Source organism: Phoenix dactylifera, unplaced genomic scaffold, assembly GCF_009389715.1.
Source record: "Phoenix dactylifera cultivar Barhee BC4 unplaced genomic scaffold, palm_55x_up_171113_PBpolish2nd_filt_p 001329F, whole genome shotgun sequence".
In the NCBI taxonomy this organism is placed as follows: Eukaryota; Viridiplantae; Streptophyta; class Magnoliopsida; order Arecales; family Arecaceae; genus Phoenix; species Phoenix dactylifera.
In genome coordinates, this window is record NW_024068659.1 from 1 (window position 1) to 114,086 (window position 114,086).

General features: G+C 43.7%; 7 protein-coding genes across 7 annotated transcripts; 3 read left to right on the top strand and 4 right to left on the bottom strand.

The window, feature by feature from the left end:
• The first annotated feature begins 23,799 nt into the window (after positions 1-23,799).
• On the top strand, positions 23,800-25,637 carry LOC103695773 (chitin elicitor-binding protein-like). The gene is made up of 4 exons (XM_008777181.4): positions 23,800-24,564; positions 24,790-24,910; positions 25,073-25,263; positions 25,393-25,637. The coding sequence occupies exons 1-4, from the start codon at positions 23,901-23,903 to the stop codon at positions 25,485-25,487; spliced, it is 1,071 nt and encodes a 356-aa protein (XP_008775403.1). The 5' UTR covers positions 23,800-23,900; the 3' UTR covers positions 25,488-25,637.
• Positions 25,638-34,877: 9,240 nt separating this feature from the next.
• On the top strand, positions 34,878-35,420 carry LOC120108428. The gene has a single exon (XM_039122036.1). It carries the CDS (start codon positions 34,878-34,880, stop codon positions 35,418-35,420), a length of 543 nt encoding a protein of 180 aa, XP_038977964.1.
• Positions 35,421-46,505: 11,085 nt separating this feature from the next.
• Positions 46,506-54,236, top strand: LOC103716587 (protein STRICTOSIDINE SYNTHASE-LIKE 5-like). The gene is made up of 4 exons (XM_039122034.1): positions 46,506-46,983; positions 51,550-51,857; positions 53,645-53,777; positions 53,876-54,236. The coding sequence occupies exons 1-4, from the start codon at positions 46,546-46,548 to the stop codon at positions 54,149-54,151; spliced, it is 1,155 nt and encodes a 384-aa protein (XP_038977962.1). The 5' UTR covers positions 46,506-46,545; the 3' UTR covers positions 54,152-54,236.
• Positions 54,237-75,648: 21,412 nt separating this feature from the next.
• LOC120108429 lies at positions 75,649-76,332 on the bottom strand. Its single transcript, XM_039122037.1, has one exon. The coding sequence runs from the start codon at positions 76,330-76,332 to the stop codon at positions 75,649-75,651; it is 684 nt and encodes a 227-aa protein (XP_038977965.1).
• An 8,708-nt stretch (positions 76,333-85,040) lies between these two features.
• LOC120108427 lies at positions 85,041-86,100 on the bottom strand. The gene is made up of 2 exons (XM_039122035.1): positions 85,788-86,100; positions 85,041-85,698 (listed from the first exon to the last, which is right to left on the bottom strand). The coding sequence occupies exons 1-2, from the start codon at positions 85,900-85,902 to the stop codon at positions 85,193-85,195; spliced, it is 621 nt and encodes a 206-aa protein (XP_038977963.1). The 5' UTR covers positions 85,903-86,100; the 3' UTR covers positions 85,041-85,192.
• A 5,081-nt stretch (positions 86,101-91,181) lies between these two features.
• On the bottom strand, positions 91,182-92,279 carry LOC120108430 (agamous-like MADS-box protein AGL29). The gene is made up of 2 exons (XM_039122038.1): positions 92,129-92,279; positions 91,182-91,621 (listed from the first exon to the last, which is right to left on the bottom strand). The coding sequence occupies exons 1-2, from the start codon at positions 92,277-92,279 to the stop codon at positions 91,182-91,184; spliced, it is 591 nt and encodes a 196-aa protein (XP_038977966.1).
• A 3,119-nt stretch (positions 92,280-95,398) lies between these two features.
• LOC120108431 (agamous-like MADS-box protein AGL61) lies at positions 95,399-95,794 on the bottom strand. The gene has a single exon (XM_039122039.1). It carries the CDS (start codon positions 95,792-95,794, stop codon positions 95,399-95,401), a length of 396 nt encoding a protein of 131 aa, XP_038977967.1.
• Between the last annotated feature and the right edge of the window lie 18,292 nt (positions 95,795-114,086).

Genomic DNA, 114,086 nt, shown 5'->3' on the forward strand with positions numbered 1-114,086 from the left:
CCCGGGTCCAATTTCCAGCAACAGTGGCGCTAGAGGAAGGGCCCGAGTCGCGATCATGAAGTTGAGAAGTAAGGGAGCCTCTAATATCTCCCGGCGTCCCCCACAGAGTCCTGGACACTCCGTCCAGAATTCGCCTTACTCCGGCTGACCCGGTCCCCAGGTCCAGCCGGAGCAATTCAATGCTCTGGTGCAGCAAGTTCAGGCCCTGGCCGCTGCCGTTCAAGGCCTGCGGCGCGAGGAGGCCTTACCAACGCTTCCCCCGCAGGCCCAGGTCTTGCTGGAGTTCCCTCCCAACGGCCCGATTCTCCCAGGCCAGAATCTTCATGGCTCCTCCAGGGCCAACAACGAAGGCGGGCCTCCCCCCAGAGAGAGCTGCCGGGGGAAGGTCTCAACAGAAGACCCCAACCCTCTGAAGCCGAATCAGCCCCAGACCACCGTGAGCCGGAGCAAACCATGGTGACGATTCCACGGGTTGGGGAGCTCGACAGGAAAGTCGAACACTTGGAGCGCCAGATCGAAGCGCTCCACAGCAAAAAGGCAAGACAAGAGGGGGATTTTGAATTCACCACCAAGTCCCCCTTCTCCCGTCAGATCGAGGATGAGCCGGTCCCCGCGAGGTTTAAGATGCCTCAAGTGGAGCCTTACAGTGGAATCACCGACCCCTCGACCACTTGGAGAGCTACCGAGCTCTCATGGCCCTACAAGGATCCTCGGAGGCCGTACTTTGTAAGGCCTTCCTGGCGACTCTTCGAGGGACAGCTCGGCTTTGGTTTTCTGGGCTAAAGCCGAGCACGGTATCTTCCTTCGAGCAACTCGGCAGACAGTTTGCTACCAATTTTGCTGCCAGCCGACGCCAACGGCGGACGTCGGACTTCCTCCTGGATATCAAGCAGAAGGAGGCGGAATCCCTCAAGGAGTATCTAGACCGTTTTACTGCCGCCACGTGGGAAGTTCGCGAGTTGGACCAGTCAATAGCCATGTCGGCTCTAAAGACTGGGGTTCGCTCTTATCGATTCCTCTTCTCTATCGAGAAGAGCTTTCCGGCCGACTTCACCGAGATGCTGGCCCGAGCTTGGAAGTATGCAAAGGCCGAGGAGGCAATCGCCTCCAGGCGGGGTGCGATTGAGCCCGCCTCAAGGAAGCAGAAGAAACGCCGCGAGGAGCGCGGCCGACGAAGAAGCCGATCCCCCCGTCGAGAGAAGAACCTCCCCGACTGAGGAGCCCGCCTCGGCAGCGGGGACAACCTCAACGGAGGACCCCACCTCGACCAAGGTCCCACCACGGCCTCGGACGTACCCAAGGAGGTACGAGAATTACACACCTGTCAATGCTCCCCGGGCCGAGATTTTGATGGAAATCGAAGGTCGGGATTTCTTCCGACCTCCGCCTCCTATGCGGGATACAGGAGTTTTCCGCAATCCCAGGAAGTACTGCCGCTTCCACCGAGACTGCGGGCACGATACGGAGGATTGCTTTCAGCTCCGAGACGAGATAGAGGCGCTTATCCGCCGCGGAATACTCAATCGGTTCGTAAGGAACCGACGTGAGGAAAGGAGGCCAGCGGAAAACGCTACACGCCGAAAATTCGGACGACAACAGGCCTATCGCCGGCATCATCAATGTAATCGGAGGAGCCTCGGCAGGAGGATTAGCCCAAGAAGTCTCCCCGAAGCACCCGCGTACTGCTGAAGTCATTTTGTTCTCGGACGAGGACTTGGAAGGGGTTGAGACCCCCCACGATGACGCTGTGGTCATCTCCATGATTGTAAATAAGTTTGATGTAAAACGTGTCCTAGTTGATAATGGAAGTTCAGCCAACGTTTTGTACTACCATGCCTACCAAAAAATGGGGGTTGCCAGAAGGACATCTCCGAAAAAATTAATACCCCACTAGTCGGGTTCACCGGAGACTCGGTCCCAGTCGAGGGTGAGGTCAGCTTCCTTGTTACGGTCGGCCTCGCTCTCCAGGAAAGTACTGTGAGGATGGACTTCCTTGTGGTCCGTCTATCCTCAGCCTACAACGCCATCCTTGGGCGGCCAGGGCTAAATGCCCTTCGAGTCGTGGTCTCAATCCGCCATCTGCTCATGCGATTCCCCACCGGCCAAGGAGTAGGCGAGGTCTGAGGAGATCAGCTGGTTGCCAAGCAGTGCTACATGGCGGCTCATAGAGTAAAGCTGCCAACCGAGACGCCGACTCAGGCAACGGGCCCCTCGCTACCCATAGAAACCCTGGACGCGAGAGACAACCTCTGGAAGAAGCAAGTAGAGCCCGGTGAGCTTCTTGTTCAAGTTCCCCTACGAGAAAATTTTTCCGAGCTAACTGTGCAGGTCTTCTCCGGCCTTGGTGTCCACGAGAGGGATCACCTCGTCAGCTCCCTGCGGGACAATGCTGATGTCTTCGCCTGGTCGCCCGCGGACGTACCGGGAATTGACCCTGAGGTCATGGTCCATCAACTCCAGGTAAAGCCGACCAGCAGACCTGTAAAGCAGAAAAAAAGGGGCTCTGCCCCGGAACGTCAACGAGCTGCAGCCGAGGAAGTGGATAAACTCCTTGAAGCTGGCTTCATCCGGGAGGTCTCCTACCCAGACTGGCTTGCCAACGTAGTCCTCGTAAAGAAGACCAATGAAAAATGACGCATGTGTGTGGACTACACCGACCTGAACAAGGCCTGCCTGAAAGACAGTTTCCTCCTTCCAAGCATCGACCAGCTCGTCGATTCCACCTCAGGACATCAATTGCTGACCTTCATGGACGCCTTCTCGGGATATAATCAAATCCGAATGGCGCCAGAAGATGAGGAGAAAATGGCCTTCATCACCGACAAGGGCACCTATTGCTACAAGGTGATGCCTTTCGGTCTGAAGAATGCTGGAGCCACATATCAGAGGCTGGTCAGCCAAATTTTTGAGGACCAGATCGGCCGAAATATAGAAGTTTATGTGGATGACATGTTGGTGAAGAGCCGAGCGGCGGAGCACCATGTAGCTGACCTCAACGAGACATTCTCCAAGCTCAGGAGATACCGAATGAAGCTCAACCCAGCAAAGTGCGCGTTCGGAGTTACCTCGGGCAAATTCCTGGGTTTCATAGTAACCCAGCGCAGAATTGAAGCCAACCCCGAGAAGATCCGAGCGCTGCAAGAAATGACGCCTCCGAAGACAGTCAAAGAGGTGCAGCGGCTTACCGGACGGGTTGCCGCCTTGGGGAGATTTGTCTCCCGATCGGCTGAGCGCTGCCTCCCATTCTTCAAGATCCTTAAGCGGCCAAAGGACTTCCTGTGGTCAGAAGAATGCCAGCGGGCCTTCGAAGAGCTCAGGAGCCTTCTGGCCTCTCCCCCGCTACTCACCAAGCCTCAGCAGGACGAAGTTCTTCACTTATACCTGGCCACCTCCCCGGTCGCAGTAAGCTCGGTCCTGGTCCGGGAAGAGGACAAGCTCCAAAAACCGGTCTACTACATCAGCCGGGTCCTCAGGGATGCTGAGACCCGATATTCAAAACTTGAGAAGATAATTTTTGCTCTTATCATCTCAGCTCGGAGACTCCGGCCTTATTTTCAAGCACATACAATAGTCATACTGACCGACCAGCCTATGGAGCAAATATTGCAAAGGTCAGATCGTGCGGGGAGGATCGCCAAATGGGCGATCGAGCTCGGAAAATTCGACCTCGAATATCGACCCAGGCCGGCCATTAAAGCTCAAATACTCGCCGACTTCCTCGTGGAATGCACCTTGCCAAACGACCCCGAGCTACCGTCTGCATCCATTGGGGGGAACCCAAGGCTACCATGGGTCCTACATTCGGACGGGTTGTCAACTTCGGGGGGTAGCGGAGCTGGACTCATCCTCACCAGCCCGGACGGAGTGGTGGCCGAACAAGCCTTGCGCCTCGAGTTCCCGGCCTCAAACAACGAGTTGCTGGGCTCAAATTGGCGAAGAAACTGAAAGTGGAAGACCTGAAGGCCTTCAGCGATTTCCAGCTGATAGTGAGCCAGATCCAGGGAGACTTTCAAACAAAAGAGCCATCAATGCAAAAATATCTCCAAAAAGTGCGGGAACTCATGTCTGCCTTGAGCTCTTTCAGCATCCAGCACATTTCCATAGCGAAGAATCTCAGAAAAGACCAGTTGTCCAAACTGGCGACCTCCCGCATGAGCGAGCTTTCCAAGGAGACAACGCTCGAGTATCTTCAGACACCCAACATGGAGGAACCCGAACTCACCATGTGCATCGACTTCGAGCCAAGCTGGATCGACGGGTTCGTCCGCTATCTCCAGGACGGAACCCTCCCTCATGATGAGACAGAGGCTCGTCGGATCAAGCGCCAAGCTTCCCGGTATGTCCTATATGAAACAAGCTCTATCGTCGATCATTCACTTCTCCTCTTCTCAGATATCTCTGCCCCTCTGAGGCGGACTATGCCCTCCGAGAAGTCCATGAAGGAATTTGCGGAAATCACCTGGGAGGTCGGGCGTTAGCCTATAAGATCCTGTGGCAAGGATATTACTGGCCCACGCTCCAGAAGGATGCGACGGACTTCGTTCGGAAGTGCGACCGGTGCCAACGGAACGCCAACATCCAACGCCGACCTTCGGCCCTGCTAACTTCAATCATCGCCCCCTGGCCGTTTGCCCAGTGGGGGATCGACATTCTGGGGCCCTTTCCTCTAGCCACCGGGCAAAGAAAATTTCTGGTCGTCTCCATCGACTACTTCACCAAATGGGTTGAAGCTGAACCTGTAGCTCGGATCACCGAGCAAAAGATGCGGGACTTCGTGTGGAAGTCTATAATCTGCAGATTCGAACTCCCCCGAATCCTTATATCTGACAATGGTCGGCAGTTCGACAACGTCCACTTCAGAGAATTTTGCTCCGAGCTCGGCATCGACCACCGCTTCACCTCGGTCGCCCATCCCCAGACAAACGGGAAAACCGAGGTAACTAATCGTACCATTTTGCAGGGACTCAAGGCCAGGCTTGATCGATCCAAAGGACAGTGGGTCGAGGACTTGTACAATGTCCTCTGGGCATACCGGACCATGTTCCGATTGCCCACAGGAGAGACCCCCTTCAACCTAGCGTATGGCACAGAGGCTGTCATCCCGCTGGAAATCGGCCTCCCTTCTTCAAGGGTGGAGCACTACGACCCCGACTCCAACTCTTCCCGACTCAGGAGTAATTTGGATCTCGTTGAAGAGACAGGAGAGGTCGCCCGGGTCTGTATGGCAAGATACCAACAGAAAACGGCCCAATACTACAACTCCAGAGCCAAGCCCAAGCTCTTCAAAGTAGGGGACCTCGTCCTCAGGAGAGCCGAGGTTTCTCAGCCAACTGAGCAGGGAAAGCTCGCCCCAAATTGGGAAGGGCCGTATCAAATCGCCCGAGTACAACGACCCGGAGCATACAAGTTGAAATCACTCGAAGGGACTCCAATTCCGCGAAGCTGGAACTCCGAGAATCTACGAATGTACTACCAATGAAACCCCTAGGGGTTCAAGACAATCAGGAACATGGACTCAGTCTCCTTTTTACAAATGATTCATCCATTCCAATAATTATGATTATTTCTTCTAATGTCGGGTCGTTTGTGATCCTCAGATTCCTCGATTAAGGTTGGGATGCCCCGAGGTTCGACCGTAGAGTCTCAAACTCCCTCAACCTCGGGATGTATCGCAGGTCGATAGAGCGTTCTCAGACCCATCGACCTGACGTACGATTCCTCGACTAAGGTCGGGATGCCCCGAGGGTCGACCGTAAAGTCCCAAACTCCCTCGACCTCGGAAAGCGTCGCAGGTCGATAGAGCGTTCCCAGACCCATCGACCTGACGTACGATTCCTCGACTAAGGTCGGGATGCCCCGAGGGTCGACCGTAAAGTCCCAAACTCTCTCGACCTCGGGAAGCATCGCAGATCGATAGAGCGTTTCCAGACCCATCGACCTGACGTACGATTCCTCGACTAAGGTTGGGATGCCCCGAGGTTCGACTGTAGAGTCCCAAACTCCCTCGACCTCGGGATGTATCGCAGGTCGATAGAGCGTTCCCAGACCCATCGACCTGACGTACGATTTCTCGACTAAGGTCGGGATGCCTCGAGGGTCGACCGTAGAGTCCCAAACTTCCTCTACCTCGGGAAGCGTCGCAGGTCGATAGAGCATTCCCAGACCCATCGACCTGACGTACGATTCCTCGACTAAGGTCGGGATGCCCCGAGGGTCGACCGTAGAGTCCCAAACTCCCTCGACCTCAGAAAGCGTCGCAGGTCGATAGAGCGTTCCCAGACCCATTGACCTGACGTACGATTTCTCGACTAAGGTCGGGATGCCCCGAGGGTCGACCGTAGAGTCCCAAACTCCCTCGACCTCGGGAAGAGTCGCAGATTAATGGAGCATTCCCAAACCCCTTCAACCTCGGCGGGCGCCATCGGGCCCATGAGAAGCCCGAGTTCTCCGAAAGTCAAAGAATGATTCCGAAAAGTTGGTGAGGAAATAAGGCAACCTACTCCGCTACGAGGAGCGCAACTTTGGAAGTGCAAAAGGTACATCCCACTCGATGCTCGTCTTGTTATATTTATCTGCGTGTTGCCAGCAAAATCTCGATGAAAGTCGAGACCTTATTTTGGCCAAGGTCTGATTGCTTCTACAAGTCGGTTTAAGACTAATCTCCCACTGACCTTATGCATGCTCCGTCTACTGAACCCCCACGACAACTTATGTAAGTATTCGTAAACAAGGGCCCAATGCGGCCCCCATACACAGACTCCAATATCGACCTATGAAGATAACCTCGACCGCGGGCGTGCTGATCGAGCTCAAGAAAACCGAGGTATCCTCTACAAGTTTCGACTCCGCTCGCTGAAACCTCGGCCGGGTCCGAGGGCGATAACTATGAAAGCTCTGGCGTCGATTTGACTATCGGCTCCTCTTCGGGGGACAGCACTAACCTTTCTATAGACCTATGGTCCAAAAGCCAAGCACGAAAGCTCGGCGAGACCCCCAGATAGCGGCCTATGCAAGTCTAGCACGGCCCCGCTCGGAGGACAGAGGCCCGAGCTCGGCGCCTCAAGAATCCAAAAGCCAAACATGGCGACCTCTGTAATCTTTAAGTCCGAGCTGCAGGACTTAGGAAAGTTTCCTAAAAATCTAAGCTCAGAGCTCCCTTTGGCTAGTGTAATCTGAACTCAGGAAAGCGGAACATAATCAAAAAAGAACATGCCTTTATCAAGTAGCTTGGTAAAACAATAAGTTAAAATCCCGACCTCGTTTACAACAAAGAAAGACAAAGAGAGATAAACATGAAGTGACAAAAGAAATTTTTCATTGATGAAATGCCAAAAGGCTAAGTACAGAATTGGAGGTCGACCATTCAAAAACTTGAAGGCCGACCTCGATTACAATGGAAAGAAGAAATAAATCTAAGTCCTAAGGGGCGGCGGTCGCGTCGGCGTCACCCTCGGGGTCATCTATGGCAATGACTGGAGGGTCTTCGACGGGCACGGGCTCGGGGTCTGCTTTCCAAGGGCCTCGGCGGGTGCCTCGGGAACGCCCTCCAACTCGGCCACCGCCGTCGCAGGCTCGGCTGCGTCCAACTCAGCCGACTCCGCCTCGGATGCTAGGGCGGTGGGAACGTCGTCCGAATCGGAGCTGTAACCCAGCCTCATCCTCGGACGAATCGTCGAAAGATCGAACTGGGGGCAGATCCGGACCATCTGCTTTCGGAAGTTGTCGAAGCCTCGGAGGAACCCGTCAACGGTTTCCTCCTCAAACATGTCGCGAAACTCCTCCGATTCTTTGAAGGAGTCTACGGCATGTTCGGCCCGCTCGAGTGCCCTCCTTTCTCGAGCCTCCAGTTGCTCGATCTTGAGGCGCAGGACCCCGCCCTCGTACCTGAGGCCCGCGACCTCGGATTAGACCTCCCCCAGGCGCGCCTCCGAGGCGCGCAGAGCTGACTTGGCCAAGGAGTGGGCAGCCCTTTCTTCCTCAAGCACCTCGACCATAGTTAGGCGCCCGGCCTCAGTTGCCTCCCTCCGCGCCTCGGCCTCGGCCAGCGTCGCCCCCAACTCGGCAATCTTCTTCTTAGCCAGCTCCAATTGCCGGCTGACTTGCCGAGTCTCTTCTTGACACCCTTGGGCAATGAATACCAGGGTGTCGACTTCGTGGATATGCTGCAAGAGAAAAAGGGTAAAGCGATTACGAGTTGAAAAACATAACATATTCGCCAGTAGTCTAAGAAAAATTGGGAAAGTAGCTTACCCGAGTGGTATTGCGGTAAGTACCGTCGACAATCTCTTCCAGCGGCAAGTTCCGAAACTCAGCCCGGTCCGCTGGAAGCATCGCGCGCCGAAATACAGCGCGTGCGACATCGACGTCGTGGATGGCCGAGCTCCCCTCGAGGAGTGGGGATCCTGGCTCGGCGGACTCCTCCCTAAAAACCCTTGAAGAGCTCGGCTCGTCCGAGCTAGGGACTTCGGGGCCTCTGACTTCGGGGCCTCTGGTCGGCTCAGGCCCCGGGCGCCGTAAGCGGATTACGGTCGGCCCCTCCCGCTGGGCGACGGGGGCGGGACAAGGAGGGGCCGCTGGGCCCGCGTCGCCGGCGGCCCGTGTCCGCCCCTGATCAATTGTGGAGGCCCCCACCTCCGGGCCTCCCGTCCCGGCCGATGTGGAAGCACCGGCCGACCTCGACTTCTTCCGAGGTTGGGGAATAGCCCCCCCGGCCTCGGCCTCCCGCCTCTTTAATCGAGAGAAGAGGGACGTGTTGCTGGTCGGCATGTGGGGGATGTCTGAAACCAAAAATTTTCTCAAGTGTCAGACCAATGTTAGTGAGAAGAGAAAATAGATAAAAACAAAGCGATGCGACTACTCTTACCCTCGGGGCGCGCCGAACTCAAGCCCACGCTCGCCAAGGCGTCCTCCCGTAGGAGCTCGGTTAGGTTGAATCCCTTTCCGAGGGCCCGTAGGGAGTCCAAGACCCTCAGCTCCCTCCCCGAGGGCTCGGAGAGCCTATTGAGAGCCTTCAACCGAGGGCGCCCCCACCTCGGGTTGAACCCCCACGACACCTCGGACGCAAGAAAGAAAAATTTCTCCTTCCACTCATGAATAGAGGAAGGGGCGCCCTGAAAGAGTGACATACCGCCCTGAAAGGCGAAGTATAGCCACCCTGCATCCGCCGAGTTTTTCTTTAGTAAAAAACACCGGCGGAAAACACTCACCGAGGTCGGGATCCCATGCGCAAGACACAAGGACAAGAACCCGATTATGGTCCTCCACGAGTTCGGAGCAAGCTATGCTGGGACGAGTTGATACTCTACCAGCAAGTTGTTCATGAACTCGTGAACAGGGAACCGCAGGCCGGCCCAGAGCGTCTCGTGGTGGATCGCGATCCGACCTGGGGGCGGCCGCGTCGCCCTATCCTCCGGTCCCGCAGTTTCGAGACGAAATTCGGGCTGGAAGAAGAACCGGGAGCGGATTAACTCCAACTCCTCCCCCGACAAACTCGACCTTACTTCCTCTGGATCGAGACCCATTTTACAGAGAAATGAAATAAACTAAAGATAAAGGGAGTAAGGAGGAGGAAGAGGAACCCTAGCTAACACAGGGTAGAAACCTACGGGAAAGTCACCGGAAATCGCTCCGGGAACCGCCGGCAAGATTTGGTCGAAAGGTAGGATGAAGGAGGAAACGGCGAAATGAAAGGCAACCAAATGGAACTCTTAGGGCAGATTCGTGGGGTTTATATAGACCCCCCTAACGGCCCAGATCGGCGAGTTCGGTTCCCACCCTCCGTCTGGATGGCGCCACATGTCGGCCTCGGAAGCCGAAGCACCGCATTCACTCCAGATCAATAAGTCGGGTACAAAATCGAAGCACCGTCCCATCGGATCTCACGGCCTCATCATGGGTCCGCAAAATCGGACCACCTTGAAAGACGAGCGGACATCACCCCCACTCCCTTCATTTAATAAGCCTTAGGGACACGTGGAACACCGGTATAACCTCAGCCTCCCTAGATCTCTATCCTGCCGATACGAGATCAGAAACATCCGACCTCGGATCATGCCGCATGTTCATTTTGAAGCGCAAAACGGCATACCTATTTATAAGGGGGGCCTCAACCGCGAGATCGAGGCGCCGCCCCATCGGGCCCAGGGACCCTCATCATGAGTACGCCGTACGATGCGATCTTGGAGATCCAAAGGGCACAATCCCCGTTGTAGCTGCTTCGGGATGCGTAAGGACGCAAACCCCGTTATAAGTTTGCCGTCTAAAGCGATCTCGAAGTGCCAAAGGGCGCAGACTCCATTATAAAAGCTCCAAGACGCATAAGGATGCGAACGTGATCCCCTTCGACCTCAATAACCACAATGACAATTTCTACTTCCCGCGTCCGAGCTCGCAAGCTGCTCGAACTCGAAAGTCGGAGGGTAGTGTTGGGGAAATACGGTTTTCCCCCAGCAATATAGTAACCCCACCCCTAAGAAGCCGCATAGCTGCCGACCTTGGACAACCGAAGTCGGCGTCCGACCTCGGAACGTCCGACCTCAGAACCTCCGACCTGGAGAATTTCCGACCCCAGAGGTCTGTCCTTGTCGACCACCTACTACGGCCGTACCCCTCCGAGGCCTGGCCGAGGGCCATATCCTGCCACTGCCCCAGCATTTATTGCGCATGACCTCTGCAAACCCCCGGTTCACTCAACAATTAATGCGAATCCTCGGTTCACTCAACAATTAATGCGAATCTCCGGCCTACTCAACAATTAATGTGCATGGCTCCTATTATCTACGGATCCACGGCTCTCCACGGCAAATCAGCTCAGCGGAGTCCAGTCAACCGTGATAAGTCTCTGATCTCGGCCTTACCCCCGACATCAATGCAATGATTCACTTGATCGCGTGCTAACTCGGGTCGTACGATGGCCTCATCTCCGACATCAATGCAATGATTCACCCGATCGTGTGCCAGTCCAAGCAACATGCCGAGCCGTACGACGGTCTCGTCCCATCACATCGCAGGTAAACCGACCCCCCTATAAAAGAAAACCCTTGCTTCTCAAAGGGGGGTTGGAGACAGAAAACTCAAAAGATACTATTCTTCTCTTTCTCCTTTAAACACATATTGCCCCCCCTCTGACTTAAGCATCGGAGGGCCGGCGCCGGAAAATCCGGCCACCGGCTTTTCTGCAGGCACCCCGATGGAGGACGCCGCCCGCCGACGGACCGCCACTCCCCTGTGTCCACCTGCCGCTCCCCCTCCTCGACCGACGACCGCCCCCGGATCCAATTTCCAGCAACAGGTTAAATATGGTCTCATGCCTATGCTATAGGGTTTGAGTACGACCGTAATCGTTAACTGTATAACTAAATGGATTTAGAAATTGGATACCCAGCTTTAAATATGAGTATAGTTGATTATGAGACTGGATGTTTTACTTTACTCTCATAAAGTGTATCAATTCATAATGTGCAAATTCATGAAAAAATGAAATGTATTTTTTAGTATATAGGTACTTTTGAAAATAAATATTATAAACTTTATTTATACAGATGTGTTATGTTTTATATAATTTATTTGAGCTAAATTATTTAATATGGCTTGATTCAATTCTATAAAGTGGATTTATTACTTAGTGAGTTGTGAAGCTCATTATCTTCATTCATGTTTTTTCAAATCTATGGACCAAAGATTAGGTTGGTATATATCACTTTTTAGGGGAGAACACTTGAAGGCAATACCATCATCGTAGTTAAAGTAGATCTAGTTTTTGTTAGTTTGTTTATATTAAAGTGTTATTTCGGAATCATATGTGTAATGTCCGGGCCCAAAACCAACTGGGCCCAATACTTTTGAGGCCTAGTTAGGGGTGTTGGGCCAGATTTTTTTTAGTGGGCCGTACTGGACCCATGGCCGGCAGAGGGAAGGCTAGCTCTTAGGGGCCCTTGATCATGCAAAATAGGAGCCCGCCACCTCTCAGCCTTGCTGGCAGGCCAAGCCTGGCTCGCCTGAGACAAGGGGACAACTGGAGGTTCCCAGAGCAAGGGGGAGGAGTGGATGGGATGTATCCACAGGGGTCTCATTTCCTAAGCACGGCCATTTAAACCTTCAGCTTATTGAATTCAAAATTTCTATACCCTCTCACCCTCTAAGACCCTCTGAAACACTATACCAGAGAAGCCGGACCTCTTGGAGCGGAAGGTGGAGGAACTCAGAAGCCCCAGGAGAGAGAGAGGAGGGATTTTGGGAAGGTACTGCTCGGCATAGCCAACCCGAAACCAGGTAAGACCCAGTTTACTTAAGAAAGTGGTTTTAAACTATGAAAGGGGGGAGTGAAGGAAAAATATCCCGCAAAATCCGATAAAATCGGATGCCAGGTCAGAAAATCAGTTTTAAAATTTTATCTATTTATTTATAACAAGTATAAATAAATAACATAACTATATTATGTTTACCATACCTCAATCCCGCAGCGGAAGATGGTCAAGGTACTCAGGAACAGAATCTGGTACAGGGCCAAGTGCTGGATCAGATACTGGATCAGATGCAAGATCTGGTACTGGATCGGAAACTGGATCTGGAACTGGATCTGGTGCCGGATCTGGTACTGATGGATCTGGTGCAATGCAAGGCCCGGATGTACGGACCCTCTACTTCACACGCACGCCAAGAAATGCAGGAAGGTAGGATGATGTCTGTATAGTGCAAAAATCCTTTTGCAAATAAACCCTTGGAAGAAAAGAATTTCAAAAATTCTTTCTTCCCTTTTTTTTCTTTTTTTTCTTTCTTTTCCTCTTTCTTCCCGTTTCCTTTTCCTCTTTCTTCCCGTTTCCTTTTCCTCTCTTTTCAAGCTACTCAAAAGATCACGAATCTTCCCTCTCCCCAGATCAAATCTCTAGCCAAGAATGAAGAAAAAGCTAGCCTATTTATAGGCAAAGACAAGGCTGAACCAGGAAAGATAAAACGCCAAAAGGGAAGAGTGAACGCCAAACGTTTCATGATTTTATTGAATTTTTTGAACCGTTTGATTTCAATTAAATCAGTCCTATATTAAAGAGGTTTCAAAACCGAAGAGACACGTCTCTTCGGATCTTCAAATGGTAGCCGAAAGAGGGAAGATCAAGCGCCCTATGATGAGTTCGGAAGAAGAAGGAAAAAGCGGTCCACGGGAGATGATATGCAGAGAAATCGGTCCATGGACCGAGGAAGAAACCAGAACAACCCGTGTCATTAAATTTGAGGGGCAAAAACGTAAATTTTCAGACTTGACTTAAATGGGTTAATTCAAATGGGCTGAATCAAATGGGTTTGGGTCCATCATTGGTTCTAAACCAAATTAAAGACTAATTTGAAAGATTTTGGATCCGGAAAAATTCCACATGAATCTGATTCATGTGAACTCCAATTAGTTCAATTTTCGGATCAATCCAAGTCACACTTGGACTAGAATAAATATGGAATAAATTCTAATAAAATCATCATGAAACCCAATTACATTCATTTGAATCCAATTCAAAAACAAACTCAACAAATGAGTCCAAATCAATTTCAATTACATTAATTGAAACTTGATTAAGCCAGAATACAGACATAATTAAATACACATCCATGAAATTCAGTATGTACCTCATGTTCAGTGCTAGCTGAACATAGACAAAACCAAATTTCAAATGACCCACAATTTAATTCTCAATTAAATTGGATCAAGTCCTTCCTACTTAACTTGACTTATGTGCGTGACTCCGATAGGTTCGAACACTAAGCCGGTAGTACATGAACCACTCCATGCACTAATCGAGGTGACCATCTAGCAATGATACCCGATGTCCGGATAGGTCGAATATGCAAAGCAACATTCAAAAAACCCATTCATATGGTTACCGCATAATTCATCCTTTTGACCAACGATGCTCAAGATGACCTAAAGTGAACTGTCACACTTTGGTCCGGTCATCCATATTGTATTTCAATTAATTAAATTCAAGTGACCAATCACTTGGTTTACCCTGGCCAAAGTTTTACTAAATTGAAACACAGCGAAACATCAACTCCTATAATCTGGAGCGGTCAATCCCTTCTTGACTCATACACAGACTTCGCGAGTACTTGACTGCACCCAGCAACTTTTCAATATCTGAATTAGAAATTCAGATCGTTCAGTGCCAAAGTACAGTGAGTTGCTTGCAAGTCACCGTGATAGTCTCAGGTCTAAGGGATACTTATGCCCATATGCTTTGTGAGCTAACTCCTGACAGTGGAGTGCTCAACAGGTGAGTCACTGTTCAGTGACGATGTACTCCTACATCTCACCTATATGCCATACCAGTGTCTCCACACTCCTTGGTTAAGAGGACAACCAACTAAATGGCATACAACGACCTATACTTGACATAGCTATTGTCCAATTAATAGCTTGTCAATCGGTCGCGAACCAATTTAAGGACTAAATGATAAAACCTCCTTTATCCACTAAATTAGTCCTAAAGACTTCATCACAATACACAGGAGTTCCTATTTGAAGATGCAACACTTGTGATGAAAAGAATGCCAGAATAGATTTTATTATTCATTAAATAAAACATATACATTATTCTTACAATAAAAATTGGCTTTGGGACACAATTCCCAACAGGGAGTCCCCGGAACCTTTGTGGAGTGTTTTTCCCTCTGTTTCAACAGTGAAACAGAGAGGAGAAGACTCCGGCACGGAGGAGGGGACAGTGGCACAGAAGGAAGAGGACTCAGAAGTTGGAAGAAGGGTGAATGGCCGATGGATACCACCCCGGGCCAGACCCATGCTCATAGGCAGGCCATGGGCCGGCCTGAGTACGGTTCCGGCCTGGTCTTGGCCCAGTAACCGAGCTGGGCCGAGCCCAACTGAGCTCGGCCCAAGCCCAGTGCACCCGGGCCGAGCCCAACAAGACTCAAGCTATGGGCGTCTAGGGCACCGCAACCCTGGCCGCGGTTGCCCTAGGCTATCCGGCGCGGCCACAGGGCCGCCAGCCCCGGCCGAGCCACCGACTCCTCCCCGGCGAAGAGGTGATGGCGCCACCATAAAAGAAAAGCCAGAGAAGGAAGAAAAGAAAGAAAGAAAAATAAAATAAAATAAAAAGTAAAAGCTCACCGGACCCTTGAGGCTTCATCCTCTCCGGCCTTACCCTGCCGGGGACGGAGCAGGTAAAGACTCTCGGATATAGTCCGGATCTCGACCTCATCTTCAAACCTCCGTCCCCTCTCCGACATCACTTCGGAGAAGAGGAAGGGCCGGCCTTCCGCTGATACTGCTCCAAGATGGGAACCCTGACTCGGCCGGAGGGCCGGGAAAGTCCCACCCCGGTCGCCGACAAGAGGAAGGGGAGAAGACGACTAGGGTTCCCGTGGAGAAGAAGAAGAGGGAGAGATCAGAAGGGAGAAGAGGCCGTAGACTAGGGTTTTCAGCCGGAGGAGGAGGAGAAGGCCGAGGGTTCGACCGAAATGGCTAGGGCTTTCGGTCGGAACAAAGGAAAGAGAGAGAGGGGAAGAGGGAGAGAGAGAGAGAGACAGAGAGTTGTTTTGGCCAGAGGAGAAGAAGGAGGCCGGAAGACCGGCTGGAGGCTAGGGTTTCGGCGGAAACAAAGAAGAAAGAGAGAAAGAGAGAGAGAGAAGGAGAGGGAGAGACCAGAAGGAAGAGGAGGCCGTGGATTCGGCCGAAGGAGGGAAAGAAGGCCGAGAGATCGGCCGGAGCAACTAAGGTTCCGGTGGGAACGAAGGGGAGAAGAGAGAGAGAGGGAGCGGCCGGAAGAGAGAGAGGGGAGCGAGAGATGAAGAGGCGAAGCCTCTAGAAGGTCGGAGAAAGACCCCCTTAAAGGGTCTGGCTTAACGGGTTGGATTCGAATTTGAATTCGCAACCCGTTAAGCCCAAAAAAGGAAAAGAGGGAAAAAGAGAAAGAGAAATGGAAAAAAAAGGAAAAAGGAAAAAGGAAAAGAAAAAGAAAAAGAAAAAAGAAAAAAAAAGAAAGAAAGGAAAAAAAAAAAAGGAAATGGGTTTAGCCATATTTGCCTAAACCCGAGCCCAATCAGATTGGGCTAAGTCTGGACGAGCCCAAACTGTAAAATTGAACCAAATCTAGTCCAATTTGAACTGGGTCCGAACCCAATTAGGCTGGGTTAGTCCCAACAGACTCAACTAAGACCTAATTCAAGCCCAATTCAACTGATCAGAGGCCTAATCAGCCACAGGCTGACCCTGCCACAGGCCCAAATGGACCACATTGACCCTAAATCCAAAATTTAACTTAAGATTAAGCCTATTGACCAAATTAGAAGGCTCCAACGTGGGTAAATTGGACTTGGGCCAAATCCTTGGAGGGGATCCAAACAAGTAAACTCATAATTTAAACTGAGAAATTATGTATTAGACAAACGGAGAATAATGTGATCCCTATGATGTGGTGCAAGGTGATTAAGGATCCGTCATCTGGACTGATCAAATATGAGAAAGCGAATTACTGTAAGTAACTTGTCTTAATCTTATTATGGATCATGAATACGCTTTCTTACCTAAATTATAAGTGTAAGTAATCCGTCTTAATCTTATTGTAGATCATGTATCATAAGTTATGAAAAAGAATGAGTGTTATTCATGCAATTTAAATTGTGTATATGATTTGTGAAAAATGAAGGCAATCTGTTCTAATCATCATGGATCATGTATACAAGTGATATATTTTAGTCATAGAAATTATGGTTATGTATACATCATGCTTATACAGATTTTAAATTATTATGCATATAAAATGATTGGGATTTCGTTACCATAATTGCACTTAATATAGTAATTATGGTATAAGTATAAAATAAGATGATGAATTGCCTCTAACTAAGTGTACCACTTGCAAGAAGTACTATGTATGGACTCTTAGATGCTACGGGCTGAAAGCAACTGAGCTCGCCCCGCCAATGGCCGTAGAATAATTGAGCTCGCCCCGCCAGTGGCCGTACAATAACTGAGCTCGCCCCGCCAGTGGCCGATAACGACTCCGTCGTAGCATCGAAGGGTGTAAACCACGACATGCCGGTTTGCAGTCTTACAGTGTATATTTACATGAAGATTTTTGATAACATACATAACATGATTATTGATTCGGTATGAATATTTTATCCCGATGAATTGTTAAGTAAGGTGCATGTTAACTTCTTAAACCCTGCATGAACATGTTTAGTACTATACTAGATCCGGTAAGATTATGTAGAATTACTTACTGAGCCGTGTAGCTCATACCATTCTATTGGTATTTTCTTTCAGATCCTCACCACTGATAACAGTTAGAGACGTTCCTATTTTGTATCAGGGCTTCTCTCTTTTGGGGTAAAGCAAACATACTTTTGTATACATAAACTGTACAGAAGCTCTGTGTTTTGTACCACTCAGTGTGTTGTAATAGAACTACTTTAATATATAAAAGTTCGAATAGTTTGACTACCCTATTTACCCATGTATGAGGCTATTATAAAAAGGTGGTAGTCGACAATAGCACGGCCATGTCACGGATCCGGATACGGGGTGTGACATGCGATGGTATCAGAGCTGTAGGTTTAACAAGAATATAACCGTAAAAATCTGGGGTAATGGGTAGTTAAGGGTATCATAATATATTAAGATTGTCATAATACATTAGTCGAAGAAAGCAATTTATTTCAGTCTCATTCTAAACTTTTGACTGCTAGGTAGCTATAAGGAATATGGAGGACGAAGGAGATATGAGAGCACTTTCTTCATACCCTAGTATACAATCATGGGCACACACCCCAGACCCTAGCATACAATCATGGGCACACACCCCAGACCCTATGGCAATGCAAGCAGACCTGGCAGGGGTGTACCAGATAATTGCACAACTACTTCAGCGACAACAGCAAATGCAGTCGGCTGTCAGGCCTGTACAACCGATGGAATCTCATTACGAGAGGTTCCGCAAGCTGAACCCACCATAGTTTGATGGTGGATCGGACCCTGTGGCAGCCGAGACTTAGATCCGAGAGATAGAGAAGATGTATCGAGCACTCCGATTTCCCGAGGAAGTAAAAGTTGGACTAGCTATCCCTATGTTAAAGGGAAATGCGGATTTTTTTTGGTGGACTGCCATAGAGACAGCCTATGATATCAATAGGATGACCTAGGGAGAATTTAAGAAATTATTCTATGCTCAATACTTTCCGAATGCAGTCAGGCAGGCAAAACAAAACGAGTTCCTATCACTGGCTCAGTCCATGTACATGACTGTCCTAGAGGACGCCAACAAGTTTAATGAGCTGGGCCGATTCTGCCCCCAGTTTATGGAAGATGAGACGAGTAAAGCGAATCGGTTCGAGCAGGGGCTGAAATGCAAAATCAGATCCCGATTATCCTCACACCTCTTTATAAACTACCGGAATGCTCTGGACCGAGCTTTAAAGGTGGAAGTCGAGCTGGATAGGTCGGAAAGAGAAAAGGGCGATCTGAAGAGACCCAGGCTAGTTGAAAGCCAGAATGATAGGTCAAAAAATACTCAGGCCCAAAAGAGGCAGAACGGATCATGTCCTAACTGTCGCAGATTCCACGATGGGCCTTGTTTAAAGAAAATTGGGGCATGTTTTAACTATGGGCAGGTGGGACATATGGCGCGTGACTGCCCGAGCCGAACGAGGAAGGAGCCCAAATTTTCTGCGCCTGAAGATCAAAGGTCGAGGAACAATCCTAGAGTATTCGCATTGACTCGTCAGAATGCCAGTGCGAGCGACAGAGTGGTGACAGGTACACTGCCAGTCAGCTCGAGTGATGCCTCTATTCTGTTTAATTTTGGTTCTACACATTCCTTCGTGTTAGTTAGTTTTCTAGACAGTTACACTGCATTTTATTTCTGCCTTGAGAGCTGCCAAGGCACTAAGAAAGGGGTGTACGGCTTATCCGGCCTGTGCAACAGATACACAAAAGGAGATCAAACTGGGAGATATTCCAGTACTCAGGGAATACTTGGACATTTACCCTGATGAATTACTGGGATTACCCCCGGTTGAGAAATCAAATTCATCATCGATCTTAGGAGAGGGACCCCTCTTCAAGGCCCCCTTCCGGGTGATTCTTGCTAAGCTATGCGAATTAAAATTTTTGAAGGAAAACTTTGTCTACCTAAAAATGTCCTTTTCGAAAAGTGTTGCCCGATTCGGGCGACACGGCAAAATGAGTTCTCGCTACATCGGTCCACTTGGGGTATGTTTAATTTCGAGGATAAAAGTTATTTAGGGGGGGAGGATGTAATGTCCGGGCCCAAAACCAACTGGGCCTAATACTTTTGAGGCCTAGTTAGGGGTGTTAGGCCCGATTTTTTTTAGTGGGCCGTACTGGACCCATGGGTGGTAGCTGGGGAGGGCTGTCACCTCATGCTGAGGGTGAGTTGATAGGGCCCCAGCTGGCCGGCAGAGGGAAGGCTAGCTCTTAGGGGCCCTTGATCATGCAAAATAGGAGCCTGCCACCTCTCAGCCTTGCTGGCCGGCCAAGCCCAGCTTGCCTGAGACAAGGGGGCAGCTGGAGGCTTCCGGAGCAAGGGGGAGGAGTGGATGGGACCTCTTCACTAGGGTCTCATTTCCTAAGCACAGCCATTTAAACCCTCAGCTTACTGAACTCAAAATTTCTGTACCCTCTCACCCTCTAAGGCCCTCTGGAACACTATACCAGAGAAGCCGAACCTCTTGGAGCGGAAGGTGGAGGAACTCAGATGCCCCAGGAGAGAGAGAGAGGAGGGATTTTGGGAAGGTACTGCTCGACACAACCAACCCGAAACGAGGTAAGACCCAGTTTACTTAAGAACCTCTGTGGAGTGTTCTCACCTCTGTTTCAACAATGAAACAGAGAGGAGAAGACTTCGACATGGAGGAGGGGACAGTGGCACAGAAGGAAGAGGACTCAGAAGTTGGAAGAAGGGTGAATGGTCGATGGATACCACCCCGGGCCAGACCCACGTTCACAGGCAGGCCATGGGCCGGCCTGAGTACGGTTCCAGCTCAGTCTAGGCCCAGTAACCGAGCTAATTCGAGCCCAACTGAGCTCGGATCGGGCCCAGTGCCACCCGGGCCGAGCCCAACAATACTCGGCCTGTGGACATCTAGGGCACCACCGCCCTGGCCGCGGTTGCCCTAGGCTATCCAGCGCGGCCCCAGGGCCGCCAGCCCCTGCCGAGCCACCGACTCCTCCCCGGAGAAGAGGTGGCAATACCACCGTGCAAGAAAAGCCAGAGAAGGAAGAAAAGAAAGAAAGAAAGAAAGAAAAATAAAATAAAATAAAAAGTAAAAGCTCACCGAACCCTTGAGGCTTCATCCTCTCCGGCCTTACCTCGCCGGGGACGGAGCGGGTAAAGACTATCTAGTGTAGTCCGGATCTCGACCTCATCTCCGAACCTCCTTCCCCTCTTCGACATCACTTCGGAGAAGAGGAAGGGCCGGCCTTCCACTGATACTGCTCCAAGGTGGGAACCCTGACTCGGCCGGAGGGCCGGGGAAGTCCCACCCCGGTCGCCGACAAGAGGAAGGGGCGAAGACGACTAGGGTTCCCGTGGAGAAGAAGAAGAGGGATAGATCAGAAGGGAGAAGAGGCTGTAGACTAGGATTTTCAGCCGAAGGAGGAGGAGAAGGCCGAGGGTTTGGCCGAAATGGCTAGGGCTTTCGGTCGGAACAAAGGAAAGAGAGAGAGGGGAAGAGGGAGAGAGAGAGAGAGAGACGGAGAGTTGCTTTGGCCAGAGGAGAAGAAGAAGGCTGGAAGACCGGCCGGAGGCTAGGGTTTCGGCGGAAACAAAGAAGAAAGAGAGAAAGAGAGAGAGAGAGAGAAGGAGAGGGAGAGACCAGAAGGAAGAAGAGGCCGTGGATTCAGCCGAAGGAGGGAAAGAAGGCCGAGAGATCGGCCGAAGCAACTAAGGTTCCGGTGGAAACGAAGGGGAGAAGAGAGAGAGGGAGCGGCCGGAAGAGAGAGAGGGGAGCGAGAGATGAAGAGGCGAAGCCTCTGGAAGGTCGGAGAAAGACCCCCTTAACGGGTCCGGCTTAACGGGTTGAATCGGAATCCGAATTCGCAACCCGTTAAGCCCAAAAAAGGAAAAGAGGGAAAAATATAAAGAGAAAAGAAAAAAAAAAGGAAAAAGGAAAAAGGAAAAGAAAAAGAAAAAAGAAAAAAAAAAGAAAGAAAGAAAGAAAAAGAAAAGGAAATGGGTTTAGCCAAATTTGACTAAATCCGAGCCTAATTAGATTGGGCTAAGTCTGGACGAGTCCAAACTGTAAAATTGAACAAAATTCAGTCCAATTTGAACTACGTCCAAACCCAATTAGGCTAGGTTTGTCCCAGCAGACCCAACTAAAATCCAATTCAAGCCCAATTCAACTGGCCAGAGGCTTAATTGGCCACAGACTGACCCTGCCACAAGCCCAAATGGACCACATTGACCCTAAACCCAAAATTTAACTTGGGATTAAGCCTATTGACCAAATTAGAAGGCTCCAACGTGGGTAAATTGGACTTGGGCCAAATCCTTGGAGGGGATCCAAACAAGTAAACTCATAATTTAAACTGAGAAATTATGTATTAGACAAACGGAGAATAATATGATCCCTATGATGTGGTGCAAGGTGATTAAGGATCCGTCATCTGGACTGGTCAAACGTGGAAAAGCGAATTACTGTAAGTAACTTGTCTTAATCTTATTATGGATCATGAATACGCTTTCTTACCTAAATTATAAGTGTAAGTAACCCGTCTTAATCTTATTGTAGATTATGTATGATAAGTTATGAAAAAGAATGAGTGTTATTCATGCAATTTAAATTGTGTATATGATTTGTGAAAAATAAAAGCAATCTGTTCTAATCATCATGGATCATGTATACAAGTGGTATGTTTTAGTTATAGAAATTATGGTTATGGATACATCATGCTTATACAAATTTTAAAATATTATGCATATAAGATGATTGGGATTTCGTTACCATAATTGCACTTAATATAGTAATTATGGTATAAGTATAAAATAAGATAATGAATTGCCTCTAGCTAATATGGTTACCATAATATACAGTAATTATGGTTACCATAATTGCACTCCGTCGTAACATAATATAGTAATTCTGGTTACCATAATTGCACTCCGCCGTAGCATCGGAGGGTGTAAACCACGGCATGTCGGTGTACGGTCTTACAGTGTATGAATATTTTTGATAACATACATAACATGATTATTGATTCGGTATGAATATTTTATCATGATGAATTGTTAAGTAAGGCGCATGTTAACTTCTCAAACCCTGCATGAATATGTTTAATACTATACTAGATCCGGTAAGATTATGCATGATTACTTACTGAGCTGCGTAGCTCATACCAGTCTATTGGTATTTTCTTTCAGATCCTCATCACTGATAACAGTTAGAGATGTTCCTATTTTGTATCAGGGCTTCTCTCTTTTGGGGTAAAGCAAACATACTTTTGTATATATAAACTGTATAGAAGCTCTGTGTTTTGTACCACTCAGTATGTTGTAATAGAACTACTTTTATATATGAAAGTTCGAATGGTTTGACTACCCTATTTACCCATGTATGAGGATTCGTGTTATTGTGGGTGGTAGTCGGCAATAGCACGGCCATGTCACGTATGAATCCAGGTATGAGGCATGACAATATGAAAATAATTTAAATACTACAAGTCTTGAATTGTGAATTTGGAAGAAACTTCCTGTTTACAACTCATAGTGATGTATATCAATATTTGTGATAGTTTGTAATAGAGTGAGTTGTTATGATAATTACTACTAGCCGTATGTGAATTATATAATTTTTAGATTATGTTTAATTCATTGACAGATGGAATATCTTATCTGCTTATAGGGTCAATATCTACGCACATGCGGTAGTTGTCAAAGTCCTCGAATTATGATTCTGGGTGGAAGGGAACGAGAAATTGCACCATGCAAAGAATGTAAGTTTATTAAAAAAAGGAACTCAATTTGCCGAACGTCACCGTTCGGACGACTCGGGCGTCGTCAGTCGTCCCCAAACCGAAGGGTTCAAACGCGGTGGCGCGCACAAGGCAGTCCGGTCTCCTATCCCAATGCCCTCTTCTTCTCGGTGGAGTGGTCAGGATAAGGAAGACGGCCGCCGCTACCGAAGCAAGACTTCTCCATTTCTTTTGAAAATTTATTCGTCTGCTCCTTCACACCACCTTCATTCTCTTCTTTTTCCACGTCCCCACCACACACCGGACTGCCCGGCATCCCATTATTTATTATTTATTATTTATTATTTTTTATTTTTTACACCAATGACCCATACAAAATGGATGTGTGTGCAACTCATAAAATTAAATAGAAAAAATAAAGTATATAGAAGACGAGACTGAGATATAATTATTTCAAATAAAATATGAGTGCTATCCAATCTACTGTTTTATTTTATCTGTCGAAAAATATGAGTGGCTCGATAAGAGTAGTATTCTTAAACATATTATTATTAACCAAAAAAGACTACAAATCTCGTATATCAACCGTATTTTGTCGGCCGCATGATCTGAATTTTAGATTTACTCAACCAACCACCGTAGCTGTGTCTCTGCCACGATAAACTTTGACGGCATCATCCACGGGGGCTGACCGTCAGAATCCCACTTTCGGCTGCGGTGCCGAACACGCAAACACACCTCCATCCAACGGTCATAAAGCTGTCGCCCACCCACTGGTCAACCATGGACTCTTCCTCTTTTCAACACAAATGACAGCAATGGTAGGGGCCACGCCTTCCCAGGCAACGAGTTTGCTTCTTCGACTCCGTACTGGCAAAATCCTTCTTATTTCTGGCCTTCCGTCAGCAGGGAGAGAAGCAGGCAAGATCCGAGAAGAAAGAAGAGAAGGAAGGAGGCCAAGATGGGGTGCTTGGCTTCCATTCCTTGCCTCTCCCTCCTCCTCCTCCTCCTCTCACAGTTCTTCTCTGCCGCCTTCGCAGGAAACTTCACCTGCAACGCCACCCCCAGCGCCACCTGCCGGGGGCTGGCCGGCTACGTGGTGCCCAACGACACCACCTACGGCCACATCCGAAGCCTCTTCCAGGTGGACACCCTCGCCTCCCTCCTCGGCGCCAACAACAAATCCCTTTCCACCCCCGCAACCCAACCCGTCCCGGCCAACTCCACCGTCCTCGTGCCATTCCCGTGCCGCTGCGCCAACGGCACCGGGAAGTCGGACGGTGTCCCGGTCTACACGGTGAAGTCCACCGACACCGGCCTCGACGACATCGCGCGGAACACCTTCGACCTGTTCGCGACCTACCCGGAGATCGCCGACGCCAATAATATAACGAACGCCAACGTGATCACCCCGGGAGAGAAGCTGTACATCCCGCTGCCGTGCAGCTGCGACCCAGTGCGGGGCGAGGAGGTGGCGCACCTGGCGCACGTCGTGGCGGCCGGGAGCACGGTGGAGGGGATAGCGGCGATGTTCGGGACCGACGAGGACACGCTGCTCCAGTTGAATGGAAACTTCCAGCCCGCGAGCCTCCAGGCCGGCCAGATCCTCGACGTCCCTCTCCGTGGTGAGTGCCTCTCCGTCCGCCTCCCATTTCCCCATGCAGCAAGCTGTGATCACAGTATATAACCGCTGCATGTTTTTAACAAACTTTATCACCTTTAAAAACAAAAAAAGAAGGGGAAAAAAATCTTTAATGGAGTTTATTCCATGATGGTAAATCAGTAATGGATGCTTCTTTAGCAGCTTTAAACTTTCTTATTGATAACCAGAAAAAAATTGGGTGTTCCAGTTTGTACATCCTCAATTAGATCCACTTCTTTGGACTACGACTTCATGCGCCTCCCCGCTAAAAGTTACGCACTCACGGCCAAAGGCTGTGTCCTCTGCGGCTGCAACAACGACACCGATCAGTGAGTCCTCCTCCTCCTCCTCCTCCTCCTCCTCCTCCTCCTCCTCCTACATTTTTATGCTGTAACTAGTTAATACCCTACATCAGCATGAAGATGAAATAGTCCATTGTTATATGCCAAGTTTGTAGCACTGATTGTTTTCCAATAAATGAATTCAACTAGGTTGGACTGCAAACTAAACCAGAGCATGAGCTCTGCGTGCCCTGCGGAACGATGTGCAAGAGATCAGAAAATCGGCAACTCATCCACCTCTGGATGCGAGATCACGGCATGCGACTATGCTGGCTATGCCAATTCCTCTGCAAGCGGATTTGAAATCCTTGCTGTTAACACCACCAAAAACATCTGCAACAGTAAGTTTCAAGTACTAGCTAGTAGCAGCAGCAGTACTCCTTAGCATATCATGAGCTTAAAGTTTTGGTGTGCTTCAGATGCCAAACGGTCTAATACTGGTGCTTTTGGTTGTGTTTCTGGCTGAACAGGCTCTGCACCGGCCGGGCTGGGACTGAAGGTGTCGTTGTGGTCAGGGCTTCTTATACTCCTTCACATGGCTTTGATGGGTCCTCCTTTCCTGTGACAGAATGAGCACGGTTTATTGTTTTTCCAATACGCCTGTTGTATCATCTTTTTTATTCCTGTAATTCTTATTCTCTATCTTCTCTGATTCATGGACAATAAGACTTTCGAAATATATATAGATTAATAGATTAAAGATTTTCTTAAGCTACATTGTTTTTGGTACATTTCCTAATTAAGCTACATTAAGGGGATAATAAATGTTTGCAAGAGCTAGTATGGAAACTTCTTGTTGTTAATTTGATTAGACCGCATCGGTCACCAGATTATTAACCATATCTACATTGCAAGCTTACAAGCAATGAGAATCAAAGGTCAAAATAATGAAATATATTGAATTGGTATCATGAAATGTGCTGCACAATAAAGCAACATGAATGGTGTAAGGCAGCGCATAATATGTTGATCTATCCGAAAACATGGCTTATGAATCAACCTATATAGAAATATTGCAAATTGTGGCCTGTGGATTTACAAAAGCCAACCATCAATTTGATATCCCATGATTGTTTATCATGGCCTTTGATGGCGAATCAGGTTTTTGATTGACTCATCCCTAGGATCAACACAGTACATAAAGCAACGAGGGAGATAAGCAGTGGGGAGAGTGAAAATTTTTATTATTGGAATTAAGGTTAGTCGAATCGGTACTGAAACTTATACTGGTCAGCTAACGGTTTGGTACGAGACAAATCGGATGATTCATCTCAATTCAATAGACTATTTTTAATCTTTTTAAATATTGAAAGAGGAGGTGGGGGCGCAAACTAGTTTGAATTGGTTCAACAAGTGCGAATCAAGCACCTTGCATCGGTTTCGCTTCGACTCGGGCCAGCTCGCATTAGTTCTGTCTCAATCGTCCGGTTCAGAGCGGTTCAAGCTATTTTTCGAGAAAAGTATCGAGTCAGCAAATTTGGCAAACCATGATTGGAATAATTATGGGACGTACAGTTCAATGAACGAGGATACGAGAACAAATTTTGAAAGGGCCCATAATTTCTGTTTGGTGTACCATGATCGGGGACTTTCACTGGTGCACAATAGGTTTCTCTGGTCGAAATTTGGGTCCTTTCTGGGATATTTTATTTTATTTTTATTTTGCTCTCCTGACCTAGAGCCTATTTGTGGGTGCTGTGATCTATTTTATGACTTCGTGTTCTTTAATGGGAGCTCTATATTTCTTCTTTTCTTCCTTTTCCTTGTAACTCATTATCTATAGCTTTTATTTCAATTTTTTCTTTGAAAATAATCCTCACATTAAAAATTATATTACAAATCACAATCAACATCGATATTCCAATCAATTTGGTACCATGACCTTAATATCTAACAAAAAGCACATCAAGTTTCAAAGTTTGATGTTTGTCATAAACTGAGTACCAATATGCTTCCCAAACAAATATGTGAAAAAATCAGCATGAGATCCCATTCATGAGGGCAAGGGTCTGTTTTATGAGGAAATTTCCATTTCCCTCAATAAAACTAATTTTCATGCTAGTATTTAATTATTCAGAGTATGACTAGAAGAGCATGCCATGTTCCTTATAATGGCATTTTGCATTTGTTAGTGCTTAAATGATTCGGTCAAGGAGAATGGATCTTCATGTCTCTAATTTTGAAAATAAAGACCATATGAAATATTCATCTCATAAATAAAAGATCGACACGAGATCGCCAACTAGCTCAAGTAGCAAATTTATTGGATGTTGTATACCAATGACCTGGGTTTAAATCCGTTCGTCACCTAGATGCTACCATTTTGCCACCCCATTCCCTTCTTTGTTCCTCGTCCCATGTGTTGATGGTTTTCGAACGTGTTTTTGACACATACATTTTTGAATTTGATAATTGCATTTCTTGTAGCATGTTTTATGTAAAATACAAAATAGCCTCTTGGCAAAAATCTTCTTTTTCAAGCATGAGATTATGGAGGAATCTTGCGGAAAATTAAACATAGTCCCTTGTTATAATACATTTCGACTTATTTGGCTTAGCCTAGAGTATAAATTGGATGGATTCGTTGCTCTAGGCCTGTTGAGATTTAGATTTGCTACAGTACGTCTGGTCTAGGCTGAACCATTAAATCATCATCAGCTTAATTGCCTAAATCTACTGATGGTATTGGACTCCTGTCTAGGCCTTAGGCCTTAGTCCAGGTCCTAGTTTACTTGCTTTTGCAGCAAGACAGCTACTGGGATGGTCACCACTCATAACTAAGCCAAATAAAATGTTTGCTTTAGCCTTAGAGAGGAAAACGAAGGAAAAATTCAGATAAAATTCTGATTTACTCTCCAATCTTTCTCCACTCTTTTTCCATTATCATTTTCCTTTAAGCCTCTTGTCTCACTTAATCATGACCTCAAATTAATTTGCTAGTCATATTTTGGTTTCTCCAGGCTTCTATTTGAAGCTGATTCTCCCCGAGGTTTTTCAGACCTTGCTAATTATAGGTTTTCTAACTGAACACAACTCTTAAATTTGACTCACTAAATGGGCCTTGTGTTGAAAATCCCTTGGATTGTGAGGGGAAGACGAATACTTTGTCTAAAAGAAACATTAGAGCTCGTTAGAAGTTTTGCTGCTTGTAGCTTTGGGTGTCCTGGTTGAGATCGAATACTTTTTTTTTTTTTTGGTACATTGGTAGCTCACACACAATAGGTGTGAGTGCAGCCCAAAGAGTCAAACAGTAGGAGAAAATGCAAGGAAAACAAAACAGAGACGTGGTTCTCCCAGATAAAATCTCTGAAGTGATGAGCCGCATAGGATACCACCCAATCTGCAGCGCTGTTGGCCTCTTTGAAGACATGGGTAGCCCGAAAGGCGACGTATTCGCCTAATAGTCAGTGAATGTCGAGGAGCAGCTGCATCCCCTTGACAGCACTTTCGGAACCCTTGATCTCCTCGATCACTATAGCAAAATCTTCCCCAAGGATGATGCAGTCCGCCCCCAGCATCCGTCTAGCTTAGGAGACACCCTCCTAGGCAGCTCTGACCTTGATACCAGCGACGGATTGATTGAAGATATGCTGACCCTAGACTGCTATTAGTCTGGCCTGCTGATCCTTGATGACAAAACTGATACCATAACAATCATCATCCTTAACACTATTGTCGAAATCACCTTGAGGAAACTAGGGGGTGGGGCTTCTAGGAGACAAACATAACCCTGGATGCTACTAGAGTGGAGTGAGAGCCCCAGATTTTTCTAGCCAACCCAAGGGACAACGACGTAGTAGTGTCAAGGACCTCCGTTGTATGAAGTAGGACCCTATCCACTACTACTCTCGGGTGCGCACCTCTATCCTCAAAGACTCGTGCATTCCTATGTAGCCAAATAGGCCACTCGAATTTCCTACTCCAGAAGTTCGGATCTCCGAGAGGACTTAGCCAGGAAGATCAGAAAGTCCTCTATTGACGATCATCCCTGACGCAGACCGGCAGAGGCCGGGGCGCACTCCTAGATCAAAACAGCTTGCTGGCAGCCAAAAAGGACATGGTAGATAGACTCCTCCACCTCCTGATAGGCCTAGTAGCCCGGAGAGATGTTCACCCCCAGTCGAGCTGACACTCCCCTAGTGGGCAAACATCCTCAGGCCACCTTCCAGACAAATAAGGCCACTCGGAGGTGGATATGCAGCCTCCAGATCCACCCCCCCTTAATCTGCCATGTTGCAATCCTCCTAACCCGCCAGAGAATGTCTTGAGTTGGCATCTCTGATCTGCCAATCCTGCCCCACACCCTCCTATCCTCCGTCTCGCCTGCCAGGATCGACATCGCCAACACCTACTCTGCCAGTTGCTCACCAAAAGCCCACCGTACGAGGTCCACATTCCATCCTCGCTCTCTAGGGGCAAACAGGTAGCAGACCCTGCACCCCTCTAGCTATCCGAGGTCGATGTAGCTAGGCCACCTGCTCAACGGTATGTCGGCCAGCCAACAATCCCCCAAAGCATCCACAGCTCGCCCATCGCGAATCTCCCATCTGATCTTCGGAATCACTAAGCGAGCTTGAGAGCATATCTCCCTCCACAAGAAGAAACTACGTCGGCCCATAAGGAATACAGACGGGTTCGCCATGTCCCAATGCTTGGCCCTCATCAGGGAGTCCCGAAAACCCGCCAACTCTAGTATAAACCTGACTACCATCCTCATAGCAAAAACCTCCCTCTGCTCGATTAAGAAGTGGATCCCCAGACTACCATAGCTGGTCGGCTAGCAGATCGTGTCCCACGCTAGTAAGTGGACACCCTTACTGCTCCCATGCCTTATCCAGATGAAGTTCCTGAAAGAACGCTCCAAACACCATAGCGTTGCAATGGGCACTAAGGTGTTGGATAACAGATAGATAGGGATCGAGCTGAGAACTGACTGTATCAGAGTGATTCTACCCATCATATACAAGGTGCTTGCCTGCCAGCCCTCTAGCCTCCTCCTGATGCTTTGCTAGAAAGTGCACTCCTCCTGCGAAGGCACCGGCCTGTGATTAAAACCCCAAGGTATCTCAAGGTGCCCTCCTACTTCCCGATCTCTAGAATCTCCATAATGGTTGCCTTCACTCCAGCCTGGGTCTTCAGGTTGAAGCAGTTAGCATATTTGGACCGATTGATCCATTGACCTAACACCGCACAATACTCCTCCAATACCCTCCGGAGTGCCCTAGCCGATCCCCTCATCGCTCGGGCCAATGACAAGCAGTCGCTCGCAAACAGCAGGTGAGATATTTGAGTCATACTCGATGCTGGAATGTAGGCCTCCACCTCCTGCCTAGCCGAAGCTAACCAAAGTGCTCGAGATAGGTGGTCTGTACAAATAATGAACAAAAGCAGTGATAACGCATCCCTGTCTCAACCCCATTGATGAGACGAAGAACTATGAAAGAGATCTATTCACCAAAAGGGCAAAAGATGGGGCATTAATGCACCCCTGGATCCACCAAATTCACAACGAGTGAAAGCCAAAGCACTCCAGTCACTGAGTCATGAACTTCCACCTTATCCTATCATATGCTCTCTCCATATCTAACTTGACTCCCATCAAGCTTTTCCATCTCGGTGCCCACTGGAGGTAAGACATAAACTCCTATGCAATAAGCACATTATTGAAAATAAAATGGCCCCCAACGAATTCACCCTGCTCCGAACAAACTATCCTAGGCAAGATCTCCCTCATCCTTCAGACCAGGATCTTCGCCACTGCCTTGTAAAGAGTGGTGCATAGGCTAATCGACCGAAAGTGACTAAGCTCCGCAGGATCCTGCCTCTTCGAAATCAGTACAATGAAGATCCTCTTTTAATCCTTCGGCATCATCGCTGACAAGAAAAATTGTTGTGTCGTTGCCGAAACCTCCTGCCCAATAATATGCTAGTACCTCCTGAAGAAAACTAGAGAAAACCTGTCCAAACCTAGGGCTTTATCCTCAGCCAAGGACCAGAGTGCATCTCGAACCTCTGCCGACGACATTGGACTAATCAACTATGAGTTCTCAACCTCGGAGACCCTCACCTCTGGCTTTAGCATTGTCCCCCACCGAAACTAGCCCTTGATCAGTCCATCGACCGAAAGAATTGCTCCAAAATTCATCTGATAGTATCGGGGTCCTCAGTCACCTACCCACTGCTGTCGTTGATCCTGCCAACCCTGTTCCCCTGCCTTCGGAGGATGGTCGACTGATGGAGAAATCTTATGTTTCGGTGCCCTTTTCGGATCCATTGAATGCAGGACTTCTATCTCCAAAAGACCTCATGCTGCTTTAGGAGCGAGTGATGTCTGGACAACGTGGCTTTGCGCTCTAACTGCTCATCATTGGACATGCCACCCTGATACTCCTCTAGAGCCTGAAGTTTAGTGATGACTGCTTCTGCTTCCTCCACCCATCTGAAGATGTTTCCTACCTCTTTTCGGTTTTACCTGAGTAGTTGTCGCTTAGTCGACTCCAGCTTCTGGAAGGCCCTGTACATGGCATCCCCACGTATTGGCGTTTGCCAAGCCTTGTGAACCACCTCTCATGACTATGAGTAGGATAGCCAGACCTGCTTAAAACAAAGAGGGCTCCGAACTGGGCCAGTGTGCTAGGTACTCATCAAAATAGGGTAGTGATTTGAGGCATTTCGGGGAAGGCGCCGCACCCAAAAATTGGAGAACTGCTGGATCCAACTAGGCAAAGCAAACGCTCTATCTATCCTCTCCCAGACATGAGCTCTCCCAAACCTGTTGTTGCACCAAGTGAAATGCAGGCCAACGAAGCCAAGGTCAATCAACCCATTGGTCGTGAGGAACTTCTAGAACTCCCTAACTTTAATCTTGTTAGTAAAGAGCTTGCCCCCTCGCTTCTCATCCAGACCGTTAATACAATTGAAATTTCCTGCTATCACCACTAGAAACCCACATTGGATTAGGCTCGATGCCTCATTTCACAAAACTCTTCTCTCCTTATAGTCTGTACTCGCATAGACTACCAATAGGACCCAAGAGGGTTCATTCTCTTTTGAAATTACTAGGATCACCTGCTGATTGCACTTGTGGAAAATATCTAGGTTGCACTCCCCAGTCCTCCATATGACAATGATGCCGACAAGCCTTGACAAGCCTTGAGACTAAACTGCATAGCATCCCTAGGATTTGAGAATAGACCGGCGGACCCGCTGCAAGCTCGCGCCGAACAGCCTGGTTTCAAACAAAATGCAAACCACAGGATCATACAAATGCACCAAATGACGGAAGGCCGGCTTAAACGAAGGTTTACCGGCTCTCCTACAGTTCCAGGAGGATTTTAACTTTGGATTAGCATTTGTGGACCCTTCCAAGCCCTCCGACCCCTGCTTCCCCAGATCCCCACTTGGGCCAGCTTCACCCGCCATGGACCCCCGTTAAATTCTCTAAAGTAGCCTGGTCATCTCCCCGTGTCGTAGTGCATTTGGGCCTGCCTCATTCTGGAACTGTAAGAACCCGGAACTGGGCCCGGTCCACTCGACCGGCCCAGTCCCAAACCATGGCCTCACGTGCAACGCACGTGAGGCAGCGGGATGGATCCTCCATCCCGAAGAAGAAGGAGGAGCCCTGTTTTAGGGCTTCCTTCTCCTTCCTCTCCTCCTTTGAGCCCACCGAAAGAGAGAGCCGCCGCACACACGGGGGGTTCTTCTTCATGTGGCCACCGAGAGAGAGGGAGAGAGAGAGAGAGAGAGAGGAGCCACGGCACCGGATGGTCTTCTTCTTCCTTTTCCGTCGGAGAGGGGGAGGCGCCGGTCTTCGTCGGGGCTGAGGTAAGAATCTCTCACCTTCTTCTCCTTTTCTTCTGATGCTTGGCCACGATGTGTGGTGGGTTGGGGCCGGCCGATCGCCGGATTTGGGTCCAAAACGGCTGCCCTAGCCGTCGGCGTGTTCGCCGCCGCCAGTCGCCGGAGGTGGCCGGGCTTGCTCCGCCACCTCCTGCCGCTGCCAAGGCCAGCCACCGCGGCCGCCTTGGGTCCGACCGAGAGGGAAGAAGAAGGGGGGGCGGGGGCTCACGGGTCCCCTGTCTCGCCGAAGGTGAAGAAGGGAATCGGGAGAGAAAAGAAGAAAGAAGAAAAAGAAAAGAAGGGAAAAAGAAAAGAGAAAAGAAAAGAAAAGAAAAGAAAGAAAGAAAAAAAAATAAAATATATAAAAGAAGGGTGGTTTACGGGTATGAACCCGGATCCGAATCCGAACCCGGGGTGCTAGACACTTCGGCAGGGTCGGTCCTGGGAGAATGTTAAAATTTAGGTTTTATATATATATTGTGATGAATTTTAAAAGAAAATATGGTTTTTGAATATTAGGTTCTGCGAGGGATTTGCGGAATTAATTGGATTTGTTGTGGATCGCGTTCGCAAGGTAAGTGATGTAACCTCTTTTCTAGATTTATCGGCAAAGTAAATATCTGTTTTACGAATCGAATTATTTGTGATTACGAATTTGATGCATGGATTATATGTATATTTTTAGAATATTGTATGACTCTGATTGGACGTATTTGCTTCTGGTTGAATTGTATTTAATTGCTCTGACATTGTATTTTTCGGCTTGAAACACTGAACATAATGTAAGAAAAGATAATGACTTGAGATAGATTCAGACTTGCAGTCGAGCTATGTTGAGGACCCTGCCAATAGGGGCTAATACATTGGTACCGCAAGAAGAATAGTCGGTGATATGACCCTGCCACAGGAAACATGTGGTCATAGTCCTTGGCTGTTGAGTTGAATCTGGTAAATTGAAAGAGGTTAAGATATGAACGATATTTGGTTTTGACACTGTATGTTTTTATAACTGAAATATGAAATAGAGAACTAATTGAACTATCGACCTGGCTATGTTGAGGACCCCGCCAATGGGGGCAGATACGTTGGCAATTGATTGTCCTGAAGGACTCACCGCAAGAAGATTAGTCGGTGTTGATGACCCTGCCACAGGGAACATGTGGTCATAGTCCAGGATCGACAAGATGAATTGAATATGTGAAAGAATCTTGAAACCGCGAAAAGAATCTTATGAATTTAAGAAATATTTGACTTATACTTTGGAGCTGCATATCTATTTATTTTCCACATATTATTGCTTGATTTATCTAGCTAGGGTGTTCATTACTTACTAGGCTGTCTAGCTCATTATACCCTCTCTTGTTGTTTTACAGATTTCGAGAACTAGTCTATTGGGGATTCAAATTGGGAGAGCGACTAGAAGGATTGTGGCACAAGTTATCTTAGATTAGGGTTATTTAAGTTGATTTGTTATTATGGACATTTATTATGATTGGTGGACTTTTATTATTTTAAGAACTAGGTTTCTGCATGTTGGTAAATGATTATTCCGCTGCATATTTAGACTTGTGAGACATTATGACTTGAGTTAGTCAATGGAATAAGATTCCAATTTATTCTGTTAAATTATTTTGGAAATTCATAATTGAGGTGTTTGGTTTAGATGCCTTGCATGCTCGTGGGGAGAGTTTCCAACGGGTGTGCGGCGGTTGGTGCGACCCCCGGCCCGCGTTCTCGGGACGGGGGCGTGACAACTTAAGTGGTATCAGAGCGGACTTGGATAGAATCTAAGACAAAGGATCATACACGATATGAGTATAGGTGGGTAGACACTAGGGACATTGGGACGTTAGATGTAAAGAATGTGATGATTATTCTTATAAAAAAAATATTTTAATTCGGTGAGCTTTCTTTTTATGAATTTGCTGTGATTTGATGCATATAGGTCAGAATGCCTCAACGTCGGGCGAAAAAGACTACTATTGGTGCTACGAATGAGACACCGAACCGGCACGCTGACAGCACACCCCAATGGGCTACGGGTATCCCTCAGCAGGAGGGAGTCATGAGCCCTCAAACGGGACAGGAATCGGGCTTAAGCCAGGTTATGCAGACCATGGTGGGCCTCATGCAAATGCAACAGCAGGTGCAACAGCAGTTGCTCCAGACACAGCCTCAACAAGGACGAGGGGAACAGTGTGAACATCGTAGCAGCATAGCTGAATTTAAGAGGCTGGCTCCTCCAGCTTTTCAGGGGACTACAGAACCTTTGGAAGCAGACAATTGGCTTACGGAGATGGAAAAAGCATTTGCTGTCTTAAGATGCCGAGACGATGAAAAACTTTTGTTTGCATCATACATGTTGCAGGGAGAAGCATTTAATTGGTGGCAGATGTTGGAGCATAAATTTGAGCATGATGGGGAACCTCTCACTTGGGATAAATTTCGAAAAGCATTCTATGATAAATATTTTCCTCGGAGTGTCAGGACACAGAAGGAACAAGAATTTATTCATTTGAAGCAAAGGGGCATGACAGTGGCCGAATATGAAGCCAAATTTACAGAACTAGCCAAATTTGTTCCGAAATTGGTAGAGGATGAGCAAGACCGAGTGCACAAGTTTGAGATGGGATTGAAGACTGAAATTAGGAAGCTTTAATCATTGAAAGGGAAGTCATCGAAGCTTTTGCTGAAAGAGAAAGAAACCAAAAGAAAAGAAACAGACCTGCTGAATTTAAAGGGGGAAACAAGAATTTCAAGAATCCAGCTCAGAAGCCAAATAAAGATAGAAATCCCAAAAATGAGAATGGAAAGTGTTCAAGATGTGGCGGTAATCATGAATTTGCAAATTGTCCCTGGGTTACAGGTTCTTGTTTTCATTGCGGACAGAAAGGTCATAAAATTGCAGATTGCCCACAAAGAAACGAGATTAAATCTACGCAGGCAATGGAAGGAAGCCAGAGGCCAAAGACTCAAGGAAGGGTGTTCGCACTTACACAGCAGGATGCACAAGCTTCTAATGCAGTGGTGACAGGTACTATTCCCGTATTCGATATTTATGCTTATGTCTTATTTGATCCGGGTGCCACACATTCATTCATATCCTCAAGCTTTATCAAAACACATAATATATTGTGTGAATCTATGACCACTAAGTTCTATGTGGAGACGCCAGTAGGTGGTATGTTGAGCACTGATGTTATATGCAAGGCATGCAAAATTGAAATAATAGATAGGGAGTTACCTGTGGATCTAATTGTACTTGATATGCGGGATTTTGATGTCATTCTGGGGATGAATTGGCTTGCTACCTATCATGCCTCAGTGGACTGTCATGGCAAGAGGGTAAATTTCCAAATTCCGGAGGAACCGGCATTCAGTTTCTGTGGGAACCAGGGAACTGCTTTTCCTCATATTATCTCGGCTTTGCAAGCTGGACGAATGTTAAGGAAAGGATGCACAGGTTATCTGGCCTCAGTAATTGATATACAACAAGATGAACTAAAGATAGAGGATATTCCTATAGTGAATGAATTTTCGGACGTCTTTTCCGAGGAGTTATCAGGATTGCCACCGGACAGAGAAATTGAATTCACTATTGATCTTGTTCCCGGTTCAGGTCCGATTTCTAAAGCTCCTTATCGAATGGCCCCAGCTGAATTAAAAGAATTGAAAGATCAGTTGCAAGATTTACTGGACAAGGGTTTTATACGACCTAGTGTGTCACCTTGGGGAGCTCCAGTGCTCTTTGTGAAAAAGAAAGGTGGAAGCATGAGACTCTGCATTGACTATAAAGAATTGAATAAAGTCACTATAAAGAACAAGTACCCTTTGCCTCGAATAGATGATTTATTTGACCAGTTGCAAGGTGCACATGTTTTCTCTAAGATTGATCTCCGCACAGGATATCATCAGCTAAAGATCAAAGCGGAAGATGTACCCAAGACTGCATTCAGAACTCGTTATGGACATTATGAATTCTTGGTGATGCCTTTTGGATTGACGAATGCCCCAGCAGCTTTCATGGACTTAATGAACAAAATATTTAAATCTTTTCTAGATCGATTTGTGGTGGTGTTCATTGATGACATTTTAATTTATTCAAAAGGAAAAGAAGAACATGAGGAACATTTACGAAGCGTACTTCAACTCTTAAGGAGGGAGAAGCTCTATGCTAAATTAAAGAAGTGTGAGTTTTGGTTGAATGAGATATCGTTTTTGGGGCATATCATATCCGGAGATGGGATTTCTGTGGATCCAGCAAAAGTGGAAGCTGTAGTACAATGGAACAGGCCTACTAATGTTTCTGAGATTCGCAGCTTTCTAGGAATGGCAGGCTATTACAGACAATTTATGGAAGGATTTTCCTCTATAGCTATACCTTTGACTCGCTTAACTCAAAAAGGAGTTAAGTTTGAATGGACTGAAGAATGTGAACGAGGCTTTCAGGAATTAAAGAGGCGATTGGTTACAGCACCTATTCTTACTATACCTACAGGTGATGATGGATTCACAATTTATAGTGATGCTTCAAGGAAGGGACTCGGCTGTGTTTTGATGCAGCATGGTAAGGTAGTAGCCTATGCCTCTAGACAATTAAAATCTTATGAGCAAAATTATCCTACTCATGATTTGGAGTTAGCAGCTGTAATTTTTGCTCTCAAGATTTGGAGACATCATCTATACGGCGTGCAATGCGAGGTGTTTACAGATCACAAAAGTTTGAAATATATATTTACCCAGAAGGAATTGAATTTGAGACAAAGAAGATGGCTGGAATTGTTGAAGGACTATGATCTAACGATAAATTATCACCCTGGAAAAGCTAATGTTGTTGCAGATGCTTTAAGCAGAAAGTCAATAGGAAATATGGCTACTTTGATTACTAGCCAACGACATATTTTGGAGGATGTGAGGAAACTTGAATTAGAAATCCGAGTACTTGGCTCGGAGACTCAATTGGCTTATATGTAGGTTCAGCCGACACTCATAGAGAGGATCAAGACAGCTCAGCGTAATGACCAGCAGTTATTGAAGATTCGGGAGTCAGTAGAAGCAGGAGATATATCTGAATTCGAGATACATGAGGATGGATCTTTGAGGTATCGGAATAGAATTTGTGTACCTATGGATTTGGAAATTAAACAGGAAATTCTTAAAGAAGCCCATCAGTCTAGATATACAATGCACCCGGGAGGAACTAAGATGTATAGAGATTTAAAGGAATTATATTGGTGGAACAACATGAAAAGAGAAATTGCTCAATTCGTGGCACAATGTCTAGTATGTCAGCAGGTTAAAGCTGAACACCAAAGACCAGCAGGGCCGCTTCAGCCCCTTGACATTCCAATATGGAAGTGGGAACAAATTTCCATGGACTTTGTAACAGGACTGCCAAAGACTTCCAGTTCTAACGATGCCGTGTGGGTGATAGTGGATAGGCTAACCAAATCGGCACACTTTTTACCTATCAAAGTTGGGTTTGGTCTGGAAAGGCTAGCTAAATTATACATTAAAGAGATTGTGAGACTGCACGGTATTCCTGTCACGACCCCCGCCCCGTTCCCGGCGGGCCGCCGCGACGGTCCTAGGGTGCGGGTAGGCATAAGGCCACCAGCCACCACGTAGAACCCTACTACCTATCAACCATCAATAAATTCTGAAAATTTTGGCATGATGCATGCACAAAATGATCACCTTTCCTATGGTGACCTGTCAGGATTATCTCAATACATACAACACACTACCTGTCAGAGCAGCAATCACATAACCTGTCACATAACGAACCTGGACAATATATATCAATACATCATCACAGGTATATAACTCATATGTATAAAAATCTGGTTTCCATTCCATCCATGGTCAAACCCATATCCACAACAGGATCTATGACTATAACTATATACTATATACAACAGAAGGTTTATAATACACCAAAAGGGTATAAACCTCTATCTACATTGTACTATACTATGGAGCGGCACAGCTAGCAGGCAACCACTAATCCTGCTCCTCTCTATACAATACCTGCCCTGCAATCAAAAACACCAAACTGGGGAGTGAGTATATAAATACTCAGTGAGTGGAGTAGAGAGTACTATGCACATGAGACCAGATATAATCATGGCTCGAGGTGAAATCTCAAGATCAATAACAAGATGAACATGATCTCAACATAGAGAATATGGAGTAAGTCATCAATATCACTACAATCAATATCAACTCATCTGAAGCATATATGGAATAATCAAGTCAACATATATGCTACTCATGAATATGCTCAACAGGTCATAGTACTGAATCATATAAATCAGGTGTCAATAGGCTGAATCATCAACAAGACAGCTATCGGGAGGTGGGTTTTACGCCCCAGGCGAACCAGCAACAACTCCCTACTGCCATATGCATACATCGAATATGACACCACACCAATATGTAAATCATCACTAGACAGCTGTCGGGAGGTGGGTTTTACGCCCCAGGCGAACCAGCAACAACTCCCTACTGTCACATGCATATGCAGGATAAGACACCATACCGATAACATAAATGCTAGACAGCTATCGGGAGGTGGGTTTTACGCCCCAGGCGAACCAGCAACAACTCCCTACTGTCACATGCATATGCAGGATAAGACACCATACCGATAACATAAATGCTAGACAGCTATCGGGAGGTGGGTTTTACGCCCTAGGCGAACCAGCAACAACTCCCTACTGTCACATGCATATGCAGGATAAGACACCACACTAATCATATAAATGCTGGCCAGTATCCAGAACAGAAATCCATCTCACATCTATATACTAAACGGCACCTCGCGGAAATTCTACATCCGCGGAAAGCCATACTGCACCTCGCGGGGTCTTACTATGCCCGGCGGCAAGCAGAATATAAGTCGTAGGACCGGCCGATCCTACGCCTAGGGCCGTGTCCCCCCCTAGGAAGGGACTGGGCTCCGCCCACCCAGAAGGCTACTATGTGCACAAAGGCCGATGTTCAACCCCATCGACTATAGGTGTCCTGCAGATACTGTCAAGCCATGCATAAATGCCATAATGCACCCTCCCAATACTCTACTAAAAAGGAGCATAATCAAGACTACCACTCACTCGGCCACGACCCAATTATAACTAACATCAGGGTTGGGAGTGAGGAATCACGGGAGTACAATGCAACTCAATATACCATGAGAAGGGCTCTACAAGTCTTTGAAATAGAGGAAATGAAATCAATTTACAAAAGAAGTCATTTCACAATTCAGATCCAATTTTATTACTCATAAAGGAGTATAATCAAGCTACGACTCACAAGTCTTTAAAATAGAGGAAATGAAATCAATTTACAAAAGAAATCATTTCACAATTCGGAATCAATTTGATTACTCATCAACCCCTCGTAATTTCTCTCAATGTTCCCTCAAATGCATGTACAGAATAATCAAGCATGGAGAATCAAGATTATAGAGGAATCTACTACAATATCAATCAATATGCTCAAGTGGAATCAATTCACACTTGGCGACATTCATGAAAATGAATTAAGGATGCTCATGGTGCAAAGTACATGACTCCCACTCACCTGTCAATCTGGCACAGCCCTGATACGCCTCCAAAAATCTACAGCTGGTTGTAGGGAACTTCTTCCTCTTGTTCCCTAGCTTCTTGCCCAACTGTGACATGCATTTACAATACATTTAGTCCTGTATCAAGGGCTATAATCTACGTGCCAATTATAATATAGGGAACTTTAATTGATTCAACTCCCCCGTTCCCTAAATCTTTTCTTTTCTTTCCTTTTTTTCTTTTTCTATTAATTAACTCATCATTTATGTGTATTAGGGACTCCCTTGCACGAGTACAAGGTCTCCCTTAGCCTAATCTAGGCTTAATACCCTATTATAGCATGAAATCCCTTATTTTCCCACCCGGATGAACAGTAACCCGGACCGACAGCCGGTTACTTTATCCCGGGTTTGATCTACTTTCCAAACTCCAGATTTGATGAAATGTTTACCTAACATTCTACACTCATAGGGAATTCCAAAGAGATAACATGCATCATCATCGGAGGCCGTTTGACCCCCTAAATAATTCGCCGAAGTTGGAACTTCGACACAGTTTTTCCGTAGTGCCGGAAAAATTTGTCGAAATCCGATTCTTCCTCTTTTAACCACCTCTACAACCCTTATCCGACCCCTCTAGACTACATCCACCCTTTGTATAGCCTAATATCATCAAAAGACTAGATAGGGACGGATATTTACCTTTTTCTTTTTGGAAATCAAGGTCCTTGCATAGAGGGGAAGGAGACCTACGTTTTTTCCTTCAGCTGGCAACGCAACCGGAATCTCCTTTCTTTTCTTTTTCTTCTTCTTCTTCCTCTTCCTTTCTTCCTTTCCTTTCCTCTCCTTCTTTTTCTTCCTCTCTGTTGCCGTCTGAGAACCCCCTCCCTCTTTCTTTCTCTGCTTCATTCCGTGCTCAAACCCTCCAATTAAGTCATATCAAGCACTATTCACCCTTTGTTTAATATTATTAAATTCTCATTTTGCCCCTAACACTTCAACATATCTACAACTATGCCATTATCTTTTGATTCCTTCCAATTTTACCCCTTATATCAATTTTAAAGAACTATTCTATCCTTTTTTTATATAAAATTTTTTTTTGGGGTTATTACAATTCCAGTATCCATTGTGTCTGATCGAGATACTAGATTTGTATCACAATTTTGGGAAAGCTTGCATAAGGCTTTGGGAACAAAGTTATGTTTTAGTACTGCCTTTCACCCTCAGACCGATGGCCAGTCTGAGAGGACCATTCAGATACTCGAGGACATGTTGAGAGCTTGCGTCATAGATATGAAGGGTTCTTGGGATGAGCATCTACCTCTGATAGAATTTGCATATAACAACAGTTATCAGAGTAGCATACAGATGGCACCTTATGAAGCTTTATACGGAAGAAAATGTCGTTCGCCAATTTGTTGGGATGATATTGGTGAACGAAGATTGTTGGGCCCTGAACTTGTACAACAGACAGTTGAGAAAATTCAGCTAATCAGAGATCGCCTTCGGACTGCACAAAGTAGATAAAAGAGTTATGCGGATAATAGAAGACGAGAATTAGAATTTCAAGTTGGTGACCATGTATTTCTTAAAATATCACCTACAAAGGGAGTTGCAAGATTCAGTATTCGAGAAAAATTGAATCCCAAATTTGTTGGTCCGTTCGAGATCTTGGAAAGAATTGGTATGGTGGCTTACAGACTTGCCCTGCCGCCTTCTCTGGCTGGTGTACACGATGTTTTCCATGTCTCAATGTTGAAGAAATATATACCAGACCCAAGTAGTGTCACGAAGCTTGAGCCGTTACAAGTTAGAGAAGATCTATCATATAAGGAGCATCCAGTGCGGATAGTGGACAGAAAAGATCAAGTTTTGAGACACCGTGTTATACCTTATGTCAAGGTGCAGTGGAGCCATCATATAGAAAGAGAAGCTACCTGGGAACTGGAAGATGAGATGAAGCAGAAATACCCTAAATTTTTTGAAACTGCAGGTACGGAAATTTCGGGGACGAAATTTTCTTTTTAGGAGGGTGGGATGTAAGAACCCGGAACTGGGCCCGGTCCACTCGACCGGCCCAGTCCCAAACCATGGCCTCACGTGCAACGCACGTGAGGCAGCGGGATGGATCCTCCATCCCGAAGAAGAAGGAGGAGCCCTGTTTTAGGGCTTCCTTCTCCTTCCTCTCCTCCTTTGAGCCCACCGAAAGAGAGAGCCGCTGCACACACGGGGGTTCTTCTTCGTGTGGCCACCGAGAGAGAGGGAGAGAGAGAGAGAGAGAGAGAGAGAGAGGAGCCACGGCACCGGGTGGTCTTCTTCTTCCTTTTCCGTCGGAGAGGGGGAGGCGCCGGTCTTCGTCGGGGCTGAGGTAAGAATCTCTCACCTTCTTCTCCTTTTCTTCTGATGCTTGGCCACGATGTGTGGTGGGTTGGGGCCGGTCGATCGCCGGATTTGGGTCCAAAACGGCTGCCCTAGCCGTCGGCGTGTTCGCCGCCGCCAGTCGCCGGGGGTGGCCGGGCTTGCTCCGCCACCTCCTGCCGTTGCCAAGGCCAGCCACCGCGGCCGCCTTGGGTCCGACCGAGAGGGAAGAAGAAGGGGGGGCGGGGGCTCACGGGTCCGCTGTCTTGCCGAAGGTGAAGAAGGGAATCGGGAGAGAAAAGAAGAAAGAAGAAAAAGAAAAGAAGGGAAAAAGAAAAGAGAAAAGAAAAGAAAAGAAAAGAAAGAAAGAAAAAAATAAAATATATAAAAGAAGGGTGGTTTACGGGTATGAACCCGGATCCGAATCCGAACCCGGGGTGCTAGACACTTCGGCAGGGTCGGCCCTGGGAGAATGTTAAAATTTAGGTTTTATATATATATTGTGATGAATTTTAAAAGAAAATATGGTTTTTGAATATTAGGTTCTGCGAGGGATTTGCGGAATTAATTGGATTTGTTGTGGATCGCGTTCGCAAGGTAAGTGATGTAACCTCTTTCCTAGATTTATCGGCAAAGTAAATATCTGTTTTACGAATCGAATTATTTGTGATTACGAATTTGATGCATGGATTATATGTATATTTTTAGAATATTGTATGACTCTGATTGGACGTATTTGCTTCTGGTTGAATTGTATTTAATTGCTCTGACATTGTATTTTTCGGCTTGAAACACTGAACATAATGTAAGAAAAGATAATGACTTGAGATAGATTCAGACTTGCAGTCGAGCTATGTTGAGGACCCTGTCAATGGGGGCTAATACATTGGTACCGCAAAAAAAATAGTCGGTGATATGACCCTGCCACAGGGAACATGTGGTCATAGTCCTTGGCTGTTGAGTTGAATCTGGTAAATTGAAAGAGGTTAAGATATGAACGATATTTGGTTTTGACACTGTATGTTTTTATAACTGAAATATGAAATAGAGAACTAATTGAACTATCGAACTGGCTATGTTGAGGACCCCGCCAATGGGGGCAGATACGTTGGCAATTGATTGTCCTGAAGGACTCACCGCAAGAAGATTAGTCGGTGTTGATGACCCTGCCACAGGGAATATGTAGTCCAGGATCGACAAGATGAATTGAATATGTGAAAGAATCTTGAAACCGCGAAAAGAATCTTATGAATTTAAGAAATATTTGACTTATACTTTGGAACTGCATATCTATTTATTTTCCACATATTATTGCTTGATTTATCTAGCTAGGGTGTTCATTACTTACTGGGCTGTCTAGCTCATTATACCCTCTCTTGTTGTTTTATAGATTTCGAGAACTAGTCTATTGGGGATTCAAATTGGGAGAGCGACTAGAAGGATTGTGGCACAAGTTATCTTAGATTAGGGTTATTTAAGTTGATTTGTTATTATGGACATTTATTATGATTGGTGGACTTTTATTATTTTAAGAACTAGGTTTCTGCATATTGGTAAATGATTATTCCGCTGCATATTTAGACTTGTGAGACATTATGACTTGAGTTAGTCAATGGAATAAGATTCCAATTTATTCTGTTAAATTATTTTGAAAATTCATAATTGAGATGTTTGGTTTAGATGCCTTGCATGCTCGTGGGGAGAGTTTCCTACGGGTGTGCGGCGGTTGGCGCGACCCCCGGCCCGCGTTCTCGGGACGGGGGCGTGACAGGAACACTCCTGGGGTCTCCGATGCACTCCCACCAAGCACCATGGGGAGAGCGTCCGACTCCTTCCTCCCGCGTGAGGAGGCGGCTCCGCCGGTCGGCGGCCTGCCCCATCCCCCGCCCAGAAGAGACCACCTCGTCCACGGTCCGGTCAATCACACAGTTGATCCTCGCTTTAACCCACGCCGTCTGTCATCCGCTGCTGAGGTGGGCACCGCCGGTTGCCGGACGCTGACTGTCACCACCCCCTGCCTTGCCTCCTCTGGGGGACGAAGGTTCGCCGTCTGCGAGCACCGCCAGGGAGAGGCTTCAGTTACGCAAGCGGTGCCTCTCGCTCTCCCGGGTCACGGAACCCTCTCCCGGCACGGGAGGTGCTTGGCACGGCCCATGCCTCGCGGGCCCGGCCCCAGGGGTTCTGGATGAGCTCCGGGCCCGCTTCAGTAGGTCTGGCTTGGTGAGGGCCCACTGCATCTAGGCGGGTCCGCCCGTCTTCGCCAACTTTGCCCCATGCTCCATGGGTGCACGTTGGGCCCGGCTCGTCTTTGCCTCGTCTGTCGCGTGGCCCAAACCGCTCATTCGACTCGGGCAAGCCGGACTCGGAGCTGCACCAGGTTGAGTCCGACTCGCTTTCTCCCTACATGTTATCGGACCTCCGACCGTTGGCCATTTCTTCGCCAAGCCCCACCACGCCACCTTGTTGGGCTTCTACCAGCCCTCGGAGTCCGGCGGTGATGTGGGCAAGGCCGACCTGTTTCGAGGAGCGCCCGGCCGCTGCTGTGGAGGAGCCAGATCCGGGGCCGACTCGGAGTGGATCCCGGCCTCCTTCCTCATTCTGCATGGATAAATCAAATACTTTGTTTATGGCTGAAATGACATAATTTGGAGCCTAAATTTTTTTCTACAGTGATCGTAATTGGCTAATTGCTTCTAATTTGATGATGGACTTGATCGAAAGTTTGACTTGGATCAAGTTCTTGATGTAAACCGGACAAATGACGCTTCCACATATTAATTTTGTTCCTCCTTTCTTTCTTATGGGTTGAACATGGATCTTTATTTAATGAGTTTTGGCATACATACCTTAGAATTTGCATAAATACTTTTTTAAAATTGATATTTACATGTATATCCTTATCAAATACTTATTTTGTATATATACATTTTTTTTCTTTTTTTGCGTATCTTACCATACCATCGAACGCGGTTAAGAATTTAACAATTTAAAATTAAAATAACGAAATTATCTTTATAAATATTTTTTTGTATATCTACCCGTTAAGAATATTTTAGTAATTTTTAATTTTAAATTGCTAATTTTTTTATGGTATTATATAGTATGGGCATATATGCAAGTAAAAAAATAAATAAAGGTATACATATAAAGTAAATTTTTATAAAAATATATATGCAAATATCAATTTTACAAAAAAAATTATGTTAATTTTATTATTTAGAAGGTTATATATGTTAAAAAAAAACTCTCATATTTGATCAAGGGTCTCATTGGCCTTATGGGTGGGATCCATCATGCAACTAGATTTTATTTGGTGGCGCACCCACCGCCCGACTAATGAGGTTCATCAGGCCGATTACGTAATTCTCAAGGATCCTCGTCAGCACCTTCAGCTCCCTCGAGTTGGGAGCCATCAGCGCCATCTCCGTCAGCCTTGGCATCGTTGACGACCCGGCACCTATTGATGCTACCCATCTAATCTAGGATTTCTTTGGTTTTTTAAAAAATATTTTATGTACTAAAAAATTATTATTTTATTTTTCCATTCTAATTTTAGTTAACAATAGGTTGGGAGCGGATAAATATGGAAATAGCTGAGGTGGTGAGAATGGCCGGCAATTTTGACCTTTGTTTCCATTAATGTCCATACAATTATTGGGGTTCACCCTCTAAATCTCGAGAAAATGGGCAAGGTCCTGTGGACGGGAGCGGGCCAAAATCTTTGGACACGTAGGGTGGACACACGAGTTACCGGTCCATCTAATGTCCAACCGACCGCATGCAATAATGTTACTATTCTTTTATAAGAAGAATCCTGGTACTGCGTTCACTCCAACCTCACAGGCGCATCCACTCCATGGCCGAGCCGAGGACCCCCCTGCCTCCTCCCTCCACTCTTCCAAAGCCCAATCTCACATCGCGTTTCCTTGGTCTTCTTCTGCTAATATTTGTTCCCGTTGTGTTGGCTGCCATCCTCTTCCAGCCCCCGGACTTCGACCCGGCGCCGCTCCCCGGCGACCACTATTTCGGTGACTCCATAGCCGTGCCGGAGCGCCATGACCATGTGCTCGAGGCCAGCGAGCGCATCGGTGAGGGGCTCCTGCCGGGGCCGGAGGACTTGGCTTACGACGCAGAGAAAGGATATCTTTACACTGGTTGCTCTGATGGCTGGATAAGGAGAGTTGGACTGAAGGACGCCGAGCTTAAGGTGGAGGATTGGGCTTTTATTGGTGGCCGGCCGCTGGGTCTTGCCATGGCCCCCGGCGGGAGCCTCGTCGTCGCCGACTCCTACAAGGTGAGTCATAGAAAAAATTAATTTGAGTTTGCTCGGCCTTAGATAGTAGGATCTTGTTGCATGAGAAGTCGCCTCTATATTTATGCAATTTTGATTTTATAGTTTGAACTTTGAAGGAGAAGAAAAAGGAGTGTCTTAGGGGCCGGCAGTTGCAGTGTTTTAAAACTTAAAACTTGAGACTTCTCCTAAGAAAAAAATCATATCACCTTAAGTTGATTTCGATTGCACATGTCGAAGGTATCTAGCAGTCCTCGTGGCATCAATCTTTCTTCAAAAATATTCCGAAACTAGTGTTTTTACTGTTTGGTACTTATAATTCTTTTCCGAACTGACAGGAAAGTAGGTTAGCAAAAACTCAAACAAAGCCAAAGCCAGAAAGCTTACTATTCAAATCATAATTCTTCAACTGTGGCCTGCATTTGTTTCAAAGGTATGACGATCGATTGACATAAATTTCAAAAGAGAGAAAGACCCTACGAAGTTTTACTAATCAAAAGTCATTAGTCCATTTTATATTCTTATTATATGTGCCAAATAGGGCCAATTTCCTCCATGCATTTGGACATCGGATCCAAGACGACACTAAATTGCTTTCTTTGAGGAGGGAATGGTTCGGGTTGTATCAATTAGTAAATAACCGATGTAGGACTACATACATTTTCATCCATATTCTCACATACTCTCTCCATTTAAGCCATGACGTCCTCATTAGGTCAAAGATTTAAATCTATTCAAATCTAATCACAAGTACCACGATCGATCTGTGGTTAGTTCTAATGAATCTGTACTGCAGTGTCCCTTAGTCCATATTGGTTGTGGGTCGAATTTGCTCTAATACCATTTGTAATAATTCAGGATCTTCCCTAAAATGGTTAGCCAAAAAGTACTATTTGGATTTCTTGATTCTGTATAAGTATCCAATATCTATCTAGCGAATAATCGGTCTAGGACTAAATACACGTCCGCACGGATCCTTGTAATCTTTTTTACGGTATCAACCATTGGACCGCATCTTGCACGTATTTCAAAGCACTCAAATATTTTTCTTCCATCTATCTGCATGGATCTCAAAGCAGATGTTGCAAGATCTAATAGTTGATGTCGCACAATCTTATAATAAAGTAATCATATTTGTACTCCATTGAATTTGCTTATTTTTTTTAAATTTAGAAGTTTGTTTTTTATTTGTGGATGATGATCATGATATAATATTTTTTTATCTTGCTCGGATAAATTTTGTATACTAGAGTCATGTCTGGTGGCGGAAATCTTAGCCATTTTTCTTCTCTCGTAATCTCTCTCTCTCTCTCTCTCTTGTAATGTCTATCCCTTCTGGAAAGAGACAAACTCCATAGGCTAATAGTCAAGGGAACTTTGGTTGATATCCTTGCAAACAAAAGTGGTAGCTCATCTAGTTCGTCCTACTAGTAGTGTTCAATGCATGGGCTATTCAAACTAACAAAATTTTTGGCATAGTATGCTTTTCTTTATTCTACTCGATATGGATTTTTTTTTTTTAACCGAGTATCAATTTGTCATCTGTATCGAGTGTCGATACGTCATCTGTATCGAGTACCAATACTAAACTTGTAAGATGTAGTATACCTCCGTACCGCTCAGTTTGAGCTAGTACCCAGATATTTTAACAAGAAGAGAAAAAGCTTATGGTTCCAAAGGTGGTTGCTAATTTTTGAGAAACCCATAAATTTCAGAAATAAAATGCTAAACTAATTTATAATTATATAAGCAAAAAAAGTAATTTATAACTATCTTATTCCATCTCAACTTAAGAAGTTTAGAAGCATTTTTCATGTGAAATCGGTATACTTTGCTAATATATTTTTTCTTCCAGCTAATTATTTCTAAAATCTAAAGAAGGGATTGGTTAAGCCTTGAGACGATCGACCAGGACACATCTAATCCACTTCTTCATGTTTTATCTCTAAGCGTCTATTAGACAATGGCCTCTTTAACCCCTTTTGTGCTGTCTACTTGATTTAGCTGATTTATCACAAAGCATCTCGAACTTCCTGTATCATGGGTTTGGAGTTGGTTTCTAGTATCATTCTGTGCTAATTTTTTTTGCAGATAATTTATTAGCATCTATCTGATCATTAATGAATGGTCAATTTGAAAGAATTCATTTAAAAGCCCTATGTGGCTTTGAACAGGCATACCATATTAAATTAAGATAGTTTATCTGCATATGGAGGCAGATATTAGTGCACGTAGAGAAGTATATCAATGCACATATACCTGAAACCAGTGCACATCGACCTGGCATGGAAGCAGAGGAAGTGTATCCCTTTCTCTTCTATATATAATTAATAAGAATATAAAAACTAGAGCATAGGCAACCAGAAATCACCTGTGGACAAGAGACCAAGGTTTAACACGGAAAAACCTTCAGAAGAACCATGGAATCGAGTACAGATCAATCTTCCATTATATTCCAGAAATAACAGGATTGCAATGTTTTGCTTTTTCTTGGAGCATGCCAAAGATCACAACATCAAGATAACCCTCTCTTGAATCAGAAAACTAATAGAACACATTTCTTGGATCACAACATCAGGAGAACACCTCTTTTCTTGAAGCGAACCCAAATTTCTTGCCCGTTTCTTTTTATAAGAGAGAATCTGGAATGGGCATTAATCATGGGTTGCTCCATTCCAAATAGCACAGTCCAAAATGTAAAAGAGTGATAGCCTAATAATCTTCCGCTCTTGACTTTTGAGGAGAACTTCATCAAGTTCAAATATGATTGGCTTATGCAGATGTGTAGACTTCTCCTTGACACCATGAAGGAGGATATCTTCTGCATCAATACCTTGGAGTTTTTTTAAATTTGCAGACAAGCTCCTCTTAGTATGTCTTTGACGTTGAGACCTTTAGCAGTTTTATGTAAGTCTCTTCCTTCAATTCACCATGAAGGTTGCTTTACACCTAGCTGATGATATCTTCACCACTGGTGAGAAAAACTTCAAAGTCAGCACACTTTTCTTTGTCAAATCATTTCACAACCAGCTTTGCAACCTTGGCTGTGAGCTTTTCCATTCCATCTTCAACTTGAAGACTCATATACTGTTGAGCACACAATTTCACTAATTTGTAAGTAGTTCTCATGCAAGGCTTCTATATATGGATATCTCTTCTTGCATGGCTCTTGACTACTTTTTGCTTAGATACTAGGCACTTTTAGTGGACCTTCTTAATTGTGGATTTGCTTGTGATAGACTATTGGATTGCTTTGGTAGCTCTCCATGCTCCTCAATAAGGTTCTTCTGGTGGCTAATTATGGGATAGTTTTACTAGCTCGCCATGCTCTACTTTCACACTAAGAGGAATACCATCACCATCATTTCATCCATACCCTTCCTTCTCATTTCCCTCATGAACAAGTGTTACTGGAGGAGGAACAGCCATCAAGATCAACGAGATCTTCATCCTGTGGTCTTCACCAAAGAGAACATCCTTGATCTTGGCTGCTTTCTCCAATTGTTTCTCTGGAGGCTAATTATTGGACTAATTCCCTTTTTCACTAATCGCACTCACTCAACCTCAGCTTTGATACCACTTGTTTGGTAGGCGGCATGCTCTGATATCACTTGATGAGAAAGGAATGTTAAATGAGTTTGGACCAGGTTTCATCTCAGTTCAAAACCAATGCACATAGATGTAGATATAAGTGCGCACAAAGGAGCATATCAGTGCGCATACACCTAAAATTAGTGCAAATGGACCTGGAACGGCAACAACAGAAATCTATCTCTCTCCCTTCCATGTGTGAATAATGGTTGAGCCAACATTCTTTAATTTCATTATTAATATGATATTTTTTATAAATAACCTTACATTTACTCTTTGATATTGTTATAATATCCTTTTCCAGTGGACCATTGGCAATAAGGGTACTTCCAATAGTATATAATGAAAATTGTTTTAGGATGCTCTCAAGTTCTTAGTATTTTTCATAAACCCATTGCCGCTGACTGGATTGCTTCCTTTGTGGCTCACCACTTGGGAGGCTTTGTCTGGGTGGACCACGCATCATTGCCAGAGGGTTTATGCAGTGTTTTGTTTTATGATTTTGTCGGCCGCATTCACACTCGTAGGGTGTGAGCTGCCGTTGTACCAAAAAAAAAAAGAAGAGAGAAATTCATTCATCTAAAGCCATGCATGCATCAACAATCATAGATTACTAAACAAATGATGGAATAACTTGGTCCGTTCAACTATTTACAACTGATAGGTAGGCTTCATCTATATGGATCGAGGCTAAAGAATTAGAAAATCTAATTTGTAATATGAAAAAAAAAAGAAAAAGAAATGCAGCTACTCAAGTAAAAGTTTATCAATAATATGCGTCCATTTAAGACTAATATGTCATCAATTTGACATATGCAATTTTGTAGTCTAGCCCTTGCTTTGCCCATCTCATTTGTGGAAAATACAACATACCAATACATGAAATTTTATTTGTTACCCATGCTTATTTCTTTTTGACATAATGTAGAGTAGTGAAGAATTAGTAGTTTGATAATATGAACACATGTTTATTGCCAGGGTGTACTATTGGTGAAACCAGACCAAACAGTGGAACTAATGACAAATGAGGCTGAGGGTTTGAACTTTCGCTTAACTGATGGGATCGATGTTGCATCTGATGGCTTGATCTATTTTACCGATGCATCCTACAAATACAACTTAGAGATGACCATGCTAGACATTCTTGAGGGCCGGCCTCATGGAAGATTGATGAGCTTCAACCCATCCACCAATCAAACAGTGGTGCTTGCACATGACCTCTATTTTGCTAATGGTGTAGCAGTCTCTCCAGATCAACACTCTATAATCTTCTGTGAGACCCCACTGTAAGTTCATAGATTATCACTTTATGTCAAAATTATTGTTGGCGCCATATTTTCTATAATGGACATAAAGAAAGGAAAACATATTTAACAGGCAAAGCAAAACAATACAAGTCCTAGAATTTGAAAATATGAAAATTTATGTTATAGCGGGTGGGAAACATGTGAAAAACTTATGAAAATTATAGAGAAACAATTGGAGATGTTAAAAACTAGTTTATAATACAAGGGGTTCTTACCCAAATATTAAGGTCCTAAAAATTGAAAAACCTAAAGCAAATAAGGGAAAATGGTGTAAGGCTGCAACTAGAGGTTGGGTTAGGGCCATGAGTGTAGCTGGAGAAGAAGGCCACCCCAAAACTATATAATCAAAGGATCATGCTTGTGCTCACCTTCATCGAGGGTTGCTATTAGTTGACAACAAATAGTACTTGAAATGGCTTTTATTGGTTTCTAGTCTATTCTTTGTGCTAGTCTGGGGTTATGAAAAACTTTCTCTTGATCTCAAAGAAAGGAATTGAGGAAAATAAGGCTTTGAAGAAAAAATTTGCAAGAAAGTAAATTTTTGTAAGCTATCTAGCAAGAAAAAGATGATCTAAAACGAAATTATTTTATTAAGAAAAGGATTGCAAAATTTATATCGAAGTATTTATAATTTGTCAAACAATTAAAAGAAAGAAGGGTTAGAGTGTGCCAAATTCAAACCAAGGAAGCTTGTTGGCTCTTTCTCACGGGGGACCCTTGGAAACCATCTTTCTTCTAGCTCCTTGATTTACTCTTTGCTAAGACTTAGATAGGGTGATTTTAGTGGAGAGTTGTTCTAAGTCTAGGAGAATTTAATTTAATTCTAGGTAGATCTAACTGGGGATGGAAGAAAGCTGGGGGAGATGGCTCCATTTTGATAGAGCTCTCTCTCTCAACATTTATCTTAGAATTTTCTGATCTAACCTAAATATGGCCAAAAGAAGATGCCATAGTTTAAAGATCTATAATGAGTAAAAGATCTCAAATGATACATTTGAGGGGTATTTATAGATGGAGAGAATTTGAATGAAAGGTTAGAGATTAAGGCTCTAGAAGCTTCCTAAATTCTAAAGATAATAAAGTGCCCTGTGACAAATCATGATTGATCTGAAAAATTGCCACAATCCAATAAGTAGCCAGTGCGAATCAAGAGACAAGATGATGTAGACTAGAACCACATCTCTTGTGGTCACAAGACCGGCAAACAGCCTTTGGGCCACCCTTAATTGGAGAATATAACGTGATATTTAACTCATGGGTCTAAAGAGCTTAGCATTTTATATAGTAAGTTAAGTTGTACTGAGAGATGACTTTTGACACATTGGCCCAAAAGATGATTTCAAGCTAGCTAACTCAAATGGAATTTGAGGCTCTATACTGCATCCGACATTGAGTAAACTTTTCAATACCTCTTGAATTGCCCAGATTTGAGCTTTGATGAGGAAGTTATAGTCAAAATAGTGAAACAATGTTAGGATAGTCTGGAGCCATCCTGCATATCAATGTAAGGTCCCTAGATTCTATAAATAGCACCCTATATACCCCAGACTTTAATCAATGAAATATTGTTCCTGTTAAGTACACATTAACTTGTGTTTGTTGTTAAGATATTTTGCACGGTGGATTCTTTAGCAAACCATGGTGGTTTCTATGGATAGGAGGCGACGAGGTGGTGGATTTCAATAAGTTGCAGCTATCGAAACTTTTTTCCTTGGTCATTTTAAATGAGCTATGTTATTATTGTTATTGCATATTTCTTAATGTAGGAGGAGGTGCAAAAGGTATCATATTGAAGGAGACAAAAACGGAACGACAGAGAATTTTATCGAGAATTTGCCAGGCTATCCTGATAACATTCGATATAGTGGTGAAGGCCATTATTGGATTGCACTATCATCGGTATACTAATTCTTATTTTTATTTCCTTTACACTTCTAATCTCTTACGTTATGTGTAGTTTATAATTACATGACCATCGTATTCTCTGACTTTTGTAGGGAAGAACCATTTCATGGGATATATTATTCAAGTTTCCCTTTATAAGAAAAATGGCTGCCATCCTAGCAAAGTTCTTCTCACCATTTTACTTGTCTCAAGATTCTGGAATGCTTAGTGTGACTCTAGAAGGGCAACCGCTTACCATTTATTCAGATCGACATTTGATTCTCGTCACTGGTGGGCTTAAAATTGGAAAGAATCTTTATTATGGTTCACTCCATGAGTCCTATATCAGTAAGATTGATCTTACTCAATATAGATCAAATGCTATGTAAACATGGTACTATAATTATCAACTGAGCTTCATGCTTATGGGTGGAAAAGGATTTTAAATTTATCTATCATTCTTCATGGTTTGAATCTTAAGAATCTCTGCTTATCCACTTCATGGTTAACAAGTGTTATTCAATGTCTTTTTTTTCTTCTGAGAATGGTTTATAAACATGGACAAAGAATGAAGTCTAAAATAAAAGATTTATGAAAGATCTCTAAAATCTATAGTTTATCTTTTGCCTTTGCATTATAAAATTATTTTTTTTATTTTTTTGGGAGTTTTAATAATCTGTGAACTATATTCATCTTAAAATCATATCCATAGATGGGTGATGCTGTGTTTATGAATTATGTAAGAAATTAAATATAATGTTCCCTCATTATACTTGGAGTTATCTATCTCAATATTAATCATAAATGAACGAAACCATCAAATCAAGAATTACAATACCATAAAGTAAGGGATTGACTAAGAAAAGTCCATTAAGATCAAGGATGCCATTACCAACCGCCCAAAGTAAAATACAAGAAAAACAATGATTTAGATTAAAGGAAACAAAAGGTTAGGGTTTTTGCAAGAAAATTATGAGCCCTGCTAAAGGTGGAAATTGTAATAATCTTAAGAAGAACTTAGGTCAAGTGATCTTCTAAGGTATTGATATGAAGAAAAAAAGTTTACTAGCAAGGTTTTTGGCACCAATAAATGATGCACAAAACAAGTTTTTCTGACATGTGAAATCTAAGCTTAATTTTTTAAGGATCAGGCAACCGCTTGTTTCCTCTAGTGGTTTTCTCAACATTTTCTCAATATAATATATTTGAGGTAAAATTATTTCACCATCATGTCGAATTACTTAACAGCTAAAATTGCATCTGTAGGTCCTAAATCTTTAACTTCAAATACCTGAGAAATGCATTCCTTTGTCTCATCTTTAGTTTCAATATTTGAAGCAATTATCAATAAATCATCAACATAAAGAATTATCATTATACAAGAATTTTGGGTAATTTTTGTAAAAACGCAATCATCTACCTTATTTCTCGAAAAAAAAAAAATCTTAATTTGTTCCTTAAACTTCTTATTCCTGTTAGAACCCGCCCATGCTGCTGATATTTCAAAACAAAATCAGATGGCAGCGGAAGGGGCATATGCGGGATCGACGTTCATCGCATGAACGTCGTTTGATAACCGTTCGTAGTTAGGTAAGGATTAAAAACTTTTAATAACTTTAGGAAGATCAGATCTTCACCTTGTGCGGGTAGATGATCACCGCAAACTGGAGTTCGTGGTTTTAGGATGAAGGTTCGTATGAAGCCGTTCACACGTCCGGCCTCTACGGGTATCCACACGAAGCAGTGATCCGATCAAAGCTCTCTTGTCTTCCCGGGGTGCTAGCTCCCTTGCAAAGACTTCTTTTGATGGCTGATTTCCTCCCTTTCAATCAACCCTTGATTGTGCTTGGGAGGAGGAAGAAGAAGGATGAAACTTGAAGATGAATCAAAGCCCTTGCAGCCTACTTCCTTTTCCCAGCGTTGGAAGGAGGAAGAGAGGAGGAGGACGCCGCCAATGGCTTCTTCTTTTCTTCCTTTGCTTGTGGCTGAACCAAGGAGGGGTGAGAGGGTGGCCACTGCTTGGAGGAAGAGGGCTTCAATGCATCTAGGGCGCCGGCCCTTGTTCCTCTTTTAAACCCATCTTGGGCTCCTACAATTTAGGAGCCCTAGAGTTATTTCCTAAGAGGGGGCGCCGGCCCCCTCTCTTCATCCCTCACCACATGGAAAGGGGAGGGGCGTACGCCCCTCCTCATGGTAAACCCTAATCCACATTAAGTAGGATTTTGAATGCCCTAATGTGGTCAAGCCCTAATCCAATTAGGCTTAGCCCAAGGGTGAACCAATTTGGATCCAATCTAGGTAAGTCCTAATCCAATTAGAACTTAAATCAATTTTGACTCAATTGAACTCTTCAATCCTAATCCAATTAGGAGTCTTATTGATTCATTAGATTAATAATTAATTGTGACTTAAGAAACTCTAATCCAAATTAGGACATATTTAATTTTAGTCCTAATCCAATTAGGACTCTTATTTGAATTCGAAGTCCTAATCTGATTAGGACTCTAGGAATCCTACTCCAAGTAGGAATCCGATTTTAATTCAAAACTCCTAATCTCATTAGGATTGTAGGAATCCTATTCCAAGTAGGAATCCCAGTCCTACTCCAACTAGGATTCCCAGTCTTAATCCAATTAGGACTCTAGGAATCCTACTCGAAGTAGAACTCTTGTTTCAAGTCCAATTAATTAATTCCCTTTGTTCCTTCTTCAACTGAATATCAATCGAATTGATTACTTGTGATTCCTAATCACGATTCAACCATCGGATCGGTCAATACTTCTAGTGTGTGTGACCCCATAGGTTTTACTCTGACTGGTAGTGAGATATATTATGATCTCTATCATAATATCATTGAAAACTCCTTTCAATGGATTGGAACGATTCCAACTCTACTCATTAGGGTTTATCGATCATCGAGATAATCCCTGTGAGTCCCACCATCCACCAGTGACACCTAGCAGCATGTAGTGGCTACCCAGTACAATAGAATGATGAACCTCTAGGTGCAGTTATCATGTGATACAGTCCTACTATCGTGGATCCCTACAGGACGGAGGTCATGGACAACTCGTCAAACCCCATCGTCTGTCATATGTGAAGATTTATTCGACTTAAGTTCAAGAGTAGAAAACTCTTTCTCCACTGTGCATACTGCCCCGGCCGAGGTCTTACGAACTCAGTCTTATAAATCACATAGGATCTCTCCTTATCTCTCCTTATCTATAGGTGCATACCCTACTCCTACAGTGAACTTACTGCAGCCAATCTACACTGCATGGACCCATATGGCTAGAGACCATGTATGTGTGCAGTCAAACTACAATAACCTCACTGTGAGTAGCCGAAGCACCGCAGGTCAAAGGACCAGTCACACTACTGCAACATCAAGCAAGTCACTGACGAGTGGATAGACATCCAAGTGACTTCTTGTATTGGTCACGCTCAGTACCCTTGTTCTTAACAAGCACCTGCACTATTACTTCAGTGTCGCTACACTGTGGACTCGAGTCTCGTCCATCCATAAGGAAAGTAATCTGTGCACTGATCTCATCGGATCGATCACCGTCCTCGTGATGATCCATCGATCAGGAGCGTTTAGAAATTAATCACTAATGATACATGGCTTAAATTCTCAACTCTTGAGAATATGCATCATCATCTTATTAATTCCTTGGACGATTCATAGACACAAAAATAATATGAATGAAAAAGATGCCTTTCATTTATTCAATAATAATAAAGTCAAGTACAAATTATGTCCTAGAATTAATAATGTGTCGGCCAAAATTGGCTTCTAGGGCATACATCTAACAATCTCCCACTTGCACTAAAGCCAATCAGTCATATATCTTAGTCCCATCTTCTCAAGGTGGGCTTCAGTCTTTTGCTGACTTAGCTGTTTAGTGAACGGGTCTGCCACATTATCCGCGGAGTCTACTCTCTGTACTTCAACATACTTCTTCTCAACATAGTCGCGTATGAGATGGAAGCGCCGCTCTATATGCTTGGATTTCTGATGAGACCTTGGCTCCTTAGCAAGAGCTATGGCGCCATTATTATCGCAGTAGAGTGTTATGGCATCTGATGACATTACATGCAATTCCGCAATGAATTTCTTGAACCAGAAGCCTTCCTTAGCAGCTTCAGAGGCGGCGATGTATTCAGCTTCCATAGTAGAATCACCAATGATCGGTTGTTTAGAACTCTTCCAATTTACCGTACCACCATTGCACAAGAACACATATCCAGATGTTGACTTCCTATCATCGACATCAGTCATGAAGTCTGAATTTGTGTATCCTTCTACCTTCAACTCTGATGATCCTCCAAAGACCAAGAATAAATCTTTAGTCCTTCTCAAGTACTTAAGAATATTCTTCACAGCTGTCCAGTGTTCTTCACCTGGATTTGACTGATATCTGCTTATGACACTCACAGCAAGAGCTATATCAGGTCGTGTACATAGCATGGCATACATGAGGCTCCCTATTGCTGATGCATAGGGAATCTTGCTCATGCGTTGAATCTCTTCAGATGTGTTGGGGCACATCTTCTTGGAGAGATGAATTTCATGCCTAAGGGGTAAAAGACCCCTTTTGGAGTTTTCCATGCTGAACCTTTTCAGCACTTCATCTATATACATTTTCTGTGATAGGCCAAGCATCCTTTTAGATCTATCTCTATAGACCTTTATTCCCAAAATATAGGATGCTTCCCCAAGATCTTTCATGGAGAATTCTTTTGACAACCAGACCTTGACCGAGGTTAGCATGGGAATATCATTCCCTATCAGGAGGATGTCGTCCACGTACAGTACGAGAAATACGACAGCGCTCCCACTAACCTTTTTGTAAACACACGGTTCCTCCTCGTTTTTGATGAAATCAAACATTTTGATTGCGTCATCGAAACGAGCGTTCCAACTCCGAGATGCTTGCTTTAGTCCGTAAATGGACCTTTGCAGCTTGCAGACCTTGTGATCTCTATCACTGGAAGTGAAACCCAAAGGCTGTTCCATATAGATATCTTCTTCAAGATATCCATTTAGGAAAGCAGTTTTCACATCCATCTGCCAGATTTCATAATCATGAAATGCTGCAATGGCAAGCAATGTTCGGATGGATTTCAGCATGGCTACAGGTGAAAAAGTCTCCTGATAGTCAATGCCTTCGCGTTGACTATACCCTTTCGCCACAAGCCTTGCCTTATAGGTCTCTACCTCTCCATCCGAACCTATCTTCCTTTTGTAGATCCATTTGCATCCAATAGGTACAATACCTTCTGGTGGATCTACTAAGGTCCAGACTTGGTTGGAATGCATGAAGTCTAATTCTGACTTCATAGCTTCCAACCATTTTTCAGAATCAACATCAGATATCGCCTCGTTGTAGGTTTTGGGATCCTGTATGTGATCCCTATCTCCCACTAGGAACATTTCCTCGGTATCCTCTTCTATTATACCTAAGTATCTATCGGGAGGATGGGAGACCCTACTAGATCTACGAGGTGGTCGAGGGACATCGTGTACTGGCTCTGTATGAATGGGTTCAATAGGATCCATGACTCGTTGCTTTTCAGAGACTTTCTCTTCAAGCTCAATTTTCCTCTCACTGCCTCTATCAAGGATAAACTGGTTTTTCAAGAAGATGGCGTGACGGCTCACAAACACATTGTGATCCTCTGAGACGTAAAAATTGTATCCTAATGACTCTTTAGGATATCCTATAAAACGAGCACTTATGGTCCTAGCCTCTAACTTGTCTGCCTGTAGTCTCTTGACGTGGGCCGGACATCCCCAAATCTTGAGATGACCAAGACTTGGTTTCTTACCATGCCATATCTCATACGGTGTGGTAGGAACGAATTTAGAGGAAACTCTATTCAGTAGATATACTGCGGTAAGTAAGGCATCTCCCCAAAGAAACATAGGTAAATCAGTGAAGCTCATCATGGACCTGACCATATCCAATAGGGTCCGATTCCTCCTCTCTGACACCCCGTTGAGTTGAGGTATACCCGGAGATGTCCACTGTGAGACTATGCCGTTTTCCTTGAGATAGTCCCGGAATTCCCCACTAAGGTATTCTCCTCCTCGATCTGATCGAAGAGCCTTAAGAGGTTTTTCAGTTTATTTTTCTACTTCATTCTTGAACTCTTTGAACTTTTCAAAAGATTCAGACTTGTGTCTCATAAGATACACATACCCATACCGTGAATAATCATCGGTAAAGGTAATGAAGTACGAATAACGTCCCCTGGCTAGCACATCGAATGGGCCACATACATCTGTATGTACTAGGGTAAGTATTTCAGCGGTCCTCTCCCCATGTCCTACAAAGGGCAATCTAGCCATTTTTCCTTGAAGACAGGACTCGCAAACTGTATATGACTCGGAAGTCAATGAGCCGAGAAGCCCATCTTTATCCATTTTGTTCATCCTATCCTCTCCAATATGGCCAAGTCTGAGGTGCCACAAATATTTTTGGTTTATCCCATCCCTGAATCTCTTGGATCCTTTGGCACTCACTTCTTGCTCGGTAACATTCACAGATACATACATATATAAATGATAGAGACTGTCAATCATTAAACCACGTGCAACTATTTTATTTCTGAAATAAATAGAACAGCAGTCTTTGTCAAAAGTAAAAACATGACCTTCCTGTGCTAGACATGAAACAGAAATCAAATTTCTGCTAGCAGCAGGTACATAATAGCAGTCTCTAAGCAATAAACTAAAACCAGACGGTAGTCGCAGATGGTAGGTGCCCACAGCCACAGCAGCAACTTTTGCCCCGTTGCCAACCCGAAGGGTTACCGCACCTTCCGCCAGCCTTCTACTTTCCTTTAAACCCTGCATGGTAGTGCATAGATGAGCACTAGAACCAGAATGTATAACCCAACTAGAAGTAGAAGAAACCGTTAGATTAGTTTCAATTATGAGCAAGTCTATACCATCTGAAGGTGTGTCACCTTTCTTGTTCTTCAGGCTCTCGAGGTATGAAGGACAGTTTCTCTTCCAGTGGCCGTCGACATTGCAGTGGAAACATTTTCTTTTGTCATTAGCCTTTTTCTTTTGAACTTCCTTCTTTGGCTTCTTGTCTTTCTTCTGCTTCTTAGCAGGCTTCTTTTTCTTCCAAGTAGACTTTCTCTTGGAACCAGAAGTCAACTCAGCAGCAAGGACATTGCCCCTTGAACCTTTCAAGGCTCCCTCAGCAGTTACCAACATGTTTATCAGTTCAGTCTTAGTGCATTCAATCTTATTCATGTGGTAGTTTACTATAAACTGACCAAATGAATCAGGAAGTGACTGTAGGATTAAATCCACTTACAATTCCTTGTGCATGTTCATTCCGAGCTTCTCAAGCTCCTCTAGGTCCTTGATCATAGTCAGACCGTGATCATGGACAGACTGCCCTTCGCGCATCTTTGTCTTGAAGAGCCTCTTGGACACTTCAAAACGAGCTGTGCGACTCTGCTCACCATACAACTCTTGCAGGTGTGCCAGTATGTCCCTAGCAGTCTTCATATTTTCATGCTGGCATTGGAGTTCATTTGACATGGATGCCATCATATAGCATTTAACTCTAATGTCATCATCCATCCACTTTTGATGCACCTGTCGCTGAACATCAGTAGGACGTGTTGGTAGTGTGGGGTTATCTAAATCGAGTATGTAGCCTATTTTCTCACAGTCCAAAACAATTTTGAGGTTTCTAAGCCAGTCCTTGTAATTGGTTCCGGTCAGTCGGTTGGTCTCAAGAATACGGGTCAAAGGGTTTGAAGCTGACATTGTATCTGCAGAGAGTAAAGATTCTAGTTAGACTTTTGTACTTGATCCTAATCTGTTCTAAGGTCTTTTAGAACAAATGTAACTCCCACTATTTTCTCGAATCCCTCACACTCCCCTGGTAGGGAAACGAAAATTCCACACGACTAGGGTTTCCAGTGGGTACTGCGGTCCCACCGATTTACATGCCACCTCACCTAACAGTTATTGGTGACACATAGATTGATGAAAGTACAACTCTTGTACAATGCTTCTCAAGCATGTTGCAGTGTAACTTGGTCTCTAAGCCATGAAGACCTCACCTAACAGTTATTGGTCCCATTTCTTAGTTAAGTCAGACCCACCGTATAACCGTAGGAATAAAGTCGTCATTGGGTCCTCACCTAACAGTTATTGGTGCCCAACCCCACCTTTATCCTACAACATCTCATGTCTATAGAGAGGTCCAGCCCCCCGATGCAACTTGCCCACTGTGTCCAGCCGAGACAAATCAACATCAGAAAGACCTTAGCAGCTCTACTACAGTGGAAGACCTATTGACTTAATATTGGTTAATCAGGTCTTAGTGTTTGCAACTTGAGCTCTTCATAAGAGGTAATCGAACAATTGGCCAGGTAAGCAGGTGGGAGGGGTCCTAATTAAGTAACCACCTTTCATGCTTTTCTAGACACCAATTAGATCAATTAATCTAATATGACTTGCTCATGTCGGTTCACTCTCGACTTGATTGAGGAGGTTTTAATTTAGGTCTCAATTGGGTTTGCTACATCACATGTAAACCTATCTACCCGACTCTCATTCACATCACATGCAAACGGCACATTGCAGGCAGTTATAATCGCAGCAATAATTAAAGCTAAACTTTAAATAGGTGATGATCATGGATTCTAGTTAGGTCGTATTACAAGCACATGCACGTCAATCGATCAACTGGTCTTCAACTCTTGAATTGGTTCCAAGCCTCCTTGATCAACTCTTGATCCAATCGCCATCAACCGCTTAGATCACATGTTCATCTCATGCCTTGTCTTCAACTTGATCGTTGACGTACATCACATCACAGAAATACAACCAGATGTAAAATAAAAATTAATAATAAATTACATCTCCTTTTAGGAGGCATGCAGGCCTCTCAAAACATCAAATAAGATGCATGCAAGCATCTGAAAAATTACATGACATCACAGATCACATCGCAGGTCATTACATTTGATACCAAAAGGGTTTGAATCCTATGATCATCACCACATGCAGCAATTATAATTTTCAGATCTGAAAACTAACTGATTATATCATGACATAGGTTGCTGATCATGCTAATCATGATTCTAAACTTTGTAATCTCATTAACAATGCAATTAGAATCATCATCTTATCACATAAAAATCAGCATGCAAAAATTCAGCAACCCTGAAAAATCTGCATGCAGAAATTTTCAGCATGCATGATCATTCAATTTTTAGATCTAATAAGCCTTTAGATAATTAATTCTTACCTTAATCTACGAAGCCTAAGCTCTGATACCACTGTTAGAACCCGCCCATGCCGCTGATATTCCAAAACAAAATCAGATGGCAACGGAAGGGGCATGTGCGGGATCGACGTTCATCGCATGAACGTCGTTTGATAACCGTTCGTAGTTAGGTAAGGATTAAAAACTTTTAATAACTTTAGGAAGATCAGATCTTCACCTAGTGCGGGTAGATGATCACTGCAAACTGGAGTTCGTGGTTTTAGGATGAAGGTTCGTATGAAGCCGTTCACACGTCCGGCCTCTACGGGTATCCACACGAAGCAGTGATCCGATCAAAGCTCTCTTGTCTTCCCGGGGTGCTAGCTCCCTTGCAAAGACTTCTTTTGATGGCTGATTTCCTCCCTTTCAATCAACCCTTGATTGTGCTTGGGAGGAGGAAGAAGAAGGATGAAACTTGAAGATGAATCAAAGCCCTTGCAGCCTACTTCCTTTTTCCTGCGTTGGAAGGAGAAAGAGAGGAGGAGGAGGCCGCCAATGGCTTCTTCTTTTCTTCCTTTGCTTGCGGCTGAACCAAGGAGGGGTGAGAGGGTGGCCACGGCTTGGAGGAAGAGGGCTTCAATGCATCTAGGGCGCCGGCCCTTGTTCCTCTTTTAAACCCATCTAGGGCTCCTACAATTTAGGAGCCCTAGAGTTACTTCCTAAGAGGGGGCGCCGGCCCCCTCTCTTCATCCCTCACCACATGGAAAGGGGAGGGGCGTACGCCCCTCCTCATGGTAAACCCTAATCCACATTAAGTAGGGTTTTGAATGCCCTAATGTGGTCAAGCCCTAATCCAATTAGGCTTAGCCCAGGGGTGAACCAATTTGGATCCAATCTAGGTAAGTCCTAATCCAATTAGAACTTAAATCAATTTTGACTCAATTGAACTCTTCAATCCTAATCCAATTAGGAGTCTTATTGATTCATTAGATTAATAATTAATTGTGACTTAAGAAACCCTAATCCGAATTAGGACATATTTAATTTTAGTCCTAATCCAATTAGGACTCTTATTTGAATTCGAAGTCCTAATCTGATTAGGACTCTAGGAATCCTACTCCAAGTAGGAATCCGATTTTAATTCAAAACTCCTAATCTCATTAGGATTGTAGGAATCCTATTCCAAGTAGGAATCCCAGTCCTACTCCAACTAGGATTCCCAGTCCTAATCCAATTAGGACTCTAGGAATCCTACTCGAAGTAGGACTCTTGTTTCAAGTCCAATTAATTAATTCTCTTTGTTCCTTCTTCAACTGAATATCAATCGAATTGATTACTTGTGATTCCTAATCACGATTCAACCATCGGATCGGTCAATACTTCTAGTGTGTGTGACCCCATAGGTTCTACTCTGACTGGTAGTGAGATATATTATGATCTCTATCATAATATCATTGAAAACTCCTTTCAATGGATTGGAACGATTCCAACTCTACTCATTAGGGTTTATCGATCATCGAGATAATCCCTGTGAGTCCCACCATCCACCAGTGACACCTAGCAGCATGTAGTGGCTACCCAGTAGAATAGAATGATGAACCTCTAGGTGCAGTTATCATTAGGGGTGGCAATCGGGTCGGGTCAGGCATAAACGGGTCGGGTCAGATGCAGATCAGTTCAGAAAATTGTAGACCTGAACCCGACCTGTTTAATAAACAGGTCAGAAAATTACAACCTGAATCTGACCTGTTTATTAAACGGGTAACCCGACCCGACCCGTTTAACCCGTTTAATAAAAAAAAAAAATTGGGATAGCATCACAGGCTCACAGCCGGCCCTAATGGCGCCCTAATGTCTTCCTCCCAAATATCAAATCCCTCTATGGTGGAGAACCAGTGAACCACCTATTCAAAATTTCACTCGCAGTCGCAGCCGGCCCTACTATCTTCCTCCCACGATCCCATCCTTCCGCAAACCCCCACCCCCCATGGAAGAAGACGAAGAAATCATACCTTCTCATCGCCAAAGAAGGAGAATGGAGAGAGGGGAGGGCCCGAAACCCTAACCCTAGCCCCTGCCGCCGCTCGATTTCAGGTCGGCAGCGTCCGGGGGCGTCGCGGGGGTCGTCGGCGTCCGGGGGCGTCGCGGGGGTCGTCGGCATCCGTGGTTGTCGGCGTCCGGGGGCGTCGCGGGGGTCGTCGGGGCCGAGGATGGTGATGGGACGGCAGGGGGTGGCGGGGGTGATCGCCGACTAAGGAGGAGAAGATCTTCCACTGCTTGCGGCGGAGGTGGGGCTCGGAGGTGGTGGAGATCTTTTGCCATGAAGATGGAGCTTCGGGCCCTCCAGCAAACAGGAACAAAAAAAAAGGGTTAAACGAAAGACAAAAAGGAAAGGAACTCTTACCTCTTCTTCCTTGATGCTCTTGGATTTTTGAGAACGGGAAGGAGGGAGGGAGGGAGGGGGAGCAGGGTTGTGGGAGTGAGGGTGAGCCGTGAGGGGATTGGGTAAAGGATTTTTCTAAGGGCCGCCAGTTCGTCTCCGTCTCCCCGCCTGTGACTCTGTGGACTGTGGTCGGGCTAATCGTCCCACCTCGCCAAGTTCCCAGCAAGCAAACAAAATTGAAAAAAAAAATCTAAAATTATAAACGGGTTAAACGGTTAAACAGGTCAGATATCCAAAACCCATATCCGACCCAATTAATAAACAGGTTAAATGGGTCAACCTGTTTACGACCCGAACCCGTTTAGGCCAAACCCAAACCTGTTTATGGCGGGTCAAACGCGGGTCGGGTTGGCGGGTCGGGTCATATTTTGCCACCCCTAGTTATCATGTGATACAGTCCTACTATCGTGGATCCCTACAGGACGGAGGTCATGGACAACTCGTCAAACCCCATCGTCTGTCATATGTGAAGATTTATTCGACTTAAGTTCGAGAGTGGAAAACTCTTTCTCCACTGTGCATACTGCCCCGGCCGAAGTCTTACGAACTCAGTCTTATAAATCACATAGGATCTCTCCTTATCTATCAAGGTCGATAGATTCCTTATAGGTGCATACCCTACTCCTACAGTGAACTTACTGCAGCCAATCTACACTGCATGGACCCATATGGCTAAAGACCATGTATGTGTGCAGTCAAACTACAATAACCTCACTGTGAGTAGCCGAAGCACCGCAGGTTAAAGGACCAGTCACACTACTGCAACATCAAGCAAGTCACTGACGAGTGGATAGACATCCAAGTGACTTCTTGTATTGGTCACGCTCAGTACCCTTGTTCTTAACAAGCACCTGCACTATTACTTCAGTGTCGCTACACTGTGGACTCGAGTCTCGTCCATCCATAAGGAAAGTAATCTGTGCACTGATCTCATCGGATCGATCACCGTCCTCGTGATGATCCATCGATCAGGAGCGTTTAGAAATTAATCACTAATGATACATGGCTCAAATTCTCAACTCTTGAGAATATGCATCATCATCTTATTAATTCCTTGGACGATTCATAGACACAATAATAATATGAATGAAAAAGATGCCTTTCATTTATTCAATAATAATAAAATCAAGTACAAATTATGTCCTAGAATTAATAATGTGTCAGCCAAAATTGGCTTCTAGGGCATACATCTAACAATTCCATTATCTTAGAGCTTGTTGAAGAACATATAAAGATTTATTAAGTTTGCATACAAATTGTTCTTATCCTTTTTCAACATAACCTTTTTTTTTTCAACATAACCTTTAGGTTGATCTTATATATATATATATATTAAAATCTCTATTTAGAAAAGCTATTTTCATATCCATTTGATATATTTTTAAATTATATACCCAAGCTATTGCTAACGTTATTCTTATAAATGTCAACTTAGTAACTGGGGAAAAAGTTTCAAGATAATTGACTCTCTACTTTTATTTGAAACCTTTAGTTACTAATCTTACTTTATATTTATCTACACTTCCATATATTTTAAATTTTTTCTTCAACATCCATTTATTTTCTAAAGTTTTAGTATTTGATGATAAGTTTTCTAAAGTCCAGGTATTCTTATCTTTAATAGATTTAATCTTATCATTTATCACCTTTTTTCACTTGCTTGCACTATGAAGTGACATAGCATCTTTATAATTTTTAGAATCGTCTATATTAAAGGTGAACATGTCAGGACCTAAATCTTTTTCAATTATTTTTTTTACTTCTTTTAAGTTCTCATTCTTTTAAAGTTTCACTATCCATTCTGGGTTCACTAGATTCACTCAAGTTTTTATCTCTTACTTTATCTTGTGGAAAAATAACACCTATATCTTCTTGTGTATCCTTATTTAATTCCTTCTCAATATCAAATGACCGAGCATCTTTAATTGTTAAATGTTCAAAAAATTCTGCAGTAGTAGCTTCAATTTCAATATTTATCTTAAGGTTTAAAAATCTATAAGGTTTACAATTTTCAGCATAACTAGTGAATACAAATTTTATACTCTTAGAACCAATTTTATTTCTCTTTGCAAAGGGTCTAAAGCATATGCAAGACACCCCCCCTACTCTAAAGTAATTTAAATTGGGTATTCTATTCTTCTACAATTCATATGGTGTTTTATCAAAATCTTTATGTAATATTTTATTACAAATATGATTTGTGGTCAATAATGCTTCTTCCATAAATTAGGTGGTAAATTAGAGTTAATTAACATAGCACTAACCATTTTTGTAGTGTTCTGTTTTTTCGTTTTGCTATACCATTTTGCTGGGGTGTGTAAAGAGCACTAGTTTGATGTATTATTCCATTCTTTTCACAAAATTTTACAAACTCAATAGGTGAGTATTCTGCTCCTCTATCAGTTCTATGTATTCTAATAATTGCTCCTAGTTGATTTTCCAGTTCAGCCTTATAAATTTTAAATTTTTCTAAAGATTCATCTTTAGTTCTTATGAAATATATATAAGAGAATTTTGAGTAATCATCAATAAAGGTTATAAAATATCTTTCACCTCCTCTAGTTTTAATATTTTTGTCATCACAAATGTCAGTATGTACTAACTCTAAAATACCAAAAAATCTAGTTATAGATTTAAATAACTTTAGTTGATTTGGCTCGTACATAATATTCACGTTTAAAAGGAGAAGCAATAGCACTAGTTTTGGGTATTAAATCTAGTGATGCCATTTTATTTAATGTCGTCTTATTAACATGGCCTGATCTATAATGTCAAAAATCATGCAAATAACACATATAAGAATAACTGATATCATTATTATTGATATTACATAAGAGATATGTTTTATAATTGGGATATCTTTTTTCGATAAATTATCCATTTTTAGATATGATCATTCTATCGGATTCAAATATAGCATGAAAATCGTGGTGACTTAACAAGAATACAGAAATAAGCCTCTTTCAAATTCTATGCACATGATGAACATTTTTTAGAGTGAGAGTCCTTTCTAATGAAAGTTGGAGATCCACTATTCTATACCTAACAATCGAACTTGTAGTTGAATTTTCCGTGTAAAGCTTATTATCATCTTTAATGGTTTTGTAGGATTTGAACACACTCCTATGAGGAGTCCCATGACAAGTTGATCCAAAATCAACCCACCATCCATCATCTACATTAACCATAAAAGATTCTAAAATCATTGCTATAAGTTGATCTTTTTCCACATTATTGGCTTCATGTGAATTTTATTGGATTTTGTGATGCCGGTGCTCTTTGGCCAAATGACTAATCTTCCGACAAACAAAACAAGGGCCCTTCTTCTTTTGTTTTCTTTCTTGAGATTATTCTCTCTCTTGAAAACATGATCCTTTTTCGATCGAGCCCTTTTCTTACCCTTGTAAGTTATTGAGAACCATTAAGATAAGATGTATCTACTAAGTTCACATTATTAGTGCCAAAATTGAAACAACTGACCTAATTCTTCGTTTCCACTAATTTATCTTGAACATGTGCCTCTTATTTTATTTGAATATTTTGGAATTATTCTTCCAAAGTTTGAAGATGATACTTCTGTTTCAATATTTTTCGATAATCTTTCCCAGATAGAGGTAACTTGCCAATGATGGTGGACACATGAAAATTCTCGGTCACTGATTCTTCAATTATAGTGATGTCTTGTGCCATACGAATCATTTCTTGAACTTACTCTATAATAGGCTTCTCACTGACCATGTTAAACTCAATATACTTGTTAATCAAATATGATCTATTTTTCTGCATCTTCGGTTAAGTATCTTACTTGAAGTGCATTCTACAATTCTAACGTAGTTTGATGGTGCCAAGAGGGTGGAAGAGAATCAATAAAGTCGAGATCTTGAAGCCTTATGAGAAGTGGGATCCAAATTTTTTTTTCTAAGAAAGAAATTTTTGGAACTTGTGAATTTGATCACTAACTAGTTTATTGTCCACTGCAGAGTGCCTATAGAGTTTGGAAATAGCAAATTGAATGAGAATGGCATCCGGAAGTCTATATTCCTATTTTATAGCATCCCAAAGCTCCTTAGCAGATTTAGTAGACTGATAAATATTATAGAAAGAATCAAAAGTGGCGCTTAGAATTCTATGGAAACAATGGAAATCTGTGTCTTGTGTAGATCTAGTAGAATGTTCAAATACGATGAAAGAAGGGGGTGTACTAGGGTTCTTTCTAGAGTAAGTCCTAAGAGGTGTAGGATTAGGATATGTTTGATTAGTTTGATCACTCGAAGAGAATTCAATGGCTGAGAATAGTCCCAAAGTAGTGAAATGTTTTATTTGGCGTAGCCACCTTTCGACAAGTAACCATTGAACTTCTCGGGTTTGGTGGAGTTATCGTCATCATGAGCTGCCAATTGGCCAACGGAAGGATCAAATGTTAAAATTTTTACACCAAAGTTCACTAAAGTTTGTGTAAGAGAATACAAGAGTAATAAGTCACACATTGATCTACTCCCTTTTAGATTTATGCACAATAATATTTTAAGTCACTCTTTCAGATTTTATAATATTTCGTATTCGATGACTGCAGCAAAAAGAAAATTCTGAATTAAGGGTGAATTTTTAAATATTTATAAATTTTTATTTTCAAGAGAGCACTCAATTAAATGTGCACAACAATAATGTAGTAACTACAAATAGTTCAAAGTTGATACAGCATATATGCAATTCAAATCAAAATCAAAGCATTTAAACCCTTTAATAAAAATTGAGTTCAAGATTTTTATTAGGAATCCATTATGTTATCAAGATATGCAGAAAAAATAATGCTGTAATAAGTGTGCTCGGTGGTCTTGTAACTACATGTGGATAACAGGTTATTGTGTTTAGATTGTAGAAATATGTGTGCAACAAAGTAGCAACAATAACAATGTGTTTAGTTTCATAATTATTAAATAATTTTAACTTATATGGCATCTTCTTCATTCTCTCAATAAAGCAAGTGGAGCCTCACCCCAACTTTTTTTTTTTTTTTTGCTAGAATGGGCATTCATACAACATGGGTATGAATACACCCAATGGAATCGGAAAACAAAAGGCCCTGAAGGGGTCCAGGCATCTCTCTCCAGCCCATAGGGTACCTCCTGAGTGGCTCGCAACATATACCGCCACCCAGTCGGCCGCCCCATTGGCCTCGCGATATACATGTATAGCCTGGAAAGTAACACACTCCCTCGCCATCTTCCAGATGTCACGGAGCAAGGGGTGAACGCCCCCATAACTGCTCGAGCCCTTTCAGACCCAGCTGATCACCGTAGCCGAATCTTCCTCCAGTAGGACTAAAGTCGCCTGAAGCACTCGCCGTGCATAACACATACCCATCCAGGCCGCCCGCAGCTCTGCCCCAGGAATCGAGGTGTCAAAAATCTGCTAGCCACCCGCTGCCACCACACCAAAACTCGGCCCCCTGATGACAAATCCAACCTCTCCTCTCCTACCTCCATCCAAAAGTGAGACATCAAAATTGACCTTGAGGAAGCTCCGGGGTGGGGGCTCCCAGGTAAAAAATACCCTATGAGGAGCTGCCAAAGCAGTATGGGGGCCCCAGATGTTCCGAGCTATCAAAGGTCTATGCGCTAGGTCTGCATGCAAGCTCTCTGCTGCATGAGCTCGAGCTCGCTCCATCACGAACCGTGGTGATGGGCTACCCTCGCCAAACACTCGGACATTTCTAGTCAGCCATATCTGATAAAATGTACAAGACGCCCGAATAACTATGCTGCGCATCTGAGGGATACCAGCCCATCGCCGAACCACCTCCAAAAAACAAACCCTCCGGCTCCAAGCATCCTCCAGAATCCTAGTCAGACTCCAAGCACCCCGTTCCCAATCACACTGGAAGAGCACATGATCCACCGACTCGTCCATCCCACAATCCGGGCATAGGGGGGAGAGACTCACACCTCATCTCCTCAACACTGAGCATGTCGGCAGACACTCCCAGGCCACCTTCCAGAGGAAGAGAGCGACCCTCTGGTGTAGCCCAAACGTCCACACCCAGCCACAGTCTAAACTCGGCACTGACGCCTGCTGAATAGCATGGGAAACATCACCAACCCCGACACTCACTCTGTAAGTAGTGCTCCAAACCCTGACATCTGGACCTGCAGATCTCAGAATGAGGAGCGCCCGAACTCGCTCTGCCAAATGCTTTCCAAACAACTGGTCTAGTCTGTCACCATCCCACTCCGCTATCCCTAGCCTAAGCAGGTCAGAAACTCGGAGCCCTCTGCCCCCTCACAACAAGACATCGTCGGCCATAATCTTAATGGTAGTGCATCTACCTACGGATCCTCTATCACATCAATGCTTTGTCCATCACCGATCAACCATTTGGAATACGCCAAAGTCATCGGCAAGTACCTTCCAATCTCCCGCCACATGAAAGAACACCTCCGGCTGCCTACCGCCTGTGCAGTAAATCCGGCTCGACCATATCTAGCTATCATGATCTCACTCCAAAAACCATGCGGCTCCAAAACAACCTACACTGCCCGCCGTGCCAGAAGAGCCTCGCGTCGCGCCAGAAGTGATTGCACCCCTAAGCCACCCTCACTCTGAGGCAAACATACTCTCTCCTAGGACACTAGATGTACTCCATGACTCCCCCCACAAGTACCCCATAGGAAACTCCTCATGAGCCTCTCAATCGCCTCCAGGACCATCTTCGACATAACAGTATGTGCCATCAAATAAATGGGCATAGAACATAAAACTAACCTGATCAGCATCAATCTGCCCATCATAGAGAGTGATGATGCTCTCCAACCTCTAGTCTACTCTGCACCCTCTCCAACAAGACAGAGCACTCTGCCACCCGCAATCTCCTCCCTGTAAAGGGGACCCCTAGGTAAACTAGGGCCCCCTTCTCCTCCTGCATCCCCAGAATCACCCTGACCTCCCGTCGCACCCTCCGCTCCATGCTCGGACTGAAATGTATGGCTGATTTTTGGAGATTGACCCTCTGCCCGGATATCTCACAGTACTCTGTCAAAACCTCCTGAAGGGCTCTCGCATCAGTCACTCTCGCCCTGGAGAGCAAAAGGCAGTCGTCTGCAAAAAGTAAGTGAGAGATGGGGCGGGCACCAGGGGCTGGACTATAGGCTACCAACTCCTGGTTCCCGCAAGCAACATGCAAAGCATGAGAGAGTTCATCAGAACAAATGATAAATAGATACGGGGAAAGAGGACATCCCCGTATGAAGGCCCATAATAGCTCGAAAGAATGGCGATGGCGTGCCATTGATCAAAATGGAGAAGCTAGGCCTCTGCACACATCCCAATATCCAGTCAATCCAAATCTGGTGGAATCTGAAGCTCTCTAGCGCTCGACGAAGAAAGTCCCACCGTATATGGTCACAGGCACGCTCCATATCCAGCTTGACTGCCATCAAGCATCGCCTCCTCGAGGCGCGCAACCTCCATCATCTCCTACGCTAGCAAAATGTTATCAGAAATACTCCTCCCTCCCACAAAAGCCCCCTGCTCCTGGCTGATGACCCTCGGCAGCATATCTTTCATCCTTCCTACCATGATCCTCGCCACCACCTTATACATGGTAGTGCATAAACTAATGGGTCTATAGTGACTCGGCTCAAAGCATCCTGACGCTTCGGTATCAGTGTTACAAAGGTGGCCTTCCAATCATCTTCCATCATCGCCCGGCTAAAGTAAAGCTGGACTGCCTCCACCACTCCCCTCCGAATAATGCACCAATACCTCCGAAAGAAGAAGCGTGGAAATTCGTCCGGTCCTGGAGCCTTATCCTCGACAAGACTCCATACTGCCTCCTACACCTCCATCTCTGACACTGGCCGAATCAAAGCTATATTTTCTGTCTCCTCAATTCTAATCGCTGGCCTGAGAAGCTGACCTGTAGCATGTCTCACTGCAGTGTCCTCCTCCACCCGCTGGCCCGCCCCAACCCTCAAGGAGCGAATCATGTTCCTTTGTCTCCTAATAACTGTCGATCGGTGGAAGAAGCTGGTATTCCGGTCACCATCCTTAACCCACTGTACTCTAGATTTCTGTCCCCAGAAGATCTTCTGCTGGCAAAGTAGTGAATGATGGGTAGCTAGAGCTCGCCGTAAGTCCACCATATCCACCTCCGTAAGCTCCTCTCCCCGATCCTTCCGCCCCTGGACATCTACTATCTGAGCCTCCACCTCCTCAAGTCTTCGGAAAACATTGCCGACGACCTCACGGTTCCATCGATGAAGGCGCAGCTTGGTGAGCTCCAACCTGCGCAACACCCTTTGCATAGCATCACCTCTGCATTGGCATAGCCCAAGCCTCCCTGACCACATCCCAAGATTGGGTATGACAACCATAGCTTCTCGAACCGAAAAGGGCTATGATATGTGGACCCCGACACTGTTAAGATCAAAAGAGGGCAATGATCAGAAGCAATCCGAGCTAGGTGACTAACCTGATAGGATGGGAAGCGCTGAATCCAGTCCGGAGATGCAAGTGTTGTATCAACCCGCTTCCATACTCTAGCCTGCCCAAGCTGATTGTTGCACCAAGTAAATCGAGGTCCAGAGAACCCGAGGTCCACCAATCCATTCCTCTCCAAAACCTTCCAAAACTTCCTTCTATCCACTGAATCTGAGTAGGCCCTACCTCCTCTTTTCTCATTGGGGCTTAAAATGCAATTAAAACCAACCACCATAGTCGGCACTTCCTGGATCAACAGACTCGTCAGTTCATCCCAAAGGACTCTCCTAGTCCGGTAGTCGGTGCTGGCATAAACCCTACACAGAACCCATGGAGGGTCGTTAGGTTCTGAAATTACCATCACAACCTGCTGAGAACAATTGCAGATAATATCTACAAAAGCTATCCCCCGCCTTCACAATACTAGGATGCCCCCGGACAAGCCCTGAGATTCAACTGCAAAGGATTCCCAATCACCTGTTAAGCGCCGCTGCACACGATGCAAACAATCTCCCGACATCAGGATTTCACAAAGAAAGCAAATATCCGGGCAATGAAGCTGAATTAATCTCTTGAATGACGATAAGAATGACGGCTTGGCCGCCCCCTACAGTTCCAAGCGAGTACCTTCATTCAAAAATTGAGAGAAGAAATTTGGCCCTCTCCCTGGGCTACTCGCTCTCGGTGTAGGAGACTCCCCTGATGCCAAATCATTTTCCTGGATCGCAGCCCTCAGCAGGTCCACAACCTTCCCATGCTCCAAAATCGGTGAAGATGATCCCTAACCGGAACCACAAACCATGCCTCTCCTCAAAACTGCCCCTGATGTCGATGGCAGCCGCATCGTCCCTGGGATGGAGCATTTCGGCGCCTCAGTAGGCCTTCCCTTCCCTACTGGCTTGGAAGAAGATGCCATCCCGTATTGAGAACACCCAGCCGACGACACAACAGAGCGCCGATCCGGACCCTCCTCCATGTTCTCCACCGTCGCACCACTATCCAGCCCCCGCCCCTCGGTCGGAGCCCTCCCTCCACCGCTGGTCGTTGCCGTCCGCGGCAGTGGTACCTTCTCCGTCGCTCGCATCCCGCTCGACATGGGGGTACCTCCCGCAGTCGGTGCGGCCGCCATAGCTCCACCGGTAGCAGCACCCGCCGGCAGAGGTCGATTGGAGGCTCTCACCAAGGGCAGGGAGGCGCTCCGGAAGTGTCTCCTTGCTTCCCCCCTCCGGCGAGTTGTCAGGTCGTCGAAGGAAGAAGAAGAGGCCGATCTGGGGAGGTTCTCAGCTGACCCACTCGCACCACGATTCGACTTGGCCGGGCTCCTGGCCCGCTTCATCGGGCTTGGGCCCTAGCCCAAGGACAGCCCAGTTGCAACGGCCGCCTGGCCCAGCCCGCCTTGGGCCACCGGGCTCGGTACCGGCCCAACCGACACGGCCCGCCCTGGCTCCGCCCGACCCAGCTCGCCAAAGGACTCGACGGTTTCCGAGTTTGACCCGGCCCCCGCACGGAGCTAAGTTGCCTCGGTATCCTTCGCCACCGAGTTGCCCACCACTTCCTTCTCCGGCGACCGCCGCCTGGCCACCTTGGTTGGCTTTTGCCATCCATCAGTATCCACGGGCGACTCGGAGGAGATCGGCACCGCATGGGGGGGGGGGTCAGCCCGGACACAACGGACTGAAGCACCCTGTTTGGTCGGCACCGGCACTCTGTGTGTGGCTAGCTATGGGCCAAAGGCCCGACGGCCGCCCTTCCCATCCCCTGCTGATCCAGACTGACCACTGGGATCGTGGTCGGGCTTCACCCCTTCGGTCGCTGTGGCCCCCGACCCTCCATTCCCGATCGCCGACTCCGGGGTAGCAGATCGACACCCGTTCCCTCCATGGCCGAGCCGACCACATTGGTAGTAGACCGGCGGCAGATACTCATACATGAAGCTCTGCCAAAGCTTCCCTTCCTTCCCTCTGATGAACACCCCCAGCCGCACAGGTAAGCTGGCGTCCACCTCAACCTTGATCCTCGCATACCCCATGCGACGGTGATCCTCCGTGAACCCATCGACTTCGATTGCAACACCGGCCTCCGTAGCAATTTCCCAGATGGACTCCTTGCGCCAATACTCGAGCGGCAACCCCGGGAGGCGCAGCCAAACCACCACCTTACTGACCTCCTTCCTCCCCAGAACAAAATCAGGCTGCCACCTCTCCAATGCCAGTAACTGTCCGGCAACTATCCACAGACCTTTTCCCAGCATCGCCTCCTTGTCCTCCTCATTCCGGAGACGAAGAGCAAAGTACCCGACGGCCATTGGGAAAGCTTCAACCTCATAGTCCAGCTTACCTTTAGCTTTCATCTCCAAGGCAACCCACTCCGCCGGGACTCTCCTCCCCAAGATCCTCGCAAGCATTGCCGTGGAGCTCTAGGACTCCCTCTCCTTCTCCACCCACTCCTGCGTCAACTCCAGCACCTTCGGGAACCGCCTCTGGACCTCCTCTAACTCCTCAGCAGGGATCTCGTGGTTGGTCCACATGGATGGTCGGGCCAAGCCCCTCGCCACCTCCGACCAGGACCTTGAGGACCCAGCTTTCCCAGAGCCATGGCACTTCCCAGTACCCTTAGGGGTCATCGCTCCCTCCGTCTCCTTCCCCTTACCTCCCCCCCCCCCCAGCATCCATACTCCACCTCCCAAGTGTTTGGGGAAATGCCACACCGGGCGCACGACTTTTGGCGCACCCGCTCACTCGCACCCGCTCACCCCACACCCCCTATCACAGGCTGTCCTCACTTCTTTCCCACCCCTCCTTTCGCTATCAAAAAAATAAAATGTGAATAACTTGCATTCTTTCTTTTTTTTTGCTGAGGTGGGTGGATCATACCTGACGAGTATGGATGCACCCAATAAAATCAAAAAATAGAATACCTCGGAGTGCCAGGGGCAACTCCCCATTACCAGCCCACAAGGTGCTACCGGAGTGACTGCCTGCATAAACAGCCACCCAATTTGCAGCTCCATTAGCTTCACGGAAAACATGCTTGGTCTGAAAGGCCCCGCCGTCCCTCACCATTGCTCAGATATCTCGGAGCAAAGGGTGGACATAACCATTACCCCTTGGTCCCCCGGATCCAACTGATGACAGTGGCCGAGTCCCCCTCCAAGACGATGGAGCTGGCCCGTAAAACACACTTAATGTGATGAAGGCCCGCCCAAGCGGCCCGCAGCACCGCACCCGAAACCGATATGCGGAAGAGCTGCTGTCCCTAGCAGCCACGATCCTGGCAGACGGGTCCCGAATAATAAAACCTGCACCGCCCCTCGTACCTCTGTCCAAGATAGACCCATCGAAGTTGACCTTGAGAAAACTAGGGGGTGGAGGCTCCAAGGTAAAAAAACACCGTACGGGATGCTACCGAAGCAGAATAGGAACCCCAGATGTCTCGAGCTGTCAAAGTCCTTTCATAACTTGCATTCTTTATGTGGTTTGATTTAATCATAATTTAAATTTTGAAACGATTTAACCAAATTAATATAAAAGTGGTAATTTAAAATATTGAAATTATTTTATGAAACATTAAATTCACTTGGATTCTATATAACAATTAAAAGAATAAACAAATGCTACGATATTTAAGAGAGAAAAAAAATGAGCTCTAGTGAAACATATATACAATTGTTTCTAGTTCATGCAATTTAAGGAGTTTCTTGCTTCTTATACTTTGGGGTTAAGAACAGATAATGTGATTGATAATTTAATGGCTCTCCCAAGGTTAAGAGCATATATCCAACATAATTGTTTTCATATATTAGCAAATTGGTGACAGTTTTCCAATAAGAAAAAAAATAAATTTATCTTATACTAATAAATGTAATTACAATAACCCTTAAGTGCTATGATATATACACCTTTTTTTTTCTACAGAGAGAGTGAGGAGGAGCAAGGTTCCAACTAGTTCTTAAGGGAATGAAGGCCCTGGCTACAAGCTAGCTATGATATACATATATGCATACATAAGCAGTGATTCCTCTTAGCTAACTACAGATGCTGCAATAAGTTCCTAACTTGTTTGGCAACCAAATGAAGAAAATTTGATCCATATCCAACACCAACTGAATAACCCTTAAGTTAAACCGAGCCTAACAGGGCGGAGTTCCGATCTACGTCAGTTTTTGTCACCCCTACCTCCAACCAATGGCGAGTTTGCAGCAACCCATGGAAACCACAATTTTTTTTTTTCAGACCTCTGCATTGTAACACAATCGTCCATTCTTTTAACTGGTCTCTCATTGATGGTTATACATGGCTGGCAATCAGTTCAGACTATGGAGGAAACTACTGATGGACCTATTCTGAAAATTTAATTTGTAATAGCAATGCCCCTAATGTACAAAGGATTAGGTTTCAGTAGTCTGGTTTAAAAGATTTTTTTTGTAAGGACCAAAGGGAGAATCCTGAAATATATCCTATATTTTTCTCTGTATTTTTTGATAGAAATAACAAAAACTGACGCAAAGTAACATTCTTATCATGCAGGAACCAGAAACATCAAAAGTTACTACGGCTCCTAATGAGATTATTAGGTACATCATCAGCCCCCAAAACCCAGTCATGACCCAGTATTTAGGATTGGTGTGATGATGGTATATTTCTCTGTACAAATAAGCACTGAACAGTAATGCTTATATCCTGTGTTTTATTTTCGACAAGGGCAAAGGGCGCCAATGGCATCGACATCAGTCCTCACTATTATATTTAATTTCTTATTTTTTAAGTGAGGGCAAACACACTAGTACTTTGGAATAGCAAATTCAGTGCTAGAACAGGGAGTGGTTAAAGTACAAGTTACAACATATTGGAGGAGGAGGGGATATCTTATCGAGCTAAACGCGTCAACACCAAAGATTTAGGAGCAACAGAAACAAATTTCAGTAGCTTTAATCTAATTCCAAGAAAACCATAGAATTTTAAATGGCCAGAGTTCCCTCTTTCTAAATTGGGAAAACAAAAGTAATTCAATTGACACAGATAGAATTCAGTACCAGGCGAAGGTATCTCTAAATAAAGGACAGCCAAAGCAGCGCACGAAAGCTAGTTCATTGCAACAAGAGATCGTAAGCCTAAAAGCACAGAGAGAAGAGGCAGAACTTGTTTTATTTATTTGGTGAATAAAATAGTAGAACAAACTTCAGTTGATGCCCCAAATCCATCATCTGGGTCGGCCATGTGATATGGCCACACAATCCCTAGGGTAGGTCTCTAGAGAATATACTATGCCTGAAAAATTTATTACAATCTTAATATCCGTGAACAAAAATGATCTTATTTCATAACAACTAACAAACTTGTATACAATTATAAAAATCTTTTGTCCAACCGGTACAAGGATGCTCTATGTAATTATTCCTTCCACTTGTAATCTCAACCATAGCTAAGTACTATGCAATTTGCAACACTGAAAAAAAGAAGTTGTGAGTTTTACAGCCCAATAAGAATTTATGCACATTCACACCAATAAAATAATATAGTTTGAAAATAACAATAAGTGACACCAAAATGAAAATATAAATTATAAATTCTCTTTTCAAACATCTAATATAACTCAATTAAATTAACAAATATCTGCATATACATACACCAAATATCCCATTTGTCAAAAGAGATATATCACAGCATACCAACAAGCCAAACCCTTTATTATAAAATCTCTTTTCAAACATCTAATATAACTCAATTAAATTAACAAATATCTGCATATACATACACCAAATATCCCATTTGTCAAAAGAGATATATCACAGCATACCAACAAGCCAAACCCTTTATTCAGCATTGGTCTCATGTGTTTTATATTCCATTTCTCATTAATTCAATTTCAAGTTTAATAGCAATATTCTCTGACGTTCGCCTAACCAAGATTATGACCCAGCAGTCTACGATTGCTAAACAAAATCTCATGCGTAAGCCCGTGAAAGCTATGCCACGCATAAGCTCGTGGAGGCTATCCCACGCATAGCTTGTGGAGGCTATCGTACACATAAGCCAGTAGAGACTATCCCATGACAAGGTTAGTTCACATCATATCCTATCCATCTAATTTGTATGTTTTTCTTGCTAAATCACTTTTCATTTACACAATATATTCCTCACAAATTTTAGGTATAATTATTTATATAATCGTATTTTCAGTATCTGAAATATATAATAATTGTACAAGTATGTTCATACCAAAAATTATATAAAACATATCATCTCATACTAAAGGAAGTCTCATGATGCAAATCTTATGATACAAATCTCACGATGCAAATCCGATAGTATAAATCAATAAGCATATACATATATATTTGTAATCAAGTATAGGAATTCTTACCTCTATCGCAATCCAACACAGTTACAACAGTACCAATTCACACCTAACATGACCAGTCAATTTAATATCAATATAAAACCAATTTATCCCTTATCAATCACTCGCAGTATTGATGAATCAATTATTTAGTAATTATCTAATTTTAGAGTTCTACTATTTGAATTACCTATATTCTCTATCCTCCTTTAATTGAAAATTAAAATAAATAAAAAGTCAGGGCCCTCGATGAAGAAATTAAAGTATAAGATCTCATTGGGCTTCTTTCTGTCTGATTGATTGCAGCCCCTATACAAAACTAGGGTTGACTATAAAAATAGATTTATATAAAAAAAATTATGAGGCCAGCTAGATGACAATGTCCAAATGTTCGAATCAGACAGTTCAGAGATTATCAATTATAGGTCTAATGATAGCTGACTTGGGGTGAAGGAAGGATAGTCAATTAGATAGCAACATCTGACGGTTCGAGTCGGTCTACTCTAGCTAATCGATCTAGTCAACTCGTGAAACAAAAACTAGACCATGGCATGAATAACACAATAGGGACTAATGATGATAGAGTGTAGTGGTGCCCGATCGCCCAAATTAGTCAAAATAGTGTTTTCCAGATTATCGGATCAAGAAATAGGTATCAAATTCAGCAAGGGGAACATGCCAGAGTGAAGGCTAGTATGACGGATAGTCGCAATAATACTAGTCCAGGACCCTCTAATGGGGTCAACCTGGGTCTACAAAGAGAACATTTAAGACCCTCCTGCTGGGTTCATTAAATCCTGCAAAGAGAGAGAAAGAGAAGAAGAGAAAACAAAGAAAGATAGAGAAAAGAGAAAAGAGAAAGAGAGAGAAGAGAGAGGAGAGAGAAAGAAGAGAGGGTTCTCTTCTTCTTTTCCAAAATAGGGGGAGAGCCCACTCCCTTTCTTCTCAAATCAAGGGTGATGGCCACCAAAGTGGCCCACCATCGGCGATGGTGACCGTGGCACCACCGGCGATGGTGACTAGCCGACATAAGGAAGAAGAGAGGAAGAACTGAAAAAAGGTGGAGAGGATGATCCTTGGCAACTCCACCAAAGATCCTGATGGGCCCACTGAGCAGCTGCCATACAATCTTAGGGGTCCCAGAAGGTGGCAAAATCTGGCCAAACTCTATGGCCAGCGACGATGAAACCTAGAAGAAAAGGGGCCAAAATAGGACACCTTTTTCGGATGAAATTCTAGCGATTCACTAGTGCAAATCAAGGAGAATGGTGGCTAGATGACCAAAAAAGAAAGAGAAGAAGATGTAGAGTGATTAACATGGTCCGGCGAAGATTCAAGGAAGAGATTCGGAGAAGAATGGTCAAGATTGGCGGTGATTCTTGGACTTCTGGGTGATGGTTTTCAACGGAGGAGGAGGATATTAAATAGAGAGAATCCTAGAGTTTTAGATAGACTCGGATTGCTCTAGGGCTCTTGGAGTTCGATAGAATCGGGGGAGGAAGAAGACTCCCAACCGGAGTCTTCTTCTTCGCCTGCCTCGTACAATAGGGCACGTTTGGCGTTGGGCCTAGCCTCTTTAGGTCGGCCCACTAGCCTAAGGAAATTAGGCTATTACATATTAAATATAGTTTCATGATAACTAAGAAATTTTTGAAAAGGTCGTCTTTCTTTGCACTGATACAATGAAAAATCAACATATCTATGAATGAAGGACAAATAAATGAAGGTTGCAAAACTATTTTGCTAGAACGAGAGATCCCAAACCTTAGCAAATAAGAGACAACACAGACGCTATCTCCTTTTCATTCACATCTTTTGGACAAACCAAATTCCAATTCTCTTCTCCGCAGGCTTTTCCGAACATGCTGAGGTAGCACCTGTTTTATTTATTTTGTCAATATAACGGTTGAACAAACTTCAGTAGATTAAATAAAGTTTCATGAAAACTAAGAAATTTTTGAGAAGGTTGTAGTCTGCTCTTTCTTTACACTGATAGAATGAAAAATCTAAGATCAACATATCGGCGAATGAAGGACCAATAAATGAAGGGTGCAAAACTATTTTGCTAGAACAAGAAATCACAAACATTGGCAAATAGGGGACAAAACAGACCCTATCTCCCTTTCATTCACATCTTTCAGACAAGCCAAATTTCAGATCTCTTCTCAGTAGCAGCAGGCTTTTCTGAACATGCTGAGGGTAGGGCTTCTTGATCTCCAAAAAATTACTTTTTCTTAATTCATCACAGTCCATCATGTCCCATAGTTATCAACAATGTTCCTTTAATTTTAATGTAGGTCTATCACTATATTTCCCTGATTTCATATATTAATAAAAATAACCCAATTTTCAGGTAAAACAGAAGAAAAGAAACAGTAAATTATCCTATACAAATAAGTATAATTACAATCAGACTTAGTCTTGATAAACTGTAACAGCTATAATATATACATCAATACAATAGTCCTTACTAGTTATTACTGCACTTACTCGGAAAATCTTGACCCAAGCCTGGTTGAACAGGGCGGGGCTTCAGAGTAGTTTTCACATTGTATCAGTTTGTGCCACCCCTACCTACAACTAATGGAGAATTATTATTAACTATAGAAACATTAAATTTTCATTCAGATTTACTATGCTGCATCTTCTACTTTCAGTTATTACTTCCAAGCCATCTCAAATAGATGGTTCAGGCTCACAAAACTTCCAAAACTCACTGGTTATGTCGTGCCACCGACTGTGCCACCAGAAGTATCTGAGTCACTTCTCTCCTGTGCACCATGGGTTTTGGCTGTTGTCACTTCACGGCGCAGCTGCTCCGAGCAGGCTGCTTTTCTAGTTTCTACTAAGCAATGCTGTTGATATCAGTATGGAAAAAGATTAATGAGAGGACTAATTTGAGCCTAATTTACCACAGTACGAAAAGTTAGGATCTAATAACATTGTGAGGAAAAATTAATGTTAACATGTAATGAAGTAGAGAACCCTGAAGTGTAACCTATAATTATAGTCAAACTACTGTTGCTTACATGTCATACATATATCTCTGAACCAACAAACATCTCTAGACATTAATGCTTATTGTTTGTTTTCTAAACATTTTATATAAGGAGAAATAAGAAAGGGGAGGGCAAGGCCATGCAGGCCATGCATAGCATTGGCCTCAGTCCTTATGCATAATTTTTTTAATTTCTTTTTTTTTGCATATATACTCTCCTGAATATATAAAATTGCATTAATATTCTCGTAAAATTACTATTTGCATGCATATCTCCTTCTTTTTTTCTTCTTTTTGCATATATACCCATATTATCTAACATCGTTAAGAAATTTTAAATAACTGAGTATTCTTATGGATAGATATACAAAAAAAGTTATAAGGGTATACATGCAAATAACAACTTTATGAGGATGTTATGTAGTTTCTCATATTTAGAAGGGTGTACATTCAAAAAATCTATTAAAAAAAGATTAAAACTTAGCTGGTACTTATTAAGTCTTTTATGGTTCAATTAGATCGACTAGTTAAAAAAAGATAGAGCCACATTATCAATTTTCTTTTTAAGATTAATATTAGGTGATCACTTTGGTAATGATATTCTCTATTTGATTTTAATATAATTATTATTATTGAATCTATAACATATGTATATTCTTCATTATTTTTAAAAGATAAAAATATATCAAATTTAAATTAATTATAGATGCTTAGATTAGTAAAATATTTTTTAATGATTTGTAAATGTTGAGTTGTTATTTGTTTTTGAGGTAAGAATTTTGTAAAAATAGCATGATTTATTCTATAAGAGTTGATATTAGCAGGAGATCATGTGATATAATAATATTAATTTTTTTTGCCACCTTTTATTATTAAGAACATCTAAATTATTTTTACTAAATTTTGATCTTTTTTATTAGATTTTTTTAAGTGTATACCCTTCTAAATATGCATTATCGAATGAATACTCTTGCAAAGTTTTTATTTGCATGTATATCTTTATAAATTATTTTTTTTGCGTGTCTACTTATAAGTCATTTCAAATTTAAATCATTTATTTTTCAACAACATTAGATGGTATAAGTACATATATAAAAAAGAGAGAGAAAAATGGTATATATATATATATATAATAAGTATTTTATGAGACTATACATGTAAATAGCAATTTTATGAAAGTATTCATATAATTTTATATATTTTGGAGGGTATATATGTAAATTTTTTATTGAGGCCAACCCTTGTGACGATTGAAACCTACTTGAAATGACAAATACACTAGTAATTTGGGATAGCAATTTGAGGGTGGAGTGGAGTGGTCCAACCAAGCTAACAACCTCGATCACAAAGATTTAGATTTAGGCACGTATGCAAATAGAACAACATAACAAATGTTAAAAACTCAAAATCTAATTCCAAGAGAACCATGTAAATTTAAATGACAGCAGTTCCCTCTTTCTTTAAACTGAAAACAAAAGTTTAAGGATGGGTAGATAAAGAAAGACAAAACCCAGTATCATACAGCAACATCTATGAATAAAGGAAAATTAGAAGCAGATCAAGAAAGCAAATTTCTTGCAACAAGAGATTGTAAATTCAAGAATCCAAATAGGAAAAACAGAACTTATTTTCTAGTTTGTTGTGAGCAGAACTACAGAACACACTTCAATGATTAAATATATTTTCATTACAAACAAGAAATATTTAATATGGTTATAGTTCCTTCTTTCTTTAAAGTAGGGGAAAAGAAAAAAATGGAAAAAAAAAAAACAACCTCAGCTCAACAAAGTCATATCTCATTATCAAATTTCAGCAACATCTATGAGTGAAATACAAAGAAATTACGAGCAAAAAGCCAATTCGCCAACAACAAGAGATCATAACCCAATAGACCAAGGAGGAGAAACAGACCCTATTTGTTTTTAATTCACACTTTTCGGGCCGACCGAGCTCCGATCACCTTCCCGATAGCAGCAGGCTTTTCAGAACATGTCAAGGAAGAGGGCTTCTTCATCTCCTTACTGCTCCTCACCGAGGATCTCAAACTATTCACACGACTCGATGAGAAGTCGGCTGGCACCGATTTCCGCACGCTATTAACGTTCTTCGAGTTCCTCCTTTTTGCCAGTTCAATGGCGATACCGGGGTCTTGAGAAACCAACTCATCCGCAATCTCCTTCTTTCTCTTAAGCCTCTCATTCCTTCGAGCCGAATAAACTTCATAGAACCTCCCTCTTTCAAACATAGGACTACTGCTGGAAGAAGTACTGGAGGAAGCAAGAGTGGTATCCATATCATCGTTGGATCCAAACTCTTCCTTGGCCCTTTTGGCCAGCGCCATCAACTCCGGCGAGATCATCTGATAGACAGGCCGGATCAGTGATTTCATGGAGGAGGAGGGGCGACTGGAGAACTCAGAATTTTTACAAGTGGCTGCACCATGGAGAAACTCACAAGTTTTAACATAAATGGAAAGATTGGTAACTGTAAGGGAGAGATATTGAAATCGATCTATCTCATACGTGGTCGGGTTTGGACAGTGGGAGTGGTGTGCAGAGCCCGGCCAGAACGAAGACGCCGTGGCGACACCGCCAGAGGAGGCCTCCGATCCATTGGAGACATCTGATAATTCATCATAAGCACAGCAAAATTATCCAGAAGGAAAACAAAAAATTCACAAGAGAAAGGAGACCCCTTCTGGGTCGTTTCCGGGAGGTTTTATTATTACGGTTTCTGGGAGGGGCCTCAAAATTGGAAGGGGTTGAAGTGAGGGCGCGTCCTCCAACGGTCGAATCTCTTTTAAATCGGCCGCCCGTTGCGCTTTGTTACAGGGGCCCCCATTCTTCGAGGGTAATTACGAAATAGCCATCAGACCAATCGGAACAAAAGAAAAATATCCACCAAGATGCTGCAATCTGGGACTGGGAGTGGGCCTACTGAAAAAGAGCTGCTTTGCTTCATCGAGAAATCCCAACTTCGTGAATGGTTGCGGCAACAGTGGATGGTGAGACTGGTGATTGGATTTTCTGCCGGTAGGGTCTCAGGCAAGTTGACCCACTTTTCTCTTCTCTCTTTATACTTGCAGTTGAGCCTCTTTGCGAGATGCACTGCGATGCCTCTTCAGCAACGATCTTTGACGGATTAGGCAATCCATGGATATGCGGAGGTACTGGGATTCTTCAGTATGCTAATGACACCATCATTTTCACCCGCACCAGGAAGCAATACATGGCAGTCCTGAAGCTCATCCTCTTCTGTTTCAAGCTGGTCTCTAACCTCTCTATCACCCATCAGAAAGTTATGTTTCAGCAGCAAGCTAGAACACCTCGGCGGTGGAAGAACGCGACGGATGGCTCAACTACACATTGGTTTCCAATCCCTTTTATGTATCTTCGGTTACCTTTGAGTGGAGGAAAACCTTCAAAAGCCGATTGGATAGTCCTTATTCAGCGTGTGAAATCTAGATTAGCCACTTGGAAAAGCATCTATCCTTCACCGAACATCTCGCCTTGGTAAACTCTGCGCTCACATCACTACTTGTCTCTCTTCAAAATACCCTCTTAGGTTGTTAAAAGATTAGATGGCTTTAGTTGGTCCTTTCTTTGGAAATAGATGCTCTGCTGCATACTGTTGCAATTAGTCCTCCAAGGCCATCTGCCTATCCCGGGGATAGGTACTCCCAGGTATTGCTAGACCCCATCCAGCTCACCCACCCTTAATATTTGCTTTATGCTGGATTTGAGTTGAGGGTTGATCTTGGGGCTGGAGCAGACAATGGATTTGGTGTGGTTTACTTTCTTTCTAAAAGCAATGCAGTAATCATCCAAGGTCCTCTGGATCACTAGGGCATTCTTCCTAGTGGCCTTTGCAAGCAACATGCAATCATCAGCGAAAAGAAGGTGTAAAATCAGCTCAATAGTGGGGTTGGTCTGTAGGCATCGAACACTCGCCCGGAGGGCTCTAGATAGGGCGTCAGCATAGATAATAAATAGGTAGGGGGATAGAGGGCAACCTTGTGACAGGCCGACAATGGATTCGAAGAAGGGCGTTGGTGAGCCATTTACTAAGATAGCGAAGAAAGGCATCTGAATGTAGCTCATGATCCATTTGATCCACCTCTTATGGAACCCAAAGCTTTCCAAGAAATGGGTTAGGAACTGCTAGCTCATACGATCATAAGCCCTCTCTATGTTAAGCTTGATCGCCATCAAGTTGTATCAACTCGAGGCCTAGTGGAGATCCTACATGAACTCCTAAGCGATGAGAATGTTATCCGTGATGCTTTGGCCACGAACGAAGGCTCCTTGCTCTGGATTAATGAGACGCAGAATAATGCCCTACAATCTGATGACCAAAATTTTTGCGACAACTTTGTATAAGGTTGTACATATACTAATGGGCCTATAATGATCCGACTTCATGGCATCCTGTCTCTTTGGAGTCGGAGTAATAAATATTCTTTCTAGGCATTGGGCATCATCTCATTGCAAAAGAATTGCTAGACCGCAGCAACAATCTCATGCCAAATGATGTCCAAGTATCTTCTAAAGAAGGAGGAGGAAAAGCCATCAGGGCTAGGGGCCTTGTCCTCAGCCAATGACTACATCACCTCCTGGACCTCTGTAGCCTCAATCAGGGTAGTAAGGGCAGTGTTCTCAGCATCTAAAACTCTCATTGAAGGTGGCATGCCCATCATATGACTGTTGGTCCCAGGCTGTGTCGTCCATCTAGATCTGAAGAACTGTAGAAGTTTCCAATTGATAGCACCAACATCTTTAGTAGTTTGGCTACTGCTAGCCCTCAAGATTTTGATTCTATTCCTCTGTCTCCATATGATTGTGGACTGGTGAAAATATCTAGCATTCCTATCACCCTTTGCGATCCACTATGCTCTGAACTTCTGTCGCTAAAAAATCTCTTACTAGCGTAAGAGAGAGTGGTGCACTGCCAATGTCAATCTGATCTCATGCAGTTCATCCGACGAGAGCCCCCACATTGCTCCTCCTTAGACTGGATTTAGGATATAGGTTGAATCTCTTCCAGTCTCCTAAAGATGTTACACACCTCCACTCAATTCCATGCCCAGAGCTGAAATTTTGTAAGCTCCAACTTTCAAGTAACCTAATACATCGCATCTCCACTCATAGCCATCCGCCGGACATCTCACACAATATTCCATAACTGCGAGTAGGAGAGCCAAATCTTATCAAAGCGAAAAGAAGACTGATAAGGGGTGGGTGAGTTGGTACTAACCAACACTGGACAATTATCCAAAGCGATCCGCATTAAGTGGTTCACATGATAATTCAGAAAGCACTAAATTCTTCTAGCCATTGAGAACGCCCGATCAATTCTCTTTCAAACTCTTCTCCAGCCCTAGTGGTTATTGTACCTGTCAATGAGACCATTGGTTGCAATGAAGTCTTGGAACTCTCTAACCTCAGCCTTGGAGGAGAAGAGTTTGCCTTCCCTCTTCTTCTATGGCCCATCATCACAATTGAAGTCACCTGCCACAAGGGATGGGATGCCTTGCTAGATCAAGATAGCTGCCTTACTCAACAAAACTCGATGCTCCCTATAATCAGTGCTGGCATACAATACAGACAAAACTCAAGGATGCCCAGTATGATCAGAAATCACCATGATAAGTTGTTGATTGTATTTATGAAAGACATCAAAAGTAGCAAATCCCTATCTCCACACCACCACAATATCTCTCAACAGGCTTCGAGATTCAATGGCAAAGAAACCCCACTAAGGTGGGAACTGCTGCTTGGCCCGTTGAAGACTTCTACCACACAATCTTGTCTTAGATAGAACTCATACATCCGGATTATGAGCTATACCAATCTTCTAAAGGAGGTTGAAAAAGATGGCTTCCCTGCATCCCTGCAGTTCCAGAGCAAGCACTTCATCTATACAAGATAGTGGCTTTGGGTGGACACCTAACTTCCGTCTCCTCATCACCCCCAACTTGGGTGGAGGTTCCCAAGGCCTCCCCCTTGGAGCTCACTCTTCCGCACCTCTCTAGCTAACACCATTTTCAACCTCTGGACCATTGGCATGTGGTCTCCACCATCAGGCACAATCATCGGTCGCTGAGTCGGTTACTTTCCATCACCCACATCCACAGTGGGTTTCAGTGTCACTCCAGAATTAGGTTTCACTGGGCTCCTGTAGCATCGATTAGACAGCACGTCCTCCAGGCTAAATTCCATTTTGTCCTCCAACTCCACCTTGCGGCCTGCTCCACTCCTTCAATGGTTTGCCCTGTTGTCACTGAAATGCTCGGTGTTCAGCACCTGCACACTACAGAAGGTGCCCTACTTCCCAACATCGAATGAAGAAGTCAGGGTCGGTGTCGTGCTGTTGCCGCTTGCCTCAAAGGAAGAGAGCGTCAGAGGAAGGGGAGCCTTTGTCGGGGAGGTCGTCGGATCCTCCACTTCATCTTCTGATTCAACCATCCTTTGCGAAGAGGAAGGAGGGCTTCTGGCCCATTTGAGCTGGCCCCTGCCATACCTAGCCTCCATCATAACCGGGTCCAGCAGCCCACTAACAATGTCTAGGCCTATCAGGTTGCTATCCGAGCTCTAGCCCATAACCTTCCGCTTCTTCGAGTTGGGTTCCAATCTAGGACCGGTTTGACCCACCTAGAACAACAAGGTTCTTTCATGGCCAAAAACAGCTTCCTTTATAGCCAGGTTTCCATCCCTTCTTTTCATCTTTTTTTTATTATTGTTTGACTACACGGGTTCCACATGGGCTAGATTGTGAGAATTGGCCCAAATAGACATGTCCGAAATTGAAGTCAGCAAGCCCCACCAACATCAATTTTTTAAAAAATATTCAAACAAAAAAATTGGGATCGAAACGGTGAAAATTGCATCCTCTGCGCAATCCCCACATCGTTGAGATAAGGAGGAGGCGATGTGAACGATGACCAATCTACGAGTTAAGTCCAGTTGGTCACATCTTTTTACTACTACAATCTAATTGTCAGTTTACTTTTAAACATTCACATCAATTTTACTGCTTGATATTTCTTCCTAGTTTTGTAGTTTCTTTTAGTGTTTCTACCTTCTCTCTGTAGAATCGACACCCCAATATATACTGCGATAGCCGCATTATTCTTTAGGCGTAATCAGCACCCTTATTATATAATAAACTAGATCCGCTCCAATAAACATATTCTATAATCTAAACCATTGCTAACTATATTTCCTATGACATTTTTATAGCCTTAGTCATAGGTAACCAAAATTAATAATTCAGCACAATTAAATGCACTAAACTCAGTCGAATGGCTCAACCAACCCAACTCAAATGCGATGACTCATTAATCCTAGATAAACTATTCAGAAATTTTTCTTTTCATCAAATTATTTTAAATAAACTCTATATTCACTGTATAGAACTTTCTATATTCTAGAATTTACAGGACAAGATATGATAAAAGTAAAATTTAAAGGTATTCAAGTCATTATGCTCACAAAAAGTAAGTAAACAACAATGTTGCAAAGCAAAAGCTTTAAACCATCAATGTAAACTATCATAATTGTCTTCCATAATATCTGAAAAATAACTGAAATAAAAATACACAAGCCATAGCCGGAATCCTAATTACATCAACTACACCGCAACTGAAATCTTAATACTAAAATCAAAATACTAATGATAACAAAATCACAGCCAATGAGCATGTTCTCAACAACTTGGTTGGCGAGCTAATCTTGTGACGTCTGTTGAGGAAACTTGAACCTGTATTTGCTAAAATCAAGATGATGTCCCATCACCGGTTTCTCAACAAGGATCTGCTTTGCACGGTCTCGCACCTTCTCCCGCAGCCTCTCAAGTGCGCTCTCGAACTCTACCAGCTCATGTAACTCGAGATCATCAATTCGCTTGTTCCACCAAAATCAACCGCTATGCAGTGTCTCCTCCTCAGTCGCACTCTCTCCTCCTGTTGCGTGTTCGGCATCCTGCATCGCTGCGTGTTCCACTTGCGAACTGCCGGTGATGTCCAACATTTCAGCCTCCGAGCTGGCCTCTCTTTCCAGTTCATCTTCTTCATCGTCCGACTCCAATGCCTTATCCTGCCTGATGGCATCGCCGCCATCTAATTCATCGCCTTTAGTTGACGATTCACCTTCTCCAGAAGACCTGGTAAGACCTCCACTTGCAGCGTCCGACCCCCGAGCCACGATGTCAGCGTTGCCATGAAACTTATCATTATCCGATGATCCATCTTTGCTGTTTTCTATGCTAAGGAAGCGATCGGCAACAGATTGTATGGTAGGATGGCTGAAACTGAATACGTTACCAACTTTGGAGAAGATGAGGATGGCGATTCCACTGCCTGCACGAACAAGCTTCTTTGCATTGGAGAAGAGACCCTTCCGTCGCTTGGAGAAGCAGATATCTCTCGCAGCCTCTTACGATTCCTCTATTCTTAGGAATCATTGGAGTCGTCAGTTGCTTATGCGGGAAACTTGGAGTGCATCATGGCCACACACGGCCGTGACCTAAGCCTAGTTGCTATAACTCGCCCTGGCCCACAACTCAAGCCTCTCTATCAGGGCCTGTTATCAAGGCGGTACCCACTTTCTTCGCCAAATTGAGGACCTATCACTTAAGAGTATGAATGGGTTGGGTCAAGTCAATTTAGGCATATTTCTAAAAATTGAACCGATTTAAACTAGTTTTTATGAATTAAAATTAGAACCGAGCTGACCATCTACAAAAATCACTCATAAGTTGCCATGAAACTTATCATTATCAGATGATTCGTCTTTCCTATTTTCTGGGCAAAGGAAGCGATCAGCAACAGATTGTATGCTAGGGTGGCTGAAGCTGAATACATTACCAACTTTGGAGAAGATGAGAATGGCGATTTCACTGCCTGCACGAGCGAGCTTCTTTGCCTTGGAGAAGAGACCCTTCCGTCGCTTGGAGAAGCAAATATCTCTCGCAGTATTTTTGTCGATGATCTCGATGGGGATCTTCCGGCGACCCATGAGGAAGAAGAAAGGTTGGGTTTGTTTTCTTTTAGCTCTAATGGTTGCTTCGTGCAGGGACGTAAGCGTCGTATATAAAAGAAAAGTTTCCAGCAAATTCGAGATAGAAACAAACTGGAAGATGGAATCCGATAGTGAATCGGCTTCTAATTAGACATGAAACAACTAAGAAAACTTTTCTTTATTTTTTTGATAAAAAGATAAGTACTCGATCTAGAGTTTGTTACGAATAAGGTCAGACACGGGTGTCGCAGCCTCTTTCGATTCCTCTATTCTCATGATTCATAGGAGTCGTCGATTGCTTATGAGGGGAACTTGGAGTGCATCATAGCCACATACGGCTGTGACCTAAGCCTAGTTGCTATAACTCGCCCTGGCTGGCAACCCAATCCTCTCTATCATGGCCTGCTATCAAGGCGGTACCCACTTTCTTCGCCAAATTGAGAACCTCTCACTTAAGAGTTTGAATGGGTCGGGTCAGGTCAATTTAGGTATATTTCTCAAATTGAACCGATTTAAACTAGTTTTCATAAATTGAAATTAGCACCGAGCTGACCATCTACAAAAATCCCTAATAAGTTCCCATGAAACTTATCATTATCAGATGATCCGTCTTTTCTGTTTTCTGGGCTAAGGAAGCGATCGGCAACAGATTGTATGCTAGGATGGCTGAAACTGAATATGTTACCAACTTTGGAGAAGATGAGGATGGCGATTTCACTGCCTGCACGAGCGAGCCTCTTTGCCTCAGAGAAGAGACCCATCCGTCGCTTGGAGAAGCAGATATCTCTCGTAGTTTTTTGGTCGATGATCTCGAAGGGGATCTTCCGGCGACCCATGAGGAAGAAGAAAGGTAGGGTTTGTTTTCTTTTAGCTCTAATGGTTGCTTAGTGCAAGGACGTAAGCGTCGTATCTAAATAAAATGTTTTCGACAAATTCGAGATTGAAACAAACTGGGAGATGGAATCCGATAGTGAATCGGCTTCTAATCAGGCATGGAGCGACTAAGAAATCTTTTTTTTGTTTTTTTTGGTAAAAAGATGAGGACTCGATCTGGAGTTTCTTACGAATAAGGCCAGACACGGCTGTCGCAGCCTCTTTCGATTCCTCTATTCTCAGGATTCATAGAAGTCGTCGGTTGCTTATGAGGGGAACTTGGAGTGCATCATGGCCACACATGGCTGTGACCTAAACCTAGTTGCTATAACTCGCACTAGCCCACAACCCAAGCCTCTCTATCAGGGCTTGCTATCAAGGCGGTACCCACCTTCTTCGCCAATTTGAGGACCTCTCACTTAAGAGTATGAATGGGTCGGGTCAGGTCAATTTAGGTATATTTTTAAAATTGAATCGATTTAAACTAGTTTTCATAAATTGAAATTAGAACCGACTTAACCATCTACAAAAATCACTGATAAGTTGCCATGAAACGTATCATTGTCAGATGGTCCATCTTTCCTGTTTTCTGGGCTAAGGAAGCAATTGGCAACAGATTGTATGCTAGGGTGGCTGAAACTGAATATGTTACCTACTTTGGAGAAGATGAGCATGGCGATTTCACTGCCTGCACGAGCGAGCTTCTTTGCCTTGGAGAAGAGAACCTTCCATCGCTTGGAGAAGCAGATATCTCTCGCATTTTTTTTGTCGATGATCTTGATGGGGATCTTCCGGCGACCTATGAGGAAGAAGATAGGTAGGGTTTGTTTTCTTTTAGCTCTAATGGTTACTTGGTGCAAGGACGTAAGCATCGTATATAAATAAAAAGTTTTCGAAAAATTCAAGATAGAAACAAACTGGAGGATGGAATTCGATAGTGAATCGGCTTCTAATCAGACATGGAACGACTAAGAAAAATTTTCTTTATTTTTTTGGTAAAAAGATAAGGACTCGATCTAGAGTTTGTTACGAATAAGGCCATACACGGCTGTCATAGCCTCTTTCGATTCCTCTATTCTCAGGATTCATAGGAGTCGTCAGTTGCTTATGAGGGGAACTTGGAGTGCATCATGGCCACACACGGCTGTGACCTAAACCTAGTTGCTATAACACGCCCTGGCCCACAACCCAAGCCTCTCTATCAGGGCCTGCTATCAAGGCGGTACCCACTTTCTTCGCCAAATTGAGGACCTCTCACTTAAGAGTATGAATGGGTCGGGTCAGGTCAATTTAGGTATATTTCTAAAATTGAACCGATTTAAACTAGTTTACATGAATTGAAATTAGAACCGTGCTGACCATCTACAAAAATCACTGATAAGTTGCCATAAAACTTATCATTATCAGATGATCCGTCTTTCCTATTTTCTGGGCTAAGGAAGCGATCGGCAATAGATTGTATGCTAAGGTGGCTGAAACTGAATACGTTATAAACTTTGGAGAAGATGAGGATGGCGATTTCACTGCCTGCGCGAGCGAGCTTCTTTGCCTTGGAGAAGAGACCCTTCTGTCGCTTAGAGAAGCAGATATCTCTCGCAGTTTTTTTGTCGATGATCTCGATGGGGATCTTCCGGCGACCCATTAGGAAGAAGAAAGGTAGGGTTTGTTTTCTTTTAGCTATAATGGTTGCTTGGTGCAAAGACGTAAGCGTCGTATATAAATAAAAAGTTTTCGGCAAATTCGAGATAGAAACAAATTGGAAGATGGAATCCGATAGTGAATCAGCTTCTAATCAGACATGGAACGACTAAGGAAATATTTCTTTATTTTTTTGGTAAAAAGATAAAGGCTCGATCTAGAGCTTGTTACGAATAAGGCCACCCACGGCTGTCGCAGCCTTTTTCGATTCCTCTATTCTCAGGATTCATAGGAGCCATCGGTTGCTTATGAGGGGAACTTGGAGTGCATCATGGCCACACACGGCCGTGACCTAAGCCTAGTTGCTATAACTCGCCCTGGCCCACAACCCAAGCCTTTCTATTAGGGTCTGTTATCGAGGCGGTACCCACTTTCTTCGCCAAATTGAGGACCTATCACTTAAGAGTATGAATGGGTTGGGTCAGGTCAATTTAGGTATATTTCTAAAAATTGAACCGATTAAAACTAGTTTTCATAAATTGAAATTAGAACCGAGCTGACTATCTACAAAAATCACTCGTAAGTTGCCATGAAACTTATCATTATCAGATGATCCGTCTTTCCTGCCTGATGGCATCGCCGCCATCTAATTCATCGCCTTTAGTTGACGATTCACCTTCTCCAGAAGACCTGGTAAGACCTCCACTTGCAGCGTCCGACCCCCGAGCCACGATGTCAGCGTTGCCATGAAACTTATCATTATCCGATGATCCATCTTTGCTGTTTTCTACGCTAAGGAAGCGATCGGCAATAGATTGTATGGTAGGATGGCTGAAACTGAATACGTTACCAACTTTGGAGAAGATGAGGATGGCGATTCCACTGCCTGCACGAACAAGCTTCTTTGCTTCGGAGAAGAGACCCTTCCGTCGCTTGGAGAAGCAGATGTCTCTCGCAGTTTTTTTGTCGATGATCTCGATGGGGATCTTCCGACGACCCATGAGGAACAAAAAAGGAGTATAAATTAAGGCAAAGAAGAGAACGCTAGGGTTTGTTTTCTTTTAGCTCTTATGGTTGCATGCTTGGTGCAAGGAGATAGAAACAAATTGGAAGATGGAATCCGATAGTGAATCGGTTTCTAATCAGGCATGGAACGACTAAGAAAACTTTTCTTTATTTTTTTGGTAAAAAGATAAGGGCTTGATTTAGAGTTTGTTACAAAAAAGGCCACACACGGCCGTCGCAGCCTCTTTCGATTCCTCTATTCTCAGGATCATAGGAGCCATCGGTTGCTTATGAGGGGAACTTGGAGTGCATCATGGCCACACACGGCTGTAACCTAAGCCTAGATGCTATAACTATTAGGATCCCACATATGCCATGAAAATTCGAAATAATTTTCAGATTGCAGCGGAAAAACTATGCGGGATCCGTTCATCGCATGAACGTATTTTAAAACCATTCGTTTGTAGATAGATTAGAATTAAATTATTTTAAAATATTTTAAAATCATTAAGAAGATCAGATCTTCACCTTGTGCGGGTAGATGGTCTCCGCAAATCTGATTTACGTGGATTTGTAGAAGGTTCGATGGAAGCCGCACACGCGTCCGGCCTCTACGGGTATCCACACGAGGTAATGATTCGATCGAAGCCTACGTATCTCCCCGGGGTGCTAGCTCCCTTGCAGAGATGGCTTTTGATGGCTGAAGTCCTCCCTTTCAATCAACTCTTGAATGCTTAGGGAGGAGGAGGAAGAAAGACGGATCAAAGGGAACAAGAACAAAACACTTTCAGCCTTTTCCCTTTGCTTTTGTTGGCACCAAGAATGAAGAAGGAGGAGAGCCACCAAGGATTCTTCTTCCTCTTCTCTTGCTTGCGGATGAAAGGAGGAAGGGGGTCCTTTTTGCTGCCGTGAACACCAAAAGAAGGATTAGAGGAGGGGCTGAACCCCTCCTCCTTTTATTTCTCCATGAGATAAGGATGAGCTCCTTATTTTTAGGAGCTCACCCTTATCTCCCCAATTCGGCAGCAAGGAGGGGCTTACGCCCCTCCTTTTTCTTCCACGCACTTCCCAAGGGGAGGGGCCACGCCCCTCCCTCATATCCCATTTTATTAGCCATTTAATCAAATTAAGTGGCAAGATGGTTTGGGTTCATTTTATGAGTCCAATCCTAGTCAAAATAGGATTTTTATGAACCCATTTCAATTTCCTCCAATTCCTAATCCAATTAGAATTTAATTGAGCCATGACTCTATTGAACTCTTCAATCCTAATCTAATTAGGAGTCATAAAATTAATTAAATTAAATTTAAAATTAATTAGGACTTAAACTAATCCTAATCTAATTAGGACTTATTAAATTTCAGCCCTAAGACAATTAGGACTTTAGAAATCCTATTCCAAATAGGATTCTAATTTAATTTGAAATCCTAATCCAATTAGGACTCCAAGGATCCTACTCCAAGTAGGACTCGTGATCAAGTCCAATTAATTAAATTTAATTAATTAAATTAAATTGCAATTCGATTGCAATTGTTCCTTCTTCCAACCACTAACTCTTAGCGGGTTATCCATTTATCAATCTAATTGATTATTTGTGATTCCTAATCACATTCAACCATCGGATCGGTCAATACCTCTAATGTGTGTGACCCCATAGGTTCTATTGTGACTGGTAGTGAGATATATTGCGATCTCTATCACAATATCATTGAAAACTTCTTTCAATGGGTTGAAACAATTTCAACTCAACTCATCAGGGTTTATCGACATCAAGATGATCCCTGTGAGTCTCACCATCCACCAGTGACACCTAGCAGTATGTATTGGCCACCCAGCAGAATAGAATGATGAACCTCTAGGTGCAGTTATCGTATGATACATCCTTCTATCGTGGATCCCTACAGACCGGAGGTCATGGATAACTCGTCAAACCCCGTCGTCTGTCATATGTCTAGATTTATTTGACTTGAGTTCGATAGTGAAAAACTCTTTCTCCACTTTATATTACTGCCCTGGCCAAGGTCTTAGAACTCAGTCTAATAAATCACATAGGATCACTCCTCTTCTATCAAGGTCGATAGATTCCATGTAAGTGCATACCCTACTCCTACAGTGAACTTACTGCAGCCAATCTACACTACAAGGACCCATATGGCTAGAGACCATGTATACGTGTAGTCAAACTACAATAACCTCACTGTGAGTAGCCGAAGCACCGCAGGTTAAAGGACCAGTCATACTACTGCAACATCAAGCAAGTCACTGACGAGTGGATAGACATCCAAGTGACTTCTTGTCTTGGTCATGCTCAGTACCCTTGTTCTCTAACAAGCACCTGCACTATCACTTCAGTGTCCCTACACTGTGGACTCGAGTCTCGTCCATCCATAAGGAAAGCGATCTGTGCACTGATCGGATCGATCACCGTCCTCGTGATGATCCATTGATCATGAGCATTTAGAAATTAATCACCAATGATACATGGCTCAAATTCTCAACTCTTGAGAATTTGTACCATCATCTTATTAATTTCTTGGACGATTCATAGACACATAAACAATATGAATGAAAAGATGCCCATTTATTATTCGATAATAATAAAGTCAAGTACAAATTTATGTCCTAGAATTAATAATGTGTCCGCCAGATTGGCTTCTAGGGCATACATCTAATAATCTCCCACTTGCACTAAAGCCAATCAGACATATATCTAAGTCCCATCTTCTCAAGGTGGGCTTCTGTCTTCTGCTGATTTAACTGCTTAGTGAGCGGGTCTGCCACGTTGTCTGCGGAGTCTACTCTCTGTACCTCGACATATTTCTTCTCGAGGTATTCGCGTATGAGGTGAAAGCGCCGCTCTATGTGCTTGGACTTCTGATGAGACCTTGGCTCCTTAGCAAGAGCTATGGCGCCATTATTATCGCAGAGAGTGTGATGGCATCCGATGGCATTACATCTAGCTCTGCAATGAATTTGTTGAACCAGAAGGCTTCCTTTGCAGCTTCAGAGGCGGCGATATACTCAGCTTCCATGGTAGAATCAGCAATGATCGGTTGTTTGGAACTCTTCCAATTTATCGTACCACCATTGCACAAGAACACATATCCAGATGTAGACTTTCTATCATCAATATCAGTCATAAAGTCTGAATCTGTGTATCCTTCTACCTTTAACTCCGATGCTCCTCCAAAGACCAAGAACAAATCTTTAGTTCTTCTTAAGTACTTAAGAATGTTCTTCACAGCTGTCCAGTGCTCTTCACCTAGATTCGACATATATCTGCTAGTAACGCTCACAGCAAGGGCTATATCAGGTCGTGTACACAGCATGGCATACATGAGGCTTCCTATTGCAGAAGCATAAGGAATCCTGCTCATGCGTTGAATCTCTTCAGATGTGTTGGGGCACATCTTTTTGGAGAGATGAATCCCATGCCTAAGGGATAATAGACCCCTCTTGGAGTTTTCCATACTGAACCTCTTCAGTACCTCCTCTATGTACATCTTTTGTGATAGGCCAAGCATCCTTTTAGATCTATCCCTATAGACCTTTATCCCCAAAATGTAGGATGCTTCCCCAAGGTCTTTCATGGAGAACTCTTTTGATAACCAGACCTTGACCGAGGTTAGCATAGGAATATCATTTCCTATCAGGAGGATGTCATCCACGTACAGTACGAGGAACACGACAGCACTCCCACTAACCTTCTTGTAAACACACGGTTCCTCTTCGTTCTTGATGAACTCAAACGATTTGATCGCATCATTAAAACGAGTGTTCCAACTCCGAGATGCTTGCTTTAGTCCATAGATGGACCTTTGCAGCTTGCAGACCTTGTGATCACCATCACTGGAAGTGAAACCCAAAGGCTGCTCCATATAAATATCTTCATCAAGATATCCATTCAGGAAAGCAGTTTTTACATCCATCTGCCATATTTCATAATCATGAAATGCTGCAATAGCAAGCAATGTTCGAATGGATTTCAGCATGGCTACAGGTGAAAAGGTCTCCTGATAGTCAATGCCTTCGCGCTGACTATACCCTTTCGCTACTAGCCTTGCCTTATAGGTCTCTACCTTTCCATCCGAACCTATCTTCCTTTTATAGATCCATTTACATCCAATAGGTACTATACCTTCTGGTGGATCTACTAAGGTCCAGACTTGGTTGGAATACATGGAGTCTATCTCTGACTTCATGGCTTCCAGCAGAATCGATATCAGATATCGCCTCGTCGTAGGTATTGGGATCCTGTACATGTTCCCTATCTCCCATGAGGAACATTTTCTCGGTGTCCTCTACTAGTATACCTAAGTATCTATCGGGAGGATGGGAGACCCTACTAGATCTACGAGGTGGAGGAGGTACTACGTGTACTGGCTCTGTATGAATAGGTTCTATAGGATCCATGACTCGTTGCTTTTCAGAGACTCTCTCTTCAAGCTCAATTTTTCTCCCACTGCCTCTATCAAGGATAAACTGTTTTTCCAGAAAGACGGCATGTCGGCTCACAAACACATTGTGATCCTCTGAGATGTAAAAATTGTATCCTAATGACTCTTTAGGATATCCAATGAAACGAGCACTTATGGTCCTAGGCTCTAACTTGTCCGCCTGTAGTCGCTTGACGTGGGCCGGACATCCCCAAATCTTGAGATGACCAAGACTCGGCTTCTTACCATGCCATATCTCATACGGTGTGGTAGGAACGGATTTAGAGGAAACTCTATTCAATAAATAAATTGCGGATAATAAGGCATCTCCCCAAAGAAATATAGGTAGATTAGTGAAGCTCATCATGGATCGGACCATATCCAATAGAGTCTGATTCCTCCTTTCTGACACCCCCGTTGAGTTGAGGTGTACCCGGAGGTGTCCATTGTGAGACTATGCCATTTTTCTTGAGATAATTCCGGAATTCCCCACTAAGGTATTCTCCTCCTCGATCTGATCGAAGAACCTTAAGGGTTTTTCCAATCTGTTTTTCTACTTCATTTCTGAACTCTTTGAACTTTTCAAAAGACTCAGATTTGTATCTCATAAGATACACATACCCATATCGTGAATAGTCATCGGTAAAGATAATGAAGTATGAATAACGACCCCTGGCTAGCACATCGAATGGGCCACACACATCAGTGTGTACCAGGGTAAGTATTTCAGTGGTCCTCTCCCCATGTCCTACAAAGGGTAATCTAGCCATTTTTTCTTGAAGACAGGACTCACAAACTGGATATGACTCGGAAGTCAATGGGCCAAGAAGCCCATCTTTCTCCATTTTGTTCATTCTGTCCTCTCCAATATGGCCAAGCCTGAGGTGCCACAAATACTTCTGGTTTATCTCATCTCTGGATCTTTTAGATCCTATGGCACTCACTACTTGCTCAGACACATTCACAGACACATCAATATGCAAGTGATAGAGACTATCAATCATGAAACCACGTGCAACTAATTTATTTCTGAAATAAATAGAACAACAGTCTTTGTCAAAGGTCAAAACATGACCATCCTGTGCTAAACACGAAACAGAAATCAAATTCCTGCGAGTAGCAGGGACATAATAACAGTCTCTAAGCAATAAACTAAATCCAGACGGTAATCGCAGAGGGTAGGTGCCCACAGCTACAGCAGCAACTCTTGCCCCGTTGCCAACCCGAAGGGTCACTGCACCTTCCGCCAGCCTCCTACTTTCCTTTAGACCCTGCATAGTAGTGCACAAATGAGCACTAGAACCAGAATCTATAACCCAACTAGAAGTAGAAGAAACCGTAAGGTTAGTTTCAATCACGAGCAAGTCTAATATACCTTCAGAAGGTGTGTCTTTTTGGTTCTTCAGGCTCTCGAGGTATGAAGGGCAGTTCCTTTTCCAGTGGCCGTTGACGCTGCAGTAGAAACATTTTCCTTTGTCATCAGCCCTTTTCTTATGAACTTCCTTCTTAGGCTTTTTGTCTTTCTTGTGCTTCTTTGCAGGCTTCTTTTTCTTCCAAGTAGACTTTCTCTTGGAACCAAAAGTCAGCTCAGCAGCCAGAACAGAGCCCCTTGAACCTTTCAAGGCCCCTTCAGCAGTTACCAACATATTCAACAATTCGGTCTTTGTGCATTCAATTTTATTCATATGGTAGTTTACTATAAACTGACCAAATGAATCAGGAAGGGATTGCAGGATCAGATCTATCTGCAGTTCCTTATGCATGGACATACCGAGCTTCTCAAGTTCCTCGAGGTCCTTGATCATAGTCAAACAGTGATCGTGGACAGACTGCCCCTCACGCATCTTTGCCTTGAAGAGCCTCTTGGACACTTCAAAGCGTGCAGTGCGGCTCTGCTCACCATACAACTCTTGCAGATGAGCCAGTATTTCCCTAGCAGTCTTTATGTTCTCATGCTGGCATTGAAGTTCGTTAGTCATGGATGCCATGATGTAGCACTTGACCCTAATGTCATCATCAGTCCACTTCTGATGCGTCTCACGCTGATCATCAGTAGGACGTGCTGGTAGCCTAGGGATATCATTCTCGAGCACATACCCTATTTTCTCACAATTCAGAACAATTTTCAGGTTCCTAAGCCAGTCTTTATAGTTGGTTCCGGTCAGTCTGTTGGTCTCAAGGATTCGGGTCAAAGGGTTTGAAGCTGACATTGTGATCTGTAGAGAGTAAAGATTCTAGTTAGACTTTGTACTTGAACTTAATTTGTTCTAGGGACTATTAAAACAAATATGCTCCCACTATTTTCTCGAATCCCTCATACTCCCCTGATGGAGAAACGAAAACCCTACGCGACTAGGATTTCTAGTGGGTACTGCGGTCTCACCGATTTACATGCCGCCTCACCTAACAGTTATTGGTGACATATAAATGGATGAGTGTACAACTCTTGTACAATGCTTCTCAAGCATATTGCAGTGGTACTTGGTCTCTAAGTGATGAAGACCTCACCTAACAGTTATTGGTCCCATTACTTAGTTAAGTCAGACCCACCGTATAACCGCGGAAATAAAGTCGTCATTGGGTCCTCACCTAACAGTTATTGGTGCCCAACCCCACCTTTACCCCACAACATCTCATGTCTAATAGAGAGGTCCAGTCCCCCGATGCAACTTGCCCACTGTGTCCAGCCGAGACAAATCAACGCCGGAAAGACCTTAGCAACTCTACTACGGTGGAAGACCTATGGACTTAATATTGCATAATCAAGTCTTAGTGTTTGCAACTTGAGTTCTTCATAAGAGGTAATCGAACAATTGGCCAGGTAAGCAGGTGGGAGGCTCTCCTTACTCAGAAAGTAAGGTCCTAATTAAGTAACCACCTTATAGGCTTGCCTAGACACCAATTAGATCAATTAATCTAATATGACTAACTCATGTTGGTTCACCCTCGACTGATTAGGGAGGTTTCGATTTAGGTCTCACTCGATCGCGTATTCACATCTCATGCAAATATAAGTCTACCCGCATAGACATAAGCATTAAACATCCAAGCATTTATCAAAAATAAAATTAAATGGTGATGATCATGGATCCAAGATGGGGTCATTTTACAAGCACATGCACGTCAATTGGTTTGATCGTCTTCAACTCTTGACTCGATCTTGATCCTCTAGGTCCAATTGTGATCAACTCCTTAATCTATCTTCAATCAACCCTTGATCTTGATCTGCGCATGTTGAGCTTGTTGATGTACATATCGATCAACCATCGACGTGCAACACACATCACAGTTTACATCCCAGATTGCTTTAAAAATTAAATAAAAATAAAAATAAAATTACAACCCTTTTCATTGAGACACGCAGGTCTCTAATACATGAATTTAAGATGCACGCAGGGATCTGAAAATTAAAATTACATGCATCACAGAACATCACAGAACATCGCAGAACATTTCAGCACATTCAAAGGGTCCATCCATGATCATCACCATACGCATCACATGCATAAAAAATTATTTTCAGATCTGTAATTTAACTGATTATATCATCTCATGACTTGCTGATCATGCATGATTTGATTCTAAACATTTGTAATCACATTATTAATGCATTAGAATCATTAATCTAAGCATCCATTAATTAGTATGCAGAAAAAACAGCAAGCTGAAAATTCTGCATACTTAATTTTCAGCAAGCATAATCCCTTAAATTTCAGATCTAAAATGCCTTGAAAAATTTAATTCTTGTTGCCCAGATAGACAACCCAAGAGGGGGGGTGAATTGGGTTTTAAAATAATCTTACAATTTAAAACGATGTGGATGACTAATTAAAGCTATTGCAAGTTATTCGATTAATTGCTATGTGCTGTGAGTGATATGAGAGTAAGAGAAAGAGAGACAATCAATCACAAACACCAAGTTTTATAGTGGTTCGGAGCTAACCCTTGCTCCTACGTCCACTCCCCAAGTCTCACTTGGGAATTCACTATAACCCCTTGGATTACAGCCGGTTGTTTTCCAAGCTCACAACCAAACTTGTTGTTTTACGAGCTCACAACGAACTCGGTCGGTTTTCCCAGGCTCACCGACTAGAACCAACCCCGATTGTTTTTCCGGAATCACAATCGAACGCTTACACGTTGGTTTTACACTCGGCTCACCAACCAACTTCTATACCCTTGATTCAATCCCCCGATTGAACCAAGCAAAGACAATGTGTAGATGAAAAGAACAAACAGAAAAATACAGCTTCTCAAAAGCAGATAAATGGCAATATGAACAATAACGAAGTTAAGAGTCCTCAAACGCTTTTAAGTTGGAGAAGAGGAAGGGCTTCTTGAACTTCGGGTCTCCTCTTGAATGTGTAGTCGACTTGAATGCAGGAGGAGGCTCTTTCAATGTTGGGAAGAAGTAGGTGGATGCAGTTAATGCTGCTCTTCCCTCTTTTTCGTTGAAGAACAAGTTGCAGAGATTGAAAGCTTGATTACTTGGAGTGGAATGGTTATTCTCTTCTTTGCTACAGTCCTCTGTGGCTATTTAAACCAACCCCCACGGAAACTAGCCGTTAGAGAGCTTTTTCTGCCCGTTCTGCACACTCTATACACCCTGACAATGTGTCCGTTGGTGGGTTGGAGTCGACTCGCGCGATCAGGAGTCGACTCGGCTGTAGCGGGAGTCGACTCATGCTTTTCTGGAGTCGACTCGGCAACTGCTTCGAATTTGAATTAAAGTAGCCTCTTAGACTGGGAGTCGACTCGTCTTGACCTGGAGTCGACTCGCCAACTTCTGGAGCTGACTTGGCTTTCTCGGAGTCGGCTCATCCCATGGAGTCCGTGGATCTATTTTTGAATTTGGTCCACTCGAGTCGACTCGACAATCCTGGGAGTTGACTCGGCGCTCAGAGCCCGAACTCCCTATCTTCTGTCTTTTGCCTCGTCCAGTCTTGGAGTCGACTCGAACTTCCCCGGAGTCGACTCGGCTCTCAGTTTCCGAAACACTGTCTTCTGTCTTTTTGATGTAGAGCTGCCTTGGAGTCGACTCTAGCTGTCTGGGAGTCGACTCGAATCTCAGAGACAGTAAATTGGTCTTCTGTCTTCTTTGTGGTCGCGGAGTCTCGGAGTCGACTCGCGTATTGCGGGAGTCGACTCGAATCTCAGAGTTCGAAAAACGTTCTCCGACTTTTTCCTTGTGTTCCTCTGAGAGTCGACTCTCACTTTCTTTGAAGTCGACTTGCCAACCATCGGAGTCGACTCGCGTTCCACTGGAGTCGACTCGAATCTCAGACCCGAAAACTGCTCTCTGACTTTTCTGCCTGTGGCTCCTTGGAGTCGACTCTTGCTACCCTGGAGTCGACTCGGTGAACATCGGAGTCGACTCGCGCACTTCAGGAGTCGACTCGCTGACAGGTTTTGAGTTGATGCTTTCTGTTCGTCTGTCTGTTCTAAGTCGGAGTCGACTCGTACTTATCCGGAATCGACTCGAGCCCGTGCCAGTGAACTTGATACGCTTGGAGTCGACTCGTGATACTCTGGAGTCGACTCGAGTCTCAGACTTTGGTTCAGGCTGACTTCTTAACTTATCCAAAATATTATGAACCAAGTCTAGAGACACTTAGACAAGATTTTCACTGAAACACTTAATTGAATTCATTAGTAAACAAGAGATATACTCAAATGCTTTGAGCTCATCAAAATCAAATAGGGTTTTAATCAATCACTCCACAATCTCCCCCTTTTTGATGATGACAAAACATTAAGTATATGTAAAGTGAATTGCTCAATAAACAATGAAATAAAATCCATAATTGAATTCAAATGTCTGGTAATTCAATTTATCCAAGCTTGAAAGGAGTGAAACAATAAATTTCGGAGTTAAAGCTCCCCCTTTCATTTGGAATTATATAAGCCTTCATATTATACAATCAATTGTTTGGCTTATATATCTTTAATGATTTAGCTTGATTAATATTCAGATTCTCCCCCTCAACATATGCATTCTACTATGTTTTGATTCTCTGAATTTCCTTTTAATGCTTTGAAGTTTTTGAACTGAATTTTTTGTTTTTAGAGGGAAAATCTGTCAATTTGTTCTTGAGTAGGATTCAGCTAATCTCCGAATATCCCTTGAATAGATTCTGGAGATTACTCCATTAGGAGCCCCAAAAGAGAGATAATGAGCCTCGAGGTACCAAATCCACTTAGAACAAATTTTGTGTGTTTTAACAGTTTTTTTGATTTTCATTGATTCCTTTTACATATTTTATACATATTTCTCCCCCTTTTTGTCATCGTATCAAAAAGAAGGTAAGCACACACAATCAATGGCACAACCAATCAATCATCAAATGGCACAGAATTGAAGAAAATATGGTTACTCATTGTATTGATTTGCATGTAAATACATATGAGAGTACAAAAAAATAAGGCAAAACAATACAGTCAAAACAAAACACAAAAAGTAGCTATGGTCTCCTCGAGGATGTAGCTCCTCCTCTCGAAGATGTATCTCCTCCTCTCGAGGACGTGGCTCCTCCTCTCGAGGATGTATCTCCTCCTCTCGAGGATGTGGCTCCTCCTCTCGAGGATGTAGCTCCTCCTCTCAATCTGCTCTGCTCCATGAGGAGGGTGACTGCATCTGTAACATGCCCGAGCTGAGTGATAATGGACGAAGTGGCTCTGCTATGTGTAGTAGAGAGCTCAGTCACCGACGTCTAAAGTGCGTCCAGCTTGTCGATGAGCACATTCGACAAGCGCTCGGCCCCCTCGGTAGTGGTGTGCATGTCACGACCGATGTCCTCCCTCATCTGTCGAGTGGTGCTCGTGACCTCACTCATGCTATGAAACTGGGCCTGGAGCAAAGTCCTCATGTTGTAGATCTCTTCCCGCACATGAGCCGTCATGTCAGTCACGGCCGTCAGGGAAGGGACCAACGCTGAAGATGGAGCGGGAGAGGGAGCAGGCACCGAACCTCGGAGCTCCCGAAGCAACTCATCCCTCAGATCTCGGACTATCTCCTGCCGCAGCTCCCGGAGCTGCTCAGGAGCGATGCGGACCTCCATGGATGGTGGAGCCGAGGAGGAGGGTCCGGCGGAGGTGGTAGGAGCAAAAGTGGATGGAAAGTCTGGTAAGTCGGGAAGGTCAGAGTCTGGCTCAGGACTGGGGGAAGGTCTGGTGGTCTGTGTGGTGATGGAAGACTTCCTAATCCATGTCCCCTCTCTCTTCCGAAACCCCATCCTGTGTAGGGTTCCTGCACGCGTGTGATCAGTCCATCGCAATGCGCGAAAGGGTTCCCCCTCAGGGATAGGAATCTCGTACTCCCTAAATAACAAGGTGAAGACCATACCGTAGGGCAAAGTGAGCCTAGGTCTGTCTAGTGGCTCACACATGTATCGATATATGAGTTTGGGGAAGTTGATTGGGGTGTCATGAAGCATGTAGAACATGAGAGCTAGGTCTCTCTCAGATACAAAGTCAAATCTCCCGGTCTTAGGAAAGATGGACCTAGACAATATACTTAGGAGGATCCGCATCTCAATCGGAAGTGAGCTAGCGGATACCTCGTCTAAGGGTGACTGGGGTGGATGCCCTAGAACGGCCGTAAGGGCCTCAACCCTGTCCTCGGGATGTGTGGGAGCCACCCCTACTAGTGGAAGGTGGAGGATGTGGGCAATAAGATCCTCCGTAATGAACAGAGGGACACCGGCTACCGTGCCCTCGATACCCCCATCTCCCCGATGGACGGTACCGTAAAACTCTCTAATGAGCCCTGGATATGTGGGGAAATCTAAGGTGAGGAAGTACTCTAAGCCCTGGGCCCTAAGTCTATCACTTATAGTGAACCCTTCCCGGGAGAGATAGTCGAAGTCGACATATCTCCCGGTGGTGACGGCCTTCCCGGCTAATGGCCTCGCGGGAACCGCCCTTGGCGGGGAACGAGCCGGAGGTTGTGGCCTCGCGGGATCGTGCCGAGCCTTGGAGCGCCTCTCGGGACCGGCCTCGGGTCGGGACCTCTTCCGGACTACGGTTTTACGCGGCATAATGACCTAGAACGGGATGAAAACCTAAAGGATGGTGAAAGGTCGACGGAGAAGGCTTGGGAACGACCGGGGACGACCTAGGAAGGGAGGAAAACCCTAAGGGATGGTGAAAAATCGACGGGAAAAAGGCCTTTGGGACGACCGGGGACGACCTAGGAGTCGGCTCTAGGGCTTGTAAACAGTGGTGGCTGAGAAAGAAGTGTTTTCGAAACGACAAAGTTAGGGTTAAAAAGTCGGATCCCGACTGCGAGTCGACTCCACTGAGTCGCGAGTCGACTCGACCTCGAGTCGACTCCAGAATATGCGCGAGTCGACTCTCCTTATGCGCCTGTAGACCTCGAGTCGACTCCCGACTATATGAGAGTCGACTCCCCCTCTGCTGCCATCTTTGCGAGTCGACTCCCGCAAATGCGCGAGTCGACTCCCCCTTAGGAGCCGACTCTGAAACTTACTCGAGTCGTCTCTAACTTTGGCACGCACCTAAAAATCATGTTATGTTCGTGCCGAATGAGGGAAAATCACTAAATTATGATCTGATTTGATGATCATTGAAAAGAAACTCTATTTTAACCACAACCTAATCATCAAAATCAACGAATCTAGTGGAAACTACTACTAGGATGGATCAATCACTCCTAATCCCCTCCTAAGCACACTAAACCTCTCTTCACTTAGGGGTTTTGTAAAAATGTCTGCTAATTGATCATCAGTACAAACAAATTGTAGTGTCACATCACCATTCAGTACATGATGACCCAAAGATTGATTCATAGATTGATTTTGATGATCACAAAACCTTGAAGTATAGATACTAATGTTTATGTTGCAAGGAGAAAGATATTTATTTTGCAAGGAACATAGCAAGTTGGAAGAACACAAGAAGGCCTCCAAAGCTCCTCAAGTTGGAAGAAAGCCACAATTTATTGGCCCAAGTTTAAAGTTCAAAGGATTCAAATTGGAGGAGTAAAATCAAAAGAAAAATTCAAAAGAACAGTCTTCGAGTCGACTCCAGTGGAATTCGAGTCGACTCCGGAGAAGTATGAGTCGACTCCGGAGAAGTATGAGTCGACTCCTAGGAGTCACAGGCAGAAAAGTCAGAGAGCAGTTTTCGGGTCTGAGATTCGAGTCGACTCCCGCATTGCACGAGTCGACTCCGAGACTCCGCGACCATCAACAGACAGAAAAACCAAGTTACTGCCTCTGAGATTCGAGTCGACTCCCAGACAGCTCGAGTCGACTCCAAGGCAGCGCTACACCAAGATGGCAGAAGGCTGTGTTTCGCAAAACTGAGAGCCGAGTCGACTCCAAGGAAGTTCGAGTCGACTCCAAGACTGGACAAGCCAAAAGACAAAGGATCGGGAGTTCGGGCTCTGAGATTCGAGTCGACTCCCAGGACAGTCGAGTCGACTCGAGAGGACAAAATTCAAAATTGGATCCACGGACTTCAGTGGATGAGCCGACTCCGAAATTGCCAAGTCAGCTCCAGAAGTTGGCGAGTCGACTCCAGGTTAAGACGAGTCGACTCCCAGTCGAGGCAAGCACATTAATTCAAATTTGGAACAGTGGCCGAGTCGTCTCCGGTAAAACACGAGCCGACTCCTGCAACAGGCGAGCCGACTCCTGATCGCGCGAGTCGACTCCGATCCCAACGGTAACATTGTCAGGAAATGCAGACTGTGTCCAACGGCTCTTTTTCTTGTCTCTAACGGCTATATTCTTGTTTCCACGCCATCTAAAGCTATAAAAACAAGAAGAGAGCTAGGGGAGAACTCATGGAAGTGGGAGAGATCATCTAGGAAAGAGATCTCAAAGAGATTACAAAGGAAATCTCCCATAAGCACAAAAGGGCCATCCAAAACGAAATAGAGAGAAGAAGAGCATCCAAGTGAATCCGAAAGCTTCCTCTCCATCCGTGTGCTGCCTCGGGGATCCTCTACTTCATGCCAAATCAGAGGAGGATCAAGTAAAGAAGAAGCCGAGCTCCTCCATCTTCAAAACTCGTTTGAGGGCTTCTCTTTACTCTATTTGTTTATATTGTCATATCTGCTTGTTTAAGAAGCTTTGATTTGTTTTTATTCTTTGTTTTAATATCTTGTAACTTGATTCAATCAAGGGATTGAATCAAGGGGTTAAAGGTTTGTTGGTGAGCCAAAGGGAAAACCAACGGTGTAAGGTTTGTTGGTGAGCCAAAGGGAAAACCAACGGGATTAAGGTTTGTTGGTGAGCCAAAGGGAAAACCAACGGGGTTTAGGTTTGTTGGTGAGCCGAGGGTAAAACCAACGTGTAAGGGTTTGATTGTGATCCCGGGAAAACAATCGGGGAGGTTCTAGTCGGTGAGCCTGGGAAAACTGACCGAGTTCGTTGTGCGCTCGTAAAACAACAAGTTGGGTTGTGAGCTTGTAAAACAACCGGCTGTAATCGGTAGGATTATAGTGAAATTCCCAAGAGGTCTTGGGGAGTGGATGTAGGTGCTGGGGTGCACCGAACCACTATATGTCCTTTGTGTTTGTAATGCCTCTAGTTATTGTCTAACTAACACACTTACTTACTTAGATAAATTGCTTGCTTAATTCTTATCCGCACATCCTTTAGTTGCAAGCATATTTAATCAAGTCGAAGTCTATACATCAAACCCTTGCTAAGTTTAACTTTCACTGTGCATCTAGACAACTTAGCATAGTTAATCAAAAAGTTTTAGAAGTAGTTTAAAAGTTTTAAAAGACCCAATTCACCCCCCCTCTTGGGTTGTCACCTTGGGCAACAAGTGGTATCAGAGCAGGTGCTCAAGATTAATTGTTGATCTCACGATCAAGAGCCAAAGATCATGACAACTCAAATAGATAGTTTTCTAGGAGAAGGACAGTTAATTGATAGGCCTCCACTGTTTAATGGCATAGACTACACATATTGGAAAGCACGCATGCGCATTTTTATTCAATCACAAAACTATTATTTATGGAAAATCATAATAAATGATCTTCACACACTCTCTCAAACTTTTAATGAAAAGGATTTAGCACAATTGAATGCTGATGCCATGAACCTTTTATATTGTGCATTAGATAGGAATGAGTTTAATTGCATATCTTCTTGCATGACTGCTAAAGGAATATGGAATATGCTTGAAGACAAATATGAATGCACTAACAAATCTGAAACATCATGTGTAGAAGGAGAGCAGTATCATATTGAAAATCCATGCTTGGTGGCACATGAGGTACATGCTGGAACTGAAAGCAATTTTACATTTGATGAACTCCACGATGCCTTTTCTGATTTGTATTTAGAATATAAGAAACTTGTTTGTAAGAACAAGAACTTGAAGAATGAAAATCAAATTCTAATAGATGAAAAACTGAAACTAAATTCTGAAAATGAAAGCTTAAGGTCATTTTCAGAAGAATTGATTCAGAAAAATCATAGCTTAATTAAAGAAAATCAAAACTTAAGTAATGAAATTAACCAATTAAGATGTTTTATTAACAAATTCACTGTGAGTTCAGAAAGATTAAAAATAATGTTTGAAAGCCAACATGCTGATTTTGATAAATCAAAATTTAGCTTGACTCCTTCACTTAGCCATAAATCTCTAGAGAAAAAGGTTATCAATTTACCAAGCAAACCATTAAATAAGATAACTTATTTCAAAAATGAAAAGGATGGGAATAACAACTTTACCTATCGTTCTAGTATAATTAAATCAAATGGTAAAGTTATTACTATTAAACAGATATGGGTTGCAAAAGGAACCATATGTCCTAACTCTCAAGGACTCAAGCAAGCTTGGGTACCCAAAATGAGAAAATGAGGATGTACACATAGGTGTACCAAGGTACCTATGGAACATAAAGAAACTTAAAAAGTTATTAACAAAAAAATAATAATGAAATCAGTAATTCTTGCATCTCATCATTATTTGTGCTTTAGTATTTGATATGATTTGCTAGTAGTGATCAATTTTGTGATATAGAAAATACTTTTGGAAATATAATCAAATCTCTTCATTTTTTAGTATACTTTACTCACTATTGGATAAGTTGCTAAATGATTAATCAATTTATTAAGAATAACTCTATGAATTCTCTATATGCTTGATTGAGAGTTATTATCCATGGCATTATTATTTATTGATCATAGATATGATAATGTGTACTTGGTATGCTTTTGAATATATGCACTATGAATACCAAGAAACCATCCTTGGCATATAAAATCAACTCATGCTAGTATGTACTTAATCTCAAAAGACCTTGCCATAGGCTTACTTAGATTATCTACTTAAAGGTCAAAGTTTTGCTATGCATGCTAACTAAGGAAACAAACAAAAATCATTTCTAAATCTAAAGATGTTGTTTCCATCTCCAAGTTTTCAAAAGCTTACATTGGATTTATTCTTGAAAAATAAAACTGAAGTATTTTCTGTATTTACTAAATCTTGTAAAAGTGGTTCAAATGATAAAGGTTTCCAAACTGTGAAGATAAAGAGTATCATGGCACAGTGTTGAAAACCAAAATCCTGATAAAGGTTATACAGAAAATAATATTAAATCCAATGATTTCAGCACCAAGGACACCATAAGCAAAATAGGATTAATAGAATTCTTGAAGAAATGAAAAAGACAATTATGTATGATAGTCATCTACTTAAATAATTTTAAAAGACTATCATCACTGCTTGTCATACATATGATTTCTATTTTTGGTGAAAATTTTGATCTTCTGAAAAATGGAAAATGAACCATTGCATATCTTTCATATTTTTCAGTCGTACATGTTATTATGAAAATAATGCCAAATCTGATAAAGATACTTCTATCCTTGGATATCATTCATCAAGCAATGCATATAGAACATTCATGAAAAATTCTAGTTGTAGAAGTATCAATTCATTTTATTCTTTATGAGACTAATGATTTATTATCAAAATACTAAAATCAAATTATATGGTTAATCTTTTACATATGCACTTAATGAAGAAAAATTGATGACTACTAAAAGACTAAATCAAGAAAAGAGAAAATAGATCTTGATAAAGATTCTTGCATGATTAGAAGTAAAGATCATCATTATCATGTGCTTGCTTCATGAGCTTTATATTCTGTCAAATGAATGTGTAGAAGTCACTCCTATGTGGTTACTTCATTAAAAAGGAGATCTATGAAAAATAACCACCATATTTAAAAATACACATTACATATATGATAAAGCAATATGTGATTTAGAACAAGCATCAAAAGCATGATATATAAAAGCTTAAGCAACCTTTTTGATAGAAAGTAATAGTAATAAATCTATGCATCAAAAAGATGAATTTGTGATATCTTATTTGCTCAAAGTATGCATTGATGACATCATTTTTGGTTCTACTAATGAAGAGTTATATTGCAAAGTGAGTTTGAAATATGATGAATGAATTAACATCTTCTCTCAAACTCCAAATTAAGACAAACAGGAAAGGGGATCTTCATTGACCAACGTTAGTCCACAAGAAAACTCTTATAGAAGATTGGCATGAAGAAGATATATCTATGACCCCATCTTGTAGAATTTGAAAAGGATGAGCAAAGTAGATCTATTGTGTTAAAGCTGTATTGAAGCATGATAGAATAATTATTTTACAGCTAGTAGACCAGATTGTATGCTCATTATGTGACCTTGTGCAAGACTTCTATCTAACTTTAATTAATCATATTTTATTGATAACAAATAAATCATAATCTGAATTTTGATAGAAACAAATGTTTAAGATAAATTGATTAAAACATAGTTAACATATCTTATTGATAATTATCTTAAGCAAATAGAATCTAACTAAA

What these genes read in the sequence shown, in the direction of transcription:
- LOC103716587 (XM_039122034.1), top strand. Translation starts at nt 46,546, where the DNA reads ATGGCCGAGCCGAGGACCCCCCTGCCTCCTCCCTCCACTCTTCCAAAG. An exon ending in ATCTTCTGTGAGACCCCACT is followed by an intron (nt 51,858 to 53,644) that starts GTAAGTTCATAG and finishes TTCTTAATGTAG; the next exon opens with GAGGAGGTGCAAAAGGTATC. An exon ending in ATTGGATTGCACTATCATCG is followed by an intron (nt 53,778 to 53,875) that starts GTATACTAATTC and finishes TGACTTTTGTAG; the next exon opens with GGAAGAACCATTTCATGGGA.
- LOC120108431 (XM_039122039.1), bottom strand. Translation starts at nt 95,794, where the DNA reads ATGGGTCGTCGGAAGATCCCCATCGAGATCATCGACAAAAAAACTGCG.
- LOC103695773 (XM_008777181.4), top strand. Translation starts at nt 23,901, where the DNA reads ATGGGGTGCTTGGCTTCCATTCCTTGCCTCTCCCTCCTCCTCCTCCTC. An exon ending in TGCAACAACGACACCGATCA is followed by an intron (nt 24,911 to 25,072) that starts GTGAGTCCTCCT and finishes GAATTCAACTAG; the next exon opens with GTTGGACTGCAAACTAAACC. An exon ending in CACCAAAAACATCTGCAACA is followed by an intron (nt 25,264 to 25,392) that starts GTAAGTTTCAAG and finishes CTGGCTGAACAG; the next exon opens with GCTCTGCACCGGCCGGGCTG.
- LOC120108427 (XM_039122035.1), bottom strand. Translation starts at nt 85,902, where the DNA reads ATGATGAATTATCAGATGTCTCCAATGGATCGGAGGCCTCCTCTGGCG. An exon ending in CACTGTCCAAACCCGACCAC is followed by an intron (nt 85,699 to 85,787) that starts GTATGAGATAGA and finishes TCCATGGTGCAG; the next exon opens with CCACTTGTAAAAATTCTGAG.
- LOC120108429 (XM_039122037.1), bottom strand. Translation starts at nt 76,332, where the DNA reads ATGCTTGCGAGGATCTTGGGGAGGAGAGTCCCGGCGGAGTGGGTTGCC.
- LOC120108428 (XM_039122036.1), top strand. Translation starts at nt 34,878, where the DNA reads ATGGTGGGCCTCATGCAAATGCAACAGCAGGTGCAACAGCAGTTGCTC.
- LOC120108430 (XM_039122038.1), bottom strand. Translation starts at nt 92,279, where the DNA reads ATGGGTCGCCGGAAGATCCCCATCGAGATCATCGACAAAAATACTGCG. An exon ending in TCTCATCTTCTCCAAAGTTG is followed by an intron (nt 91,622 to 92,128) that starts GTAATGTATTCA and finishes TTGTTCGTGCAG; the next exon opens with GCAGTGGAATCGCCATCCTC.